At 42.1% G+C, this 133,854-nt stretch overlaps 1 protein-coding gene and 2 long non-coding RNA genes across 6 annotated transcripts in view; 1 reads left to right on the plus strand and 2 right to left on the minus strand.

Moving 5' to 3' along the window:
- The window catches only part of LOC309627726, a 27,270-nt gene extending 9,515 nt beyond the window's left edge, over nucleotides 1-17,755 (plus strand). The window contains exons 2-3 of the long non-coding RNA XR_014243930.1: nucleotides 5,160-5,352; nucleotides 17,631-17,755. This is a non-coding gene — a long non-coding RNA (uncharacterized lncRNA). The remainder of the gene's footprint in view (nucleotides 1-5,159; nucleotides 5,353-17,630) is intronic.
- Nucleotides 17,756-18,460: 705 nt separating this feature from the next.
- LOC309627725 lies at nucleotides 18,461-20,581 on the minus strand. Its single transcript, XR_014243929.1, has 3 exons — nucleotides 19,628-20,581; nucleotides 18,959-19,048; nucleotides 18,461-18,573 (listed from the first exon to the last, which is right to left on the minus strand). It is a non-coding gene; the product is annotated as an uncharacterized lncRNA (long non-coding RNA).
- A 25,450-nt stretch (nucleotides 20,582-46,031) lies between these two features.
- Nucleotides 46,032-121,688, minus strand: LOC309627723 (uncharacterized protein). Of its 4 annotated transcripts, none has more exons than XR_014243927.1 (4): nucleotides 117,927-118,223; nucleotides 97,429-97,521; nucleotides 90,311-90,489; nucleotides 46,032-48,316 (listed from the first exon to the last, which is right to left on the minus strand). XR_014243927.1 is itself a non-coding variant. In XM_082389874.1 (3 exons), exons 1-3 carry the CDS (start codon nucleotides 118,543-118,545, stop codon nucleotides 48,217-48,219), a joined length of 579 nt encoding a protein of 192 aa, XP_082246000.1. In that variant the 5' UTR covers nucleotides 118,546-121,688; the 3' UTR covers nucleotides 46,032-48,216. The 4 variants fall into 4 exon arrangements, 2 of the variants coding, with proteins under 2 accessions (XP_082246000.1, XP_082246001.1); XR_014243928.1 differs by lacking the exon at nucleotides 117,927-118,223 and adding an exon at nucleotides 100,941-101,568 and having other exon boundaries at nucleotides 97,429-100,617; XM_082389874.1 differs by lacking the exons at nucleotides 97,429-97,521; nucleotides 117,927-118,223 and adding an exon at nucleotides 118,246-121,688.
- Nucleotides 121,689-133,854: the final 12,166 nt, after the last annotated feature.

The following is a 133,854-nucleotide window of genomic DNA, read 5'->3' on the forward strand; positions in this document are numbered from 1 at the left end:
AAAAAAAAAAGCCTATTGAGATTGAATTTGCACTGTGTTGAGTCTATAGATCAATTTGAGGAGCATTGACGTGTTAACAATATTGAGTCTTCCAACCCATAGAACACTTTCTGCTTATTTAGGTTTTCTTTAATTTATCTCGTGTTTTATAATTTTCAGTGCATAGGTTTTTCACATCTGTTAGATTTATTTCTCCATACTTCATATTGTAAATGATATCTTTAAAATTTAGACTCTGATTGGTCTTATATCCCACAAACTTGTTAAATTTATTATTAATTCTGGTAGTTTTTTGTAGATCTCATTGGATTTTTACATAGACAATCATGTCATCTGTGAATAAAGACAGTTTTACTTCTTTCTTTCTAATCTGAATGCCTTTTATTTCTCTTTCTTACCTTATTGCACTGGCTCTAACCTCTAGTACAATGTTGAATAGTCATGGTACAAGTGGCTATCCTTGCCTTGTCCCCTGTCTTGTGGGAAAGTATTCCATATTTAAGACCATTAAGTCTGTAGGTTTTTCAGAGATGTTCTTTATCAAATTAAGGAAGTTCACGTCTTTTTTTTTTTTTAATTTTATTTATTTATTTATTTATTTTATTTATTATTTTTGGCTGTGTTGGGTCTTCGTTCCTGTGTGAGGGCTTTCTCTAGCTGCGGCAAGTGGGGGCCACTCTTCATCGCGGTGCACGGGCCCCCCACCATCGTGGCCTCTCTTGCTGCGGAGCACAGGCTCCAGACACACAGGCTCAGTAGTCGTGGCTCACGGGCCCAGCTGCTCCACGGCACATGGGATCTTCCCAGACCAGGGCTCGAACCCGTGTCCCCTGCATTAGCAGGCAGACTCTCAACCACTGCACCAGCAGGGAAGCCCCAGGAAGTTCACTTCTATTTGTAGTTTGTTGAGAGATTTTTTTTTTTTTTTTAATCAGGAATAGAGGTTGGGTACTGCCAAATGCTTTTTGTGTGTCTGTTTAGATGATTGTATAGTTTGGATTTTTTATTGTTAATATGATGAATTACATTGATCAATTTTCAAATGTTAAACCCAGCTGGCACGCCTGGGATAAACCCACTCAGTCATGATGTATTATCATTTTCCCCTGTTGTTGGATTAGATTTGTTAAGAATTTTCGTGTTGATGTTCATGAGGGATATTGATATTGGTTTGTAGTTTTCTTTTCTCAAAATGTCCTTGTCTGGTTTTGATACCAGGGTAATGCTGCCTCACAGAGTGATTTGGGAAGTGTTCCCCCTTCTTCAATCTTCTGGAAGAGATTGTGTAGTATTGACATTATTTACTCATTAAATATTTCATAGAAGTCATCAGTGACTGGGCCTGGAGTTTTCTTTGTGGAAAGGTTCTAAATTATCAATTCAATTTCTTTTAATACTTACAGGACTACTCAGGATATCTTCTTCTACAGTAAGCTTTGGTAGTTTGTCTCTCAATGAATTTATCCATTCCATCTAAGTCACTGAATTTATTAGCAAAAAGGTGTTCATAATATTTCCTTATTATTCTTTTAATATCTGTAGGATCTGTAGTGATGTCACCCTCTCATTCTTGCTACTGGTAATACTGTCTTCTCTCTTGTTGTCCTCGTAAGTCTGGCAAGAGGTTTATCAATTTTATTGATACAAAAGCTCAAAGAATCAGCTTTTGACCTCATGAATTTTCCCTATTATTTTTGTTCTATATTTTGTTAATTTCTCTTCTGATCCTTATGATTTCCTTTCTTCTTACTTTGGGCTTAAGTTGCTCTTCTTTTACTAGTTGCTTAAAGTGGAGCCTAGGATAATTGATTTGAGAACTTTCTTTTTTTCCAATATAGATGTTTAGTGCTATAAATTTCCCTCTAAGTATTATTTTAGTGACATATCACAGTTTGTGACACATTGTGCTGTCTGTGTCATAAACCACACACTCTGTTGTCATATTTTTGTTTCAAGAGCCAATTATATTTTAAAGAGACTAAAATAATATGGGAAAATATTATATATTTACTTGTGCTGTTACCACGTCTGATGGTAATGCTCTTCATTCCTTTGTGTAGATCCATATTTCATCTAGTATCATTTTCCTTCTGTTTGAAGGACATCCTTTAACATATTATACTTAGGATCTGCTAGAGGTGAATTCTTTTAGTTTTCATAGGCCTGAGAAGCCTTTATTTTGATTTTATTCTTGAAAGACTTTTTTTTCTGGATATGGACTCTAGGTTGACAGTACATATTTTTTCTTATTCAGTACTTTAGAGATGTTGCTCCACTGCCTTCTCACTTGCATTGTTTTCTACAAGAAATCTACTGTAATCCTTATCTATGTTCCTCTGTATGTAACATGATCTTCTCCCCCCACCCCCATCCTTTCTGGCTACATTTACGATTTTATCTTTATTATTGATTTTGAGCAATTTACTTATAATATGACTTAGTGTGGGTTTTCTTCATTTTTGTTGTGCTTGGGTTCATTGACACTCTTGTATTTGTAAGTGTATAGTTTTCATCAAATTTGGAAAGTTTTGGGTCATTATTTCTTCAGATATTTTTCTCTTCCTCCCTGTTCACTATTTCAGGGACTCCAATTGCACATATATTAAGCATCTTGACGTTGTCTCACAGCTCACCAAGGCTCTGTCTCTCTTTTAAATTATTATTTTTGTTTTTTTATTCTCTGTGTTTCTTTTTGGATAGTTTCTATTGCTGTCTTCAAGTTAACTAATCTGTTCTTCTGCAATGTTTACCCTGCTGTTAATCCCATCCATTGTGTTTTGCATCTTAGACATTGTAGTTTTCATCTGCAATAGTTTGGTTTAGGATTTTTTATATCCTAAACCAAATATTTTTTATATCCAAACCTACATTTATTGTATGTTCCATCTTTCCTCTAACTTTTTGAACAGATGGAATAGAGATATAATAACTGGTTTGGCATCTTTGTCTGCTGATTCTAACATCTGTGTCAATTCTGGATCAGCTTCAATTGACTGACTTTTCTCCTCATTATGGGTTGTATTTTCCTGCTTCTTGGCATGACTGGTAATTTTTACATTGTTTTCTGTCTTTTATTTTTTCAATTTTGAAAACAATTTTTTTGAAATATAGTTGATTTACAATGTTGTGTTAGTTTTAGGTGTATAGCAAAGTGATTCATATATATATGTGTGTGTATATGTATATATATTCTTTTTTAGATTCTTTTCCATTATAGGTAATTTTTTACTGAATGTCAGACATTGTGACTTTTACCTTGTGGGATGCTGGGTATGTTTGTAGTTCTATAGCTATTCTTGAGCTTTGTTCTGGGTTGTTGTTAACTCAGAAACAGTTTGATCCTTGCAAGTCTTACTTTGCTGATTTGCTAAGCACATTTGGACCAGTTCTCCATCTGGGACAAATTATTCTCCAAGGCTTGCCTGCGTAGGCTGTCCAATGCCCCGTGAAATGTGAATTTTTCCAGCAGGCACTCTTCCCAAATCTGTGTGTGCTCGAAACACTGTTCCCTCTGGTCAGTGGTTTTGGGTGGTTCTTTCCCTGACTTTGGGCAATTTTCTCCCATGTATGGGCTGATCAGTTCTGAGCTGAGTGCTTATGCTGGACCTCTCCATACCTCCAGAACTCTCTCTCTCTCTCTCTTTGTAGCTCTCTCCTCTACATTATTCTTCCCTGGGTACTCCAGCTTCCTGGATTTCCCCAGAATCTCAGCTCAGTTTCCTCAGCCTGAGGATTTTGCCAGACTCAGCTTGGACAATGTCCCCCTGACACATGGCCGGGAAACTCTCAAGGCATAAGCTGGGGCAATCGTGGGCTCTCCTTGTGTGTTTTCATTTCTCAGTGGTCACTGTCCTTTACTGCCCATTGCCCAGTCTCTTGAAAACCACTGTTTCCAATGTTTTGTCTTGTTTTTCAGTTGTTTTGGGTGGGAAGGTAAATCTGGCCCCTGTTATTCTTTCTTGGCTGGCAACCCATCAGGTACATTTTAAGCTCTGAGTCATCCATCCACACTTGGCTACAGAGAATGGGCAGGTACCTCCTCTTCCTCCCACTTAGCAGTGATAGCAGCCTCAGCACAGCCCTCTCCAGAGCAACGCTCCTCGTGACTTCCCGTCATTACCCACCACCCTACCCTGTCAGGAAGGGGTGGAAGAATCCTTGAAACCTGCTCTTAACATTTTTCTTTGAAAAAACCGGTTCTTCATCTGGTTCCCCACTTTGGTGTATTATATTTATTTTATTTGGATATCTCAGTGAGGATTAAAGAAGATGATATACATAGAGCCTGGTACATCACAGGTGCTCAGGGAGTGTAGATTGTCCCTCATTTCTCAGATTCTGCCAGGCCACCACTCAAACATGTAAGGCAAGCCTTGAGGGGATGGGGTGCTCAGAGCAGCACCCCTTTGCAGTACCAGGTAAAGCAAGAGTCCCTCCCCCCATGTAAGCACCTGAGTTAATCCCATCCACAGCTTTCAAACTTAATACCAAAGAGAAATGGACGGCATCCCGTTTTGCCCCACCGACTGGATTCAAGTAAAATAAATGGGCACAGAACTAATCCCCACACACCAGGCCAGCCCTAGGGAAATTTGGAAAACAGGCAATTAAGCACGATGGAGCAGTTTGGCCTAGGAGGGAAATGATCTTGCCTACACATTACTCTCCGGTGATCAATAATTCACAGCACTGCCAGCTGAGTGTGCGGCCTCCACTCAGCCGCCCCTCTGACCAGACCTTGCGAGAGGGCCCTGAAGGTCCCGTGCTCATCCCCATGTCCCACCCGGGCCTGGCGGTATCAGGGGAAAAGACTCCAAGCCTCCGGAGGGCAGGCTCCCGGGAGATTGATGCAGCAGCCCAGAGCCAGACCCTCATCTGGGGACACAAGTTCATCTTTCAAGGGGAGACTCCAGGACCCAGCCTTCCACAGTGAGACGGGGTTCCTCTTTCCCACTGGCAGTTCCAAGCCACCTTCTCATGACACTTCCTCCATGAAGCCTTCATTGATTACTTCAATGCTTGAAGTCATTGCTGAGTCCTTACAGCATTTATTCACCATCCATTAATTTAATTAGAAATTATTGATCACCATTAAGTATCAGGCCTGCAATGGACATTGGAGCAGATTCCAATGAATAACACACATTCCTGACTTCAAGGTCGCAAGTAAACTCGAGGGACAGATTCATGGGGAACCAGATGGACAGATGGACGAGAGCCATCCAGATGATCACAGACCACATTAGCATTTAAACCTCAAAACTGAGGATCACGCTCCTCGCTTCTCCTGAGTGTAACATTCCTGGACACAGAGCATGAGGGAATCTACACATCTCAGGCCACGAAAAGAAGGTAAGATTGGGGAACCACTCACATGGCATGCACTGTGCAAATGCTCTAAATGCATTATTTCACTCCACCTCCAAAACCTCAGTGGGTAGGCGCTATTAGCGTCTCCATTTCACAGATGGGAAAATTGAGGCTTAAAGCAGTTGAGTAATCTCTGTCAGATCACTCATGAGCAGCAGATGGGAGGTGAAGCCTGGCAACCTGGCTCTAGCACTGGGTTCCAACCTCTCCCCATGCTAAAAAACGGGCACCACCCCATCTAGAATTGCAGGCTTAGCCCCATCATTTCACACCCCCTGCTCTGCTTTACTTTTTTTCTCCTTAGTGATTATCACTAACATAGCCTATATTTTACCAACTTATCTTAGTGTTGTTTGTTTCCCCCGCTTCCCCCATTTCAACCTTGAAGAATGTCAGCTCCACGGTTGCAGGGACTTTCGCTTGTGTGTTCAGTGCTGTGTTCCCACTCACCCACCACGCCCCATCCCCCTGGTGCCTGGCAGGAAGTAGGAGCTTATGCAGTACTTGTTGGATGGATTAATGAACGAATGGATGACTGGGGAAGCCTGTCAGCAACGCAGATGGCCAGCCCCTCTCCTTCCCTCCCACCACAGTGGCTCCCATAGGGAGTGGTGCAGGCTGCCCCACAAAGTTTTTGCCATGGGCAGACGGTGCGGGGCCGGCCCAGGTGTCTTGGTGGGTCAAGCCAGGGGCCATGCTGGGTGGCAGGACCATCCCAAGCATCCCTTAGGGAACCAGAGAGGCAAGTCCAATGGGGCTGTCAGAACCCAGAGGGCCTTGGAGAGCCAAGGCAGAGGCGACTGATTCATACAGGAGGGCAGCTGGGCCTGTCACAGAGCAGGGCTGGAGTTGGGGGATCTGTCACTATGGCTGGGACCTACCTACTAGCCTTGCTGCAGAGCCTGAGAACTAGGGTCCTTGAGGGCCCAACGGTGCCAGGGATGATGGGAAGCATTGGCCAGCACCCTTGGGTTGCAAGTGACAGAAAGGCAGTCCAAACTGGCTTAGCAAAAAGGGGACACGAACCCAAGCCTCAGAAAGCAGACCCAACCTGGGGGACACATGGCCCCTGGAGCTTGAACTTCACTGGACCTCATCTGCCTCTCCTCTCTGTTTCTCCCCGGGGCTGGCCTCGTTCTCCGCCTGCTACAGGCGGACTTCTCTGGGTGTGGGGAGACCGCGGCTGGCAGCGGCTCACATCTCACAGTATCTCTGCTGGAGCAGGAAAGCCGTCCCCACTCTCTGCAGTCACAGACCCCAGCCTGGACACCTGCCCACCCCTGGACCGGTCCCTGAGGCCAGGGGGGGTCCCATCTTTGGCCTGCCCAGGGTCATGGTGCTGAAGAATGAGACTGGGGCTGGGAAAGACGCCACGACAGCCTCAGCCGTCCTCTGGTTCTAGCCGCAGCTGCGGTGGACCACTGGCCAGGCTCCGACTCGCCCGGCCGCCAGGTCCCCTCCAGCACTCTGGCGTCCTGCTGCGTTCTGCTCCCAGGCCTTCGCCGACGCCCCTGGGTCTCGAGCCCGTGCAGCCTGGAGTGCGGGGAGTCAGTGCCACCTGGGCACCCCTGACTTATTTGGAAGAAGACTCCCTGGAGAGTTGCTGCTGCCCCTTTCCTTCAGGGATCAGTTCCAGAACCTTCCTTCCACGTCTCAGTGGACAGGAGCCCCCTTTCCCCACAGCAGGGAGCAAGCGATGAGCCCTGGGATCCCCTCCCAAGTAGACTGCCTGCACCCACATGCTTTCCAGCCTCTGACTGCCAGGACCTCACACTCAGCCACATCACCGGGAGGGCCCAGTGCATTTGGGAGACTCTGAAACGTGGACACACGGAGCAAGACGCCCCCCCGCGGCAGGGAGGCCTGTGTGCAGGGCATGGGCCCCGGGTCTGGGACTGGATTTCGGGGTCGGGATTCTGACCTGGGACCAGCATGAGGGGAGCACCGAGTGGTCGCTGAGGCTGGGGCGTTGCACGAGCCGCTCCCGCCCCGGGAGCCAGAGGGATGGCCGCTCCCAGAACTGGAGGCTCTCGCAGCTCTCCTTTCTGCCGTATGATGAGCACCTACTGTGTGCCAGGCGTGGCGCTAGGTGCTTTGCTGGCAATTGGCCAGGTGGGTGTCACGGGAGCCCCTCTGCAGTTGAGGAAGTGGAGCGTTCGCGCAGCCATGACTCCCCCGGGCAGATTCAGGCTCTCCCTAGGCTCCTTCTCTTCCTCTGGTCCTTGTTCAAATAGCCCCTTCTCAGACAGGCCTTCCCGGATGTGACGCCATTGCAAATGGCAACTCTGTCCCTCTCTCATTCCTTCCCTGCTCCATTTTTCTCACAGCACTTAGCATTATGTGAAAATTTAGAAGAACATAGTTGACATAATATCACTTCCTTGTTTGTTTATTCACTCTCCATCTGTGTCTCTAGAATATACACTTCATGGGCACAGGGCTTCACAGCTAAAACAGTACCAGGCCGTAGTAAGTGCGCAATAGTTTCTGAGGGGGTGGCTGAATGAATGAATGAACAAAGGTAGAGTTCATTCTTCTCCTACTTCCCCACAGTCACCATCGTCCGGGTGCCAAGTCCTACACATTTGCTGCAATCCCCCCTCCAAGCAGAGACTGAATGGGGCTCTGAGTCAGAGAGGATGCAACCAGAGGAGCTGGAGCTGGGCTGAGACCCCAGAACGCACATCCTAGCTTCTTGGAGGGCGTGCTGTCCCGCCCTTCAGCCCAGCTGCCTCCAGGCCCCTGGGAAGTCCCTGTATTGGTGATAGGGGTCGGGTAGAAAGACAAGGGGGGCCTGCAGGGGTCTGTACAGGGTTAGGGCTCCCAGGGGCAGCTACCAGTGTACACAGTGAAGATGGATGTATGTATGTAGGTATGATGGGACAGAGCCCAGCTCTCCAGGACTGGGACCAGCACCTGCCATCTGCAAGATGGAATCCTGGAGCCACAGGACACACATGGGCCTGCAAAGAGCGTGTGAGTGTGGGAGAGACACAAACTGCAGTGTACGTTCCTCCCAGCTAACTGCCCTCTGCCCTATACATCACTCATCTCTCTCTCTCTCTCTCTCTCACAGGCTGCTCTGCAAACGTCCATCCACCCTCTCTACCTCCTCCCTCTCTCCCTGCCCCCTTCCCTCCCATTCATTTGTTCAATAACCACTTGCTGAGTGAGCTCTGGGCACCAGGTGTAAATCAGCCTGGGGACAGGCCCTGAAGGGCCCATGGTCCAGAAGAGGGATCCGAAGCCCTAATATAAGGGAGGGGGAGGTCCTGGGGCTGCAGGGACACCAGACACAAGGAGTACAGATGCGGTCAGCAAAAGCTTCAGAGGGAGCGAACATTTGAGCTGGGGCTTGAAGAATAAGTAGGAGTTTGTGGGAGGAAAAGGCAGGTAAGGAACCAGCAGGTAAAGGCCCTAATTCAGGCTCTGCCACTCAGCAGCTTGGACCTCCTGCTGGCCCTTCCCCAGGGTCCTCAGCCTGCTTGTTCATGAACTAGATAAGTGAGTCTCACCTCTCTCAGGTGCACAAACCCCCAGCACAGGACCTGGCACAGAATGGTCCAGTGAACTGCGGTTTCCCCTCCCCACCAAGTGCCCCCCTCTTCCTGCCACGATGTCCTCCCAGTGGCCTGAGAACCCCACATGATCTGCTTCCCTCTCCCCACTCCTCCCACCTCACTCCTCTCTAGACACACTGGCCTCCCTGCTGTTTCTCCAACCTGCCTCAGGACCTTTGCACCTGCTGGATTATCCCTCCACCTGGATTGTTCTTCCTTTATCTCCAAGGCTTAGTCTCTCGCTTCCTTTAAGACTTTGCTCAAATATTTTCTCAATGAGGCCAACCAGGATTCTCCTATTTATGACTGCAACCAGCCCCCCCAAGACACTCACCCCTACTCCTGGACCCCTTTACTTGGCTTTGCTTTTTTTTCTTTGTAGCATAAAAATACACTTTGCTTGTTAAGTGTGACTATTATTTAGTATCTGTCCCCCCCAACCCCTACTCCGAATGTCAGCTTCACCAGGTGGGGACTTCTGTCTCATTCACCCTGGAACCCCAGCAGGGTACACAGAAGTATCAGTGAGTACTCAGCAAGTGAACAGAGCTGCTGAGAGGCTGGAGCCCTTTGTAACCTAAGTGAAGACAATGAATCCTGACCATCAGGATGACACACTTCCTATGTTTTGCACACTAGCAGTGCTGTGTTAGAAATCGGACACGTACTAAATCGATTTACTGCAAAATAAAAGATAAATTCACGCTGGTGTCTTTCTGAAGGAGAAGCCATGTCAGCAGCTGGCTCTCCACCCTCGCAGCTGAACGCACCCGGGAAGGATTGCAGACATGGAGGGTTGGATACCCTTGGCTTTGCTCTAATTGCTGTTAGCCGTTCCTGTCCTCTGGGCTGCATTTACACTCTCCCCCAGCCCCCAGCCCGATTAATGGTTTTTTCTTTGGTCAGGAGCCGCAGCTTTAAAATCACACCCGCCTCAGTGTACTCTGTTACCTAGCAAGAGCCATAAATCAACAGAACATGCTGGAATGTTCAAGCCAGCCTCCCCGGCTGTTAGATGCTTCGGCTTTGTTTAAACCCAAACATGTTCATTTGCCCCCATGCCTCTTCTGCACCCACCTTTCCACCACTGGCTTCATAGCGCGCCCGGGTTTGTATATTTTTAAACTATCTTATGCCCTGTCTGATTTTGCAGCAGGAATCTTTTGTGCTTTCTCCGAACTCTGGCCATTGCCCAGGAATGGGACCAGGCCTGTCTGTCCAGCCTGCATGCTTCCATTTCAGCCCTGCAGCCAGGGGACCTGGATCGGCCCTGCAGAGTGTCTGGACACACGGGACCTCGGTCCTTCCTGCAGGTCCCCAAATAGCCTCTCCACGTGGTACCCTGGGTGGGTCAGTATGGATGTGAAGTCCCTCCCCTGGGTACCCTCACAATGACGTCTGTCCTGCATTCACTCGTTCGTTCGTTCAATCATTCAGTCATTCAACAAACAGTTACAGAGCACCTCCTTCATGCGAGGCCCCTATAGGCAGAGAGGAATAAGGCCTGGTCCCTGCCTTCAAAGATCTCTCACTCCACTGGGGAGGAGCTGACCAGAACACAGCGATGCCGAAGCGACACGATCCCCCAGGCTGAGGCCATACTCGGTGCAGACACTCAGGCTACAAGAGGCAGCAAGGCAAACCCGATCCCGAGCTCTAGATGCTCGCACCACAGAGTGGCAAGCCGCACCGTGCACAGAAGCTCACGGTGCCCAGGGCGGGTTGGAGAAGGGCCACGTGACTGGGCAGGCCAGGCCAGCCTTCACGGAGCGGGGGCTGCCTGCACTGAGGCTGAAGGAGCGGGAAGGCATCCGCTGGGCCCTAGGCATGGGAAACAGGGGAGCACGGTGCACCTGGCCCCTCCCTAGCTGCCCGCCATCCGGAGTGGCTGGAGACGCAGGGGCTGGCCCTGCAGTGCAGATTCCAGCGAAAGAGCTGTGCTGACCTGCTGCCGCCAGGGTTTGAAGCCAGTGGGAGACGGGCGCAGAAAGCTCTGATCCGGAGGCCTCTCTCCGGCTGCTGGGAGCAGAGGCTGCCGTGGGGGTGAGGACGGAGGCGGGTTGCTGACCGGGACGTTGCAACTGCAGGGCCCGGGGTGCTGGTGGCCTGGCTTGGTGACACGTTGCAGGGAAGAGGAGGGGAGACGCTGAAAGTCCCAGAAGGGGGACTGGACGGGTGCAGGGGCCGAGGGGCTGGGGGGGAGGAAGGGAGGACCCTGTGCCCGTGCGACGAGGGAAGCCAGGCACAGAGGGGAGCACGTGCAGGAAGAGGGGTAGGAGAGCCTGGCCCCGCCCACTAGCTCCCCACCGGCCGAGGGCCCTACCTCCAGCTGCCGGCCCGCCTGCCAGTGGCCTCCACAGCCAGGATGAGAGCCCTCTAGCCGAGGCCATGGTACTGCTGGGCCAGCCAGCAGCTCTTTGAGTCCGGGTGTGAGAGCCTGGACCAGGCTATGCAGGGGCCACCACACAGCCCGCCCCGCTGCCATTGGCACGGCCGCCTCACCAGAGCCCACCCTATAGTGACAGCAGGTCGGTGTCAGCGAAGTGAAGGCCACACCAACCAGCGAGGAGGCTGGGCCCCGGGACATGGTGGCAGCGGCAGCCAAGGCAGTTGATGGGCTGGACATGAGGTCCACTAACTGAGACCCAAGAGAAGGGACGGTGCCGGGCGTGGTGCTGGCACATGGTGGAGGCCTAGGGCCTGGTGCGGAGAGATGACTGATCCCATGTGGGCTGAGTGACCTTTCTGTCTGCCCCCCACGTCCTCCCAGTGAGGGGACAGGCTTGAGGTCCCATTGGGCTCATCCCAGGCTCTGGCAGTGATTCAGAAGGAAAGCAATGCTGGGGGGAGGGGAGAGGGGTGAGGACACTTCCTCTGCCTGGAAAATAGAGCTAGAGATCCCTGAGCCTTTCTCCAAGAGAAGGGATCAAAGGCTTTGGAACAGCACCGCTGTCTAGGAGGGAGGGAAGGCTCTAGGCTAGTTTTCCCAGCTGTCTCCTGATGGGTGTGTGAAAATGAAGCAAGTCAGGGCTAGTGGGAGGCAAGGCGGGAGGGAGCAGCAAGTAGCAAGCAAGGACAACTCAGTGCAGGAGGGTTATACCAAAAGAATAACTACCTGGCTCGTCTTGCAAGATGATTCCAGAAGCCTTGCAGGCAATGAGGCTTGATTTGAGCCTATGATCCAGCGGGAGTTACTCAGAGGAAAGAGGGAGAGGGGCGCCCCAGAGAAATGAAATAGCACCAGTGCAAAGGCAATATGACAAACAGCTGCGTGTGTTCACTAATGCAGGAATAGAGTAGCCAGTTACTTATCTTTAGAAGAGGAATGGATTTAGGAGGAGGGGCACTTGCCCGATCAGATAGCAAGACATTATCAAGCTTATTATAAACCTTAAGGCAGTGTGATATTGGTGCAAGGGTAGATAATTAGGAACAGAATAGAATCCAGACAACAGATGTAAGGAGACTAGATGTAATGTGGAGAGGATGTTATAAATCAGTGGGAAAGAGTAGACCACTCACTAATGGTGCTGGAAGATTTGTTCTCCCTTTGGAAAAAAATAATTTAGATCCCTACCTCAAACCCTACAGAAAAATCAATTCTAAGCAAATTAAAGATTTAAATGTGAAAAACATTTTGCACTTGAAACTTTCATTTGATATTATAAAAGAGTATCCTTATGACCCTGGGGTAGGATGGAATTTCTTAAGTCAAAAGAGGAAGACATTCTACTACACTAAATCGAGAACTTAAGACACCATAAACAAAGACAAAACACATACAGGGAGAATGCATCTGCCACATATGAAATGAACACATGATTAATACAGAAAATATACAAAGAACTTCTAAATGTCAACAAGAAGTGAAAGATGGTGATAAAAATGTTTGCCCAAACCAGGAACAGGTATCTCCTAGAGGAGACCATGAGAAGTGCCTGGAAACATATGAAAAGATCTCCAGGGAAAATTAAATTAAATTCATAGGCAAGACCATTAACACCCACCAGATTGGCAAAATCTAGAAGGTCTGTGAATATGGAGAGTTGGTGAGGTCTTTCGTTGCTGGGGATAGTCAACTGGCACAACGGATTCAGAACACTATCAGTGTTCCATGAATAAAGCTGATGACATGACACCCCAAACCCAGCAATCTCTCTCTAGTCAACACTCTAGAGAAACTCTTACAGCCCATATCCTGGGAGATACGTACAGTAATGGCCACAGGGCATCATCTTAAGAACAAAGCATGGGCAACAACCCAAATGCCCACTCACAAGAGGATGGATAAAGTCTGGCACATTCATATAAGGGAATGGTGCACAGCAGTAAAAGTGAACGAAGAACGCTACACATATCAACACATAACCTTGAGTGGAAAAGGCAACTCCTTGAAGGACACACACAGAATGTTCTATTTACATAAAGTTCAAAAGCCAGGCTCAGCTAATCACTAGATGGTTTAGGGCTACAGCCTTGTGATGAAACTGTAAAGAAACAAGGTGATGATAGAGATACCATTCAGGAAAGTGGTTACTTTTGTGGAGGGGGAGGGGGAGGGTTTGGGCAGGAAGGAGCACATAGAATAGTATGATCTAGGCTCAGGGTAGAGTTCACAGCTGTTTTTATTTTATTTTATTATTATTATTTTTTTAAAATTTATTTTATTTATTTATTTTTGGCTGTGTTGGGTCTTCGTTGCTGCACACAGGCTTTCTGTAGTTGTGGCGAGCGGGGGCTACTCTTCGTTGCGGTGCACGGGCTTCTCATTGCAGTGGCTTCTCTTGTTGCGGAGCACGGGCTCTAGGCGCACGGTCTTCACCAGTTGTGGCACGCGGGCTCGGTAGTTGTGGTGCACGTGCTTAGTTGCTCCGCAGCACGTGGGATCTTCCTGGACCAGGGCTCGAACCTGTGTCCCCTGCACTGGCAGGCGGATTCCCAACCACTGTGCCACCAGGGAAGCCCCACAGCTGTTTTTACTTATTGCTCTGCTCCATGATCTACACAGCATTATGGTATATCTATTTGTATATATCAAATAATTCTTAATTTTAAAAATATAAACATAGAAGCGAAAAGTGCCAAGGATTTAAAAAAGAAGTGAGGTGGAAATGATTCACTGGGTGTGCTGTGGAATATTAATGAGGGACAGCAGTTTGCCAAGGGGGCTGTGAGAGGTGACACCCTCAGTGTTCGTTCCAAGGCGTAGGAGCAGATGACTGTGCAGAGCCTGGGAAACCAGGGCAGCAGAAGCCACCCAAGCAGACGGCGCATTCTCTTGTGCAAGAGACCCTCTCAGAAAGTATTTGCCGAATGAATGAATGAGACTAAGCATCTGATTTGATTTTCAGCTCTTTCACTCACTAGCTGGGTATTTGAGAAAATCCCTGAGTTTATCCTAATATTAGTTTCCTCATCTATTAAAAATTGAGATAATAACTGTGTCTGTCTTATGGGGTGTGTGTGAGGTCTACCTGAAAAAACATGTTAAATACTGAGGCGAGTGCCTGACATGGAGTAAGTGCTCAATATTAGTTGTTCTGGTGGTGATGGTAATAGTGACAATGGTGGTGGTGACAGTGATGGTGGTGTTGATTATGGTGGTGACAGTGGTAGTGGTGGTGGTGATAATGATAGTGATGTTGGTGATAATGGTAATGATGGTGGTGGTGGTGATGGTGGCGGAGGTGATGATGGTGATGTTGGTAATGATGGGGATGCCGGTGATAGTATGGTGTTGATGGTGACGGTGATGACTAATGAAGAAAACGTCCAGGATGAAGCATCACCTGGGCCCAGCGTTCCGTACAATGATGGAATGTACATAAACGTGCCCAGCATGGTGCTTGACGAATGGTAAGTGCCTAAGAACTGTAGCTCTCACTTCCATTCCATTCAGTTCAAAACAAATGTATCGTCTTATGATAAAATTCAGTGAAATCAGATCCAATATAACCACGCTTATAAAATTCTGATTTAACAGCATTAGCTGGTCATATCAGGATTATGGAAAGGACTTCACTGCACTTTATTGCATCTTGGGGAATTTTTAAAATAATATCATTAAATTTGCTCTCAGTGTGAGGGTTTTAAAAAGACTTGCTGCAGCGAATATAATTTGATTACATCTTAGGGCTAGAAAAATCTTCCAAAGGAGAACACCTGATTCAGCCACTCACTTACCCACTAACTCATTCATTCATTCACAAACATTTAATAAACTTCCACTCAAAAATATGCTCAATTTCGAGGACCTCAGATATTAATGAATTGATTGTGTTACTGGAGGCCTTGTTTTTCAATTCAGTGGGACGAACAGGCACTGGATTGGGATGGGGTCTGTCCGAAGGGTTTTTGCCTTCCAGGAGCGGCGGGGCAGCAGGAAGAGGGGAGGCTGTGTCAGCCCAGAGGAGCCCTCCCGGCTTGGGAAGCAGGGTGAGGAGTGGGCAAATGAATGCCTTCCTAGGGAATGGGAGGCTCCACAGGAACTTGGAGGGAGGGGCTTTGGTAACCAGGCTGCGCAGACTGATGCCTGTTGGTGCGGCTCTGCGCCACTAGGTGGCGGGCTGGAGTGAGGCAGGTGAGCATGAGGGGACAGGTGCGTTCTGCGACAAGCCTGGGCTAGCTCACGAAGGGCATCCCAACCGAGCCAAGGAGCTTCAGCTTTCTTCTCTGGGTGATGCAGACTCAGGGAAAGGTTGCACACAGGAGAAGCCCCTGGCGGGGCGGGAAGGGTGCACCTAGAGGCGGGAGGCTGGGGAAGGGTCCCTGCAAGCCCCCATCTCCTCCCCGCTTGCTCAGTTTTGTGCATCGGGGAGCACCCGCTCTGCAGACGCCACCTATTCTCTCCCCGAATGAATCACCTACAGTTCAAAATAGGCAAATATTTTGCAAATCTCTGGTGAAAATAAATTAAATCAACACTAATTTTGAGGCATTCTAAAAACGTTCAAATGGGGTGTATAAATCGGGCCTCTTATATTTAGGAAGCTGAAGAATACAAAAGCAGAGCCATGTTAATGAGCAGTGAATTAATTTTATGTAGGAAAAAAATAACTTACCTCCCTTTGACATTTTTTTCTTTTTAGAAAGTACAAAACCTGGTATAATTGAGTTATTCTTTTCCCATGTACCTCAATTGCAGGCGAAAATATTGTGCAATTAACCTTTTCAATTTTGTGAGCCTATGATATTAACAGAAATTTAATTTCATCTATTGAATGAACCGCCCCACTGGGGGTTTGTTATTGTATTCATTTCAATTCAAGAAACGTTTGTTGAGGACCAGGTAGAATCAGGTACTCTCCAGGTGTTTCCACAACTGTCCCACTTAGTCCTCACATCTCTCAAGGCAGTGCCATTGTGGCCACTTGTATGGAAGAGGCGGCTTGAGGTGCTGCCTGGAGGGCCCAAGTTCTCAGCGCTGGTAAGTGACGGAGCTGAGCATTTAACCCGCTACTGGCTGACTCCAGAGCCCTTGATTTTTCTAGAACTGCACCTCCTTGCCCTGCATACACAGAGATGTAATGCACAGAGGGGAGAATGTTCATGTCATCTGAACTATTAAACTGGGGAAGTGCAGATCCCTGAGTTCTAGAATATGCTGGAAGAACGTGGGGTGGAGGTTAGAAAAGGATGAGCACAGTCAGCTTGTGGCAAAGCTTGGGGTATGTATTCATTTCCTGGGGCTGCTATAACAAAGTACCACGAACTGGGCGGCTTAAAACAAGAGAAATATGTCCTCTCTTAGTTCTAGAGGCCAGAAGTGTGAAATCAAGGTGCTCGCAGGGCTACACTCTCTCTGGAGGCCCAGGGAAGGTCTCTTCCAGGCCTCCCTCTAGCTCTGGTGCTGATTAGCAATCCTTGGCATTCCTTGGCTCTTAAATGCATCACTATAATCTCTGCTTCCTTCATCACATGGCATTTTCCTTGTATCTCTGTGCCTCTTCTTTTTTTTTTTTTTTAATTTATTTTATTTATTTATTTATTTTGGCTGTATTGGGTCTTTGCTGCTGCGCACGGGCTTTCTCTAGTTGCGGCCAGCGGGGGCTATTCTTTGTTGCAGTGCACGGGCTTCTCATTGCGGTGGCTTCTCTTGTTGCAGAGCACGGGCTCTAGGCGCCCGGGCTTCAGGGGTTGTGGCTCACAGGTTCTAGAGTGGAGGAAATAGGGTCTTTGCCGATGCAAGCAAATTAAGAAAAGGTCATGTTAGATTAGGGTGGGCCCTAATGTGACATGATGGGTGTCCTTATAAGAAGAGGCACAGAGGGTTTCCCTGGCGGCGCAGTGGTTAAGAATCCACCTGCCAATGCAGCGAACACGGGTTCGAGCCCTGGTCCGGGAAGATCCCACATGCCGCGGAACAACTAAGCCCGTGTGCCACAACTACTGAGCCTGCGCTCTAGAGCCCGCAATCCACAACTACTGAGCCCGTGTGCTGCAACTACTGAAGCCCGCACACCTAGAGCCCGTGCTCCGCAACGAGAGAAGCCACCACAATGAGAAGCCCGTGCACCACAACGAAGAGTAGCCCCCGCTCGCCACAACTACAGAAAGCCTGCGTGCAGCAACGAAGACCCAACACAGCCAATAAAGAAAGAAAGAAATAAAAATGAGGCACCGGGGGTTAGGACTTCAACATATATTTTGAGGGGACTCCATTCAAATCATATCAGCGTTGGTAATTTCTTTTTCTGGCAGGCCTCCTTAGGACACACTTCTGCGTGCTCCCAGCTGCCCACTAACGCCAGTGCATCCCCAGAACCCTGACCCAGGCAACGCCAGGGGCCCCAGGACCACCCTAACTGTGCAACCTGCAAAGAGGATCGTGACAAGGACTTCCTGTCCGGACAGCAGAGCTACCGCAAATTCTCATCATTGCCTTGTCTTACTCTCAGTACCATCCTGCGAGGCGGGGGTCAGCATCCCTATCTGCAGATAAGCAAGCTGCATCTCAGAGAGGGGCTAGTTGTCCTCCTCACCCCACACCCACGGGACCCAGCATAATGCCCAGCCTCCCGATCTCGGGCCATGTGTCCATCTGTCCACCCATCCCCCCTAGGTGTGGTCAGCACCTCAAAGCTTTGGGGTCTGGAACTCCCCACCACCAGGCCCCAGGGGCACGTGTTGTCCATCACTGTTCTCATCAGATTCTGGAAGAATTAGAACAGCTAGGACCCTGCACTGAATTTTCCATTAAAAAATGTACTCAATTTACTGACCGGCCCTTCATTCTAAGATTATGCAATTTCTTCTTTTTTTGGCATTAACAGAGTGTTTCTTTTATGACACGATGGTGATAATAAGTGATCCTGTCTGTAGAAGTCCTTACTTGACAAAAGGAACAGCTGGTGACATTGCTGGCCCTTGAGTTTCCGTGGAAGATGTCTCTGGTTCACGAGATCCTGCCCCAGCTGGCCCCGGACTCCTTTCCACTGTACAATCACCCAACAGTTGTGGTGTGCAGTGCACAGGCCGGGCGCTACCTATCTCGCCATCCCAGAAGTGTCAGGAGCTCAGAGCGAGTCAGGGGCTATTTATAGATGAGCACAGTTTTCTTTAAAAAGCTCTGCCGCAGCTGGCTCCTCCACAGTTCCCCACATGCCCGGAAAACGACCTGGTGGGCCTTCCCCTTCGCCAGAACCTGGTGGCCAGAAAGAGAGCACAATGTGGATACCCACCCTCCTCCCAAGCAAGGCCACCAGGTGGCTCACCTGGCAGAAGGTGGGCAGAGCCTCTGGGTCGGGGGTGGGATTGGCCCTCCCTGATGACGCCCACCCCCAGGGACTACCGCAAACACAGCTCACCTGATCTGCACGCAGCAGGGTACCCTAGAAGCAGCCCATGTCACGTCGTCCAAAGCCAGGCTAGGCAACTTGGCAGCTGGGTGAGCCCGGGCAACTCACTTAACCTCTCTGAACCTTGCTGTCTCTTCTGTGAAATGGTAACGAGAGTGACTACTTCCCAGGGATCATATGAAGAGTACATGTGACAAGGGAAAACACTAGCACATAGAAAGCCCTGCTTACGTGTTAGGCACTGCTATTACGATCAGTCTCTGAGTACATATCATCCCCATTTTGCAGACGAGGAAACAGGTTCCGAGAGGTTCTGCATCACTAGGAAGTAGGAGAGAGAAGGTGCTACCTCGCAGGCTGTCTGGGAAGTCCTCCAGCAGAGACGCACCCCCTCCCTATGGCCCCTCCTTCCCTTCGTTCACCATTTCAGCAGACATCCCTGGTTTGGGAAGGAGGGAAAATACGTGGGTTTGAAAACCAGGCAGACAGCGTTCGGATCACGGTTCCTGCGCTCCTGGCACGACTGAGTCTCTGCTCCTCCCTGCCCTGGGGGTCCCGGCACCGTGGGGAGGCCTGCGGTCCAGGGCTGCCTGGGCTTGGGGTGAGTCTGGCCCATTCTGGGGCTCAATCTGGGGAGCCGCTTGTCCTCAGACATAAACCACATTTTCCATTGTCAGTTTCCTTGGTCACAAGGCTGCTATTTTGATGTCCCTTCTGCCCCTTTTTGTGTCTGCCATTTAATTGGCTCCAAACCTGGCAAACAGGTGATTTATTGGCCCCTGGTATTCCACTCCCTCCTAAACCTACAACCAACAGGCATGGACTTAACCTGCCCAGAACAAACCTGGGCCTCCGGAGCCTGTCCTCCCTCCCTCCCTGGAGGGCACCTCAGCTGCGTACCTCACCATGACCCTGGAATTCAGCCTTGCGTCATTCTCCCTCCGCTTCCCATCTCAGCTGCAGCCTCTCTCCCCCAGGCGGCTCCCCTCATCTGGAGCACCTGGATGGAAAGTGCTGATCAGCCCTCGCCCCTGCCCTCAGGCCGCAGACTGCCCAAGGCTTCCTGTCACTCCGGCCCTGCAGGCTGGGCTCTGGCACACCAACTGTCCCAGGCGCGGCCCTCCTCTGGGTGTTCCGGAGGCGCCTCCAGCTTTAGCTCAGCACAGATCCCCCTGCAGACACCCTCCCACAGCCCTTTGCCCAGCTTCTTTCCCAGCACATCACACGCCCTTTCCTTAGGCTAAGGAGGTGGCTGATGGGAGTGGAAAAGAGCTAGGACTCCCAAATCTTCGAGACCTGGCTCAGCTCCCAGCTCTGAGCCAGATGCACAGTTTTAAGCCGAATGGGGAGACTGGCAGCTGGTGTCAGATCCTGCTGCAGGGTAAGTGGTAGCCCTCCAAAAGGATACATTCGTGCCAGACCCTGAAACCTGTGAAGGAGGTCTGTGAGATGTCATTAAGTTACGGATCTTGGGGTGAGGTCGTTACAAGAGGAAGGAGAGGGAGATCTGAGACCCGGGGAGAATGCCATGTGACGACGAGGCAGAGACCCAGGTGATGGGTCTAGAAGCCCCAGGGAAAGAGCAGTTGTGTCCGTGCGTGTCACCGTCCACCCCTCCTTTTGGACGAGATCGCTCTGTCCCACATTCGCGGCAGCCCTGCCATACCATCCTGGTGAAAAACGACCCGGCCACACACAGATGAGGGGCTGCCTGAAACAGATGATGACAAGGTCGTGCTGGAGTGCCAGGCACAGCCCCCAACAAATAAAAGCTGGCAGCAAGACTCTGGCCTGATGCTCGGCTGAGCTTCGTGATTCACGTCTGACAGGTACACAGCAAGAGCCACCATCCACCCCCCCACCAGGGCGCTCCTCACCCCACGTCAGGGCAGCGGGCGGGACGCAGGACGCGCTGGGCTTGGAGCCTGAAGACTTGCCACTTTAGGGAGGGCCACGATGTGCCCGGGTGTGTGCGGAGTATTCTCTACAATGAGGAGGCACACATCCTGCACCCCCCACCCCCCAGCTGCACTGGACACAGAGAAACTGAGGCATGGGAGGGAAAGGACGTCTCTTAATGACCCACGGCTCGAAAGGGAAATCCAAGCGTGCCCCGTTTCCACGCTCTTTGTACAATGCTCTGTTGCCTCCCTCTGACAACCACGTTGATTTCACCCAGGCTCAGTTTCTTCATCTGTGAAATGGGGAGGCTGAGCCTGTGTTATAAGGTCATTCTGAGAAGAGCAAGTTTAAATGGAAAGAAACCCACAAGACCAGTTTGGAGGCTCAAAATCATTACACAAATGTTAGATGTTATTGCCATGTCTCTCACAGGAGGCAGAAGAGGGTGGGAGATTGCACGCTCTGGTCAAAATCCTGACCTCACCACATACTGGTGAAGACCGCGGGCAAGTTACATGTCCTCCCTGGGCCTCCATTTCCTCGTCTGTAAAATGGGCCTAACGAGGGCACCGTCTCAGACTGGCTGAGATGATGCGAAGGTTTTAGAATTTACTTGGCCCCTGGCAAGTCCTCCAGAAATGTCATTACAGTATTCTTACTGTCACCTTGGGGACCTCTGGGGTTTACAAACCTCCTTGTCCCGATGGAGCAAAACTCGGGTGAGGAACAAATTCAGCTCCCTCAATTTGCAGCGTCTGAAATGCACAAAGCTCAGAAAGTAAGGTTCAGAAAGGTTAAGTAACTAGTCTGAGGCCACACAGCATCAGCAGCAGAGCTGTGTTGACTCCAAGCCTGTCTGACTCAGAGCCCCGTGCCCAAATGCTTCTGATGTGTGCCAACAGAACATCCAGTTCCAAACCTTTGCACCACAGGCCACTTTGCTGCACAGCTCCTGTGGGTGACTGACTGTCCGACGTGTGCATCTCCTGACACGTAGCAGGTTGCATTCCGCTAACAGGAAACTACGATTCACATTAGCTACTGTCAATTAGGCACCTACTCTGCCTAATTGATGGTAGTAGCTCCTTTACTTGCTTTAATACGTATAACATCATGAAAAAACCCATGGCACAATTTTCTTTGTTCATCCAATATCCATCATCCCGTTCTTCTTTACTCACAGAACCCCAATTTTGTTTGGGGTGCCTGAAAAAACAACCTTCCCAGAATCCTTTACAGCTAGTGTGAGACAGAGGTAAAAATTGCTGAGGGGTTGGGAGGGGTCTTCCAGAAAGCTTTTTAAAAGGGACCAACTTCAGATCCTTTGTCCCTTCCTCCTTTCTCCTTGTGATATGAACAGGCACACAGAGATGCAGCAGCCATCTTGTCACCATGAGGCAACAAGCAGGAGGACAAAGGTTGCCCACCCATCATGGCAAAGTGGAAAAGTGGAAAGAGTAAGGGTGCCTGGTGGCATAGCTGAGCCTCCTCCCCAGCCCTAGACAGCACACCGGGCCTCTTGTTGCTGGAATGAATAAACCTCTTTACGATTGGTTGGTAGGCAGTGGAAGGAAGGCCTTTGGCTATGTGCTGTCCTCTGGAGTGGGTCCTTGTTAACCTCCATGTAGCCGTCCCTGTCCCTTACCCCGCTAAGGTTCCTCTACCCTAGCTGCCAGGTACTGGTGTCTGCTGTGTGTGGCCAGACATTCCCTCATCTTTCAGGGCATCTGGTTGGCCAGTGGCCTTGCGTTGGTCCCCTCTGCCACTGCCCTTGGGAGGCTCCTAACCCCAGGCTTCTTGCTCTCCCTGGCCCACTCGGCATGTCCCTTGTCGAGGTGCAGAGAAACTTCTGGGTCCTACTGACCATGTAGTGAGGGGCCGTGCTTATGCCTCCCCTCTGAGGTTCCGTGGAGGGAGCTCCCTAGTGAGGCGCACCTGGCCTCTTCCTGCCCTGCTACCCTCCCCCTGCCCCCAGGAAGGAGGAGGGGCCATCTCTTGGGTTACAGTGAGTACTAGCCCCTCCCCTGACCATCTCTGTCCGCCGTAAGAGGCCCAAAGGAAGCCTGCGTTTGGCTCCGCTCCTCTGGGCGCGGGATTTTCAGTGGACGTGCCATGCTCGGCACTGTGCACGTCTGGGTAGGTCACGTTGATGCAGGATAGGTGACGCCATTGAGCCAGACACCTTCCAAGCCATGCCTTCCAATACCACATAGGTTAGGAAGGTGCTATTCAGTTCTTCACTCTTATAGGCTGAATTGTGTCCCCCAAATTCATAAGTCCAAGTCCTAACTCCTATCACCTCAGAATGTGACTGTATTTGGAGAGAGGATTTTTGAAGAGGTCATTAAGGTAATGAGGTCATTGGGGTAGGTCCTTATCCAATCTGACTGGGGTTTTTATAAGAGGAGATTAGGACACAGACACAGGCAGAGGGACAACCACATGAGGACACAAGGAGAAGACAGCTGGGCTCCAAGCCCTCACGCTTCCCCACTGCATCTGCCCCTGCAGCTCTTCCAGGAATGCCCGCCCCTGTGCTGTGCTCCTGGGCCCCATGGTTGCCGAGGCCTGACGGGGCACTGTGTGTAGGCAGGCTCGCTCGCGGATGCAGACCGGGCATTGAGTTCTGTGCAAGCGCAGACCCAGCGGCCAGCTGGTGGGACGTGTCAGCAGTGGCTCTACCATGAATGGAGGCGCTAGGTGACCCCTGGGTGCACAGGTTTCTGATGCCAGAGGAGGGTCACTGATGAGTCAGTCATCACAGGGTGATGCTCTCGTGTGTACGTCATTGCCACCGTGGGTTCCTGTCCCACCTCTGGACTTAGATGTCGTGGACCGAACTCGGTTTGGAAAAGAATTTCCAGACACAAGGCAGAATGTAAAGAAGATAGAATTTATTAGAGGGAAGGGTCGCTGCCAGAACAGCAAGCTGACTTCCTAGTCGTCTGGGAGAGTTGAGCCGGAACATGGGCTATTGATCAGTTTTTATAGCCAGAAAACAAAGGAATGGTCCGAGGTGAAAACTTCGTTTACTGATTGGTCGAGGCACATATACCTTCTTTCTGTAGGGTGGGAGTGGGACAGGCCAGATGCCTTTCCTTATTTGGGACAGGTCCCGTTGCCCAGGTGGGTGTCACCCAGGTGGGCTCAGGAATTTCGTAACCATCGCAACATGGCGGGGAGGGCGATTAAGAGTCTGGTAGGGGGTGTAACGCTGAAAGTTTTTCAGGCAGGGTCGTCCTTTGTCCTTGAAGCACCATTGTCCTTGGAGCCCCACACTAGATGCCACCAAGGTGACACAGCACAGGCAAGAACAGCCAGGACTGCAGAGACTGGAGCAACTTATTTCTTCATCGAACTTTCACTGAGGAAGGACCGCGTGCCAAGCAGAGGTCCAGGAGCTGCGTGTCTGGAGCAGAGATGGGCCCTCATGTCCCCTTTCACCTGCTGCGGGCATCTGCGGTGCACTGCACACAACCAGAGGGACGGACCTCAGCTGTAGAAGTACAGCCGGATCTCGGTCATGAGCTGCCACTCCAAGATCTCCATGCCCAAGAAATCTCCAAGATCAGCCTTCCACGCTGGCCCTGCGGTAGCCTCGGGCATAAACATGTAGTTATCAGAATTGGGGGCCTGGTCCATATCACCATTCACGTGGTACTCCATGAACTCCTGGATCTCGTGTACTGTTCGGTTACTCTGCAGAGGCAGGAATGAGAAAACAGTATTATTGTCGAGTACAATGTCTGCTGGGCGTCATCTTCATGATGGGAAGCAGGCTCACAGTATAACAGAGAAGAGCTAGATCGGGACTCCATGTTCGATCTGTTTCTTTGACTTTAACCTTTGCGATTTGTTGCTTTTGTTATTGTAATCATACACAATGGCCTGCCTCAGGGAACCCTGCCCCTCTGCCTGAAGGTTAAACTAAAGTGCCTCTGTTCAGCTCGCAAGAAGACAATCTGACCCCGCCCACCTGTGGACGGCTGCAAGAAAGAAGAAATTAACACATCCCCTCATGGAGGCTGGCCATTCCAGAGGATATTTGCAAATCTTATGGCCTTTTTACTTCACTTCCTCATCTCCTCCCCTTCTCTGTGCTATAAAAGAAACTGGCATCCAAACCCTGATAAGATGGTTTTTCAGAGACACTAGTCTGCCATCTTCTCCGTCTGCCAGCTTTCCGGATAAAGTCATCTTCCTTGCCTCAACACCTCGTCCCCGATTCACTGGCCTGTTGTGCTGCGAGCAGAGTGAGATTGGACTCGGTGACAAGGTGGCAACAACGCCTCTATTCGGACACCAATAGGCTTGGTTCCAACAGCCTGGAACCAAGAGGGAACAAAAATAACCTCCTCAGAGCCTAAGTGACAGTTATGAGGTCACTCGATGAAGCTCATGCACTTGGTTTGGAGAAAAGCCCTCTGGACCCACCCAGGGCCTATGTGGCGTCAGATTCCTTCCCTGCCCAGGAGCAGATCCCAAAGGAGGAGGGGGACAGAGACTGCACAACAGGCTCCTGAGAGCATAAGCATGTATCACGGCTGCAGAGGATCCTCACCGGCCATCCCCAGTCATCCTAGAGGCTGGCAGGGGCCAACCTCCTCCTTTCAGGTGGTCCCCAAAACAGTACATCATGGACATTTGTCAGGCTGACTGGTGCTGTCCAGATGTCACGTGCCAGGGCCTCGACTCACTCACTCATCCAATTCTTCTGACCCCTGTGGCAGGGATCATTGCCCCATCTCACAACTGAGACACACGAGACTTGGAGATACGACCTCACTTGCCCAAGATCCCACACCTAGGAAGGGCACAAGCCAGGACTCAGATTCAGTTCCAAATCCACATTCTTTACTCACTTCATTATGTTAGGACTTTGGGTTAGGATACCATGGGATATCCTAGGCTCGGAGCCTTGGACACACGGATTTGGATTATACACCTGGGTGTGGTCTAAGCTAAGACACAGGATGCATTCGTATCCGACCTGGCCTTGTCTGGCGGCAGAAGATGAAGAAGCGACACTTCTGTACCACTTTGGGGATTTCTGTAGGGCTGTTGTGAGGTCATGGAAGGAAGAGGAGGCATCGGAGGAGGGCCCTGCTCAGCTCCTTGGAGGTGGAGAGAAAAGAATCCTTTTCCTTAGTCCGTGTGCATTGGTCAGCTGATAACAACTTGTCCCATTACAGCTGATGCAATTTTGTTCACTTGATTCAGGGGCTATCTGCCAGATTCCTGGACTGAAAAGTTACTGCTTTTCCAATTATCCTTAGCAGGGTCTTGGAGGGATTTACTGAGAGATGTGCGTAAACCACCACATTTCGTGTGAATACTCCTCCTGTCTACTTCATTTCCCTTTACTTGTAGGTGACTTTGCAAAGTGAAGGTTCACCTTTGTTCAGGCTTTTGTGAGTGAATGTTCCGTAAATTTCCATTTCATTCCACAGTCATGTCACAGTTACTCTCTTGTTCATTGCTTTTTGCATCTCCAGGAAAAGAAAATAGGAGTCCTATAGTGTATATGCAAGTATCCTCAAATGCTGTAATATAATCAGTACAAATGAGAAATGAAATCATTTCAAGGAAATAGAGGTTTGCTGCTGCAAAAAAAACCTTCACAGCATTTCATCTTGTCCTTCTCACTTCTTGAGTTGATCCGCATCTTTCACTTTAGAACAGTAATCATTCTAGATATTTAAAATGAAATAAGATATTGTTGCCCATATCTTAAAATCGGATATCCATTCCTTATTTTTGATTGAGTAGTACTTGGAAATAGAATTAACGATCTGCAAATTAGAAATGCTTCCTAAGTGTTTTAAAGGGTTTGTCAGGAAACACTATTTGGTGAAATAATTTTCTATAACTTACAATGTCCTATCTTCTCTACTGAACACAGGAATGAATGGGAAATTGTAGAATCCCTGGGATGAGTCATGTTCCTTTTTTTAATAAACAGGTCTTGCTGTCTCTAAGCTGAACCTGGTCACCTTTTTGGGACAAAGGAAAGAGCCCTGAGATGTGAAGAAAAGGAGACAAGAGTCACACCCAGGTAGGTGGGGATGAATAAAGCAGATATTACAGGGGTGATGTCCAAAGGTGAAGGAGGAAGCTAGGCTTTAAAATGTTGTTTGGGAAGCTCTGCTTTAATGGAAATTATTTTGAGAAGCCTATGTTATGTCTCTTGCTGTTACAGAGGTACCACTCCTGCTCCACTCGTATCATGCTCCTAAATCCACTAAGGATTTTCCTTTTGCTCCAGTGATCTTCCATGGCAATCAGAGTGAGAGCAAAGGCCTCCCCATGGCCAGTGAGGGTCTGTATGTTCTGACTCTTCTTCCATTGCTTATGGGGGCCTGGGAAAATCTGTGCACATACAGAATTCTCTTATGGAGTTTATGTGAGTTTCTCCTCCCTTATCTCTGGAGGCACTTGTCTCCTAGAGACACCTACACATTCCACTACAACACTGGGAACATGAGATTCAAGTCTATGTAGAGCAGGTTTCCCCATGGACCAGACCCCGTACTAGGTCCTCAGAAATGAACCTGGGAGCCTCACAGCGTTTACCCTGGCCTCACGATAGAATAACCTGGGCCACTTCATTAAGATAGCATTGATCTTGGGCCCCGCCAAAGACTAATTGACAGACTCTGTGGGGGTGGGACACAGGGGATGGCAGTTCTAAATAATACATGAATGATCCCAAAGGGGAGTCAAGGCTGAAAATGACTTTGGTGAACATTGCTCATCAGAATTTCCTGTCTCTACAAATCACTTATGGATCCCTTTAAAAACAGACACTGGGGCCCCCACTCGGATATCATGACTCTCCAAGTCTGGGATGAAGGTCATGAATTTGCAGTTTGAGCGGCCACTGAAGTTGCTTCCCCCAGACCTCATTTCCAGCAGCATTAATCTAGAGAAATCAAGAACAGCGCCTGAGTGCCGTATACACAACCACCCTATCTGAACACAGATACTGCTTGTTCCCAGTGAAGACCACCGACAACTTCTGAAAAGATGATATTCTCTGCTCACCACTTGCAAATTGAGCGGGGATAGAGGAAACAGTGGGGTCTGAACAAGACTATTATGCGGAAACAACATTTATTCATTCTTGAAAGGAATGTGTCCTGAGGACCTACTGCACGCTCACAGGTATGAGAGGACGCACTGTGTTCAAGACACTGTGCTAAGATCCTCACGTTATGAGAGGTGATTGTAATCTTCTGGGAACTGGGTATTCTATGTTCATCTTTCCCAGGACGATTTAGATGTCGGGCTTGCTTTCCTGGGAGTAGAGATTATCGTCTCTTCTCTTTCATTATCCAGATGATAAAGATAAAATCCACCCACCAAATTTCAAGTCCTTTGCTCTCCTTTTTCTGAGTCTGAGCGTCAAAAGTTGTGAATGCCAGATCCATTCATGAATGTGGCAGAGTCTCCAGGAACTCTGGTCTCTGAGCTGCTCTGAAAAGGATGACAAGGGAATGCGGGCAGAGCCATGGCAGGACTTTGTTTTTTTGGGTGTTTAAGTGGTCATTTTAAACAGAATCTGAATTGACGTTTCCTATTCAGCTCTGCAAGTGCGATTTTGGAAGAGGGACTACATTCTGGATGGAAATTCTGGAGCGGCAGAGCTGTGTCCGCAACGTTAAGCCTGAAGTATGTGACGGGAATCTGCGGCATCAGATGGGCTGCTCGAGAGGTGGGACTGATGGGTGCCTTTTGCGTTTATATTACTCAGGGCGATTCTGGGTGGCCAGTGCCTGATTCCAGACTGCTCTTGGGTCATATGCATTGTTAGAAGTACTAGATTCAAGTCCTTATGAGTTTCCCTGCGTTCCCTGTGTGTGCCTGTGTGAAAGTTTGGGTTAAGGAAAAGGCAAAAAAGGGAAGGGTGGTCAAAAACCCAGGGGTGGATGTCCCTGGTGGTCTAGTGGTTAAGACTCCTCGCTTCCACTGTAGGGGCCTGGGTTCGATCCCTGGTTGGGGAAGTTCCGCGTGCTGTGCGGTGCGGCCAAAACAACAAACAGAACAACAACAACAGCACAACCCCCTGGGGGTCACAGCACAGGGCAGAGGGAGAACTGGTCTGTGCTACACACTGTGGTACCAGCTTGCCTGAATTGCGAACTGAGGTGTGTGGGCTTCATCAAAATGGGACTCAAGACTGGTGACCTTGAGCCCCTGGCCGGTGAAGGCAGGAGCCTGTGACCGGGTGTTTTGGCCCTGGGAGGGGCTGGGGTGTGCCACAAGTCCTCTGTGCCCTGCTCAGCACGTGGGGGCAGACTCTGACAGCACAGGCACTGTGGTGTTGCTATCAGGGGGGAAGTCTGGTCAAGTGAGGGCCTAGCTGTGCTGGTGTGCTGCCGACATGAGTGAATGCGGGCAGGGAGAGGTGGGGAGCGGCTTCACACCGAGCCCTCAGGCCGCGCTGCACCCGAGTGAGTTGTTTAGGGACTAGATGAGGAAAGTGCTCAAAATGAAATGGGGTGCTGGTGTTAAAATATTAATTTATGCACATTCCAGTTTTCCAGGGTTAATTTGAGCGTACCTCTATTCAGTTTCAGCAGCCTCAAATCAAAGGTGGTTAGCAGCAATTTATCTGCAGAAACTAGGGGAGAGGCTTTTCTAGAGAAGACACCCAATCAAAGCAAGGATAATAGTTGATGGTATCTTAACCAGTCATCTTGGTGTTGGAAAGCCTCGTTGGCTGTGCGGTTGATTGTTCTTAATTTATTTTCTCAGATTAATGTGCCTTGACTCTGGATTAAGTTTTGCTTCAATAGGCCACCAAAGCATGAGAGTCACCTCAGCCTAATGGCCTCCTTGTTTAATTACTTTAACACTGGAGATGCAGTAGGTGGGGTATTATACTTTTCATCCATTTGCAAGGTAATTTAGCAACTGTCCACCTAATGTAGAAATGCACAGCCATGTTGGTGCAACAATTTCATGTCCCAGAACCACCCAGATAAGCCACATGTGTAGAAATCAAAGATCCACATTCTGTGATAGCAGGAGAAAAATACATGCAACCATGTACATGCATAACTAGGGAGTGTTTCAGTAAAGCCATTTTACTCATAATTACCATGGAACATGATGTTGTGTGTTTGGGAATGCGGGAAATCCATTTCTACTTGTGTGAGAATATCACCTTCATATGTCATTGGTTAAGGAAAGCAATTTGATTGACAGAAAGTTTGATTTCACAATATGTATGTCAATATTGAACCATGTACATAATATTTTACTGTTGGTGTACATGCAGATGTGTATTATACAATCTCGAATGTAGTTTTTTACACATGGAAATTGCATAGCAAGGAGGATATACTTGTAACTGATGATGTTACATCTGGAGATAAAATTTTATTGCTTCTGGGGGGTGGGTAATGAATTGGCATTTTTACTTGATTTTATTGTTTAAATATTTTATAATTTCGTATTTTATAATGTTTATTCATAATTAAATTTGTTCCTATGCCTAGTAGTTTTCTATCACTGCTATAACATATGACCACACAATTAGTAGTTTCAAAAACACTCTACACTTCATAAGTTAGAAATCCAGTGGTCTTGGCTGGTCTTTCTGTTTAGGGTCTTACAAGGTCAAATATCAGGGTGTCATGAGGCATAGGATCTTATCTGCAGCTTCCAGGGGAGAATCCACTTCCAGGACCATTCAGGTGCTAGGCAGAATACATTCATTCTGGTGGTGTCCATGTCACCCCTCCCTGGTCACACTTGCATCCGGTGTCCCTAAAGGAGAGAAGAAATATTGTGTCATTGCTTTACTCATTTGTTTCTCTAATTCTTTACTGTGTGTTCAGTTGAAGGGATCATCGCAAGTATTTTATGTAAGTAAGGTTATTACCTCAAGGTCTCAAACTAGAAACTATTCACAATTAGGTTATGATTTGAATGCAAATCATGGAATTAGTGAATAGGAGAAAAAATTCATGACCCTCAATCCACCCACTGCAACTACCATCACCCCACCTCCATCCCTTGACTCCATCATTCTCTATTCTTCATTGTGACCTCAATCTCTCCACCTGTGTGACCTTTAGATATCTCTAGAACTAATTCTTCCCCTTCTAGGCTTCTTTATTGCCCTCCCACGTCCATCCTGTGCATTTTAGACCTCCATCCCCATGAAAACTCTATCCCCCAGGATGCCAGGCTCTCAGCCTAACCTTCCTTCCCTTTATTGCTCCCAAGCCTTTTATCCTTTGTATCTCCTTCTCCCTTGCCTTTTATCCTCCCCTCATTCCAATGACTTCAGCCCATATCTCGTGTCCTGTATGTCTAATGCCCTCAGATGATCCAGTCATCAGTTATCAAATGTCCTTATTTTCCTCATGACCCTGCAGCCATTTCCCCCAACCCTGTAATTCCCGACTCTGCAATTTCCTCTGCAATTTTCTGGAATAGTTTGAGAAGAATAGGTGTTAACTCTTCTCTAAATGTTTGGCAGATTCATTTGTGACACCATCTGCTCCTGGACTTTCGTTTGTTGGAAGTTTTTCTTTTTTTTTTTAAATAACTCATTCAATTTCATTATTGGTAATTCATCTAATTATATTTTCTATATTTCTTCCTCTTTCAGTCTTCGGAGATTGTACATTTCTAAGAATTTGTCCATTTCTTCGAGGTTGTCCATTTTATTAGCATATACTTGTTCATAGTAGTCTCATTCTCATTGGTACTTCTCGGTGTCAGTTTTACCTTCCCTTTTTCATATCTGATTTTATTGATTTGGGTCCTCTCTGTTTTTTGTTTTCTTTTATGAGTCTGGCTAAATTTTGTTTACCTTTCCAAAGAACCAGCTCTTAGTTTCATTGATCTTTTCTACTGATTTTTAGTCTCTATTTTATTTATTTCTGTTCTAATATTTATGATTTTTTTAAAAAACATTTTTTACTAACTTTGAGCTTTGTTCTTTTTCTAGCTCCTTTGGGTGTAAGGTTAGGTTGTATAGTTGAGATTTTTCTTGTTTCCTATGATAAGTTTGTTTCACTGTAAACTTCCCCTTTAGAACTACTTTTGCTGCGTCCTGTAGATTTGGATTGTTGTGTTTTCATTTTCATTTGTCTCCAGGTACTTTTTTATTTCCTCTTTGTTTCTTCAGTGATCCATTGGTTGTTTAGTAGCATATTGTTTAGCCTCTACGAGTTTGTGGGGTTTTTTGCAATTATTTTCTTATAGTCAATTTGTAGTCTCATAGCACTGTGTTTGGAAACTATACTTGATATGATTTCAATTTTCTTAAATTTACTGAGGATTGTTTTGAGGCCTAGCATGTGATCTATCCTGGAGAAATTTCCATGTGCACTTGAAATGGAAGTGTATTCTGATGCTTTTGGATGGAATGTGCCCCCCCCATATATATATATCTCCATCCATCTGGTCTAATGTGTCATTTAAGGCCAGAGTTTCCTTATTGATTTTCTGTCTGGATGACCTGTTCATTGTTATAAGTGGGGTTTTAAAGTTCCCTACTTTTATTGTGTTACTGTCAATTTCTCCCTGTATGTCAATTAATATTTGCTTTATGTATTTATGTGCTCCTATGTTGGGTGTATAAATACTTACCATTTTTATATCTTCTTCTTGGATTGATCCCTTGATCATTATGTAGTGTCCTTTTTCTCTTGTAACAGTCCTTATTTTAAACTCTAACTTGTCTGGGAGTTCCCTGGTGGTCCAGTGGTTAGGACTCGGCTTTCATTGCCAGCCCAGGTTCAGTCCCTGATTGGGGAACTAAGATCCTGCAAACTGCACGGCCAAAAAAAAAAGGCAATTTTAAAAATCACTAAAAGGTTAAAAACATTGGTATGTGGAGCATGAAACAGTTATTGGGGTATACTAAAAGATTTGAAAAACTGAAAATGGAACTACCGTATGACCCAGTGATTCCACTCCTGGGTAGATATCCAAAAATACCCCAAACACTCTTGCAAAAAGATACATGCACCCCAGTGTTCATAGCAGCACTATTTACAATTGCCATGATGTAAGAGCAACCTCAGTGTCCAGCAACCGATGAATGGATAAAGAACAGGTGGTATGTGTATATATATATATAAAAAAATATTACTCAGCTATGAAAATATAAAATTTTGCCATTTGCAGCAACATGGATGGACTTGGTGGACATTATGCTAAGTGAAATAAGTCAGACAGAGAAAGGAAAATACTGTATGATATCACTTATATGTGGAATCTAAAAATGCAACAAACTAGTGAATATAATAACAAAAAAAAATCAGATTCACAGATACAGAGAACAAACTAGTGGTGACCAGTGGGGAGGTGGGAGGGGTACTATAGGGGTTGGGGAGGGGGAGGTAGAAACTCTTGGTTGTAGGACAGGCTCAAGGATGTATTGTACAACATGGGGGAAATAGCCAATATTTTATAATGAATGTAAATGGAAAGTAACCTTTAAAAATTGCATTAAAATTTTTTTTTTAATAAAATAAATAAAAATTTTAAAAGATTCAATATTCTCAAAGAATATTTGAAAAATGGATATGCATGTCTCTAATTTTTACCTTAATGAATGCACTTTAAAGATGTGAGAAAGTATAAATACGTGACGGTGGTGGGGGGAGAACAAACTGTGGCCCCACAGTTTATAACACACACACATAGACACACACGCAATCAACAAAAGATTCCGATCTGTTGATTCAGTTAGAAGGGGCTTTATTAACATAGATCACAGCGTCCCTTGTGAATCATCAAACATGCATTCATGGCATCATTTTCAAAGGCTTCTGTCCATTCCCAACACAAAATGTTAATCCACCCTCCACTGCTGCCTTTGGTTTGTTTTCAGAGATTTGTTCTCAATCTGTGATGAAAACAACTCCGTGCTCTGAATCTTTTGGGGTATGGAGTCTCAGCTGCCCTGAGGACAGGTGGTCACGCCCTGCTCCCGAGTACTCCTGCTGGGCAGGTGGGCCCTGAGGAGAGGGGGCTAAAGGACCTGAGGACTAAGGGTATCTTTGGGTAGATTTCTAAGGGCCACCCCTCACACCACCCACCATGTGATTCCCACCAACCCAGCAGCATGTCCCCTAGGCAACAGCAAGGCCACACCTATTCCAGAAGGAGCTCAGCCCCTAGGAATCAGTCCCAGGGAAACTGCACTTCTGGAAGTTCTTACCCCAAACCTTCACGCTACTCAGTGGTCTCAGGTGTGCTATGCCAGAGAGCTCTAGCTCAGTGCTACTGAATACGGGTCTGACAGAGTAATATTGGCCCCAACAAAAAGCTTGTTAAAGATGTCATTTCATGAGCCTCACAGGAGAATCATAATTAAGAGTGGGGCCTGGGTTCCCCCCAGATTTGTAAGCACTTTAAAGCTTTGGAAGAAATGTTTGCTCCGAGGCTCCCATGCAGTTTCTCATTAGTATTACATGATGAGTATTTAGCAATAACATCACCTGTGCCCTCCCACAGAGTCTGTTGATGTGGGTGGGAGCATCTGTGTTGTTTTAACTCCAGGTGATTCTAAGGTTAGTCCCGGTTTAAGCACGAGGGCTGCTTGGGTACCTTGATGAGAGTTGCTTCCAGTCTTTGGTCCTTTTGCCCTTGGGGAGGCATTGGTGTCTGTTCTACATGGGGTTGGAAGGAGCGGAGCGGTGTAGCCCACTTGCTCTAGGCTGTAGCAGAGTTTCTGGGCATCTGTGTGAGGGGAGAGCACGTGTAGACAGGAAAGAAAAAGCTCATAGTTTGGTCTCCACGCAGGAGCTCATTGTTCCTGAATCTCTCTTTTTCTAAAGGTTGGCATTTCAGCGTTTCAAGGTCTTTTGCCTGTGGGTATGGTGGGAACAGGTGAAGGAGCTGTGCTGATGTCGTTGAAGGCATATTCTCAAGATGCTGATGTGATTCCTCAACATGATATCAATGAGAAAATGACCAAGAGCAGGAGGAAGGAGAGGACGAAATGGCAGTTTCTCAGGTAAATGTCCTGTCCTGGGTCAGAGGCTGTGTCTGCTTTTCCTCCTGAAATGTCATGGATTGAGAACCTGCAAACGTTTCATTTTCTACTTCTGATGGTCCTCCCTAGCAAGGTTGTTTTCAACTACTTGTTTTTTCCTTCTTATGATAGTCATAGTCAGCTCTTCAGAATATTTCTCCCCTGTTTCCCAGAGCCTTTTCCCTATTGTCTGCATCCAGGCTCCCTATAGAGCACGGAGAATTCTCACCATGAATCAATGACCTTCAACTATCGAAATTCCTGTTCCTTTTGTGAAAGATCAACATGGGAAGGCATTAGTATCCAAAATTCCCTATGGGATAATTTCAGATGTTGAGATATTAGTGAAGAAGGGGAAATGGAATGATTAATGTACATCTGAATGCAACATCAACTTATCACAACAGGATTAAGAAAATGCACTTTTAAGTGGGATGGCATTAGTGGTCCAGATAACTCAAAGTTCTGAAAAAAAAAGTAATTAGTAGAGATTTGCTCTGTATATTGATAAGAAAGACTATTTAAATACAATATTAGAGTCAGAGAACATGGTAGGTACATGTGGACTGAAATTTGCTTAAAACTGACATTTTTTTCATGATAGATTCAGATTATGATTTTCTTATGTATTTTGCCCAGAATACCACAGAGTGTTAAAGTGTCTTGTGTGCTTCAGTCACCTGATAATCATTTGTCCCATTACACCTGATGTTCACTGGTTCAGGTGCTTTCTGCAAGATTCCTCCTCTATGAAGTTTATATGTTTTATCTTTAGTAAGGGTTTGGTGTGATTCGCTGAGAAATGTGCATAAACCATCATGGTAAACTTGCAAACTCCCATTTCTTTTTAGTTTTCCTCTGCTTGTAGTTTGCTTTAGAAAGTGAACATTGCCACCTTTGTTTATTAAAGATATTGGCTTTTCAAGTGGAGTCTGTAATCAGTCAAGGCTTGCTCTTTTAAGTTTCCATGATACTCCACACTCATGCAACAGACATACGGTTCTTTATCACTTCTTTGCATTTTCCAAAAAGTTTACAGGGACCATATTATTAATGTATGCTCAGTTGTGTTAAATTTCTGAAATATAGCCCAACTCAAATGATAAATATTTTCAAAGACATCAAAGATTCAGAACCCCTCACTCTAACTTCTTTTATATCATTGTGTCTCCCCTAGTGTATTTATAAAATGCAAATTGTATCATCCACAAATAGATTCATAAGATATAGCCAGTTAAAAGTAATTCGTATTAATTCTTCTTTAAAAGTTTGGTAGAATTCACCAGTGAAGCTGTCTAGTCTTGGTACTTTTTTGTTGGGAGGTTTTTGAGAACTCCTTAACAGTAGTCAGTCTCCTTAACAGTAATTTGGTCTGTTCAGATTGTCTTCTTTCTTCATTATTCAGTCTTTTTATTTAGTACTTTTAAATTTTTTCCTTGGCCCACTGATTCTTAATTTTGTTTAATTTCCATATATTTGTAAATTTTCCAGACTCTGTCCTGTTGTTCATTTCTGGTTTCTTACCATTGTGGTTGAAAAATACTATGTAAGTGAAGTAAGTCAGAAAGAGAAAGGCAAATACTGTACGATATTACTTCTATGTGGAATCTAAAATGACACAAATGAACCTATCTGTGAAACAGAAACAGAATCACAGACATAGATAACTGACTGGTGGTTGCCAAGGGGGAGGGGTTTGTGGGACAGATGGAGTGGGAGGTTGGATTTAGCAGATGTAAGATTTTATATATAGAATAGATAAAACAACAAGGTCCTACTGTATAGCACAGAGAACTATATTCAGTATTGTATGATAAACCATAATGGAAAAGAATATTAAAAAATATAAAAATATTTTAAAAAGAATGTGTGTGTGTATATATATATATATATATATATATATATATATATATATATGTATGTATGTATAACTGAATCACTAAAAAAAATGCTTAGTATGATATCAGCCTTCTTAAATTTGTTAAGACTTGTTTAGTGACCCATCACATGATCTGTCCTGGAGAATGTTCAATGTGCAGTAGAGAAGAATATGTATTCTGCTGCTGTTGGATGGACTGTTCTGTTTTTGTCTGTTAAGTACATTTGGTCTAATGTATTATTCAAGTTCAATACTTCCTTATTGATTTTCTTTCTGGATGATCTATTCATTGTTGAATGGTGGGTATTAAGGATCCCTACACTTTTTTTGTATTGTCTGTTTCTCTCTTCAATCTGTTAGTATTTGCTTAATACATTAAGGTCCTCCACTGTTGGGTGCATATTTATTTGAGTGTTGTCTTCTTGATGAATTGACATCATTATATAATGACCTTAAATTTTTTATTGTTGCAGCTTTTGCCTTAAAGTCTATTTTGTCTGGTATTTTGTCTAGTATAACTCTAGCTACCACTGCTTTCTTTTGGTTTCCACTTGTATGGAATATCTTGTTCTAAAGCTTCACTCTGAGCCTAATTTGTGTTTTTAACACTGAAGTGTTCTAAAGCTTCACTCTGAGCCTAATTTGTGTTTTTAACATTGAAGTGAATCTCTGATAGGCAGCATATAGTTTGATCTTGTAATTTTTTTTTCTAATTTTTATGGAGTATAGTTGATTTACAATGTTGTGTTAGTTTCAGGTATACAGCAAAGTGAATCATTTATTCATATACATAATCCACTTTTTTTTAAGATTCTTTTCCCATATAGGCTGATCTTGTATTTTTATCTATCTAGCCACTCTATGACTTTTGACTAGAGAATTTAATTTATTTTTGTTTACAGTAATTATTGATAGGTTAGAACTTACCAATGCCATCTTATTGTTTCCTGGATGCTTTGTTGTTTCTTGTTCCTTTTTTCCTCTTTCGTTGCCTTTCTTTGTGAATTAGTGATACTCTGCAGTGGTATGTTACGATTTCCTTCTCTTTATATTTTCTGAATCTACTATGGGTTTTTGCTTTGTGGTTCCATGAGGCTCACAGAAAATGTCTTATAGATACAACAGTCTATTTTATGTTGATAACAATTTAACTTCCATCAGACACAAAAAATCTACTCTTTTACTCCTGTCTGTGAATTTTTGTATATGGTATTACAATTTACCTCTTTGAATATTGTTTATGCATTAAAATTTTTATACATGCAATTATTTTAATAATCTCATCCTTTAACCTTTATACTAAATTTAACTGGTTAACACACCACCATATCACACTATTAAAGTATTCTTACCTTAACTGTATACTTACATTTACAACTCTATGGTGTATTTTCATGTTTTCATGGTATTATTTAGTGTCCTTTTATTTTAGCTTGAGGAACTCTTTTAGAATTTCTCCTAAGACAGATCTAGTGATGATGAACTCCCTCAGCTTTTGTTTTATGAAAAGAGTTTTTTATCTCTTCATTTAAGGACAATTATGGTGGATAGGATATGCTTGGTTGGCAGTTTTTCTTTTCTTTTCTTTTTTATTGAGCAATTTGAATATATCATCCCACTCTCTCCTGGCCTGTGAGGTTTCTGCTGCGAAATCAACTTTTAATCTTATGAGGGTTCTCTTGTAAGTTATAAGCTTCTCTCCTCTAGTTGCATTTAAGATTCCTTGTTTTTGAGAGTTGACAGTTTTACTCTAACATGTTTTGGAGAAGAATTTTTTTTTTTTTTTTTGAGTTAAGTTTGTCTGGTGCCCTATGAGCTTCATGAACTTGGATATCCAAATCTCTCCCGAGATTTGGAAAGGTCGCAGCCACCATTTATTTAAAAAAGCCTTCTGTCTCTATCTTTTCCCTTTAAGACTCCATAATTCACAGAATGTTTCTTTTGTTGGTATCTATAGATCACATAGTCATTCTTCAACTCTTTTTATCTTTGCTCTCCTCTGAGTGTATATTTTCAACTTACTGTCCTCTAACTCACAGAAAATTTCTTCTGCTTGATCTGTTTGTTTATTTTCAAATTTATCCATTTATCTTTGGCTGCATTAGGTCTTTGCTGCTGCGCGCGGGCTTTTCTCTAGTTGCGGCGAGCAGGGGCTACTCTTCATTGGGGTGTGCGGGCTTCTCATTGTGGTGGCTTCTCTTGCTGCGGAGCATGGGCTCTAGGTGCGTGGGCTTCAGTAGTTGTGGCTCGTGGGCTCTAGAGCACAGGCTCAGCAGTTGTGGCGCACGGGCTTAGTTGCTCCGCGGCATGTGGGATCTTCCCGGACCAGGGCTTGAACCCGTGTCCCCTGCATTGGCAGGTGGATTCTTAACCACTGCGCCACCAGGGAAGCCCTCTTGATCTGTTTAGATATTGATGATGCTTATTGTGTTTCTTTTATTTTTCTTGTAATATATTGAACATATAATATTATTTGAATTTAAGGTGTACAGCATGGTGATTTAATACATTTACATATTATACTATGATTGCCATTGTAGCAGTAATTATCACCGCTATCATGTCACATAATCATTATTTCTTTATTGTGTTTGGAAAAATTAAGATCTTGTCTATTAGCAAGTTTGATCATAATACGATACCATTGTTTATGTTCACTATACATCAGATCTTTAAGAATTATTTACTATTAGTTAATGTTTGTACCCTTAAACAACATCTCTCCTATTCCCCACACCTCAGGCCCTGGTAACCAACATTCTACTCTTTGTTTTTATGAGTTTGGCTTTTTTTAAAATTTTATTTTACATATAAATGATATCACATAGTATTTGTCTTTCTCTTTTTCACTTATCTCAGCATAATTTACCCAAGGTACATCAATGTAAAAAATGGTAGAACTTCCTTCTTTCTAATGGCTGAATAATATTCATTGTGTGTATGTATATATAGGTATAGCTATCACATCTTTCTTATCCATTCATCTGTTGATTATAACCTAGGTTGATTCCATATCTTGGCTATTGTGGATAATGCTGCAGTAAATATGGGGGTGCATATATCTTTTCAAATTAGTGCTTTTATTTTCTTTGGATAAATACCAGAAAGTGGAATTGCTGAATCATATAATAGATTTATTTTTACTTTTTTGAGAAACCTTCATATTGTTTTCCATAGTGGCTGCAAAAATTATATCCCCACTAACATTTCACTTGTTCCCATTTGTCCATATCCTTGCCAATGCTTATCTCTTGCCTTTTTGACGATAGCCATTCTGACAGGTGTGAGAAAATAACTTATTGTGGTTTTGATTTGCATTATACTGATGATTAGTCATGTGGAGTACATTTTCATATGACTATTGGCCATCTGTATGCCTTTTTTGGAAAAAAAAATTATTTCCTTTACCCATCCGTACTTTGGATTATATGTTTTCTTGTGGCATTTTATGAGTTTTTTAAAATGTATTTTGATTGTATGCCCCTTATCAAATATATGGTTTGCATTTTTTCCCATTTAGTAGGTTGACTTTTCATTTTGTTGATTGTTTATTTTGTTTCACAGAAGCTTTTAAGTTTGATTCATTCTTGGTTGTTGTTTTTTGCATTTGTTTTTTGTACTTTTAGTGTCATATCCAAAAAACAATCATCAAAACCAATGTGGAGACGTTTCTTATGTTCTCTTTTAGAACTTTTATGGTATTAAGTCTTAGGTTCAAATCTTTGATCCATCTTGCGTTAATTCTTGGGAGTGGTTTAAGACAAGAGTCCAATTTTTTTGCTTGTGTTTATCTAGGTTTTCCAGGTTTTCAAACACCATTTATTGAAGACACTATTATTTCCTTGTGGTTGTTCTTGGCTACCTTGTCAAAAATTAGTTAACCTTATATGTAGGGGTTTATTTCTGGGCTCTCTATTCTGTCCCATTGGTCTGGGTGTCTATTTTGATGCCAGCACCATACTGTTTTAATTAATATAGATTGTAGTAGGGTTTGAGTTAGGAACTGCGATGTCTCTGGTTTTGTTCTTCTTTCTCAGGATTGTTTTGGCTATTTACTTCTTTTCTGGTTCCATAGAAAGTTTAGAATTGATTTTTCTATTTCTGTGGAGAATGCCATTGGATTTTTTTTTAACATCTTTATTGGAGTATAATTGTTTTACAATGCTGTGTTAGTTTCTGCTTTATAACAAAGTGAATCAGCTATACATAAACATATATCCCCATATCTCCTCCCTCTGGCATCTCCCTCCCACCCTCCCTATCCCACCCGTCTAGGTGGACACAAAGCACTGAGCTGATCTCCCTGTGCTATGTGGCTGCTTCCCACTAGCTATCTATTTTACATTTGGTAGTGTATATATGTCCATGCCCCACTCTTACTTCTTCCCAACTTACCCTTCCCCTCCCCATATCCTCAAGTCCATTCTCTATGTCTGTGTCTTTATTCCTGTCCTGCCCCTAGGTTCTTCAGAACCATTTTTTTTTAAGATTCCATATATATATGTTAGCATATGGTATTTGTTTTTCTCTTTCTGACTGCAGCTCTATTTACAGTAGCCAGGACATGGAAGCAATCTAAGTGTCCATCGACAGATGACTGGATAAAGAAGATGTGGCACATACATACAATGGAATATTACTCAGCCATAAAAAGAAACGAAATTGAGTTATTTGTAGTGAGGTGGATGGGCCATTGGATTTTTGAGAGAGATTTCTTTGAATCTACCAATGGCGGGCATTGAGATAAATACTTTTTAATCTTAGAAATTCTCTGATCAATGAACATAGGATATCTTCCCATTTGTTAGTATCTTCAGTTTATTTTATCAATGTCTTATAGTGTTCATAAGTAGAGACTTTTCACCAACTTCGTTAACTTTTTTCCTAAGTATCTTATTTTTCATGTTATTGTAAATTGGTTTATTTTTTCAGATGTTTTAGTACTTGTGTATAGAAATACAACTGATGATGTATGTTGATTTTATATACTGCAATTTTACCTACTTTGTTGATTAGTTACAATATTTTGGGATTCCTTGGGATTTCTTATATACAAAATCATACCATCTTCAAATAATGAGAATTTTTGTTCTTCCTTTATGATTTGGGTGCCTTTCTTTGTCTTTCCTGATTGCCCCAGCTAATACTTCCAGTACTATATTGAATAAGAGTGATTAAGTGGGTATCACTGTCTTGTTCTTAATCTTGGCAGAATAGCTTTTACCTTTTTACCGTCAAGTATGATGTTAGTTGTGGGCTTGTTTTGTATGGCCTTAATTATGTGGAGGTGTGTTCCCCCTATACTCAATCTATTCAGAGTTTTTCATCATAAAAGAATTGCATTTTGTCCAATGCTTTTTTGGCATCTATTGAAATGATTATGATTTTTATTTTTACTCTATTAATGTGGTGTACCCCACATATTTATTTGTGTATGTTGAACCATTCTTACCTCTCAGTGATAAATCCCACTTGGTCCCAGTGTATAATCCTTTTAATGTATTGTTGAATTTGCTAATATTTTGTTCAGAATTTTTGCATCTATATTAATCAGTTTTATTGGCCTCTAGTTTTCTTGTAGAGTCATTGTCTGGCTTTGGTGTCATGGAAATGCTGGCCTCATAGAACAAGTTTAGACATATTCCTTTCTCTTCAACTTTTTGGAAGAGCTTGAGAATCATTATGTTAATTCTTCTTCATAGGTTTGATAGAATTCACCAATAAAGTCATCTGGTCCTTGAGTTTTCTGTGTTGGGAATTTTTTGATTGCTGATTCAATCCCTTGTTATTGGTCTGTTCAGATTTTCTATTTCTTCCTGATTCAGTCTTTGTAGGTAGTGAGTTTCTAGGAAGTATCAGTTTCTTCCTGAGTATCTAATTTGTTGGCATACAATTGTTCATAGTAGTCTCTTGTGATCCTATGTATTTCTGTAGTATCAGTTGTAGTGTCTGCTCTTTCATTTCTAATTTTGTGTCTTCTCTCTATTTTCCTAGTCTAGCTAAAAGTTTGTGAATTTTATATTTTTGAAAATCCAGCTTTTAGTTTGTTGATCCCTTCTATTGATTTTCTTGTATATGTTTTATTTATTTCCACTCTAGTCTTTATGATATCCTTCCCTCTGCCAACTTGGGAATAAATTTCTTCTTTTTCTACTTCCTTGAGGGGTAGAGTTAGATTATTTGAGAGCTTTCTAATTTCTTGTTGTATACACTTATCACTATAAACTTTCCTCGATGAACTGCTTTTGCAGCAACCAATAGGTTTTGGTATGTTGTTTCCATTTTTGTTGGTTTTGAGATTTTTAAAAAATTTCCTTTGGCTTTCTTTTTTGACCTACTTTAGTTTTTGGAAGTGTGCTGTTTAGTTTTCACATATTTGTAGATTTTCCAGATATCGTCTTGTTGATTTCTAGTTTTCTATTATTGTGTTCAGATATTTGGTATAATTTTGATCTTCTTAAATTTGCTAAGACATGTTTGTGTCCTATCATATGATCTATCCTGGAGTATGTTCCATGTGCACTTGAGCATAAGTTGTTGGATGTAATGTTCCATATATGCCTGTGAAGTCCATTTGATGTAGTATATAGACCAGTGTTTTCTTGTTGATTTACTATATGCATGATCTATACATCGCTGAGAGTGGAGTATTGAAGTCCCCTACTATTAATGTATTGTCTATTTTTCCCTTCAGATCTATATTTGCTTAATATATTTAGGTACTCTGATGTTGGCTGTGTATATATATTTTCAATTGTTATATCTTCTTGATTTATTGACCCTTGTATCATTATATAATGACCTTCTTTGTGTCTTGTCATTGTTTTTGGCTTAAAGTCTGTTTTGTCTGATATGAGTGTGGCTACCTCCACATTATTTGGCTTCTACTTGCATGGAATATAATCGTCCATCTCTTTACCTTGAGCCTATGTGTGTCTTTAAAGCTGAAATTAATGTCTTATATAAAGAATATAATTGGGTCTTATACATTTTTATCCAGCCAGCCACTCTATAGCTTTGATTTGTGAATTCAATCCATTTACATTTAGAGTGAGTTTTGATATGTAAGGACTTATTACTGACATCTTATTAATTGCTTTCTGATTGTTTTGTAACTCCATTGTTTCTTTTTCCCCTCTGTGTCTACCTTTGTAAATTGGTGCTTTACCATGTTGCTGTGTTTCCTTTCTTAATGTTTGTGATTCTACTAAAGATTTTTGCTTTGTGATTACCATGAGGCATTCATAAAACATCTCGTAGTTTAAAAAGTCCACTTTATGCTAATAGAAACTTATCTTTGTATGCCTATAAAAGTTCCATTCTTTTATTCTTCTCCTGTTATATTTTTTATGTTACAATATACTTCATTTTATTCTGCATATTTGTTAAAAAGCTATTGTAACTATAGATTTTTCTATTGCATTTTTCATTTCATTTATTTCAGCTCCAGGATGTTTTTTGTTTTTGTTTTTACAACTTTTGTCTGTTATATTTTTCTTTTCTTCATGTTTTTCCTGATTTCATTGAATTTTTTTTCTGTCTTTCCTTGTAGGTCAGTAAGGTTTCTTATAACAGTGTTTTAAAATTATTTATTAGGTAGATTGCAGATTTCTAGGTCTTTGGGATTGATAACTGGAAGATTTTTGTAATCCTTTAGTGGTGTTAGATTACTTTGACTTTTTTCCTTAATGTTCCTGCAGTTATGTGCTGCAATCTTCACTTCTGAAGTAGCAGCCAACTGCTCCAGCTTTTACTAATTGTCTGCAGGAGAGAAACACCTTCTGTCAGCCCTCTAGAATTAGAGATCCTGAGGCTTTCTCAAACCTTTATGGATAAACCTGTTTCATGCTTCTTATTACATCTTTTGGCAGAATTCTTTGTCTTTTTTTTTTTTTGGCTGCTATTCACAACTCGAGGGATCTTAGTTCCCTGACCAGGGAGTGAACACACAGCCTTAGCAGTGAAAGCAGAGAGTCCTAAGCATTGGACTGCCAGGGAATTCACATGGCAGAATTCTTAAGCTTATACGCCATCTTTTGATCTTGCAACACAATAGTCTGGGTGCTGACAGCCCTCTTTTATTCTCCTAAGGGTGTTGCTAATACAGAAATTTATGGTCTGTCTCTGGCCTGCAGATGTGAGCCAGCTTCCTGTGTGTTTTCTCAAGCTGTGTGCCAAAGCTTGCCCTCAGTACTTTAGTTGGGAGCACACATGCTGAACTGACCACAGTGTGAGGATTTGTATTGGTACAATTTACAGAGCACCAAGGGTGCCCATTGGCCAGTTGGGAGGATCTATGGGTGAGGCATCCCTATTGGCTCATGGATGGGCTTCTTGATGGAGTTTGTAATACAGCTAACAGACTCTGCAGCACATTAATGCCTTACCAGAATCCTATCTGCTACGTCTTCCCCACCCCCAGTCATGCAACTCATGATTCAGCACTCTGGAAGGGGCAAGAAAACAACAGGCCTTTTTGGCAGCACCCCACACAGTTGGAGAAGTTTCATGCTCACTCACATGCTTTCACTTGCCCCTGCAGGAGAAACCATGGGCCAGGAAGGTCTCTCTTGACCCTAAGTTGTGCAATCTTGGTGGAGGCATGATGTCAGTAAAGTGAAACTATTCCCTTTACTTTGTCCAATGCATCCAAACTCATACATTTTTTTTTTCCTCCAACATTGTGCTAGTACTTCTCTACTAGAAACCTGGATATCCACAAAGACTCCTTTACTCATGAGTGATGGATTAAAATAGTATTTTCCAGGTGCCCCTGGGCTTTATCCAAGAGGAGCCAGTTAACAGATGACCGCCAAGTCCAGAGCTGGGACTGAGGTCTCTATGCCTATGACCCTGTGCATAGATGGGTGAGATTCCCCCTGGTCCCCCCTGATGTATGGTGCTGTATTCCACACCTCCCACAAAGACACTTGTCTGTGAATGAAGCCAAGTTGCTGTTGAAGGGGGACATGATGAGGCACATCTTATTCAACCCTAATGCTGATGGAACTCCTCACTGAAATATATACGAGACAAATTGAGTGAATCAACCTGAGCATCTTTCCTTTGTTTTACCTTTTCACTGGTCTTGAGGCCTCAACCAGGAGGGCATCTGGAGTCTCCCTCACTAAGAGAAGAAATCCGAGAGAGAGAGAGAGAGAGAGAGAAAGCTTCCCTGAGACAGATTCTCACATGGAAAAATGATTCGGTTCTTTGCCCCTCCTAATAGCATCCCATTCTCTATAAAACGACCCACACTTTCTTGACCCAGGTCAGAGTTTCTTAGACTTTGCCTCGCATCATTATTGGAAAACTTTTAAAAATTCCCATGCCTAGGACTTAAAAGGATTCAGTAAAGTAGTATTTCTGGGCATCAGTATTTTTTAAAGATCACCATGTTATTCAAGTTTGCTGTCAAAGTGAGAATAAGGACACTTGCCCTACATAGTAAAAAAAAAAAAAAAAACTGCATGTAAGTCACCTAAAAATATTGTTAAAATGCTGTTTCTGTTTCAGGAGGCCTGAGTTATGCCTAAAAGTCTGAAATCTAAACACAATTCAGGGACATAGACTACACTGAGACTACTAAGGTCCCTTTTATACTCAAGTAAATAAAACTTGGTGACAAAAAAAAAAAAACCTTACAAGAGATGACTGGAAGTGAAAATATCTGTACAATATATCACATTGAGAGGATCTCATTATCATGAAGAAACTACCTAAATATCATTTCCCATGATTTTTAATAACCAAAATTTACAAGATGAAGACAATATCCTCTATTATGGTTTTAAGTAGGACTCTCCCTCGTAGACAAAACTTCTAGTTTCAGGAAAGCCTCAGCTTAAAAAATGCAGACTTTTCATCCCTACATAGGTGTCTATTCTATCCAGTTTCCCAAATTCCAGTCACTTGCACACTGAAGACAAATCAATGTTAATTAATAGTTTCCTACTGACATTATAACAATGTTTTCCAATGTGTTGACTCAGTTTCTTATTAATTTACTAATATTTTCCTTTATTTTTCTTTCAGTTCTATTGAGATATTATTGACATACAGTACTGTAGAAATGGTGGGTGTACAGCATAATGACATATATTGTAAAAGGATCAGCAAACAATTTAAATTTTTAAAAATTTACTAAGTACTTCATATGACAGTTTGGTAACCTCCATTTAACACATAAGTTAAATTTACACAATTCATAACATTACATGAAATGGGCTGTGCAAGTCTCAATATTATTTGGTGTTCTGAAATTTGTACATAAACCACAGCTGGGGAAGTGCTAGTTCATGAGACAAATTCTGCTCCTTTCTTCTTTCTTTTACTCCAGTAGTCGCCTCCAAGACTCGTTAGCCTGGAGGCTGAGTCTTCGGTGCCTTGGGGCAGGGCGGGTCACTCCCCTCAGAGGAGGAGACCAGAAGGTCCTCCTGGAGAACACGGACTGGGACACGGGTATCACCCAGGTTCCTCTAAGAGGTGAAACATCTGACTTGTAGGAGAAGGCTTCTTAGGATGAAATGAAAGGTGTTCTGAACCTGGGGCCCTCCCCGCATCCCTTGTCTCATCATGAAGACAATTCTGAGAGGTTGGTCTGGAACATGCGTAGATGGTGGAGGTTGGGGGACAGTGCAGGCCTGGATTGGGCTCAGGTGAGGTGAGTTGGGTAGAGGCTGGGAGTCAATGCTTAGCATTGGGGCAGGTGTCCTTATGGTCATTTGGTGTGCCTGTGTGAATCTAAGTCCAGTTGTACTGGGAAGAGGATAAAGGCTGTGGATAATTCCACAGATCAGGTCTCTGAGTATCCTCAGAGGATAAAAAGGACCTGAGTCTTACTTTTATGGTGGGAGAGGGGAGGTTGGAGGGGAGGTTCTAGCAAAATTGGATGGAGACCCAGGCAGATCTCTTACCTGCTGCCTGAGTTTGGAGTCCCGGTCACATTTACGTTTGACATTCTCTGGTCTGCACATTGAGTCTACTTCAGGACATTTGAGTTGTGCTCTGTGGTTGGTGACATGGTCCAGACCAAATGTCTTGGTGGCAAGCTGGGGAACATCACAGGAGAAGCTCCCAGGCCTGTTGTCTGTCAGCTTGGCAATGATGTTTGAGCATTGACCGATGTGCTTCGGTGTAGGTTGTGAGGTTTAGTGATATCCTCATCCTGTCCTTTAACTGGTCCACAAGTGGAGAGCAAAGAGCTCAGTACAGAGCTCTTGATGTAAGGCTGTGCATGGCAGATGGCCCTCATACCAAGTGTCTTGAGTGATGGATGACCTGTGAAAACAAGTTCCTTGACAAATTTTTTAGTGACTGTGTGCACAGTAATTGGTTTGGAAGGATGTGGGAGAAAACACCACAAATATAAAGTATATTTGAATTGCCTCTCAATCAAGAGAAAAAAATAGAAGCAAACAAAAATATTTGGAACCTATGAAATTAAATTTCACTGTAAAAGAAAAATGATCATTTTACATATGAAGAGACACCCATCCTCAATGATGGTCAGGGGGAAATAAATTACGAAGCCAATGTAATAATTTTTCTTCTCTTATATAGAAAACGTAAAGTGCCTTTGTAGCGTCTCTTGTCAACATCAGTGGAAACAAGCCCTTTGATGTACTCTTGCAGGGAGTATACATGACTAATATCCCTTTTGAGGCAGTTTGTCCCCTCTTTTGCTTCTACACGTACTGGACTTTAGGGGTTCTGTGGTGCTGATGTCTGTGTGATGATCTGGAGATCTGCTATGTCCTTCCACCTCTGGTCAATCTCCTTCAGGCATTGATAACTTGATTTCCTGAAGTAGAAGAAAAAAGGCAAAAAACATCATATACACATTGAAACAAGACAGTGGAATAGAAGGATGTGGAGTTCAAAAAGAAAAAAAACAAAACAAGACCACCAAATAGTTCTGTCTCATTACTTCAACCTCACGCTTCACCCCCAGACAAATCCCAACTCCTGGAAAACCACTATGCAGAGGGAGCTGTCCTCTGGAGGTGGGGAGACTGTAAGGAAGGAGGCTAGAGGTGGGAACCTTACCAGCAGGAGACGTGGAGACCAGGTAACTTTTCAGAGCTCTTCCGGCCCGAAGAGTCCACCATCCTTTGGGGGGATGGGGCTTCGTTAGGGGTAGGAGTGCCCACCTGGATCTGAAGATGGTGGTCCCACGCAGATGGGACCAGGCACTACAGGTCCAAGGAGGGCTCAATTGCTGCACCATCCTTCCCAGGTCCCTCTGTCCTAGGTCAGTACAGCCTTGGGACCCAAGCCTGCTCATATTCTAGGGATGGGACAGCAGCCCAGGTCACTGAGGCCTGAGGGGAACGTACGAGGCATTTTTTTAAATGTAATTTTTATTTTATACTGCAATTTAGTTGATTTACAATATTGTGTTGGTTTAGGTGTTCAGCAGGTTGATTCAGTTGCACATAGACATATATATGTTCTTTTTTCCTATTCTTCTCAATATAGGTTATTAAAGAGTGTTGGGTAGAGTTACCTGTGCTAAACAGTAGGTCCTTGTTGATTATCAATTTCATATATATTCCGGCATATATGCTAATCCCACCTTCTCATTTGTCCCTTTCTGCTACCTTTCCCCTTTGGTAAACACATGTTTGTTTTCTAAGTCTATAAGCCGGATATTGTTTTATAAATTGATTCCTTTGTATCAGTGTTTGAATTAGACCTATAAGTGATATCATGTGATATTTCTCTTTCTTTTCTGACTTACTCCACTTAGTATGATCACTTCTAAGTCCATCCGTGTTGCTGGAAGTGGCATTATTTCAATTTTTATGGCTGAGCAATAGTCCATTGTCTATACGTACTCCATCATCTTTGTCCATTCATTGGTCTGTGAACATTTTCTTTGCTTCCATGTCTTGGCCATTGAAAATACGGATGCTATGGCCGTTGGGGTAGGTGGGTGTTTCCGAATGCTGGTTTTCTCTGGGTATCTCCAAAGGAGTGGGATTGCTGGATCATCTGGTCTCTTTATTATTAATTTTTTAAGGAACCTCCATACTGCTGTTTATCGTGGCAGCTACCAGTTTCCTTTTCCACCAGCAGCGTAGGCAGGTTCCCTTTTCTCCACGCTCTCTCCGGCTCTTACTGTTTGTAGACTTTTTGGTGATGGCCACTGTGACTGGTCCGAGGTGATACCTCCTTGTAGTTTTGATATCCAGTTCTCTCATAAGTAGGGATGGTAAGCACCTTGACTTGTGCTTTTTTTTTTTTTTCTTTTATTGGTGTGTGTAGAAGTTACCTCTTTAAATTGGCTTCTTCGTAGAAGTTACCTCTTTAAATTGGCTTCTTCACAGTCGTCAGAGTTCTAAATTCTTTTTCCATTTCCTACCCAAGGACATTTCTTGAGGGCAGGTGTCATTTACAGCCCCCCAGGCTTTGTGAATATGAAGTGCTCATAAGCACTGGTTTTAAAGCTGTCGTTGCGGTATCGGCCACAAGGTGGCAGGATTTCTTCATCCCCAAAGCTGGTTATTCTCGCAACAAGAACCTGAGAGAAAGTTGTGTTTCTGGGTGTAAATTCGAGTGGTATGGGGCTGAACAATCAACCAAGGAGACTTTCCTGGCGGTCCAGTGGTTAACACTCTGATCTTCCAGTATAGGGGCTCGGGTTCAATTTCTGGTCTGGAAAATTGGATTGCCCATGCCACGTGGCCAAAAAAAAAAAAAAGAAAAAGAAAAAAAGAGAAAGAGAAACAACCTAAGGAGTCTCGTCTCATTAATTCTTTGCCCTTACACTTCACCCCCGGGCAAATTCCAACCCCTGGGACACCATACTGCAGAGGGAGCTGTCCTCTGGAGGTGGGGAGACTGTAAGGAAGGAGGCTAGAGGTGGGAAACTCACCAGCAGGAGACCTGGAGACCAGCTGACTTTTCAGAGCTCTTCCAGCCTAGAGAGTCCACCGTCCTTTGGGTGCACTGGGCTTGGTTTAGGGGTAGGAGTGCCCACCTGGATCTGGAGATTGTGGTCTCCTGCAGTCAGGACCAGGCACTACAGGTCCAAGGAGGGGTCATTTGCTGCACCATCCTTCCCAGCTCCCTCTGTCCCAGGTCAGTCCATCCTTGGGACCCATGCTGGCTGAGAGTCTAGAGATGCAACACAAGCGCAGGTCACCGAGGCCTGAGAGGGACGCAGGAGGCATTTCGTTTTTTAATTTGTTTTATTTTATATTGGAGTAGATTGATTAACAATGTTGTGTTGTTTTAGGTGTTCAGCAAGTTGATTCAGTTTTACATAGAAATATATCTGGTTTTTTTTCCGATTCTTTTCCCATATAGTTTATTAAAGAGTGTTGGGTAGAGTTTCCTGTGGCATACAGTAGGTCTTTGTTGATTATTGATTTCACATATATTATGGGGAACATGCTAAACATGCTATACCTCATTTGTCCCTTTCCACCACCTTTCCACTTTGGTATCCATACGTTTGTTTTCTAAGTCTGTGAGGCCGTGTATGTTTTGTAAATTGGTTCCTTTGTATTAATGTCTGGTTTCCACCTTTAAGTCACATCATGTGATATTTCTCTTTCCTTTCTGACTTACTTCACTTAGTATGATCATCCCTAAGTCCGCCCGTGTTGCTTCAACTGGCATTATTTCTTTTTTTTTTTTTTTTAACGGCTGAGTAACATTCCATTGTCCCGCACCTGGGCGTATAAACAGTGAAAACCAGAATTTGAAAAACTTTCACCCCAACATTCACTGTAGCACTATTTACAATAGCCAAGACATGGAATCAACCAAAATGTCCATCAACAGATGAATGGATAGAGAAGAACTGGTACATAGACACAATAGAATATTATTCAGCCATAAAAATGAAGGAACTCATGCCACTTGCAGCAATACGGATGGATCTCAGACGATCATACTAAGTGAAGTAAGTCAGACAGAGCAGGACAAATATCATATGATATCCCTTATAGGTGGACTCTAAAAAGTGATACCAATGAACTAATGTCAAGAGAGAAACAGACTCAAAGACTTTGAAAATTAACTTATGGTTACTAAAGAGGAAAGGTGGGAGAATGGGATAAATTACTAGTTTGGGATTAAATATACATACTAAGACATATAAAATAGATAATCAACCAGAACCTATGGTATAGCACAGAGAACTGTTCTCAACTCTCTGTAATAACCTATGTGGGAAAAGAATTAGAAGTTGAATAGACATATGTATATGTAGAAGTAAAGAAGTTGATGTTCACCTACAACAAACACAACACTGTAAATAAATGTTACTCCAATGACAATAAAAATTAAATTAAAATTTTAAAAAGGAAGAGATGAGACACAAGCTTTTGGGTGTCTGTTTTGGCATATGCGACTCTAATTTACAACTCAGGAACACGAATTCCAATGAAGCTGTGTTTCCCGAAGTAACCAGAGTAATAAGTGATACCAGTGAACTAATTTCAAAAAGAGAAACAGATGCAGAGACTTAGAAAACAAGCTTACGGTTATCAAAGGGGAATGGTGGGGTGAAGGGATAATTTAGGAGGCTGGGAATAACATATACACACTAAAACAAACCAAATAGATAACCAACAGTATAGCTCAAGAAACTCCACTCAACACTCTGTAATAACCTGTATGAGAACGGAACTGAAAAATAATAGATATATGTACACGTATAACTGAATCAACTACACCTACAAAACATGTCAATAAACTTTACTCCAGTAAGAAATTTTAAAAATTAATAAAAAATAAGAAGCAATGGTCACAAGCATATGGGTGTCTGTTCTGGCTAATTCTGGTCTAGTTTACAATGCACAGAGGAGTGCAACTAAGGTTCTGGTTGCCCCAATAACCAGGGTTGGGCATGAAGAAATCCGGCCACCTTGTGGTCATTTTCTGCAACAGCAAGTTAAAAATCAGGTCATTTGGGCAGTTAATACTCTCAAGGATTCCAGGGCTGTAAATGCCACCTGCCCTCAAGAAATGTCCTGTGGTAGCTAACGGAAAAAGAAGTTAAAGAGGGCAGCCTTTGAAGATGCCAATTCAAAAGGTAAGTTTTACTCTCACCATTTGAAAAAAAAAAAACACATGAAAAGATGTTCAACATTGTTAGTTATTAGAGATGTGCAAATCAAAACTACAAAGAGGTATCACCTTGCACCAGTTAGAATGGCCATCACCAAAAAGTCTACAAACTGTAAATGCAAGCGAGGGAGTGGAGAAAAGGGAACCCTCCTACACTGTTGGTGGGAATGTAAACGGGTCACAGCCACTAGGGAGAACAGTATGGCGGTTCCTTAACAAGCTAAAAATAGAGCTACCGTATGATCCGGCAGTCCCACTCCTGGGCGTGTATCAGGAGAAAACCAGAATTTGAAAAACATGCACCCCAACGTTCACTGCCACACTAGTTACAACAGCCAAGGCATGGAAGCAACCAAAATGTCCATCGACAGATGAATCAATAAAGAAGAAGTGGTACATAGAGACAAATGAATATTATTCGCCATGAAAAAGAATGAAATAATGCCATAGCAGCAACGTGGATAGACCTAGAGATGATCACACTAAGTGAAGTAGTCACACAGAGACAAAAAAATGTCACATGATATCACTTAGTGGTAGAATCAAATAAGTGATACCAAGGAACTAATTTGTAAAAGAGAAACAGACACAGATTTAGAAAAACAACTTATGGTTGCCAAAGGAGAATGTTGGGGGGAAGGGATAAATTAGGACGTTGAGATGTACGTAAACACACTAATACAAACGAAATAGCTAATCAACAGGGACCAACTTTATAGTTCAGGGAACTCTACTCGACACTCTTTAATAACCTATTGGGAACAGAATCAGGAAAAGGATAGATAAATGTATATGTATAACTGAATCAACTTGCTGTACACCTACAAATCACAACATTGTAATTAAACTTTACTCCAGGAAAGAAACAAAAATTAAATTAAAAACAAAAACAAGAAGCGATTATCACAGGCATTTGGGTGTATGTTCTGGTTAATTCCCCTGTAATTTACAACACACAGAGGAGTGCAACTAAGGCTCTGGTTGCCCCAGTAACCAGTGTTGGGCATGAAGAAATCCTTCCACCACGCTGTGGTCATTTTCTTTAACAGCAAGTTAAAAACCAGGTCATTTAGGCACTTCATATTCACAAGCACTCCGGGGCTATAAATGACACCTGCCCTCAAGAAATGTCCTGGGGTAGGTAATTGAAAAAGAAGTCAAAGAGGGCAGCCTTTCAAGATGCTAATTTCAATAGGTAAATTTTACTCTCACCATTAAAAAAAAAAAAAAAGCACGTGAAAATTTGTTCAACATAGCTAATTATTAGAGACACGCAAATCGAAATCTCAATGAGGTATCACCTCGCACCAGCCAGAATGGCCATCAACAAAAAGTCTACGAACTGTAAATGCTGGCAAGGGTGTGGAGAAAAGGCAAGCCTCCTACACTGTTGGTGGGACTGTAAACTGGTCAGAGCCACTGTGGAGAACAGTATGAAGGTTCCTTAACAAGCTAAAAATAGAGCTAGCATATGACCTGGCAGTCCCACTCCTGGGCATATACCTGGAGAAAACCAGAATTCAAAAAACATGCACCCCAACGTTCACTGCCACACTAGTTACAACAGCCAAGGCATGGAAGCAACCAAAATGTCTATCGACAGATGAATCAATAAAGAAGTGTACAGAGAGACTATAGAATATAGTCATATTCAGCCATAAAATAGACTGAAATAATGCCATTTGCAGCAACATAGTATAATCATCCCTAGGTCCATCTGTGTGAAGTAAGTCAGATAGAGAAAGACAAATATCATATGATATCACTTATAGGTGGAATCTAAAAATTAATACCAATGAGCTGATTTACAAAAGACAGACTCACAGACTTTGAAAACATATTTATGTTTACCAAAGAGGAAAGGTGGGGTAAAGGGATAAATTAGGTAGTTGGGATTAAATATACATACTAAGACATATAAAATAGGTAATCAAAAAGAACTACTGTATAGCACAGGGAACTCTGCTCAACATTCTGTAATAACCTATGTGGGATAAGAATTCAAAAATGAATAGACATATGTATATGTAGAACTGAAGAAGTTGATGTTCACCTACAAGGAACACAACATTGTAAATCAACATTACTCCAACAAAAAATAAAAATTAAATTAAATTAAAATTAAAAAATAAGTAATGAGACGCAAGCTTTTGGGTGTTTGTTCTGGTATAGTTGACTCTAATTTACAACCCAGGAACGTGAATCCCACAAAAGCTCTGGTTGCCTGAGTAACCAGAGTTGGTCATGAAGAAATGCTGCCGCCTTGTGGCCGTTTTCCATAACAGCAAGTTAAAAACCAGTGCTTCTGGGCATATAGCACTCACAAGTACTGCGGGGCTGTAAATGAACTTGCCCGGAAGAAATGTCTTGGGGCAGGCAATCGAAAATCAATTCAAAAGAGGACAGACTTTGAAGAAGCCAATTTCAACAGGTAAATATTACTCACACTGTAAAAAAAAAAAAAAGCACGTGCAAAGACGTTAAACATCACTAATTATGAGAGACATGTAAGTCAAAACTACAAGGAGGTATCACATTGCACCTGTCAGAATGGCCATCATCAAAAAGTCTGCAAACAAACAAACAAAAAAGTCTGCAAACAATGCTGGATAGGGAACCTCCTGTGCTGTTGGTGGGAATGTAAACTGGTCACAGCCACTATGGAGGTTCCTTAACAAGCTAAAAATCAAGCTACCTATGATCCGGCAGTCCCACTCCTGGGCACATAGCCAGAGAAAACCAGGATTTGAAAAGACACTTGCTCCCCAACATTCACTGCAGCACTATTTACAGTAGCCAAGACGTGGAATCAACCAAAATGTTCATCAACAGATGAATGGCTAAAGAAGAAGTGGCGCATGAGCACGACAGAATATTATTCAGCCATAAAAAAATAATGATGGGCTTCCCTGGTGGCGCAGTGGTTGAGAATCCGCCTGCCAATGCAGGGGACACGGGTTCGAGCCCTGGTCTGGGAGGATCCCACATGCCGCGGAGCAACTGGGCCCGTGAGCCACAATTACTGAGCCTGCGCGTCTGGAGCCTGTGCTCCGCAACAAGAGAGGCCGCGGTGGTGAGAGGCCCGCGCACCGCGATGAAGAGTGGCCCCCGCTTGCCGCAACTGGAGAGAGCCCTCGCGCAGAAACGAAGATCCAACACAGCCAAAAATAAATAAATAAATAAATAATAAAAATAAAGGAATTCCTTTAAAAAAATTATAAAAAAAATAATAATAATGAAATACTGCCATTTGTAGCAACATGGGTCAACCTAGAGATGATCATACTAAGTGAAGTAAGTCAGAGAAAGACAAATATCATATGATATCACTTATAGGTGGAATCTAGTAAGTGATAAAAAGTGAACTAATTTGCAAAAGAGAAGCAGACTCAAAGACTTAGAAAACAAACTTACAGTTAACAAAGCGGACTGGTCGGGGGAAGGAATAAATTAGGAGGTTGGGATTAACATATACACACTAATACAAATCAAATAGATAATCACCAGGGACTAACTGTATAGATCAGGGAACTCTGCTCAACACTCTGTAATATCCTATATGGGTACACAATCTGAAAAAGAATGGATATATGTATATGTATAACTGAATCAACTTGCTGTACACCTACAAAACACAGCATTGTAAATAAACTTTACTCCAATAAAAATAAAAATTAAATATAAAAAAAAAACAAGAAGTAATGAGACAAGTTTTGGGGTGTTTTTTTCTGGCACATTCCACTCTATTTTATAACCCAGGAACTCAAGTTTCACTGTGGTTCTTGTGCCCCAGGAACCAGAGTTGGGTATGAAGAAATCCTTCCACCTTGTGGCCATTTACTGTAAAGGCAAGTTTAAAACCAGTGCTTTTGGGCCCTTTAATATTCACAAAGACTTCAGGGTTGTAAATGACAGGTGCCCCCAATAAATGTCCTGGGTTAGGTAATGGAAAAACAATTCAAAACAGGGCAGACTTTCAAAAGGCCAATTTCATCAGGTAAATTTTACTCACACTGTTTTTTTTTTAAAAAAAAGCACATGAAAAGATGTTCAACATCACTAATTATTAGAGACATGCAAATCAAAACTACAACGAGTTATCACCTCCCACCAGTCAGAATGGCCATCATCAAAAAGTCTACAAACAATAAATGCTGCAGAGGACCTGGAGAAAAGGGTACCTTCCTATGCTGTTAGTGGAACGTAACCTGGTAACAGCCACTATCAAGAAGAGTACGGAGGTTCCTTAAAAAACTAAAAATAGAGCTAGTATATGATCTGGCAGTCCCACTCCTGGGCGTATATCAGGAGAAAACCAGAATTTGAAAGGACACATGGTCCCCAACGTTCACTGCAGCACTATTTACAATAGCCAAGACGTGGAATCAACCAAAATGTCCATTGACAGATGAATGGCTAAAGAAGTGGTACATACAGACAACTGAATATTACTCAGCCATAAAAAAAGAATGAAATAATGCCATTTGCAGTAACGTGGATGGAACTAGAGATGATAATACTAAGTAAGTCAGATAGAGAAAGACAAATATCATACGATATCACTTTTATGTGGCATCTAAAAAAAAGATAGAAATGAACTAATTTACAAAACAGAAGGAGACTCACAGACTTCAAATATCCTTTAGGGAGAAAATTTTAAAAATCTATTACAGGTCATTAAATGTCAACCTGAAAAAAATAAGCAATAATTAACATTGTAAAGGTATTTATTCTCCTCAAATTAATCTGTACCAGGCATTAGCAAACTAAACCTGCAGATCACATCCAGCCCACCATCTTCTTTTGTAAACAAAATTTTATTGAATGGCCAAAAAGAAACCCACGAGACATCACGTCACACCTGTCAAAATGGCTATTATCCAAAAGTCTACAAATAACAAATGTTATTGAGGATATGGAGAAAAGGGAACCCTAGTACACTGTTGGTAGGATTGTAAATTGGTACACCCACTATGAAAACAATATGGAGGTCCTGAAAAAACTAAAAGTAGAACTATCATATTTGCCAACAATTACACTGCTGGGTATTTGTCCAAAGAAAATGAAAACACCAATTTGACAGGATACATGCACCCCAATGTTCATAGTAGCATTATTTCCAATTGCCACAATATGGAAGCAAACTAAATGTCTATCAACAGATGAATGGGTAAAGAAGATGTATACACAATAGACCATTACTCAGCCATTAAATAGAATCAAATTCTGCCACTTGCAACAACATGGATGGGCCTAGAATGTATTATATCTAGTGAAATAAGTTAGAGACAAATGCTCTATGTTCTCCCTTGTATGTGGAATCTAAGAAATGCAAGAAAGGAATGTATACAACAAAATAGGAATAGACTCAGAGAATAAATTAGTGGTTACTGGTGGGGAGAGTGAAGGGGGGAGGGAATGATAGTAGTTTGTTTCTCTTAATCCAATACCCCTATGTAGAAAATAAACAAATTAGGATATATTGTACAACCCAGGGAAATATAGCCATTATTTTGTAATATCTTTAAATGGAGCACAATCTATAAAAATATTAAATCAATATGTTGGGCTTCCCTGGTGGCGCAGTGGTTGAGAGTCTGCCTGCCAATGCAGGGGACACGGGTTTGAGCCCTGGTCTGGGAAGATCCCACATGCCGCGGTGCAACTAGGCCCGTGAGCCACAACTACTGAGCCTGCACATCTGGAGCCTGTGCTCCGCAACAAGAGAGGCCGTAATAGTGAGAGGCCCGCGCACCGCGATGAAGAGTGGCCCCCGCTCGCCGCAACTAGAGAAAGCCCTTGCACAGAAACGAAGACCCAACACAGCCATAAATAAATAAATAAGTTAATTTTAAAAAAAATCAATATGTTGTAGCCTTGAGACTAATGTAGTATTGTAAATCAACTATACTTCAATTTTAAAAATCCATACGGTGGCTGAGTGGATTAAAAAAAGATCAATTATATACTGTGTACAAGAGATTCGTGTGAACTTTAAGGCCATACGTAGGATAAAACTGAATGACTGGAAAAAAGATATTTCATGCAAATGATAATTACCTGACTAGTCTATTATCAGGCAAAAAAGACTTTAAGTCAAACCTCTCACAGAAACAAAGGTTATCATATAATGATAAAGTGATTAATTCATCAAGAAATTATGACAATTATAAATATGTATGTATCCAGCATTGGAGCCTCTAAACATATAAAGAAAGTATTAACACATATAAAGGGGAAAATGTGCAGAAATGAAATAATGATAAGAAATGTCCATACCCAACTTTCAACACTGTATAGATCATCCGGACAGATTATCATTCAGAAAACATTGAACTTGAACACACACTTGATATCAAGTGAACCTGACAGACATATATAATACATGCCACTCAACAGCAGCAAAATTTCCATTCTTCTTAAGTACACATAGAACATTTCCTAGGATAGATCAAATGTTAAGCCACAAAAGAAGTCTTCAAAAATCCAAGAAGATTGAAATCGTATCAAGTAACTTTTCCAACCACAACGGTATGAAGCTGAAATTCAATATTAAGAAGAATAACTGAAAATTCAGGAACACTTAGAAATTGAACATCAAGCTTCTGAAGAGCCAATGCATACAAGAATAAATCAAAAGGGAAATAAAAAACATAAAGCAAACAAAATTGGAAACACAAAGTACATAAACTTATGGAATACAGAAAAAACAATTCAGTGCAAAGAGTTGTATTTACAGTTATAAATGAATATATTTTTAAAAAGTTCTTGAGAGGGGATCAAGATGATAGAGTAGGAAGATACTGAGCTCACCTCCTCCCACGGACACACCCAAATTACAGCTTACACAGAAATTACCTCTGTAATGACGTGAAGACTAGCAGAGAAAATTTTCCACAACTAAAGATATAAAGAAGGAGAAACCACAAGGCGGGTAGGAGGATTGGCAACACAGTCTAGTTAGAACCCACACCTCCAGCACAGTGACCCACAGTTGAAGATATCACAACTGCATAGGTCCTCCACAAGGAGGGCAAGGTCTGAGCCCTCCATTAGGCTGTTCAGCCCAGGGTTCCTGCATTGGGAAGAAAAGAACACGGCGGGTCTGGCTTTGAAAACCTGCAGGGCTTACTTTCAGGAGAGCTGGAGGCTAAAGGAAACTGAGACTTTGCTCTCATAGGGCGCCCATGAAATCTCACATGTTCTTAGTCCCTGTGCAGTGCTGGTGGTTTGAAAGACACCTGGGTCAGACCTACTTGCTCATCTCGGAGAGCTTCTTGGGAAGGCAAGAGGCAGCTGGGACTCTTGCTAGGAACTGAGACATTGGCAGGCAACATTTTAGAGTCTTCCCTCTAACTGATTAGTATCAAAGGCCTGCCCCATCAACCACCATGCCTACAGCACTTCTGCACCACCAGGCCTCGCAACCAGACACACTGGGGGCCTACCCTGTCTGCTTGTGCACCTGGAGCGCCACACAGCCACCCCTGATGGAGGTGTGCCTTTCCTACCAGCGCCCACGGCAATCACATCATGCTGGGCCTCACGTCAGTTTAGGTCAATGTCCAACCCCACCTGCCAGCTTGTCCACAGTAGTTGGCTCTGCCAGAACAGAAAGGTGTATGAAGCCCAGAGAGGGGACACCCCTGGAACATCTGGCTCTGCTGGCCACAGGAGAATGTGCTGCTGGGCCCTTTAGGCCATCTCCTGTATAAGGCCACTTCTCCAAGACCAGGAAAGGTAATGAACTGGAGCTAATGAATAGAAAGGCACAGAGAATTAGGAAACATAAGGAAATAGAGGAATATGTTACAAATGAAGTAACAAGACACAACATCAGAAGAAGAACTAGATAAAACAGAGATAAGCATTCTACCCCCCCCACCAAAAAAAGTGTTCAAGGTAGTGATTCCAAAGATGCTCACTCAAGTCAGAAGAATAGATGGACATAGTGAAAACTTCAACAAAGAGTAATAAAATATAAAAAAAACCCAAACAGCTGAAAAATAAAATAACTGAGATTAAAACACACACACACACACACACACAAACACTCACTCTAGAGGGAAGCAACATTAGATTATATAATACAGAAGAACAGATCAGTGATCTGGAAGACAGAGTAGTGAAAAATCACCCAAGCTGAGTAGCAAGAAGAAAAAAGAATTAAGACAATAGGTAATGGGACCTCTGAGGCAACATCAAGAATGTTAACACGAGCATTCTAGGGGTCCCAGAAAGAGAAGAAGGGAGAAAGGGACAGAGAACTTGTTAGAGGATATAATAACTGATAACTTTCCTAACTGGGGGAAGGAAACAGACATCCAGGTCCAGGAAACACAGAGTCCCAAACAAGATGAAGACAAACAGGCCCACATCAAGACACGTTATAGTTAAAGTATCAAAAATTAAAGATAAAGAGAGATCATAGGAGCAGTGAAATAAAAGCAACTAGTTATGTGCAAGGTATTCCTGTAAGACTATCTGCTGACTTTTCAGCAGACTTTGCAGACCAGGAAGGAATGACAGGATATATTCAATGGGCTAAAAGGAAAAAAGCCTACAAAGAGAATACTCTACCAGCAAGATTACAATTCAGAATTGAAGGAGAGATCACAAGTTTCCTATACTTGGCACTTCCCTGGTGGCGCAGTGGTTAAGAATCCACCTGCCAATGCAGGGGACACAGGTTCGATCCCTGGTCCGGGAAGATCCCACATGCCGCGGAGCAACTAAGCCAGTGCGCCACAACTACTGAGCCTGTGCTCTAGAGCCCACGAGCCACAACTACTAAGGCCGTGTGCCACAACTGCTGAAGCCCGTGGGCCACAACTACTGAAGCCCACGCACCTAGGACCTGTGCTTCACAACAAAAGAAGCCACTGTAATGAGAAGCCCGTGCACCGCAACGAAGAATAGCCACACTCACTGCAACTAGAGAAAGCCCGTGCACAGCAACGAAGAACAAAGGCAGCCATAAATAAATAAATAAATAAATGAATTTTTTTTTAAAAAAAGGTTTCCCATACTAGCAAAAGCTAAATGAGTTCATCACTAATAAAGCAGCGTTATAAGAAATGTTGAAGGAATTTACTTAAGCTTAAAAGAAGTGTCACTAATTAGTAACAAGAAAACACACAAAAGTAAAAATCTCACTGAAAAAGTATACATATAGTAAGGGTAGTAGATCAAACACTTCTTAAGCTTCTGTGAAGAATAAAAGACAAAAGTAGTACTTTTTTTGTTAAAGAGAGAGGGTCCAAATAAATCAGCAATGAAAGAGATGAAGTCACAAGAGACACCACAGGAATCCAAAGTATCATGAGATTACTACAAACAATTATACACCAATAAATTGGACAACCTAGAAGAAGTGGATAAATTCCCAGAAACATCAATCTTCCAAGACTGAATCAGGAATAAATAAAAAATCTAAACATAGCAATTACTAGAAATGAAATTGAATCAGTAATCGAAAAACTCCCACTAAACAGAAGTGCAGCACCAGGTGGCTTCACTCATAAATTCTACCAAACATTCAAAGGAAAGTTAACATCTATCCTTCTCAAACTATCCCCCAAAATTGAAGACGTATTGTTTCCAGACTTATTTTCTGAGGCCAGGATCACCCATAGATGAAAACCAGATAAAGACACTATCAAAAAAAGTAAATTACAGGTGAAAAGCCCTGGTGAACTTAGATGCAAAAATCCTCAACAAAATATTAGTGAACTGAATTCAACAATATATTACAAGAACCATACACCATGATCAAATGGGATTTATCTTGCCAATGCAGGAACGATTCAATATATGCAAATCATTTAAGTGACAGACCAGATTAGCAGAACAAAGGATAAAATCACATGACCATCTTCATACCTCCAGCAAAAAGCATATGGCAAAATTCAACAAAATTCAAATTTTGATTTATGATAAAAACTCTCAGCAAAGTGGGTATAAAGGCAACATACATTTCTATAATAAAGGGCATGTACGACAAAATCAGAGCTAACATCATACTCAATGGCTAAAAGCTGAGAGAATTTCCTCTAAGAACAGGAGCATGCCAAGGATCTCTCCTCTCACCACTTTTATTCAACACAGTATTAATAGTCCTAGCCACAGCAAGAAGACAAAAATAAAAATAAAAAATGGGATCTAATTTGTCAAGGACGTAAAACTGTCACTGTTCGCAGATGACGTGATAATATGTAAAGAAAACCCTAAAGGTTTCACCAACAAATTAGGATAAATAAATTCAGTAAATTTGAAGTATATACAATTAATACACAGAAATCCATTGTTTTTCCCTGCACTAATAACAAACTATCAGAGAAATTAAGGCAAAAACATTTATGATTATATTAAAAATAATAAAATGCCTAGGAATAAATTTAACCATGGAGGTGAAAGATTTATATACTGAAAATTATAAGACATTGATGAAGGAAATTGAAGATGACATAGATAAATGAAAAGATATCCCATGCTCTTGGATTGGAAGAATTAATCTTTTTAAAATAGCCATATGACTCAAAGCAACCTATAGAGTTAAAGCTATCCCCATCAAAATACCCATGACATTTTTCACAGAACTAGAACAGATAAGCCTAAAATAAATATAGAACCACAAAATACCCACATTGTCAAAGCAATCCTGAGAAAAAAGACCAAAGCTGGAGAGAGCATGCTCCCTGACTACAAAGCTACAATAATAACAAAAACAGACACATAGACCAATGGAATAGAATAGAGAGCCCAGAAAGGAACCCACACACTTATGGTGAATAAATCTACTACAGAGGAGGCAAGAATACTCACTAGAGAAAAGACAGTTTCTTCAATAAGTGGTAAAACTGGACAGCTACATGTAAAATCATGAAATTAGAACATTTCCTCACACCATACACAAATATAAATTCAAAATGGATTAAGGATCTAAATGTAATAAACCAAACCATAAAACTCCTAAGAGAAAACATAGGCAGAACACACTTAAATTGTAGCAATATATTTTTGGATCTGGCCTCTAAGGCGAAAGGAATAAAAGCAAAAGTAAATAAATGGGACCTAAATAAACTTAAGAGCTTTTGCACAGCAATGAAAACCATCAACAAAATAAAAATTCAAAGTGCACAATGGAAAAAAATATTTGCAAATGATATGACTGACAAAGGATTAATATCCAAAATATATAAATGGCTCATACAACTCAATATCAAAAAACAAATAAACAACAAACAACACAATCAATAATGAGCAGAAGACATGAACAGACATCCTTCCAAAGAAGACATATGGATGGCTAAAAAGCACATGAAAAGATGCTCAGCATCATTAACTATTAGAGAAGTTGAATTCAAAACAACAATGAGATATTAACCTCACACCTGTCAAAATAGCTGTTATCAAAATGTCTACAAATAAATTTTGGAGAGGATGTGGAGAAAAGTGAACCCCTGTACACTGTTGGTAGGATTGTCAACTGTAGGCACTATGGAAAATAGTATGGAGGTTCCTCAAAAAGCTAAAAATAGAACTACCATATGATCCATCAGTAACTCTCCTGGATACATATCTAGGAAAAAATAAAAACACTAATTCAAAAAGATACATAGACCCCAATGTCCATAGCAGCATTCTTGACAATGGCCAAGATATGAAAGCAACCCAAATGCCCATGAATAGACAAATGGATAAAGAAGATACGGTATATATGTACAGTGGAATATTAGACAGCCATAAAAAGAATGAAATTCTGCCATTTGCAGCAATATGGATGGACCTAGAGAATATTATGCTTAATGAAGTAAGTCAGAGAAAGACAAATACTGTGTGATATTATTTATATGTGGAATCTAAAAATAATACAAATGAATGTATATGCACAAGAGAAACAGACTCACAGATATATAAACAAACTAGTGGTTACCAGTGGGGACATGTAAGGGGTGACGGGCAAAGTAGGGGTATAGGAGTAAGAGGTACAAACTACTATGTATAAAGTAGATAAGCAACAAAGATATATTGTATAGGACAGGGAATTATAGCCATTATCTGTAATAACTTTTAATCATGTATAATCTGTAAAAAAAAAATACTGTATCACTATGCTGTACACCTGAAACTAACATTGTAAATAAACAGGAATTTTAAAAAATAAATTAAATAAAAATAAAAATAATTGGGTAGAGGAGCTGAATACACATTTTGCAAAAAAAAAACAAAAATACAGATGGCCAAAAGGCACATGGAAACATGCTCAACATCACTAATCATCAGGGTAACGCAAATCAAAACCACAACAAGGTATCACCTTACAGTTGTCAGAATGGCTATCATCAATATGACAACAATTAAGTGTTGCTGAGGATATGTAGAAAAAACTCACCTGCATTGTTGCTAAGAATGTAAATCAGTGCAGCCACTATTGAAAACATTATGGAGGGCTCTGAAAACTTAAAAAAAAATAAAGCTACCATGGGATTTAGGAATTCCACTTTAGGTTATTTATCCAAAGAAAACAAAACCAAGCAAAAAACTAATTTAAAGAGATATATGCACATTGTTCATATGTTTTATATATATATATATATACATATATGTGCACTATGGTCATTGCAACATAACTTACAATAGCCAATATATGGTAGCAACCTAAATGTTCAACGATAAATTGATAAAAAAGTGATATACATATATATACACACATATACATATTTATGTACACCTATACACATATAGATACACATATACACATACACACATATACATACACATATATAGATATATATATTGTTATATATATATTACTCAGTCATAAAAAGATGAAATCTTGCCATTTGCGACAACATGAATGGACCTAGAGAGTATTATGTTAAGTGAAGTAAGTCACATAGAAAAAGACAAATACCACATGATCTCACTTATATGTGTAATCTAAAAACAAAACAAACACAACAAAACCAGTCTTACAGACACAGTTAAAAAATTGGTGGTTGCAAGAGGGGAGGTGAGTGGGTGTTGGACAAGACAGGTGAAGGGGCATAAGAAGTACAAAATTCCAGTTATAAAATAAAAATTGACAAAAATTTAATATACAGAACAAAGAATATGGTTCATGATATTGCAATAACTGTGGATGGGGACAGACGGTTACTAAATTCATCATGGTGATTATTTTGTAATAAACTTAAATGCTGAGTCATTATGTTGTACATCTGAAACTAACATACTATTGTATGTCAACTATTCTTCAAATAAAAAAAAAAAAGAAAAGGAATGCATGCCTGACAGCATTTTAACGGAGCCATTTCTTGGGAGTGTGTTTGTAACAAACAGCCTTGAGGAGGGAGGTAATGTGTCTCCCTCAGACAAGCAGTAAGCTTGCTAACCTCTCATTTTAAAAGCAATGGAGTCCTCAAACTCAGTGGAGTTCATCAGTGTAACACAACTGAGTACACATAACACCCAACTGGATCCCTCTGTGTCATCCCTGTTGGAACTGGTTGGGGAGGGAGAACCAATACAATATTATGCTCACGCTTGCTGTGCCATAAGTAATAAAATCTTTTGTCTCTGAAAAAAAATCTCAACTAAAGAACCTAACTTTACAACAAAAGGAACTATAAAAAGAACAAACTAAGACCAATATTGGCAGAATGAAATAAATAATAAGGATTAGCAGTTATAAAACTAATAGAAGGACCTGCTGCATAGCACAGGAAACTCCACTCATTATTCTGTAATGACCTATATGGGAAAAGAATGTTAAAAAGAGTAGATATATATATGTGTATAACTGATTCACTTTACTGTACACATGAAACTAACACAACATTGTAAATCAACTATACTCCAATAAATTTTTTTTAAAAAGTAATAAAGACCACATATATAGTAGAAAGATAATAATATTAAGGAGTTTTTTTGGAAAAAGATAAAATTGACAAACTGTTAGAATAACTAAGAAAAAGAGAGTATATATACATACATAATATATATATAAAACCATTACACTGATGCCACAGAAATACAAAGGACAATAAGAGACTACTAAGTATTAACAATCATATGCAAACAACTCGAATTACATACAAAAAAAATGGACAAACTCCTAGAAACATACAACCTACCAAGACTAAGTAGTTTAGAAATAGAACATCTGAATAGACCAGTAATGAGTAAAGAGAATGAAACAGTACTGAAAAACCTCTCAATAAATAAAATCCCAGGACCAGGTGGTTTTACTGGTGAATTATGCCAAATATTTAAAGAGAAATTAAGGCTAAGACTTCTTAAATACTTCCAAAAATTTAAAGAGGAGGGAACACTTTCAAACCATCTTATGAGGCATTACTCCAATATCAAAACCAGATGAGGGCACTAGGAGAAAAGTACAGATCAATATCCCTGAAAAACATAGATGAAATATACTCAAAATACTGGCAAACTAAGTTCAACAGCACATTAAAAGGATCATTCACCATGATCAAGTGGGATTTATGCCTGGATGCAGGATGGCTCAATATATGCAAATCAATAAATGTGTTACATCACGTTAAGAAAATAAAGGGAAAATATGGTCATATTAATAGATACAGAAAAATTATTTGACAAAATCCAACTTCATTTCATGAAAATTACTGTCAAGAAATTAGTTATAGAAGGAATATACCTCAACACATTAAAAGTCATATGACAAGCCAAAGCTAACAGTATATTGAATTATGAATCATGAAAGCATTTCTTCTAAGTTTTGGACCAAGACATGGTTACCTATTCTTGCCTTTTCTATTCAACATAGTACTGGAATTCCTAACAAGAACAAGTAGGCAATAAAAATAAAGAAAATAAATCCTAATCATAAAATTAAAGCTAAATTTTCTCTGTTTGCAGATGACATGTTTTTATATCTACAAAACCCTAAACATGCCACCTCCAAAAAACTGTTCAAACTAATAAATAAATAAAGCTGCAGGATACAAAATCAACATACAAAAATCATTTGTGTCTTTATACACTAACAACAGAAACTATCAGAAAAGGTTAAACAAGTCCCATTTACAATAGCACCCAAAAGAATAAAATACTTATGAATAAAGTTAACCAAGAATGTGAAAGACCCGTACGCTGAAAACTATAAAATATTGATGAAAGAATTTGAAGAAGATGCAAATAAATGGAAAGATCGCCCATGTTAACGGACTGAATAAATTAATATTGTTAAAATGTTCATATTACCCAAAGCAATCTACAGAGTTAATGCAATTCATGTCAAAATTCTGAAGACACTTTCCCCAGAAAATAGAAAAAGAAATCTTAAAATTCATATGGAACCTTAAAAAACCCAAAATATCCAAAGCAATCTTGAGCACAAAGGGCAAAGCTGAAGGCATCATGCTTCATAATTTCAAACCATACTACAAAAGCATAGTAATCAAAGCAGTATGGTAGCAGTATAAAAACAGACATATAGAACAACAGAATGAAATACAGACCTCAGAAATAAATCCACATATTTACAATCCATTGATCTTTGACAAAAGTGCCAGGAATATACAATGAGGAAATGATCCTCTCTTCAGTAATTTAGTGGGAAACTGAATATTCACAAGCATAGGGAAGAAATTAGACCCATATCTCACACTATATACAAAAATTAATTCAAAGTGGTTTAGAGAATTAAATATAAGATCTGAAACTGTAAAATTAATAGAAGAAGATATAGGGGAAAAAAAAAACTTCTTGACAGTGGTATGTATGGGCAATGTAGTTTTGGATATGACCCCAAAAGCACAGGCAACAAAAGCAAAAAATAAATAAATAAAATTGAAAAATAGATTTCATTAAACTATAAAGGTTTGGACTTCCCTGGTGGCTCAGTGGTTAAGAATCCACCTGCCACATGGAAGCAACCTAAGTGTCCATCGACAGATGACTGGATGAAGAAGATGTGGCACATATATACAATGGAATATTACTCAGCCATAAAAAGAAACAAAATTGAGTTATTTGCAGTGAGGTGGATGGACCTAGAGTCTGTCATACAGAGTGAAGTAAGTCAGAAAGAGAAAAACAAATACCGTATGCTAACACAATATATGGAATCTAAAAAAAAAAAAAAAAGGTTCTGAAGAACCTAGGGGCAGGACAGGAGTAAAGATGCAGATGTAGAGAATGGACTTCAGGACACGGGGAGGGGGAAGGGTAAGCCGGGACGAAGTGAGAGAGTGGCATGGACATATATACACTACCAAATGTAAAATAGATAGCTAGTGGGAAGCAGCTGCATAGCACAGGGAGATCAGCTCGGTGCTTTGTGTCCACCTAGAGGGGTGGGATAGGGAGGGTGGGAGGGAGGGAGATGCAAGAGGGAGGAGATATGGGAACATATGTATATGTATAGCTGATTCACTTTGTTATAAAGCAGAAACTAACACACCACTGTAAAGCAATTATACTCCAATAAAGATGTTAAAAAAAAAAAATCTGCCTGCCAATGCAGGGGACACGGGTTTGAGCACTGGGCTGGGGAGATCCCACATGCTACAGAGCAACTAAGCCCGTGCACCACAACTACTGAACCCACACACCGCAACTACTGAAGCCTGTGTGCCTAGAGCCCATGCTCCGCAACAAGAGAAGCCACCTCAATGAGAAGGCCCTGCTCGCTGCAACTAGAGAAAGCCCAGGCCCAGCAATGAAGACCCAACGCAGCCAAAAATAAATAAAATAAAATAAATTAATTTTTTAAAAAAAGATTGCATAGTTTCCAGGGAAATTATTTTTAAAAAAACTATAAAGGTTTGAACAGCAAAGGAAACAATTTACAGAGAGAAGAGTGTACCAACAAAATGGGAAGAAATATTTGAAAAAACATATCTAATATATAAAATACATAATATACTCAAACAACTGAGTAGAAAAATAACAACAAATAACCTGATTTTATTTTCAATGACACTTTGCTTTGCTTTAATATTTGTCTTTTGCTGCCTTTGAAGTGAGCTCTTGATTACAAAATATCAAATGACAGTCAAAAATGCCAGCCACTGGCACAGGATGGAGAAGCCCACAAGTAAGGACATACAGCAGCAGGTGGCAAGAGGTGGGAAGTGATTGAAGCAGTGGTTACAAATGTTCACAAGAAGCTAAAACTATCCAACAGATTGTGCCCTAATGTTAGTACAGGTTAGACTAGTCACTACCTTGGTGCGTGGCCTCAGTATTTTTGGCTTCAGATTGTACATGGCAATACAGTTTCTTCCAGTTAAGAGTTCTTGGCTTGCACCAATGACAGGGTGGCTGGAGGGCACCGGGCCAGTCTATTAGTTTTTCAAAACGCTGTTGTAGACCTGAAAGATGTACTGGGAGACGTCAGGAGCTCTGCACTTCAGCGACAGCGTGTAACTGGGGTTTCCTGGCTGGGCTACAGAGCTTGGCCAAAATCCAAATGCCATTAGTGAGCTTCAGGGATTGATACAGAATGTCCTGCCCTTCCACATTCGTCTTGGCAATAGGATCAACATTGTTGTTTTGCAACTTGCTGAAAACAGTGTCAGCATTTAAATGACATCCCTTAATCTGAAACTGAAGTTCATTTTCATTGGGAATATCCTTCCGTGTTGCAAGGAAGACCTGGCACTCCATTTTGCTGTCTTCTACCAAAAAGCACGTTGAGTGGGATGAGGCAGCTGAAGTAGAAGACATCAGTGTTGTTTTTCACAGCCACCTGCAGGTTGTTCAGAGGTGCTATCTTCATGAATGGGCCCAAGGTGTTGAGAAGCAGGGAGCCATCAATGCTCTGGTTTGGCACCAGTGGCGTAGGGATGGCCAGAGGAGTGCTGGGGATGACACCAAACCTATTATTGTTAAACTGAATTGCAAAGTCTGTCATGTGCTGCAGAGATTTGTTGGTGAAGGTCATTTCCATATAGATGTGCCCTTGGCGGTGAGTAAATAGTCCCGAAATCTCCAAGGCTTTTAGCCTTTACTGCAGGCAGCCAGACAGCCTTTGGAGCCACATATCCACCAGGCGCCATGCCTATCCTCATGGAGAGGTCAAATAGGTCATTCAGACCACTGCTGACCACAGCAGGAGTAGGTGAAGGAGCAGAGGTTGCAGGCACTGATGACGGGATGGATTGTCCCACCAGACTATCTAGCCCTCCACCCAGGAGATCCATCTTTTCGAATTATAGTTTTCTCCAGATATATGCCCAGGAGAGGGATGGCTGGATCATATGGCAACTATATTTTTAGTTTTTTGAGGAACCTCTATACTGTTTTCCATAGTGGCTGCACCAATTTACATTCCCACCAACTGTAGAAGGGTTCCCTTTTCTCCACACCCTCTCCAGCATTTATTATTTGTAGACTTTTTTAATGATGGCCATTCTGACCAGTTTAAGGTGATACCTCATTGCAGTTTTGATTTGCATTTGTCTAATAATTAGTGATGGTGAGCATCTTTTCATGTGCCTTTTGGCCATCTGTATGTCTTCTTTGGAGAAATGTCTATTTAGGTCTTCTGCCCATTTTTTTGATTTTTTTTTTTTTTTGTGATTGAGTTGTATGAGCTGTTTGTATATTTTGGAAATTAAGCCCTTGTTGGTTGCATCATCTGCAAATAGTTTCTCCCATTCAGTAGGTTGTCTTTTCATTTTTCTTTACAGTTTCCTTTGCTGTGCAAAAACTTGTAAGTTTGAATAGGCCCCATTTGTTTACTTTTGCTTTTATTTCTATTGCCTTGGGAGACTGACATAAGAAAATGTTGGTACGATTTATGTCAGAGAATGTTTTGCCTATGTTCTTTTCTACAAGTTTTATGGTGTTATGTGTTATATTTAAGTCTTTAAGTCATTTTGAGTTTATTTTTGTGCATGGTGTGAGGATGTGTTCTAACTTCAATGGTTTACATGCAGCTGTTCAACATTCCCAACACCACTTACTGAAGAGACTGTCTTTTCTCCATTGTATATTCTTGCCTCCTTTGTCGAAGATTAATTGACCATTGGTGTGTGGGTTTATTTCTGGGCTCTGTTTCACTGATTCATATGTCTGTTTCTGTACCAATACCATGCTGTTTTGATTACTGTAGCTTTTGTAGTATTGTCTGAAGTCTGGAAGGGTTATGCCTCCTGCTTTGTTCTTTTTCCTCAGGATTGCTTTCACAGTTCTGGATCATTTGTAGTTCCATATAAATTTTAGAATTATTCTAGTTCTGTGGAAAATGTCATGGGTGATTTGATAGGGTTGGCATTAAATCTGTAGATTGCTTTGGGTACTATCGCCATTTTATCAATATTAATAATTCCAGTCCAATGGGATATCTTTCCATTTCTTTGACTCATCTTCACTTTCCTTTATTAATGTTTTATAGTTCTCAGCATACAAGGTCTTTCACTATATTGGTCAGGTTTATTCCTAAGTATTTTAGTTTTTTGGATGCCATTTTAAAAGGGATTGTTTTTTTCCATTCCCTTTCTGATATTTCATTTTTAATGTAAACACATGCAACTGATTTCTGTATGTTAATCTTGTATCCTGCTACCTTGCTGAATCTGTTTATCAGTTCTAGTAGCTCGTGTGTGGAGTCTTTAGGGTCTTCTATATATAGTATCATGTCATCTGCATATAATGACAATTTTACCTCTTCCCTCCCAATTTGGATACATTTTCTTTCTTTTTCTTATCTGATTGGTATGGATAGACTTCCAGTATTATGTTGACTTAAAGTGGTGAGAGTGGGCATCCTTGTCTGTGTTCCAGAAGGCTAAGTGCTTTTCACCATTATGTATCAAATAGGCTGTAGGTCTGTCATAAACAGCTTTTAGTATGTTGAGATATGTTCCCTCAATAGCCACTTTCGTAAGAGTTGCTTGTGAGCTCCCAGAGCTCATAGAGGTGGCACCAAGAAGGAGGCTGCTGTGGCAGCTCTGCCCCTCCCTTCACCCGCCCCTCAACAATGGTGTTTTGCTTCTATGGCCGGCCTGTGCTTCTTCTGCATACACCCCAGGTTGGGCCGGTACCACACTCCAGCCCCTTCAGGCTGTCTCCATGCAGCCAACCCCAGTCCTCTCCCCTGGTTTTTCCTCTGAAGCCCCAGTTTTAGCACCCAGCCCCACCCCACATACCAGTAGGCACACTTCTTGGGCTGGGGACTGCACAAGGTAGCACACATCCTCTGTGCAGGTCTCTGTTTTGTCTGCTGCAAACTGGCTGCTGTGCTCTCCTCCAAGCCTCTGAAGTTCCTTTTCTGCCCCAGCTGATCTCCTCACTGGTGAAGGGGCTTCCCAGGGTGAGGGAACCTTTCCTCTTTCACAGCTTCCTCCTAGGGGTGCAGCTTCCTCCCAGGGGTGCAGGTGTTCTTCTTTTTTTTCTTTCATCCTATCTCATTACATGAAGACCTTTCTTGCACTTCTGGGTGTCTGAGATCTTCTGCTAGCATTCGGTAGGTATTCTGTGAGGACTGTTCCACATGTAGATTTTTCTGACATATTCACGGGAGGAGATGAACACCGTGTCCTTCTATTCCGCCATCTTGATTCAATCTCTATATGATTTTTTTTGCCTTTTTTCTTCTACTTCAGGAAATCAAATGATCAATGCCTGAAGGAGACTGACCAGAGGCCCAAGGACACAGGAAATATCAAGGTCATCACACAAACTTCAGCCCCACAGCACCCCTAAAACCCAGAACCTGAGGAAGCAACAGAGGGGACAAACTGATTTACAAAGGACATTAGTCATGTATACCACCTGCAAGAGTATAACAAGGGGCTTGTTTTCACTGATGTTGACAAGAGACGCTACAAAGGCACTTTAAGTTTCCAATATAATGGGGGGAAAAAATTATTACAACATTGGCATTGTAATGTATCTTCCCCTGACCATCATTGAGGTTGTGTCCTCTTCATATGTAAAATGATCATTTTTATTTCTTTTACTGTGAAATTTAATTTCATAGATTCCAAATATTTTTATTTGGTCGCTTCTATTTTTTCTCTTGATTTAGAGGCAATTCAAATATACTTTATACTTGTGGTGTCTTCTCCCACATCCTTCCAAGCCAATTACTGTGCACACAGTCACTAAAAAATTTGTCAAGGAACTTGTTTTCACAGGTCATCCATCACTCAAGACACTTGGTATGAGGGCCATCTGCCATGCACAGCCTTACATCAAGAGCTCTGTACTGAGCTCTTTGCTCTCCACTTGTGGACCAGTTAAAGGACAGGATGAGGATATCACTAAACCTCACAACCTACTCCGAAGCACATTGGTCAATGCTCAAACATCATTGCCAAGCTGACAGACAACAGGCCTGGGAGCTTCTCCTGTGATGTTCCCCAGCTTGCCACCAAGACATTTGGTCTGGACCATGTCACCAACCACAGAGCACAACTCAAATGTCCTGAAGTAGACTCAATGTGCAGACCAGAGAATGTCAAACATAAATGGGACCAGGACTCCAAACTCAGGCAGCAGGCAAGAGATCTGCCTGGGTCTCCATCCTGTTTTGCTAGATCTTCCACTCCTACCTACCTGCTCCTCACAAAAAAGTAAGACTCAGGTCCTTTTTATCCTCTGAGGAAGACCAGAGACCTGATCTGTGGAATTATCCACAGCCTTTATCCTTTTCCCAGTACATCTGGACTTGTATTCACACAGGCACACCAAATGACCATAAGGACACCTGCCCCAATGCTAAGCATTGACTCCCAGCCTCTACCCAACTCACCTCACCTGAGCCCAATCCAGGCCTGCACTGTCCCCCAACCTCCACCATCGACGCATGTTCCAGACCAACCCCTCAGAATTGTCTTCATGATGGGACAAGGGATGCGGGGAGGCCCCCAGGTTCAGAACACCTTTCATTTCATCCTCCTAAGAAGCCTTCTCCTACAAGTCAGATGTTTCACCTCTTAGAGAAACCTGGGTGATACTGACCCGTGTCCCACTCCATGTTCTCCAGGAGGACCTTCTGGTCTCCTCCTCTGAGGGGAGTGACCCGCCCTGCCCCAAGGCACCGAAGACTCAGCCTCCAGGCCAACACGGCTCAGAGGCGACTACTGGAGTAAAAGAAAGAAGAAAGGAGCAGAATTTGTCTCATGAATTAGCACTTCCCCAGCTGTGGTTTATGTACAAATTTCAGAACACCAAATAATATTGAGACTTGCACAGCCCATTTCATGTAATGTTATGAATTGTGTAAATTTAACTTATGTTTTAAATGGAGGTTACCAAACTGTCATATGAAGTATTTAGTAAATTTTTTAAAATTTAAAATGTTTGCTGATCCTTTTACAATATGTGTCGTTATGCTGTACACCCACCATTTCTACAGTATTGTATGTCAATAATATCTCAATAGAACTGAAAGAAAAATAAAGGAAAATATTGGTAAATTAATAAGAAACCGAGTCAACACATAGGAAAATATTAAGTTATAATGTCAGTAGGAAGCTATTAATTAACATTTACTTGTCTTCAGTGTGCAAGTGATTGGAATTTGGGAAACAGGATAAAATAGACACCTACGGGGATGAAAATTTCTGTGTTTTTTAAGCTGAGCCTTTCCTGAACCTAGAATTTTTGTCTCTGAGAGAGAGTTCTACTGAAAACCATAATAGAGGATATTGTCTTCATCTTATAAATTTTGGTTATTAAAAATCACTAGAAATGGTATTTGGTTAGTTTCTTCATGATAATGAGATCCTCTCAATGTTATATATTGTACAGATACTTTCACTTCCAGTCATCTCTTGTACGGTTTTTTGGTTTTGTTTTGTCACCAAGCTTTATTTACTTGAGTGTAAAAGAGGATGTTAGTAGTCTCAGTGTAGTCTATGTCCCTAAATTGTGCCAGATTCAGACTCTTAGGCACAACTCAGGCCTCCTGAAACAAAAACTGCATTTTAACAATATCTTCAGGTGACTCACATGCACAGTTTTTACTAAGTAGGGAAAGTATACTTATTCTCACTTTGACAGCAAATTTGAATAACCTGGTGATCTTTTAAAAATACTGATGCCCAGAAATACTGTTTTACTGAATAATTTTTAGTCCTGGGCATGGGAATTCTTTAATGTTTTCCGAGGCAAAGTCTGAGAATTCCTATAGGTGAAGAGCAAGGGAAACAGTTCCCTGACTTGTTCTGGTCTTTATCCAACATGGGAAGAAACTCTGACCTGGGTCAAGAAAGTGTAGGTGGTTTTATTAGAGAATGGGATTGTATTAGGAGGGGCAAAGAACCTAATCATTTTTCCATGTGAGAATCTGTCTCAGGGAAGCTTCTCTCTCTCTCTCTCTCTCTCTAGGATTTCTTCTCTTAGTGAGGAAGACTCCAGATGGCCTCCTGGTTGAGGTCTCAAGACCAATGAAAACATAAAAGCAAAGTAAAGGAAGCTCAGGTTGAGTTACTCAATTTGACTTGAATATATTTCAGGGAGGAGTTCCATCAGCATTAAGTTTGAATAAGATGTGCCTCATGTCCCCCTTCAACAACAACTTGGCTTCATTCACAGACAAGTGTCTTTGTGGGAGGTGTGGAATACAGCACCATACATCAAGGGGACCAGGAGGAACCTCACCCATCTGTGCACAGGGTAATAGGCATAGAGACCTCAGTCCCAGCTCTGGACTTGGCGGTCATCTGTTAACTGGCTCCTCTTGGATAAAGCCCAGGGGCACCTGGAAAATACTATTTTAATCCATCACTCCTGAATATAAGAGGCTTTGTGGATATCCAGGTTCCTAGTAGAGAAGTACTAGCACAGTGTTGGAGGAAAAAAAAAAAAAAAAAAAAAAAAAAATATATATATATATATATATATATATATATATATGAGTTTGGATACATTGGACAAAGTAAAGGGAATAGTTTCACTTTACCAACATCACGCCTCCACCAAGATTGCACAATTTAGGGCCAAGAGAGATCTTCCTGTCCCATGATTTCCCCTGCACGGGCAAGTGGAAGCATGTGAGTGAGCATGAAACTTCTCCAACTGTGTGGGGTGCTGCCAAAAAGGCCTGTTGTTTTCTTGCCCCTTCCAGAGTGCTGAATCATGAGCTGCATGACTGGGGGTGGGGAAGATGTAGCAGGTAGGATTCTGGTAAGGCATTAATGTGCTGCAGAGTCTGCTAGCTGTATTACAGACTCCATCAAGAAGCCCATCCATGAGCCAATAGGGATGCCTCACCCATAGATCCTCCCAACTGGCCAATGGGCACCCTTGGTGCTCTGTAAATTGTACCAACACAAATCCTCACACTGTGGTCAGTTCAGCATGTGTGCTCCCAACCAAGGCACCGAGGGCAAGATTTGGCACACAGCTTGAGAAAACACACAGAAAGCTGGCTCACATCTGCAGGCCAGAGACAGACCATAAATTTCTGCATTAGCACCACCCTTAGGAGAAGAAAAGAGGGGCTGTCAGTACCCAGCCTATTGTGTTGCAAGATCAAAAGACAGCATATAAGCTCAAGAATTCTGCCAAAGATGTGATAAGAACCGTGAAACAGGTTTATCCATAAAGGTCTGAGAAAGCCTCAGAATCTCTAGAGGGCTGACAGAAGGTGTTTCTCTCCTGAAGACAATTAATAAATGCTGGAGGAGGTGGCTGCTACTTCAGAAGTGAAAATAGCAGCACAAAACCCCAAGAATATTAAAAAAAAATCAAAGTAATCTAATGACATTAAAGGATTGCCAGTCTTCCAGTTATCAATCCCAAAGACTTAGAAATCTACAATCTACCTAATAAATAATGAAAAAACACTGTTTTAAGAAAGCTCAGTGAGCTACAAGGAAAGACAGAAAGACAATTCAATGGAATCAGAAAAAACATGAAGAAAAGAAAAATACAACAGACAAAAATTGTAAGAAAGAACCAAAAAAAATTCTGGAGCTGAAATGAATGAAACGAAAAAATGTAATAGAAAAATTTATAGCTATGACAGTGTTTTAACAAATGCAGATAAAATGAAGTATATCATGACATAAAAATATGAAAGGAGAAGAATAAAAGAATAAAACACTTATAGGCATACAAAGATAAGTTGCTATCAGCATAAAATGTACTGTTTTAACTATGAGATGTTTTATGTATGCCTCATGGTAACCACAAAGCAAAGATCTTTAGTAGAATCACAAACATTAAAAAATTAAACACAGCATACTGACATGGTAAACCACCAATTTACAAAGGTAGACAGACACAGAGGGGAAAAAGAAACAATGGAGTTACAAAACAATCAGAAAGTAATTAATAAGATGGCAGTAATAAGTCCATACAGATCAAAAATCACTTTAAATGTAAATGGATTGAATTCACAAATCAAAGCCATAGAGTGGTTGGCTGGATAAGAAAAATATAAGGCCCAATTATATTCTGCATATAAGACACTCATTTCAGCTTAAAAAAAAATTATTTGTTTATTTTTTGGCTGCATTGGGTCTTCGTTGCTATAAGCAGGCTTTCTCTAGTTGTGGTGAGTGGGGGCTACTCTTCATTGCAGTGCTCGGGCTTCTCATTGCAGTGGCTTCTCTTGTTGTGGAGCACGGGCTCTAGGTGCATGGGCTTCAATAGTTGTGGCGTACAGGCTTAGGTGCTCTGAGGCATGTGGGATCTTACCGGACCAGGGCTCGAACCCATGTCCCCTGCATTGGCAGACGGATTCTTAACCACTGTGCCACCAGGGAAGTCCCCTCATTTCCAGGGGAAATCCCCTAAGCTTTAAAGAGACACTTAGGGTCAAGGTAAAGAGATGGATGATTATATTCCATGCAAGTGGAAGCCAAATAATGTGGAGGTAGCCATACTTATATCAGACAAAACAGACTTTAAGCCAAAAACCATAACAAGACACAAGGAAGGTCATTATATAATGACACAAGGGTTGATACATCAAGAAGATATAACAATTGTAAATATACACACACCCAACATCAAAGCACCTAAATATATTAAGCAAACACAGATCTGAAGAAAGAAATAGACAATACAATAATAGTAGGGGACTTCAATACTCCCCTCTCAGCAATGGATAGATCATCCATAGAGTAAATCAACAAGAAAACACTGGTCTATACCTTACATCAAATGTACTTAACAGGCATATACAGAACATTCTATCCAACAACTTGTTCTCAGGTGCACATGAAATATACTCCAGAAAAGATCATATGATAGGACACAAACATGTCTTAGCAAATTTAAGAAGATCAAAATTATACCAAATATCTGAACACAATGATATAAAACTAGAAATCAACAAGAGCATATATGGAAAATCTAAAAATACATGGAAACTAAACAGTACACTTCTGAAAAATCAGTGGGTCAAAAAAGAAAGCCAAAGAGAATTTTTTAAAAAATCTCAAAACCAATGAAAATGGAAACACAATATACCAAAACCTATCGGATGCTGCAAAAGCAGTTCAAAGAGGAAACTTTACAGTGATGAGTGCATACGACAAGAAATTAGAAAGCTCTCAAACAATCTAACTCTACACCTCAAGGAAGTAGAAAAAGAAATTTATTCCAAAGTTGTCAGAGGTTAGGATATCATAAAGACTAGAGTGGAAATCAATAAAACATATACAAGAAAGGATCAATAAACTAAAAGCTGGATTTTCAAAAACATAAAATTTTCAAACTTTTAGCTAGACTAGGAGAATAGAAGACTCAAAATTAGAAATGAGAGAGGAGACATTACAACTCATACTACAGAAATAATAAGATGATAAGAGACTACTATGAACAATTGTATGCCAACAAATTAGATACTCAGGAAGAAACTGATACTTCCTAGAAACTCACTACCTACAAAGACTGAATCAGGAAGAAATAGAAAATCTGAATAACAATGTAAAGCTATTATACTCCAGTAAAGATGTTAAAAAAAAAGAAAGAAAATTGAACAGACCAATGATAAGGGATTGAATCAGTAATCAAAAAAAATCCCAACACAGAAAACTCAAGGAACAGATGAATTTATTGGTGAATTCTACAAACCTATGAAGAATTAACACCAGTAATTCTCAAACTCTTCCAAAAAATGAAAGACTAAGGAATACTTCCAAACTTGTTCTATGAGGTGAGGATTTCCAGGACACCAAAGCCAGATAAAGACTCTACAAGAAAAGAAAACTGGAGGCCAATAAAACTGATTAATATAGATGCAAAAATTCTTAACAAAATATGACCAAATCAAATTCAACAATACCTGAAAGGGATTATCCACTGGCACCAAGTGGGATTTATCATTGGGATATAAGAATGGTTCAACATACACAAACAAATATGTGGGATACACCACATTAATAGAGTAAAAATAAAAATCACATGATCATTTCAGTAGATGTTGAAAAAGCACTGGACGAAATGCAATTCTTTTATGATTAAAAACTCTGAACAGATTGAGTATAGGGAGAACATACCTCCACATAATTAAGGCCATACATAACAAGCCCACAGTTAACATCATACTTGATGGTAATAAGGTAAAAGCTATTCTGCCAAGAACAAGAACAAGACAGTGATGTCCACTGAATCACTCTTATTCAATATAGTACTGGAAGTATTAGCTGGGGCAATCAGGCAAGACAAAGAAAGGCACCCAAATCAGAAAGGAAGAACAAAAATTCTCATTATTTGAAGATGGTATGATTTTGTACATAAGAAATCCCAAGGAATCCCAAAATGTTGTAACTAATCAACAAAGTAGGTAAAATTGCAGTATATAAAATCAACATACATCATCAGTTGTATTTCTATACACAAGTAGTAAAACATCTGAAAAAATAAACTATCTAATTTATAATAGCATCAAAAATAATAAGATACTTAGGAATAAATTTAGTAAAGTTGGTGAAAAGTCTCTACATTGAACGCTACTAACTAATTTTTGACAAGGTAACCAAGAACAACCATGGGGAAATAATAGTGTCTTCCACAGATGGTGTTGGAAAACCTGGATAAATGTAAGCAAAAATAAAATTGGACCCCTATATAAAACAGCTCACAATAATTAACTCAGGATGGATCAAAGACTTGAACCTAAGACTTGATACCATAAAAGTCCTAAAAGAAAATGTAAGAAACTCCTCCACATTGGTTTTGATGATGATGACTTTTTTTTTTTTTTGGATATGACACTAAAAGCACAAACAACAAAAGCAGAAATCAACAACTGAGAATAAATCAAACTTAAAAGCTTCTGTGCAACAAACTAAACAATCAACAAAATGAAAAGTCAACCTACCAAATGGGAAAAAATGCAAACTATATATTCAATAAAGGGGCATACAATCAAAATACATTAAAAAAAACTCATAAAATGCCACAAGATACCAAATAATCCAATGTACAGATGGGTAAAGGAAATAGTTCCTTTTTTTTCCTAAAAAGACATACAAATGGCCAATAGACATATGAAAATGTGCTCAACATGAGTAATCATCAGTACAGTACAAATCAAAACCACAATAAGACATTATCTTACACCCGTTAGAATGGCTATCATCAAAAAGACAAGAGATAAGCATTGGTGAGGATGTGGACAAAAGGGAACATGGGAACTGTTAGCGGGGATATAATTTTTGCAGCCACTATGGAAAACAATATGAAGGTTTCTCAAAAAAGTAAAAATAGATCTATTATATGATTCAGCAATTCCACTTTCTGGTATTTATTCAAAGAAAATAAAAGTACTAACTTGAAAAGATATATGCACTCCCATATTTACTGCAACATTACCCACAATAGCCAAGATATGGAATCAACCTAGGTTCTTATCAACAGATGAATGGATAAGAAAGATGTGATATCTATATCTATATATTTATCTACATATACATACACAATGAATATTATTCAGCCATTAGAAAGAAGGAAATTCTACCATTTTCAACACTGATGGCCTGGGGTACATTATGCTGAGATAAATCAAAAAGAGAAAGACAAATACTACCTGATATCACTTATATGTAAAATCAAAAAAAAAAAAAAAGCCATACTCATAAGAATGTTGGTTATCAGGGGGCTGAGATGTGGGGAATAAGAGAGATGTTTAAGGGTACAAACTTTTAACTAATAGTAAATAATTCCTAAAGATTGATGCACAGTATAGTGAATATAAACAATGGTATTATATTATAATCAAACTTACTAATAGACTAGATCTTAATTTTTCCAACCACAATAAAGAAATAATGATTAGAAAATTGAAACAGTATCAAGCATCTTTTGTGACCACAACACTATGAGATTAGAAATCTATTTCAGGAAAAAAAAAAAGTATAAAAAACAAAACACGTGGAGGCTAAACAATATGCTACTAAATAACCAAGAGATCACTGAAGAAATCAAAGAGGAAATCAGAAAATACCTAGAAACAAATGACAACGAAAACATAATGACCCAAAACCTATGGGATGCAGCAAAAGCAGTTCTAAGAGGGAAGTTTATAGCAATACAATCCTACCTCAAGAAACAAGATAAATCTCAAATAAACAGCCTAACCTTACACCAAAAGCAACTAGAGAAAGAAGAACAAACAAAACCCAAAGCTAGTAGAAGGAAAGAAATCATAAAAATCAGAGCAGAAATAAATGAAACAGAAACAAAGAAAACAATAGCAAAGATCAATGAAACTAAAAGCTGGTTCCTGAGAAGATAAACAAAATTGATAAACCTTTAGCCAGACTCATCAAGAAAAAATGGGAGAGGACTCAAATCAATAAAATTAGAAATGAAAAAGGAGAAGTTACAACTGACATTGCAGAAATACAAAGGATCACAAGAGACTACTATAAGCAACTATATGCCAATAAAATGGACAACCTGGAAGAAATGAACAAATTCTTAGAAAGGTACAACCTTCCAAGACTGAACCAGGAAGAATAGGAAATATGAACAGACCAATCATAAGTAATGAAATTCAAACTGCAATTTAAAATCTTCCAGCAAACAAAAGTCCAGGACCAGATGGCTTCACAGGCGAATTCTATCAAACATTTAGAGAAGAGCTAACATCCATCCTTCTCAAACTCATCCAAAATATAGCAGAGGGAGGAACACTACCAAGCTCATTCTACTAGGCCACCATCACCCTGATACCAAAACCAGACAAAGGTATCACAAGAAAAGAAAATTACAGAGCAATGTCACTGATGAAAACAAATGCACAAATCCTCAACAAAATACTAGCAAACAGAATCCAACAACACATTAAAAGGATCATATACCACGATCAAGTGGGATTTATCCCAGGGATGCAAGAATTCTTCAATATATGCAAATCAATCAATCTATGTGATACACCATATTAACAAACTGAAGAATAAAAACCATATGATCATCTTAATAGATGCAGAAAAAGCTTTTGACAAAATTCAACACCGATTTATGATAAAAAACTCTCCAGAAAGTGGGCACAGAGGGAACCTACCTCAACATAATACAGGCCATATATGACAAACCCACAGCAAACATCATTCTCAATGGTGAAACACTGAAAGCATTTCCTCTTAGATCAGGAATAAGACAAGGATGTCCACTCTCCGCTATTATTCAACATAGTTTTGGAAGTCCTAGCCATGGCAATCAGAGAAGAAAAAGAAATAAAAGGAATCCAAATTGGAAAAGAAGAAGTAAAAGAAAAGAACAGAACATGTCACTGTTTGCAGATGACATGATACTATACATAGAAAATCCTAAAGATGCCACCAGAAAACTAGTAGAGCTCATCAATGAATTTGGTAAAGTTGCAGGATATAAAATCAATACACAGAAATCTCTTGCATTCCTATACACTAAGAATGAAAGATCAGAAACAGAAATTAAGGAAACAATCCCATTTACCATTGCAACAAAAAGAATAAAATAGCTAGGAATAAAACCTACCTGAGGAGGCAAAAGACCTGTACTCAGAAAACTATAATATACTGATGAAAGAAATCAAAGATGACAAAAATAGATGGAGAGATATACCATGTTCTTGGATTGGAAGAATCAATATTGTGAAAATGACTATACCACCCAAAGCAATCTACAGATTCAATGTAATCCTTACCAAATTACCAATGGCATTTTCCACAGAATCAGAACAAAAAATTTTACAATTTGTATGGAAACATAAAAGACCCCAAATAGCCAAAGCAATCTTTTCTTTTAATTAATTAATTTATTTATTTTTGGCTGTGTTGGGTCTTCGTTGCTGCATGTGGGCTTTTTCTAGTTGTGGCGAGTGGGGGCTACCCTTCATTGTGGTGTGCGGGCTTCTCATTGCAGTGGCTTCTCCTGTTTTGGAGCACGGGTTCTATGCACTCAGGCTTCAGTAGTTGTGGCTCAGGGGCTCTAGAGAGCAGCCTCAGTAGTTGTGGCACATGGGCTTAGTTGCTCCACAGCATGTGGGATTTTCCCAGACCAGGGCTCGAACCCGTATCCCCTGCACTGGCAGGTGGATTCTTAACCACTGTGCCACCAGGGAAGTCCCCACCGAAGCAATCTTGAGAACGAAAAATGGAGCTGAAGGAATCAGGCTCCCTGACTTCAGATTATACTACAAAGCTACAGTAATCAAGACAGTATGGTACGGGCACAAAAACAGAAATACAAATCAATGGAACAGGATAGAAAGCCCAGAGGTAAACCCACACACCTATGGTCACCTAATCTATGACAAAGCAGGCAAGAATATACAATGGAGAAGATAGCCTCTTCAATAAGGAGTGCTAGGAAAACTGGACAGCTACATGTAAAATAATGAAATTAGAACACTCCCTAACACCATACACAAAAATAAACTCAAAATGGATTAAAGACCTAAATGTAAGGGACTTCCCTGGTGGTGCAGTGCTTAAGACCCTGCATTCCCAACACAGGGGCCCTGAGTTCGATTACTGGTCAGGGAACTAGATCCTGCATGCCGCAACTAAGAGACCGAATGTCTCAACTAAAGATCCCACATGCCTCAATGAAGATCCCTCATGCCATAATGAAGATCCCGCATACAGCAACTAAGACCCAGTGCAGCCAAATTTAAAAAAAAAAAAAGAAAAGATCTAAATGTAAGGTCAGACACTATAAAACTCTTAGAGGAAAACAATGGCAGAACACTCTTTGACATAAATTGCAGCAAGATCTTTTTTGACCCACCTCATAGAGTAATGAAAATAAAAACAAAAATTAAAAAATGGGACCTAATGAAACTTAAAAGCTTTTGCACAGCAAAGGAAACCATAAACAAAATGAAAAGACAACCCTCAGAATGGGAGAAAATATTTGCAAAAGAAGCAACTGACAAGGGATTAATCTCCAAAATATACAAACAGCTCATGCAGCTCAATAGCAAAAAAACTAACAACCCAATCAAAAAATGGACGGAAGATCTAAATAGACATTTCTCCAAAGAAGACATACAGATGGCCAAGAGGCACATGAAAAGATGCTCAACGTCACTAATTATTAGAGAAATGCAAATCAAAACTACAATGAGGTATCACCTCACACCGGTCAGAATGGCCATCATCAAAAAACCTACAAACAGGGACTTCCCTGGTGGTTCAGTGGTTAAGACTCCACGCTCCCAATGCAGGGGGCCGGGTTCAATCCCTGGTCAAGGAACTAAGATCCCACATACCACAACTAAGCCCACGCAGCACAACTACCGAGCGCTCGTGCTCTAGAGCAGCGGTCCCCAGCCTTTTTGCCACAAGGGAGTGGTTTTGTGGAAGATAATTTTTCCATGGACGGGGGGAGGGGGGAATGGTTTGGGTGGTAATGCGAGTGATGGGGAACGATGGGGAGCGGCAGATGAAGCTTCGCTTGCTTGCCCACTGCTCACCTCCTGCTGTGCCGCCTGGTTCTTAACAGGCCGTGGATCAGTGCAGCCTGGGGGTTGGGGACCCCTGCTCTAGAGCCTGCGTGCTACAACGAGAGAGCCCACTCGCCGCAAAGAAGAGCCCGCATGCCACAAGCAAGACCCAGCACAGCCAAAACAAACAAACAAAATCTACAAACAATAAACGCTGGAGAGGGTGGGGAGAAAAGAGAACCCTCTCACACTGTTGGTGGGAATGTAAATTGATACAGCCACTATGGAGAAGAGTACGGAGGTTCCTTAAAGAACTAAAAATAGAACTACCATATGACCCAGCAATCCCACTCCTGGGCACATACCCAGAGAAAACTATAATTAAAAAAGATACATGCACCCCAACGTTCATTGCAGTACTATTTAAAGTAGCCAGGACATGGAAGCAACCTAAATGTCCATCAACAGAGGAATAGATAAAGAAGGCCTGGTACGTATATACAATGGAATATTACTCAGCCATAAGAAGGAATGAAATTGTGCCATTTGCAGAGACGTGAATGGACCCAGAGACAGTCATACAGAGTGAAGTAAGTCAGAAAGAGAAAAACAAATATGGTATATTAATACATATATGTGGAACCTAGAAAAATGGTACAGATGAACCAATTTGCAAAGCAGAAATGGAGACACAGACTTGGAGAACAAATGTATGGACACTACGGGGGAAAAAGGGGGGGTGGGATGAATTGGGAGATTGGGATTGACATATATACACTACTACGTATAAAATAGATAACTAATGAGAACCTACTGTATAGCACAGGGAACTCCACTCAATGCTCTGTGGTGACCTAAATGGGAAGGAAACCCAAAAAAGAGGGGATATATGTATACGTATAGCTGATTCACTTTGCTGTACAGCAGAAACACAACATTGTAAAGCAACTATACTCCAATAAAAATTTTTAAAAAAGAAATAATGATTATGTGACATGATAGAGGTGATAAATATTGCTACAATGGCAATCATAGTATAATATGTAAATGTATCAAATCACCATGCTGTATGCCTTAAATTCAAATAATATTATGTGTTCAATATATTACAAGAAAAAAAATGCAATAAGCATAAACAATATCAAAACAGATCAAGCAGAAGAAATTTTCCATGAGTTAGCAGACAGTAAGTTGAAAATACACACTCAGAGGAGAGCAAAGATAAAAAGAGTGAAGAATGACTATGTGATCCATAGATACCATCAAAAGAAACATTCTGTAAATTAAGGAGTCTTAGAAGGAAAAGATATAGACAGAAGGCTTATTTAAATAAATAGTGGCTGAGACCTTTCCAAGTCAGGGAATAGATTTGGATATCCAAGTTCACGAAGTTCATAGGGTACCAGACAAACTTAACTCAAAATAAAAAAAATTCTTCTCCAAAACACATTATAGTAAAACTGTCAACTATCAAAAACAAAGAATCTTAAAAGCATCAGGAGGAGAGAGGCTTATAACTTACAAGAGAACCTTCGTAAGATTAAAATTTGATTTCTCAGCAGAAACCTCACAGGCCAGGAGAGAGTAGGATGATATTTTCAAATTGCTCAATTAAAAAAACAAACAAACAAAAAAACCCCTGCCAACCAAGAATATTCTATCCATCATAATTATCCTTCTTAAATGAAGAGATTAAAAACTCTTTTCAAAAAACAAAAGCTGAGGGAGTTCATCATCACTAGATCTGTCTTAGAAGAAATTGTAAAAGAGTTCGTCAAGCTAAAATAGAAGGACACTAAGTAGGACCATGAAAACATGAGGATACACAATAGACTTGTAAGTATATAGTTAGGTAAGAATACTTTAATAGTGTGATATGGCGGCGTGTTAACCAGTTAAATTTAGTATATAAAGGTTAAAGAATTAGATTATTAAAAATAACTGCAGCTATAATAATTTTAATGTGTAAACAGTATACAAAGAGGTAAATTGTAACACCATATACAAAAATTCACAGACGGGAGTAAAAGAGTAGATTTTTTGTATCTGATGGAAGTTAAATTGTTATCTACATAAAATAGACTGTTGTATCTATAAGACGTTTTCCGTGAGCCTCATGGAACCACAAAGCAAAAACCTACGGTAGATTCAGAAAATATAAAGAGAAGGAAATCATCACATACCACTACAGAGTATCACTAATTCACAAAGAAAGGCAGCAAAGGAGGAAAAAAGGAACAAGAAACAACAAAACATCCAGGAAACAATAAGATGGCCTTGGTAAGTCCTTACCTATCAATAATTATTATAAACATAGATATATTAAATTCTCTGGTCAAAAGTCATAGAGTGGCTAGATAGTTAAAAATACAAGATCAAACTGTATGCTGCCTATCAGAGACTCATTTCAGTGTTAAAAACACAAATTGGCTCAAAGTGAAGCTTTAGAAGAAGATATTCCATACATGTGGAAACCAAAAGAAAGCAGGGGTAGCTAGAGCTATAACAGAAAACATAGATTTTAAGCCAAAAGCTGCAACAAGAAAAAAAATAAGGTCATTATATAATGATAATGTTGTCAACTCATCAAGAAGACAACAATCATAAATAAATATGCACCCAACATTGGAGGGCCTTAATGTATTAAGCAAATACTAACAGATTTGAAGAGAGAAACAGACAGTACAAAAAAAAGTGTAGGGATTCTTAATACCCAACTTTCAACAATGAACTGGTCATCCAGAAAGAATATCAGTAAGGAAGTACTGACCTTGAATTATACATTAGACAAAATGGACTTAACAGACAAAAACAGAGCAATCCATCCAACAGCAGCAGAATACATATTATTCTCAACTGCACATTGAACATTCTCCAGGACAGATCATGTGATGGGTCACTAAACAAGTCTTAGCAAATTTAAGAAGACTGATATCATACTAAGTATATTTTTAGTGATTCAGTTACATATATATATATATATATATATATATATATACACACACACATACACATTCTTAATATTTTTATATTTTTAATATTCTTTTCCATTATGGTTTACCATACAATATTGAATATAGTTCTCTGTGCTATACAGTTGGACCTTGTTGTTTTATCTATTCTATATATAAAATCTTACATCTGCTAAATCCAACCTCCCACTCCATCTGTCCCACAAACCCCTCCCCCTTGGCAACCACCAGTCAGTTCTCTATGTCCGTGATTCTGTTTCTGTTTCATAGATAGGTTCATTTGTGTCATATTTTAGATTCCACATAAGTGATAACATATGATATGTCTTTCTCTTTCTGATTTACTTCACTTACTAAGTATTTTTTTAACCACAATGGTAAGAAACCAGAAATGAACAACAGGACAGAGTCTGGAAAATATACAAATATGTGGAAATTAAACAACACGATCCTAAGGAATCAATGGGCCAAACAAAAAGTTAAAAAATACAAAATAAAAAGACTGGATCATGAAGAAATAAAACAATCGCAAACAGACAAAATTATTATTAAGGAGATTGAATCAGTTCTCAAAAACCTCCCAACAAAAAAATACCAGGGCTAGATGGCTTCACTGGTGAATTCTACCAAACTTTTAAAGAAGAATTAATACTAATTATTTTTAACTGGATAAATCTTATGAATCTATTTGTGGATGATACACTTTGCATTTTATAAATTCACTTGGGGAGACATACACTCAACGATATACAATAAGTTAGAGCTATTGGTTCTGAATCTTTGATGTCTGAAAATATTTATCATATGAGTTGGGCTATATTTCAGAAATTTAACACAACTGAGCATACATTAATAAAATGATTCTTGTAAACTTTTTTGAAAATACAAAGTAGTGATAAAGAACCGTATGTCTGTTGCATGAGTGTGGAGTATCATAGAAACTTACAAGAGCAAGGCTTGACTGATTACAGACTCCACTTGAAAAGCCAATGTCTTTAATAAACAAAGGTGACAATGTTTATTTTTCAAAGCAAACTACAAGCAAAGGAAAACTAAGAAGAAATTACAGTTTCCAGATCTACCATGATGGCTTATGCACATTTCTCAGCAAATCACACCAAATCCTTACTAAAGATACAAGAAATATATGAGCTTCATCGCAAAGGAATCTTGCAGAAAGCACCTGAACCAGTGAACATCAGGTGTAATGGGACAAATGATTATCAGGTGACTGAAGCACACAAGACACTTTATCACTGCTGTGGTATTCTAGGTGAAATACATAAGAAAAACATAATCTGAAACTAACATGAAAAAAATGTCAGTTTTATGCAAATTTCAGTCCACATATACCTCCCACGCTTTCTGACTCTAATGCTGTATTTAAATAGTCTTTCTTATCAATATACAGGGCAAATCTCTCCTAATTACTTTGTTTTTCAGAACTTTGAGTTATCTGGACTACTAATGCCATCCCATTTAAAAGTGCATTTTCTTAATCCTGTTGTGATAAGTTGATGTTGCATTCAGATGTACATTAATCATTCCATTTCCCCTTCTTCACTAATATCTCAACATCAGGGAATTTTGGATACTAATGCCTTCCCATGTTGATCTTTCACAAAAGGAATAGGAATTTCGATAGTTGAAGGTCATTAATTCATGGTGAGAATTCTCCGTGCTCTATAGGGAGCCTGGATGCAGACAATGGGGAAAAGGCTCTGGAACACAGGGGAGAAATATTCTGAAGAGCTGACTATGACTATCATAAGAAGGAAAAAACAGGTAGTTGAAAACAACCTTGCTAGGGAGGACCATCGGAAGTAGAAAATGAAAGGTTTGCAGGTTCTCAATCCATGACATTTCAGGAGGAAAAGCAGACACAGCCTCTGACCCAGGACAGGACATTTACCTGAGAAACTGCCATTTCGTCCTCTTCTTCCTCCTGCTCTTGGTCATTTTCTCATTGATATCACGTTGAGGAATCACATCAGCATCTTGAGAATATGCCTTCAACGACATCAGCACAGCTCCTTCACCTGTTCCCACCATACCCGCAGGCAAAAGACCTTGAAACGCTGAAATGCCAACCTTCAGAAAAAGAGAGATTCAGGAACAATGAGCTCCTGCGTGGAGACCAAACTATGAGCTTTTTCTTTCCTGTCTACAGGTGCTCTCCCCTCACACAGATGCCCAGAAACTCTGCTACAGCCTAGAGCAAGTGGGCTACACTGACCCCACTCCTTCCAATCCCATGTAGAGCAGACGCCGATGCCTCCCCAAGGGCAAAAGGACCAAAGACTGGAAGCAGCTCTCATCAAGGTACCCAAGCAGCCCTCGTGCTTAAACCGGGACTAACCTTAGAATCACCTGGAGTTAAAACAACACAGATGCTCCCACCCACATCAACAGACTCTGTGGGAGGGCACAGGTGATGTTATTGCTAAATACTCATCATGTAATACTAATGAGAAACTGCATGGGAGCCTCGGAGCAAACATTTCTTCCAAAGCTTTAAAGTGCTTACAAATCTGGGGGGAACCCAGGCCCCACTCTTAATTATGATTCTCCTGTGAGGCTCATGAAATGACATCTTTAACAAGCTTTTTGTTGGGGCCAATATTACTCTGTCAGACCCGTATTCAGTAGCACTGAGCTAGAGCTCTCTGGCATAGCACACCTGAGACCACTGAGTAGCGTGAAGGTTTGGGGTAAGAACTTCCAGAAGTGCAGTTTCCCTGGGACTGATTCCTAGGGGCTGAGCTCCTTCTGGAATAGGTGTGGCCTTGCTGTTGCCTAGGGGACATGCTGCTGGGTTGGTGGGAATCACATGGTGGGTGGTGTGAGGGGTGGCCCTTAGAAATCTACCCAAAGATACCCTTAGTCCTCAGGTCCTTTAGCCCCCTCTCCTCTCAGGGCCCACCTGCCCAGCAGGAGTACTCGGGAGCAGGGCGTGACCACCTGTCCTCAGGGCAGCTGAGACTCCATACCCCAAAGATTCAGAGCACGGAGTTGTTTTCATCACAGATTGAGAACAAATCTCTGAAAACAAACCAAAGGCAGCAGTGGAGGGTGGATTAACATTTTGTGTTGGGAATGGACAGAAGCCTTTGAAAATGATGCCATGAATGCATGTTTGATGATTCACAAGGGACGCTGTGATCTATGTTAATAAAGCCCCTTATAACTGAATCAACAGATCGGAATCTTTTGTTGATTGCGTGTGTGTCTATTATAAACTGTGGTGCCACAGTTTGTTCTCCCCCCACCCCCATCACGTATTTATACTTTCTCACATCTTTAAAGTGCATTCATTAAGGTAAAAATTAGAGAAATGCATATCTACTTTTCGAATCTTCTTTGAGAATACTGAATCTTTTAAAAACTTTATTTTGTTTTAAAAAATTTTTAAATTTTTAATATAATTTTTAAAGGTTACTTTCCATTTATATTCATTATAAAATACTGGCTATTTTCCCCATGTTGTACAATACATCCTTGAGCCTGTCCTACACCCAAGAGTTTCTACCTCCCTCTCCCCTACCTCTACAGTGCCCCTCTCACCTCCCCACTGGTCACCACTAGTTTGTTCTCCGTATCTGTGAGCTTACTTCTTTTTTGTTATATTCACTAGTTTGTTGTATTTTTTAGATTCTACGTATAAATGATATCATACAGTATTTTCCTTTCTCTGACTTATTTCACTTAGTATAATGTCCTCCAAGTCCATCCATGTTGCTGCAAATGCCAAAATTTTATTTTTTCATAGCTGAGTAGCATGGTGTTGTATATATAGTAAGCCCCTACATACAAACAAATTCTGTTCTGAGGGCACATTCATAAGTCCAATTTGTATGTAAGTCCAGCAAAGTTAGCCTAGGTACACAACTAACACAATGGCTATATAGTACCGTAATGTAATAGGTTTATAATACTTTTCACACAAACACATAAAAAACAAACACAAAAAGTAAAACATTTTTAATCTTACAGTACAGTACCTTGGAAAGTACAGTAGTACAGTACAACAGCTGGCATACAGGGGCTGGCATCGAGTGAACAGGCAAGAAGAGTTACGGACTGGAGGAGGGAGAGGAGGTGGGAGATGGCAGAGCTGAAGGATCGTCAGCAATAGGAGACGGAGGGCAAGCTGCAATTTCACTTGCTCCTGACGTTGATGGCACAGGTTCTGGTTCCTTTCTGAAACCAGATGCACATTTGCATCTTTGAAACTTAAAAGTTTGTATGTAGGGGACTTACTGTGTGTATGTATATAAATATATATATATTTTTATATATATATATTTTTATATATATATACATACACACACCACATCTTCTTTATCCATTCATCTGTTCATGGACACTGAGGTTGCTCTTATATCATGGCAATTGTAAATAGTGCTGCTATGAACATTGGGGTACATCTTTTTGCAAGAGTGTTTGGGGGTATTTTTGGATATCTCCCCAGGAGTTGAATCACTGGGTCATACGGTAGTTCTATTTTTAGTTTTTCAAATCTTTTAGTATACCCCAATAAGTGTTTCATGCTCCACATACCAATGTCTTCAAGATTTTAGTGATTGTTAAAAGAGCCTTTTTTTTTTGGCTGCGAAGCTTGTGGGATCTTAGTTCCCCGACCAGGGATTGAACCCAGGCCATGGCAGTGAAAGCCGAGTCCTAACCACTGGACCGCTAGGGAACTCCCAGACAAATTAGATTTAAAATAAGGACTGTTACAAGAGACAAAGAAGGACACTACATAATGATTAAGTGATCAATCCAAGAAGAAGATATAACAACTATAAGTATTTATGCACCCAATATAGGAGCACATAAACACATAAAGCAAATATTAACTGACATAAAGAGAGAAATTGACAGTAACACAATAAAAGTAGGGAACTTTAAAACCCCACTTATAACAAAGAACAGGTCATCCAGACAGAAAATCAATAAGGAAACTCTGGCCTTAAATGACACTTTAGACCAGATGGATGGATATATACGTACATGGCACATTCCTTCCAAAAGCATCAGAATACACTTCCTTTTCAAGTGCTCATGGAACTTTCTCCAGGATAGATCACATGCTAGGCCTCAAAACAACCCTCAGTAAATTTAAGAAAATTGAAATCATATCAAGTATATTTACCAAACACAGTGCTATGAAACTACAAACTGACTATAAGAAAATAACTGCAAAAAAACCAAAAACACGTGGAGGCTAAACAATATGCTACTAAACAACCAATGGATCACTGAAGAAACAAAGAGGAAAAAAAATACCTAGAGACAAATGAAAGTGAAAACACACTCCGTATCTACAGGATGCAACAAAAGCAGTTCTAAAGGAGAAGTTTACAGTGATACGAACTTATCATAGGAAACAAGAAAAATCTCAACTGTACAACCTAACCTTACACCCAGAGGAGCTAGAAAAAGAAGAACAAAGCTCAGTTAGTAAAATTTTTTTTAAAAATCATAAAGATTAGAACAGAAATAAGTAAAATAGAGACTAAAAATCAATAGAGGGCTTCCCTGGTGGCACAGTGGTTAAGAATCCGCCTGCCAGTGCAGGAGACACAGATTTGAGCCCTGGTCCAGGAAGATCCCACATGCCGTGGAGCAACTAAGCCCATGCACCACAACTACTGAGCCTATGCTCTAGAGCCCAGGAGCCACAGCTACTGAGCCTGTGCACTTAAAGCCCGTGCTCCGCAACAAGAAAAGCCACCACAATGAGAAGCCCATGCACCGCAATGAAGAGTAGCCCCTGCTAGGCACAACTAAAGAAAGCCTGTGTGCAGCAACGAAGATGCAACACAGCCAAAAATAAAAATTAATTAATTAATTTTAAAAAAGTTTGTGTCTATTAAAAAAAAATCAATAGAAAAGACCAATGAAACTAAGAGCTGGTTCTTTGAAAAGATAAACAAAATTTGGCCAGACTCATCAAAAAGAACAAAAAAAGAGAGAGAGGGCCCATATCAATAAAATCAGATATGAAAAAGGGGAAGTTACAACTGACACCACAGAAGTACCAATGAGAACGTGACTACTATGAACAATTATATGCTAATAAAATGGACAGCCTAGAAGAAATGGACAAATTCCTAGAAATGTACAATCTCCCAAGACCGAATGAGGAAGAAATAGAAAATATAATCAGATGAATTACCAGTAATCAAATTGAATCAGTTATAAAAAAAAAAAAAAAAAAAAGAATTTCCAATGAACAAAAGTCCAGGAGCAGACGGTGTCACAAATGAATCTGCCAAACATTTAGAGAAGAGTTAACACCTATTCTTCTCAAACTATTCCAGAAAATTGCAGAGGAAATTGCAGAGTCGGGAATTACAGGGTTGGGGGAAATGGCTGCAGGGTCATGAGGAAAATAAGGACATTTGATAACTGATGACTGGATCATCTGAGGGCATTAGACATACAGGACACGAGATATGGGCTGAAGTCATTGGAATGAGGGGAGGATAAAGGGCAAGGGAGAAGGAGGATACGAAGGATAAAAGGCTTGGGAGCAATAAAGAGAAGGAAGGTTGGGCTGAGAGCCTGGAATCCTGGGGGAGAGAGTTTTCATGGGGATGGAGGTTTAAAATGCACAGGATGGACGTGGGAGGGCAATAAAGAAGCCCAGAAGGGGAAGAGTTAGTTCTAGAGATATCTAAAGGTCACACAGGTGGAGAGATTGAGGTCACAATGAAGAATAGAGAATGATGGAGTCAAGGGATGGAGGTGGGGTGATGGTAGTTGCAGTGGGTGGATTGAGGGTCACGAATTTTTTCTCCTATTCACTAATTCCATGATTTGCATTCAAATCATAACCTGATTGTGAACAGTTTCTAGTTTGAGACCTTGAGGTAATAACCTTACTCACATAAAATACTTGCGATGATCCCTTCAACTGAACACACAGTAAAGGATTAGAGAAGCAAATGAGTAAAGCAATGACACAATATTTCTTCTCTCCTTTAGGGACACCGGATGCAAGTGTGACCAGGGAGGGGTGACATGGACACCACCAGAATGAAATGTATTCTGCCTAGCACCTGAATGGTCCTGGAAGTGGATTCTCCCCTGGAAGCTGCAGATAAGATCCTATGCCTCATGACACCCTGATATTTGACCTTGTAAGACCCTAAACAGAAAGACCAGCCAAGACCACTAGATTTCTAACTTATGAAGTGTAGAGTGTTTTTGAAACTACTAATTGTGTGGTCATATGTTATAGCAGTGATAGAAAACTACTAGGCATAGGAACAAATTTAATTATGAAATAATAAACATTATAAAATACGTAATTATAAAATATTTAAACAATAAAATCAAGTAAAAATGTCCATTCATTAGCCACCCCCCAGAAGCAATAAAATTTTATCTCCAGATGTAACATCATCAGTTCCAAGTATATCCTCCTTGCTATGCAATTTCCATGTGTAAAAAACTACATTTGAGATTGTATAATACACATTTGCATGTACACCAACAGTAAAATATTATGTACATGGTTCAATATTGACATACATATTGTCAAATCAAACTTTCTGTCAATCAAATTGCTTTCCTTAACCAATGACATATGAAGGTGATATTCTCACACAAGTAGAAATGGATTTCCCGCATTCCCAAACACACATCATATTCCATGGTAATTATGAATAAAATGGCTTTACTGAAACACTCCCTAGTTATGCATGTACATGGTTGCATGTATTTTTCTTCTGCCATCACAGAATGTGGATCTTTGATTTCTACACATGTAGCTTATCTGGGTGGTTCTGGGACATGAAATTGTTGCACCAACATGGCTGTGCATTTCTACATTAGGTGGACAGTTGCTAAATTACCTTGCAAATGGATGAAAAGTATAATACCCCACCTACTGCATTTCCAGTGTTAAAGTAATTACACAAGGAGGCCATTAGGCTGTGGTGACTCTCATGGTTTGGTGGCCTATTGAAGCAAAACTTAATCCAGAGTCAAGGCACATTAATCTGAGAAAATAAATTAAGAACAATCAACCACACAGCCAACGAGGCTTTCCAATACCAAGATGACTGGTTAAGATACCATCAACTATTATCCTTGCTTTGATTGGGTGTCTTCTCTAGAAAAACCTCTCCCCTAGTTTCTGCAGATAAATTGCTGCTAACCACCTTTGATTTGAGGCTGCTGGAACTGAATAGAGGTATGCTCAAATTAACCCCGGAAAACTGGAATGTGCATAAATTAATATTTTAACACCAGCGCCCCATTTCATTTTGAGCACTTTCCTCATCTAGTTTTTAAAGGGATCCATAAGTGATTTGTAGAGACAGGAAATTCTGATGAGCAATGTTCACCAAAGTCATTTTCAGCCTTGACTCCCCTTTGGGATCATTCATGTATTGTTTTAGAACTGCCATCCCCTGTGTCCCACCCCCATAGATTCTGTCAATTAGTCTTTGGCAGGGCCCAAGATCAATGCTATCTTAATGAAGTGACCCAGGTTATTCTATCGTGAGACCAAGGTAAACACTGTGAGGCTCCCAGGTTCATTTCTGAGGACCTAGTACAGGGTCTGGTTCTACATAGACTTGAATCTCACGTTCCCAGTGTTGTAGTGGAATGTGTAGGTGTCTCTAGGAGACAAGTGCCTCCAGAGATAAGGGAGGAGAAACTCACATAAACTCCATAAAAGAACTCTGTATGTGCACAGATTTTCCCAGGCCCCCATAAGCAATGGAAGAAGAGTCAGAACATACAGACCCTCACTGGCCATGGGGAGGCCTTTGGCTCTCACTCTGATTGCCACGGAAGATCACTAGAGCAAAAGGAAAATCCTTAGAGGATTTCGGAGCATGATACGAGTGGAGAAGGAGAGATACCCCTGTGACAGCAAGAGACAAACCTAGGCTTCTCAACATAACTTCCATCGAAGCAGAGCTTCCCAAACAACATTTTAAAGCCTAGCTTCCTCCTTCACCTTTGGACATCACCCCTGTGCTATCCGCTTTATTCATTCCCACGTACCTGGGTGTGACTGTTGTCTCCTTTTCTTCACATCTCAGGGCTCTTTCCTTTGTCCCAAAAAGGTGACCAGGTTCAGCTTAGAGACAGCAAGACCTGTTTATTAAAAAAAGGAATATGACTCATCCCAGGGATTCTACAATTTCCAATCCAGTCCTGTGTTCAGCATAGAAAAGAGGACACTATAAGTTATAGAAAATTATTTCACCAAATAGTTTCCTGACAGCCCCTTTAAAACACTTAGGAAGCATTTCTAATTTCAGATCCTTAACTCTACTTCCAAGTACTACTCAATCAAAAATAAGGAACAGATATCCAACTTTAAGATGTGGGCAAAAATATCTTATTTCATTTTAAATATCTATTGATAAAATGATCACTGATCTAGAGTGAAAGATGCAGATCAACTCAAGAAATGAGGACAAGATGAAACATCATGAAGATTTTCTTTTTTTCATTAACAAACCCTTATTTCCTCAAAATGATTTCTTTATTCATTTATGCTGATTATATTATAGCATTTGAGGAGACTTGAATATATACTATAGGACTCATTTTCTTTTCCTGGAGATACAAAATATAATAAACAATAACTGTGAAATGACAAAGGAATTAAAAGGAAATTTACAGAACATATACTAACAAAAGCCTGAACAAAGGTGAGAGCCTTCATCTTCCAAAGCAATCTACACGTAAAGGGAAATGAAGTAGACAGGGAGAGTATTCACATGAAATGCGATGGTTTATGCACATCTCTGGGTAAATCCCTCCAAGACCCTATTAAGGATAATTGGAAAATTATTAACTTTTCAGTCGAGGGATCTGGCAGATAGCCCCTGAATCAAGTGAACAAAATTAACATCAGATATAATGGGACAAATTGATATCAGCTGACCAATGCACACAGGACTCATCATCGCTGGGAGAGTCTGGCAAAAAAGAAGACAAACCAAAAAGCAAACCAAAAAACATGAATCTAATCATACGAACAGGGTTAAACAATTTTAAACTACGTATAACTCTCATGTCCTATACTCTTGTGTATTTTTTTAAATTATTTTATTTTATTTATTTATTTTTAAATTTATTTTTGGCTGCGTTGGGTCTTCCTTACTGCGCATGGGCTTTCTCTAGTTGCAGCGAGCAGGGGTTACTCTTCGTTGCGGTGCGTGGCCTTCTAATTGCAGTGGCTTCTCTTGTTGCAGAGCACAGGTTCTAGGTGCGCAGGCTTCAGTAGCTGTGGCACACAGGCTCAGTAGTTGTGGCTCGCAGGCTCTAGAGCGCAGGCTCAGTAATTGTGGCTCACGGGCCCAGTTGCTCCGCGGCATGTGGGATCTTCCCAGACCAGGGCCCGAACCCATGTCCCCTGCATTGGCAGGCAGATTCTCAACCACTGTGCCACCAGGGAAGCCCTATTATTGATGTTTTAAAAAATGTTTGCCTACATTAGAAGCTACCTATAGATGGCTGGAGGAATAGAGAAAGGAAGGGTATCTTAGAAGTTCAGAGAGTTTTCATTGTTTTATATATATTTTCACTTTTTTTTCAAATATGGTAAAGTTTTAAGTTTATAAGTAAAAGCCAATCAGTTTTCCTAACTGGATGTATTTTTTATACTCCCATCAGCAATACATGGTAATTTTAATTCCTCCCCATTCTCACTAAAATTTGATGTTACCAATTTTTGTTTTATTTTTGTATTTAATTTAGGCATCTGGAAATTTGAGGTACAGTCCTATTATTGTTTCCCTGGTGTGTAGCATAAATAGATAAAGAAAATGTGATATATACAAATGAATATTTTTCAGCCTTTTAAAAAAAGCACATCCTTTCATTTGGGACAACATGAATGAACCTGAAGGACATTATGCTAAGTGGAACAAGCCAACACAGAAAGGAAGATACTGTATTATCTCAATTATATGTGGAATCTACTAAAGACCAACTCATAAGACAGAGCCGAATCTTGACTTTCTGGAACTTGCTGTGGGGGAGATGGGAGATGTTGGTGAAATGGTACAAAAATTCAGTTATGCAGGATGAATGAAGTCTGGAGCTCTAAGTACAGCCTGGTGAAACAGTCAGTTATAGGGTATATTATACTTGAGATTTGCTAAGAGAGTATATTTGAAGTGTTCTCACCAGAAAAAGATGCAAATAATGAGATGACAGATATGTTAATTAGCTTGAATGTGGTAATCATTTCACAACATACATGTTTATTTACATTTTTGAACTTGACCAAATACTGGATCTACAGGAATGGAAAGCAGGGTGCTGGATGGGATGGCTCACGAAGTGCGGGATTTAATGAGAAATTAAGCCTCCAAACAGAAATTAAGACGACATTGTAAATCAGCTACACTTCAATTAAAAAAAAAAAACTCTAAAACATACAGGTCTTTGCTCTCACATACCTGCTTTTGGGTTTCAGCAAAATGTGAGCATCTTCCGCTGAGACGTGAGAGAAGCAGCCAACCCAACACTGATCTCCTGTAACCTGCGCAGTGAGGGGGGGACCCAGGGTGGGGACTGGCCTGGACTCCGCCTCCTGCGGGGGTGGGTCTGGGCGGGGCTGGGGAAGGACCCAGCTCCCCGCACTGCTCTGCCTGTCTCTGGGGTATTTCCCTCACTGTCTGTCCTAAGCCCGCCCAACAGAAACTTCACTTCCAGAGTTCATATTCTTTTAACCCATTTAGTCACTTCCCTGCCTATTTTATAAAATAAAACAAAAAGCACTTTAACATAAACACAGTTTTCTGGGACAATTATACTAGAAACTATTTTATTCTTAACAAGTTCAAAGAAATGCAAGTCATCGTCATCATCATCAATATCATCATAACTTCTCCTGTCAGTTGATGGCCCTTCAAGGGGTGATGTCAGGACTCACACACAACAGAGAAAGGGAACTGGCCCAAATGAAGCCAAAGTCCCCTACAAAGCCCTCCTTTGGGCACCAGCCACACAATCCTGAATTCAAACATTTTAGCCATTTGTAATTATCCTTTGGGTCAGGCTCTGTGAAAGAGTTCAGGTAACATCAGCCATTCACAACTATCTTCTCACATGTTTGCTTGTGCATTTCCTTAGAGTGGCCATGGGATAGAATTCTGACCAATGATACGGAGAGAGAAGATCAGGGAAGGATTGTGTTCCCCAAATCAAAAAGGAGTGGCTTTGAATCAAAACCTCTATGTCGGGGCTTCCCTGGTGGCACAGTGGTTGAGAGTCTGCCTGCCAATGCAGGGGACACGGGTTCGAGCCCTGGTCTGGGAAGATCCCACATGCCGCGGAGCGACTAGGCCCGTGAACCACAGTTGCTGAGCCTGCGTGTCTGGAGCCTGTGCTCCGCAACAAGAGAGGCCGCGATAGTGAGAGGCCCGCGCACTGCGATGAAGAGTGGCCCCCACTTGCCGCAACTAGAGAAAGCCCTCGCACAGAAACGAAGACCCAACACAGCCATAAATAAATAAATAAATAAATAAAATTTAAAAAAAAACAACCAAAAAAACCTCTACGTCCTATTATATTCACATGGAACATGCTTTGAAGCTTGATAGTTGCGCAACCATATTGGAATTATGAGAGAACAAAAATGTGCACAATGCCTGCATGTAGACAATGCCAGAAAGAAGTGAAAAATGAAAATGTACCTTATAAGTTTTCACAGCCGTTTTATCAGCTATGAGCATCTACCTGTTCCCTGTGTATGCAGCACCAAGCATACATCTTCTTTTCTGTACATATGCATTAGTCCATTCTTGGTATAGCTGAAAATAAACTACCAGCTACAGAAAATGACACATTACTATATTTCATTTATACCAGTGTTAAATGTGAGCATAACTTGCTACTCAACTCCATCGTATCAATTACCCCAACTGAAAAAAAATCCTCCTTCCACTTCAGTCAAGATGGGTAAAAAGACAATATGGGCTGTGAAAAACTTGGGAACTTCTAGCCTAGAAACTAAATAAGCCATTTGAAAAAGAAATGCTCACTGCCTCTGACTGGTGAACTTCTCACACAACTAAGTGATGCCTGGTACAGAAGCCAGAACTCTTGACAAGGCCATCACTCTGTTAAGAGAAAGTGAGAAAGGTTCCTGCCACCTGTGGGTTAGCTTCCCTGGAAGGTCACTCTTTTAAAGTAGATATAATTTATGTTGCACTTGAATCTTATATGTGACCTCTAATTTGTCACTTAAATTTCTCATTGTTTTAGAAAGAAATTGAAAGTACACATCAGAAACTACCAGGGCCTGCATGGGTGACTGTAGGTGAGGAGAGCAGTGAGAACCCTGTGTCCATAACAAAGGCAAAGAAGGACGATGACTGATTCATATGTAGCAAGGATGACAATGAGGTTAAATTAAAAAACTGGAAATAATTAGGAAATTAGATTTTTTCTCCTAAAATCAGAGTGTCAGTTGTGCAACCAGAGAACAGGTATCCTCTCTCCACATGCAGAATTTATGCAATTCTACATTTAATCCATTTTCTATCTCTTACCTCATGCTACAGCATTACTCAATTGGAACATTTTTCTCCTAATTATATAGTATCTACTATACATCCATCACTGTCATGTGTGTTTGTTCACTCCATATAAATGCCTAAACAGCCCCATGACTTAGGAATTCTCCAGGTTTTCACCTGCTCAAATTGTCACAGTAAAGTGGATAATTTTGATAATGTCACTTATAAGAATTGGAAGAAACAATAACTGAAGGAAAGTTGTCTTACCATTTCTCTCTAATTAAGAAGAAAGTAATGAACTATTAATTAACCAAAATCAACATAATATTCTCCCTGTGGAATTACCCTCATCTTCAAATTAATTTCTGAACACTAGTACATTTAATGAAAAGCATTCTTAAAGTGCCTGAGAATATCATAAAAGCAATGGTTCATGAATTTTGGACAAATAAACATAAACTGGGTTTTTCATGATTAACAGGCAACTAAACAAGATAGGATCTGCATGGGGAGCATCTCAAACCATGACTCAGGAGATATGAAATAAATCAATTCAATGTAATGTAGACAAAATAAATTCACATTACAAATCTGTAAGTTTCCTTAGTCAGTAATTCATCCACAATTTTGAAATGACCAGTTGTGATCCAATATTTCTAAAGTATTTCTAAAGCTACGTATACACACACACATTCTTACTTCTTAGTTTTCTTACTCCTAAATATATCTCCATATATTTACATATTTCAATCCATGTATATCAAAACCATGAGAATCAGTTTGTGTTTTGTCTGCCGAGTAAAGAACCTTGTGCAAAGAAAAATACAGTTTAGCATTTTTATAAATATCATCTCAGGATTGCAAATGTATGGATTTTTATTATACTTGTGACTTTACTAAATTAACATTTTAAAAATAGAACTGTAACAGGGAAGAGCAAAATCTGACCCCATGTTGGATCTATTTCTTTGACTTTAACCTTTGCTTTTTGTTGCTTTTGTTATTATAATCATACACAATGGCCTGCCTCAGGGAACCCTGCCCCTCTGCCTGAATGTTAAACTAAAATGCCTTTGTTCAGCTCACAGGGAGATAATCTGACCCTGCCCACCTGTGAATGGTTGCAGAAAAGAAGAAATTAAGGGACTTCCCTGGTGGCACAGTGGTTAAGAATCCGCCTGCCAATGCAGAGGACATGGGTTCGAGCCCTGGTCCAGGAAGATCCCACATGCTGCGGAGCAACTAAGCCCGTGCGCCACAACTACTGACCCTGCGCTCTAGTGCCCGCAAGCCACAACTACTGAGCCTGCGTGCCACAACTACTGAAGTCCGCGTGCCTAGAGCCCCTGCTCTGCGACAAGAGAAGCCACCGCAATGAGAAGCCCGTGCACCGCAATGAAGAGCCAACACAGCCAAAAATAAAACATAAATAAGTAAATAAACAGAGATCTGAGACTTGGGAAACGCTACTAGGCACTGTAAAACAGGCTCCCCTTCACAGGACCTCTCTGGGGCTTTAACGTGCTGAGGTAGGAGGCAGGATGGTTATAGGGATTAAGGGCCAAACCCTGGAGTCACACAGACTTGGGCTGACACAGTGATTCAGGCATTCATTAGCTGTGTGATCTTGGCAAATGACTCAACCTCTCTGAGCCTGAGTTTCCTCACCTCTAATATGAGAATAACAAGAGTACCTCCCTCCCAGTGTGGCTTGGAGGATTCAATGTGTCAAATTCCCATTCTATGAATCATAGCTTAGCCTTGGCCCCCGTGGAAGCTCAGAAAGAGCAGCAAATCGTGCCCTGGGGGTTTTGAAGGAGGAGCAGGAGTTTTCCAGGGAGAGGGGAAGGGGAAAGGAAACCGAGGCAAAGGAAAAAGCAAGCACAAAAGCATGGAGATAGCGGACTGGCCATGGTGGACTTGAGAACCGCTGAGACGCAGACGTGTGGGTGACTCAAGCACGGTGAGTGTGGAAGTGAAAGAGGCAACGAGGGAGCAGCGGGAGAGGGGGGCTGGTCCCGAGCCCAGTGGCTAGGAGCCAGGGAACAGCTCTGGAAAACTCATCTGTCAACTGCAGCGAGCAACGGAGGAGAGCAATGAAGGTGCTATGTGCGTGGGGAGGAGGGGCCAGCCGGGACACGACCCTTCTCTCCCCGCTGCGGCATGGCTAAGAAGTCCCTCTCTCCTGCAGGAAACGTGGAAGGAGACCTGGCCCCGCAGTCAGGCTCAGCAGAGCTGAGAGGGCCCTCAGACAACCAGGGGAACCCCGAGGGATTAGAGCGGGTGAGCGTTGCACTTGAAGCTACGCACCGGGAAAGGGTGCAGGCAGCAAACAGACCGTTTTGATTTACATTCGCATGGTGTAAGCTAGCAAAAGTCACGTGACCAAAGGACAGAAGAGGCACAAAGGTAAGATGAAGGGGCGGGAGCAGCCCCTGGGCCAGTTTCCTTTCCTGATAAGGAAACTAAAACTAGGTCCCCAAAGTGAGATCCAGCTTTTCTCCTTGAGTACCGGGAGAATGCACAGACACTCCCGAATTTGAAAAGCACCAGCCCGAGTGAAGCCCGGAAGGAGCCGCGCAGGCCGGCAGAGGGGAACCAAGCCCCAGACCTGGAAACGGGGCTGGGCTTGCAACTCCCCTCCCAGAATTGGAGCTCGTCCTGGTTGCTCATGCGCCGAAAAATTAGGAAAGGAAAAAAGGTAGGAAAGAATTAAGATTCCACACCTGGCACTTTTAACTTACAAAAAAAGTATTTATTAATCTAGTTTTCCTTCTCTTGCTGTAATGCAGAAGCATGACGCTGATGGCCTGCCACACTGGTGTGAAGGTGTTGAAAGCCCAACCAGCCACTGATTCCAAAATTCCGTGACTGGCCTTTGTTAGGCAACAGGACTGCAGTCCATACAGGAAGCCGACCAGCCCCGGGGTCTCCGGCACCTGCCAAGGCTCACAGGGTGGGCCGGAGAGTGTCAGAATCAACAGCGTGGTGCGGACGGACAGAGACGGCTTTGGGCAGAACACTGGTGTGAGGTACTTCCCTTGACAGAAGCCGGGGCTGCCCCCCTGCAAGGCTGCTCGGTCACGGGCCTGCTTCCCTGGGAGGCATCTCCCTTCGGCTGAGGGTCAGAAGGCTGCGCACACGGATCGCCCTGAGAAGCAGTCCGCACACGCCAACCCGAGCCGGAGCCGCCATCACTGTCTTTCCAGTGGGTCCGCCCAGCCCCCTGGCGCTACTGCTGCTTGTGTGGAAGGGCCTTCCTGGGTGGTGGGAGCTCCCTGTGGATCAGGGTGAGTCCGCAGAGGATGAAGAGCGCTCCTCCTCACCACAGGACCTACTGGCACTCTCCCTACGACACAAAGCCCAGGAAGACCTGCGGGACAGAGACAGCTAAGAGGCCGGGTGGGCACGTGCCCGCAGGACGCAACCACGGTGGGTGGGCGCTACCTGACTCCCCCGTGGCTGAGTGCCTTCCTAGGGCAGGAGGAAAGGTCTGGAGCTGGAAGCCTTGGGCCTGAAACCCATCTGTTACCTTCAGCATATCTCACCTGGAGAAGTGGGGAGGGTACCTTCCTCACGGCATCGGACCCCAGCAAAGCACAAGAAAGCCCAGCAGATAATATACGACAGAATATTACTCAGCCATAAAGAGAAACGAAATTGAGTTATTTGTAGTGAGGTGGATGGACCTAGAGTCTGTCATACAGAGTGAAGTAAGTCAGAAAGAGAAAAACAAATACCGTATGCTAACACATATGTATGGAATCTAAAAAAAAAAAAAAAGGTACTGATGAACCTAGTTGCAGGGCAGGAATAAAGATGTAGACATAGAGAATGGACTTGAGGACACAGGATGGGAGGGGGAAGCTGGGGTGAAGTGAGAGTAGCATCGACATATACACACTACCAAATGTAAAAGAGATAGCTAGTGGGAAGCAGCTGCATAGCACAGGGAGATCAGCTCGGTGCTTTGCGATGACCTAGAGGGGTGGGACAGGGAGGGTGGGAGGGAGGCTCAAGAGGGAGGGGATATGGGGACATAGGTGTGCATATGGCTGATTCGCTTTGGTGTACAACAGAAGCTAACACAGTATCGTGGAGCAATTATACTCCAATAAAGACCTATCAAAAAAAAAGGAAAACCATTTGAGAAAAAATAATAAGAAAGCCCAGCAGAGGCCGGCAGCCAGGCCCAGCACACAAGTCCCCCCTGCCTGGACTGCAGGGCTGACTGGCTCAGCCTCACCCGGGAGGGAAGGACCGCGACCCTCCACGTCTCGTGCCCGAGTTCACTGACCCCTGAGGAGCAGCTAACAAGTAGGCTTTTGACAGTTGGACTTCATCCCCACCTAACTTGAGAATTCCTCCAAGTCTGAGAGATTAGAAGAGCAGCCAGCAGGAGTCAAGCCACAGCCCAACCTCTGCTTCAGTTCCTGTCCCTTCTCCTATGTGGGAAAGCAGGGGTCGCCCAAGGACGACCCACCAAGAACCCTCCCAGAACCCGGGTTTGGGACGGAGGGACCGTACGCTCAGGCTACTCACCGAGCTGAGGACATTTGAAAAAGTCACCGTGACAGATGCAATGGCCGAAGACATGGAGAAACTGAAGCCCTGGCTAAAGAACATTCACCTCAGAGAATTGGTGGTAGCTCTCACAGTAATACCTGAGACACAGATGCCCACGTTCGCCTGCAGAAGAAAGTGTCACTGCAGCCGCGGCCAGCCCTGAGCAGCGTGACCAGCAGACCCCCTCACAGCACACCCGGGTCATGGTTACTGCTGGCGGCCACCGGGCCACCACCGCCTGGGGGTCCTCAGAGCTTTCCTGCACAGGGCTTCACTTAACCCTCAGAAGACACCACACCCATTTCACAGCTGAAACAAATTCAGAGAAGACACACATTTGGCCATCTTGCCAGCCTTGTGGCCTTGGGCAGAAGTAAAATGCTAATCCATATCCAGCTTTGTTTTCTACTGAACACCAGTCCCTTATTGACCCCGCAGTGACCAATGCTTGACGTGCAGTCCCAGTGGGCCAAGTAGTTATTACTTGGTCTGAGGGATGAGTAAATCAGGGGCACAGTCCTCACTTCCCGGGATCAGGTAAAGCATGAATTAGTTGTCTTCCCCCCATTCTGTACAGGCTACAACCCACTCAGGCCAGTCCCACTGGGCATTCTTGAGCTTTAACTCTGTACCAGACCCTGTGCTAAGTGTTTTAAGTACATTTTCATTTATTCCATAACTTCATTTTACAGATAAAGAACCTGAGGCATGAAGTCACTTGCCTAAAGTGCCACAGCTGGGGCAGTCGCCAGGATTGTAGCCCAGGCAGTGTGGCTCCTTTCTTTTCTTTCTTTCCTTCTTTCTTTCTTCTTTCCTTCTTTCTTTCCTTCTTTCTTTCCTTCTTTCTTTCCTTCTTTCCTTTCCTTCTTTCTTTCTTTCTTTTTCTTTTTCTTTCTTTCTCTCTCTCTCTCTCTCTCTCTCTCCCTCTCTCCCTCCCTCCCTCCCTCCCTCCCTCTCTCTCTCCCTCCCTCCCTCCCTCTCTCTCTCCCTCCCTCCCTCTCTCTCTCTCTCTCTCTCTGTCTGTCTGTCTTTCTTTCTTTTCAAGGAGAGCATTGAGAGAAGTGAGGATCTTTAGAACCCTCCTATACAAAGAATATGCAGACCTCTTGCTTGGTTTTGAGTTATAAACCTGCCTGCAGACAGAGCTGCTTCCTCTGGGGATGGTGCCCATCTAAACCTCATACTCTTATTTCTTGTAACAGTCTTCCAGCAGCTGAATATATAGTGTCTTGAGGAAGGAGTGTCTCTGTATAATTTACATAGGAGCATTGTATGTGCCAGCGGCAGCCTGCTTGTATAAAGGCTTATGAAGGTCTGCTGCACAACTGAGAAGACTAGAAAACCTCATGGCTCATGGTCACTCGTCTTGCTTTGGACCACTTACTCCAAGAATTACACCCAACAGGATACCAACCTCAAGCATGGCAGCTCCCACTGGATTAGCTCTAAATAGGCTTAAACCTAAAGAATCAGCCTGTCAACTGTCCAGGTCAGGGACAGACCCTGGGTTGCAGATGCAATAAAACCTCTTTAACAAACAGAAGCTGGCCTGTGACTCGGGATGCGAGAGGCAAAGGTACACCTTAGCAGACGTGGGGAGGCAGTTCGGGAGTTCTCAGCATAGGGGGAATATCCAGAACGTCTCTCTCAGTCTTCCCTTATACCTGGGATATCCCAAACTCCCAAGTTTTCCGGCAGCAGGGTAGACCAGTCAAAACACCCACTAATTACAGTTAAAGAGATGGGCAACAGGCTTCTCACCTTAGGAGTCACGTGGAGAGAAATATTTAGGCACAAAGGGCTTAAAATGAGAGGTAGAGAGTGGATGTAGGAGGTGTGTGTCTTCCCCGAGAGTGAACTAGTCCAATCGGAGGACAGATGTTAGGTCCCTGGTAAGGGAACAAGCCTCAGTCCCCAACATCATTGGACGAGTGTTGGGCATGGTAAATGGAATATTGCCTGCCGTATCAGTAAACAAAGTATGTCACGGTCATCAGCGATTGCAGCCACCATCAGATGGTGAGCTGGTGAGCCCTGAGGGAACTCAGGAAGGAAAAGGATACTTGCCGTCTAGCAGCCATCAGATTGCAACCATTCCCTATAGTGAGCCCAGAGGGTTAGGGTTAGGCTTAGGGTTAGGGTTTAGCGTTAGGGTTAGGTAAGTCCCTGGCTTGAAGTCCTAAAAATTCCTGCCAAATAAAACATAACTCTCAACTTTTAGGTTGTGAAAATATTTTTTTAGTCGACAGTTATGGCCGACCAACAAAGGGATCAGGGCAGATTCCTCTCCTTCACCTGAACTCTACGAGGATCCGGAGCCTTGGGACCAGCAGAGGCCTCTTATACCCATCCACCTCCTCGGGGAGCCCAGATGAATCTGGGTGAGTCTCTCCTGGTTCTAGGATCTCCCGTTATTGGTTGTGTCACCTACAAATTGGCACTTGCCATCTACCTCTACAAGGATTAAATTATGAACTGCTGCAGCTGCTGATCTCCAACACCCCCTGAAAGGAGTTCAGGGTGGAGAGCAGAAATGAGGCACTCTTTGCTCTGGAAAAAACTGGCAGAACAGGTCTTCAGATAGTTAGATGTTTTCAGGAGATGATTTTTTGAGCCCAATTCTTGCATCTCCTCATATCTAGAAAAGTCCTAAAATCCTTCATGGTGGCATCTGCTCCTCAGGAATAGCAGTAACCTTCACAAGACTAGCAGAAACCTTCGGCAAAAATATGTGCTTGATTGCATGTACTCCCCCTTCACCAAAATCACATCTTTACTGACCTTCCCCCCTGCCTCTTTGGAGCTGTTTCTCAGAGCTATCTGAAATGCTGCCTCCTGGGCTATAGTCCTCAGCCCCAAATAAAACTTAACTCACAGTTCTCACGTTGTGCATTTTTTTTGATGCACAGTTGACAGTTTAGGATTCTAAGTTTTATTCCGTGGGGGAATAGGTTATCCTTGAAACTTAGTTTCAAGAAGAGGCACCTGGGTTATCCTCAGTCGAAGGACTGGGAAGCTTTTGCTCAGTTTAGACCCTGAGCGGCTTATCCTCAGTGAAAGGCACTGGGAAGACTCAGTTTAGATACTGAGTGGGTATCCTCAGTTTAAAGACTGGGAAGACTTTGCTCAGTTAAACACTGAGTAAGGTGGGACTGAGTAATTAGGGAGAAGACTGGCCTGTCATTTTTCCTTGAATTGCCTACCTTAATAGAGCTTGTCAAAATAAAACTGAAATCTTATGAGAGCTTCTGGAGCTCCAAAGAAAGGACTCTTTCCTCCTGGCCGGCAACAGCTTTCTCAGGCTGAGGCAGGAGGTAGATGGGTCCCCCCAGGGTAAGCAATTGGGATTCATTCCCTGTGGACCTATACTCCAAGATGAGAATAGCAGGACAATTGAGAGGAGGCTGGGCCCTGCCCAGATAGAAAATAAGACACCACATATGTCTCATTCCTGAAGTCAAGGAAACCTTCCCAACTAGAATGCTCCTTGGAGATCAAAAAGGGACGGGGTGCCACCGCACAGTAAGTGATGCCAGCTACCCATAGGCCTCTTCGGTGGAATTCATCTTGGCTAAGAGATGCCTGCACACACATGGGAGGATCCTGAGATATACCAAATATGGACTCTGAACCAGGCAAGTCAAAATGATTGGCCAAAGGAAACCCAGAAGAAATGTCCCATGTATGTGATTTAAACTACCACGTGGGCGTGACTCTCTGAGTCCGCCCGTGTGTCTATCCACATGTACTCTACTCTTTTTTTTCTCCTAATAAACACTTTACTTGTTTCACCCCTTTACGTCTTTGTGGGAATTCTTTTCTGCAAAGCAGCAGGGCCAGGGCCTTGTCGCTGACCACTGGTCCCTGGTGGTCTGGTGGCTAGGATTCAGAGCTCTCACTGCCACGACCTGACCTCAATCTCTGGCTGGGAACCGAAATCCTGCTTTAAGCCACTGCAGGCTGAGGCCGCCTGAGATCAAGGCGACTGAAAAAGTTGCAGGAGCAGTGGAGGCAAGACCTCGTGCTGTGCATTTGTCCCTATAGGGAAACCCACTCATTTAATTAACAACCTGCTCAACTGGGGACATGAATAAGAACTGGCCATTCCATGATCTGAGCACCGCGGTAGCCTTATATGCCACTGGGAGAACCCGAGACACGTAAGAGGGGGCTGAAACAGCTCTGGGGCAAAACCTAGAGGAGTTAAGCTCTCAAGCAGCACGTTGGCCCACCACACGATCCTCACTAGCAATTTTATTTTGACAAATCAACCTCAGAATGGGAAATAAAGCTTTCAAAACAACAAAAGAGGAACAACAGGTTGCCAGCCTCCAACAAATACACCAGCCAGGTTTATGTATGTACAAAAATACAAGTACTTACTTAATTGGAAATTAAAGGAAATCTCGCCCTAAAAACGAGGGGGCTCTTTTATTGTGTACACAGTTAATTTAAATTAAGTTTAAAAAGCCAGCTTGGTAAAAATATCTTTTCAGAATTCTGATTTTAAACAAAGGCCATCTAGGGGGGAACTTGCATTTCTCTTTCCTATGTCTTTGAGATGTAAATGTTCTACCTGATCTTCCTAGGATGTTGTGTGTGTGTAAATGTGTATGTACTTGTTTTGAAAACTTGACCTCTGCTATGCTACTTTTGAGAGTAAACTCTCTGGATTTTACTTAGGTGACATCCTCCTCCACTCTTATGGGGAAGCCTCTTGTGTAGTATTGGTTTGAATCACTATTAATATATATGTTTTATTAATGGCCATGAGGCAGGAGATTGATGGGCTCCAGGCTAGGCATTTACAACTAGCCTCCTATTTACACTTCCTGAGGAAGGAGGTAGGTGAGCCCTAGGCTAGATATTTACAACCAGCCTCCTGTTTGCACTTTGAGATAGAAATTACAACAGGAACAGGGTAAATAGCTGGACTTTGTTTCCTGTGGACACTTTAAGATAACAGTCACGGCAGGGACAGAGAGGGGCTAAACCCTGTTTGAGTAAAAGATAAAGAGGTCACGTGTTTCCCGTCCTTGGGGCGAGGGAGACACTGCACCTTGGGGGCTTCTTGGGGGTCAGAAAGGAGGGGGCACCACCCCAAAATAGGTGATGCCAAGGCCCCCCATAGGCCTGTGGGCTGGGATCCATCTGTGAAAAAAGTTGTGCACACGTGTTGGGGAGGTCCTAGGGCAGGTCAGGCGTGGAAAAAGAAACCAGATAATTGGCCAAAGGTGAACAAAGACCCAGAAGAACTGCCCTATACAAAATGATTCAACCACCTCTATACTGCATTCCTCCTCATTAGGGGGGATGCCCACAGGTTTTCTCTCCTGGTGTGTATCTCTGCCTCGCTTCTGTCTGAACTAAACAAACTGTTTCTCTGTGTGCTCTCCCACTTGTTGCACCATGTCTCTAATAATAAACTTTGTACCTGTTTCTACAGTTTTTGCCTCCTTGAGAAATGCATTTTTCAATGAGGGCAAGAGACAGGGGAACCTTGTTTCTATCCTCTAGCCCCTGGTGCACTAGCGGCTAGGATTCCTGGTTTCCATCCAGGTTACCCAGGTCCAATTCCTGGGCAGGGAACTAAGATCTCGCTTCACGCCACCGCTCTCTGCCGTCTCCCGGAGATCAGCCAAGTGATGGATTCTTTTACATTGGAGAAACTAATAAATCGGTGAACCTAGAGCTCTCTCATTGTAAACAGCTGTTTTATTGATACCTATAAAAACAAAAATCAAACTAAAGGTGGAAAAAAGAAACATATCTACTGGCTAATCTAAGAACTTCTTTATTTTAAAACAAAGAAAAACCAGTTTGGGAAGCTTAATTTGTGGTCTTTGCTTCCCCTCAATGGGTCTTACAGATGCTAACAAAAGCATTAGAATAATTAATGTTAACAGATTTTAAAAATTTGTAAGGGAAGTCTAGATAGTTTTTCCAACAAGAAAGAAATTTTTAAAAAGGGCTTATCTTAAATGAATAAAGAAATCTTTAGATGGTTATTAAAAATGGGATAAAATGGACATTTATGTGATTAAAACATAAGGTTTTGATATTACACTACGGTTAAATGGGCCAAAAGGGACTCCCTACTCGTCCTCAACATTAAAAGCCAAAGAGGTCCACTCTATTTACCTCAGTTTAAAATATATATATATATAATATATACATATTTAATATATATTATATATTTTTATATATATTAAATATATATATATATTTAAAGGGCTGAAAAGTTTTTTTTGCACTGAGATACCTAACCAGCAATTATCTGGGGCAACAGTTTGGCCAAAGAGCCTGAGTTCCCTGGCTCAACTCCCCTCCTGGGGATCCCAGAGCTTTTATATTAAAATAGATTAAGTGGACAGGGAACAAAAAGAAGAAAAACTTCTAGAACTCCTCCTATAAGATCAAAACTTGATTGGATCCTAATGAAGGCTAAAGTTCAAGGTAAAACAGTTGACAGAATTGAGATGAAAGTGTATAAAACTGGTATATTTAAATGTGCTTTATATAAGATGGTTATATCTCTTTTAATTATATTGTGGGGTAGGCATGTTTCACTGGGGAATGCTTCCCCTGTGTGGTATAAGACAAGGCATATAAATATGCACCTTGGAAAATATTAATTGAACATACTAAAGGAAACCAATAGGGTTACCTGAGCCACACAAATAAGTAAAAACTGGGAACTAACATTCAAGGGCTAAAAAAACAAAAATAGTGATTTTTCTTTGGGTTTAAACTTGTAAACTCAGAAAGAAGGTCTTTGCTGAATGCCATATACAAGACTTTGAAGGCGTGATAAATTAAACACCAAAGTTCTAGAACATAGAACTCGTAAACTTCAGTTTAGTTAGAAATCTTCTCACTGATATAATATATAGTTGGACAAATCAATCTTTTAGTATCCTTTAGGTGACAGACCTGTTCTTTAGGGAACTAAAAGCGACTGTCTCTCTTGCAAATCTCTACAAACCTGAAATGTACAAACAGGCCACAAGGACCTGAGACTGAGCCTAGTTAGCCCAATCAGGCAAGGCCTGAAACCAAGAAAAAAAAAAAAAAATGACAAAAGTGTTGTCGAAAACCCGGCCTCTGTTCACCAGTGCTGAATAGAAACACGGAGACACAGTTTTGGAGGAGTAGAAGAGAGTAGCTTTCTTACTTTTCCAGGCAAAGGGGGCCACAGCAGGCTAACACCCTCAAGACTGTGCCCCCCTTCCTGGGAAATAGGAAGGGTCTTATAGTTTCAGGGTGGAAAATAGGGCTGTACATAAAATCGGAGCTGATCTAGTATTGCATTCTTCTTTCCTCCTGGAGACGTTGAGATCATTAGGGCTGGGGTCAGGTGGTTCTGGAACAGGTTCTGGTGGTACTCGGGGTTATCATTCTGTGACCTTCTTTCTGGAATGAAAAATGCTCACAAGGAAAGGAGTGTTAGGGAGTGCTGTCTTGGAGAAGTAAACGTCAGCTGCATAGTACAACTTTAGCTAGCGGGCAATCATTTTCAGAGTGCAATCAAGCAAGTAAGAGAAGGGGGGGGAAAAAACATCTATAGGAGACCAGTTGAATGGGTGGAAAGAATGAGGGCTGAATAAGGGCTAACATAATGGGGGTGCCGCAACTAGTTTCTGCTACAAAAGTGGCAGTTTTAAAATTCAAACTGCTAAGAATGCTCCCTCAGCCAAACTTTACAAATAGTAAAGCCTTAGTCATCTGAGCAAGCAACTTTAATGTATTCCAACTGTTCTTTGTAAACTCGTATGTTTACATTGTAATACCTGATTCACAACTAAGTTTTGAAGTGAAGCCATGAGATCTCTAGTTTTGCCTATTTATATTATATGTCTTGTGTATACATTATACATATGAGATATCTCTACCTCTGGAAAGTATTATCAAAATTGAATTTATAAAGAGCTCTATTTAATTTAAAAGAAAGCACTTACAAATTAAATATAAAGAAATCGGCCAAAATGACTTTCAGGTTCACATGAATTGGGAAATATTCAATATTAACTTGATACCTGGTATTAAAGTTTGTTTGTTGAACTAATTAATATAGACATGTCTTTAGAGTCATCAACATTAACTATGACACTATTGTACCTAGGTTTAACAGAAGTCAAATAAGACTTATTATATCTGTTGCAAGGAAAATAACTTGATATGATGAGACTTTAGATGTAAAAGATATAAAAGCTTTGGGTAAACTCTTGACAAATAATTATATTTTATAAACGTCTACTTAAAATGACCTTTCCAGATATTTGGTAAAGTTCTAGAGTTGTGCTAATTTAAGATGCAAGTTTATTGAATAGCTAGACAATTTCCAAAAACATAAGATACTGAGACATCAATTACTAAATAGAAAAACTAAAGATATTTAGGACTATTAATAAAAGTGTTTGGTGCCACCCTGAGATGTTCTCCATAAAAAAACCAAATGTTTTTAGAAATTACCACTGGTATTTATGTACACCGTAATGAATGCTAATGTAAAAGACCATCGTAATTGCTTACTTCTTAACTTTCACTAGATATTAAGGTTTTTAAGAGTTGAGGACTCTGGACTTCTCTCGTGGCACAGTGGTTAAGAATCCGCTTGCCAATGCAGGGGACACATGTTCGATCCCTGGCCCGGGAAGATCCCACATGCCACAGAGCAATTAAGCCCGTGCACCACAACTACTGAGCCTGTGCTCTACAGCCCATGAGCCACAACTACTGAAGCCCACGCACTCTAGGGCCCGTGTACCACAACTACTGAGCCTGCGCACCTAGAGCCCATGCTATGCAACAAGAGAAGCCAAGGCAATGAGAAGCCCGCGCACCGCAATGAAGAGTAGCCCCTGCTCGCCACAACTAGAGAAAGCCCGCACGCAGCAACGAAGACCCACGGCAGCCAAAAAAAAAAAGAAAAAGAAGAAAGGACAATAGATTTGAAAGATCCTCTTTCACAAAAGAGGGTATCAAAATGGCCAATAAGTGTATAATATGCTTATATAAGAGTCATAAGATGTTATTACTCACGAGGGGAATTTAAATTTAAAAAAAAAAGTTGCGGATTCTAATTTAAACACGTAATTAAAGCTAATAGGAATAAAACAGAAACATTTCAGTACACAGTAGGAAAGCAGAATGTGTGTTTTTAGTTATGAGGAATGGAATTACATTTTATTGAGGAAAAAAATTCTGTGCATGGTCAGGATTAACTAAATTTAGATTGGAGTTAATTAAGTAAATGGATTTTGTTAAGTAAGCTAGTACAAGACTGGAAGCTAAACAAAGTTTCTTAGAGTTTTTCTTTTTGATAACAGATTGAGTGAGGTTCTGTGACCTTAAGTGATCTGTATTTTTTTTTAATCTTTTTGTGACTTTGGTTAAATGAATAAGTATTGTTTCATAGAGACCTATGATCCTGTTGTGTTTTAAAACCTTTTTGATATTTTTAACAAACTTCCCAAATATCAAAATCTAAGTCTCTTTTAGCCTCCAACTGACTGTGGGATGCTTTAAGGAGCATCCTGAGACAGCTCAGAGATGAATGTTACACTAATTAAGTTTATTTGGTATGTTAACTTACTTCAAAACATTGTCCAGTGATTGGAGATGAACCTTAGGTTATAGTGTATGGATAGATGTTATTAATATAGCTATTCCAAAATTTATATGAAATTCCTAACATCTAATATAATGTTATCAGCCATAATTCTAGTTATTCTAAAATGTTATATGTCACAGAAATATCCAAGTTTCCTGATAATTGCATTGTACTCAAATCTTTAACCATGCTCAAATTTTAAGTTTTGTCCTTTATAGACAATCATTATTTTACACTGATGCTTTTACAAAATGAAGATTTTCAAGAAGACTCATAAAAAGAACTTTTAAACAAATATAAGTTTCTGATAGCCTTTAGATAATAGCACTGAACTGGGTAACAAATGACAAAACTCTAATGGAAAACCTGATTACTTCATCCAGATCAACAGGAAGTAATTACATGGGACTGAACGAACTTTGTTTTCCAGAAAAACCTTTTCTCTTATGCTATGACCTACAAGTTGATAAAGCATACCTTTGTAAACAAAGATGAAACATTTATCTTTTTCTCTCTACTTGATCCTTCCAGAATTTGGCTTCTCCAGCTGGCTCTCCTGTGGACTTGATGGTTTATTATTGGGTTGGCCAAAAAGTTCGTTCGGCCAGTGAATACGTTGTCCAGTAAAGTTCTTTGTGAAAATGAAAAACGTGTCTTGGGACTTTCCTGGTGGTCCAGTGGGTAAGACTCCGAGCTCCCAAAGCAGGGGGCCCGGGTTCGATCCCTGGTCGGGAAACTAGATCCCGCATGCATGCCGCAACTAAGAGTCTGCATGCCGCAACTAAGAAGTCTGCGTGCTGCAACTAAAAGATCCCATATGCTGCAACTAAAGATCCCACATGCCTCAACGAAGATCCCGTGTGTCGCAACTAAGACATGGCGCAGCCAAAATAAATAAATTAATTAATAAATTAAAAAAAAAAGAGTCTGGCACGAAGTAAATGCTCAATGTTAAAAAAAAGAAAAAAGTCTTTAAACTTAAAACCGAACGAACTTTTTGGCCAGCCCAATACAACTGGATTTCAACTAGTTATACTAATCATTGTTTTAATTTGTTCTTTGTTTCCAAATTGTTTATAATTTGTCTCCCTGTTGCACTATGACCTTGTCAGTGTTACTACCTACGTTACTTATGCCCTGTCTATTTTGCTGTCTCTTACAGTACTCAGTGTGTAACCAGGCCTCCAACAAAATTGATGGCTAAACATCGTGAGGAAATAAATCACATTTGTAACTCTACATAGAATAACTGTAATAGTGTGATTCTAGGTATGGGAACAAGCAACAAGGGAAAATATCTCCTGGATCATAATAGACTAGTAAGACAGAGGATCCAGAGAATCTTTATCAACAGGGCCTAACCCAGAAATTAGCCCCTGCAGTGGCGTATCAACACGAATTTTCGCCTGATCTGGGATGAGCCTCCTAGCGCCATGGGACAAAAACTGGTCATGAAATGTCTCCCAAATGTTGGTCGAATTTCAGACCAAGAGGAGGAACTGATAAATGAAATATTGCCTGCCATATCAATAAACAAAAGATATCAGTCATCAGTCACCTCATGGTGAGCTGGTGAACCCTGAGGGAACTCAGGAAGGAAAAGAATACCTGCCATCTAGCAGCCATCAGACTGCAGCCACTCACAAAGGTGAGCCCTGAGGAATCTCAGGATGTGAAAACACAGGATACTGGCCCAGATAGCTGAGGTGCATATCAAAGGAATGATTTCAGTGAGCCGCCCAGGCTCTTGCACCTTCCCATACATACAAAAGCGCTCAATTCCTCAACTTGACATATCTGTCTTTCTTTAACTAACAACAATCTTTTGACATTCAGACTACCTGCCCTTTGTCGCAAAACTCCTGTATATGCTGGCTCACGGAGCAGTTCTCTCAGGGTTACTTGACGTGCTGCCTCCCAGCTTGAAGTCCTAAAAATTCCTGCCAAATAAAACGTTCAACTTTCAGGCTGTAAAAATACTTTTGAGTCGACAGGTGTGACTTCCAGGGCAGAGATGCTCTCCTGCCCCCGCTGTCTGTAGTGCCCGGCAGCCGAGGGGACCCAAAGGACCACCGGGTGTGAGGCGGCCCTGGCGCCCCCAGCCCTGCTCCACCCTGGAGCCCAGCAGCCCCGCAGCGCCCCTCCTCCACCCAGCCCCACCTGCCGGCCGCCACAGCCGTGCTCCAGCTCCACGTCACTGCCCGAGGCCAGCTTGGCGGAGGCGGCAGCCAAGGCCCCAAACGCATCGGCGCCGGCGCACGGGCAGCTGAACATGCCCCAGAAGCGGCGCCGCATCGCGCCGGCCTGCAGGCGCAGGGGGGATTCGGGGTGAGGCGTCAGGGAGGGCGGCGCACACACACCGCCGCCTGCGACCTGCGACCTAGCCGCCACGGTGCGCTCCGCCACACCTCCGTGTGTCCCCAGCGCCATCCACGGGCCCGGCGCAGTACGCTCCGCCATTGGACGGCGGCCTCACGTGACGTGAGGCTTACGTCAGTGGGTTGGCCAATGGAGGCTCCGCGAGGGCCTCGAGGGGCGGGGCCGTCGGCTGCGGTCCTGTCGCCCTTGTCCCCAAGGTGAGCCGCCTCCGCGTTAGGTTTACGCTTTCCGGGGAGCTCTCCGGGAACGTTGTCCGAGGCTGACAGTGGTACTGTGCTAGCTGTTGTAGAATAACTCTTCGTGGTCTAGCAGTTTCAATCCTTGCCACTGGGGGAGGTCAACCATCAGCTTCCCCAGGGATTTTTTAAAACGCCGAATCCCGGTCCTGCCCCACACCCATTGAATCAGAAGCTGCCTTTTAACAAGACTCCCAGGAGACTGACCTACACCTCGTTCCGCAAAGCACAAAACGTAGAGATGCTTCGGCAGAGGGCGCTAGAGACCTGCAGACTCAGCAAGAAAGGGGGCTGGGGGGGTGGGGCGGGGGAGGTGGAGGTTAAGGCTTCTCGCAAATCAAATGGCCCAGATGGATACACGCTCATTGTAGGAAATTTAGAAAGCATAATTAGAAGAAAATGTCATCCGTAATCACCCGACTCAGGTAATCAGGATTAACATTACTTCCAATTTCCAATGCACTTAAATACTTTTAAAATGTTTTCGTTTAAGAAGTAGTACATTTCTTTGAAAATAAACTGCTATTGAGGTGTATAAAGGCCTACTTCCACCCTCCAGGAAAGTCGTTGTTATTACAGAACTTTTCCTCTATGTATAGCTTTATATATAGCACACGTTAAAAAATAGTATATGTATGGGACTTTTTTTCTAAACATGATTTCACAGTGCGCGTACTGTCCAGCAGCATTCTTTTTTTCCATTCAGTAAATGTTCATGTTAGTCCTTACTTGCCCTTCTCTCTCACAAGGTGGCTTTGTGGCTCTAATAAAAGCCAGGAAGGTTAGGGACTTCCCTGGCCAGTCCAGTGGTTAAGACTCCATGCTTCCAGTACAGGGGGCACTGGTTCAATCCCTAGTTGGGGAACTAAGATCCCACATGCCTGCAGCGCAGTGTGGCCAAAAACAAAACAAAAAACTCAAAAAAACATGGTACAAACTGTCTCATTTTGCAGCTAAGAAAATGGAGGCTCAGAGAGGCACGGTGCCACTGAACCAAGAGCTGTGTGAGATGATCCCCTCGGAAAGCTCTTATGTTACTTGGAACCTACAGGAAATTGAGTGGTGTTGCACTGGATCAACTCTTCATGCTTTATAAGGAGTTTTCTTAGAACAAACGATGCCCCCGCCTAGCACGAGAGCATCTCAGAGCCACCTCCTCTGTCGGAGGAGGTTGTGTGTTTGTGTGTCTGTTTCCCTGTTAGCCTGCAAGCTCCTTGAGGGCAAGGACACATTTATTTCTTCTCTAGGTCCCCAGTGCCCAGCACAGGGCCTTGTTCTGGTGATGATGGTTGAGTTGATACCGTTTTGGGACACCCTGCTGGGAAGTGATTTCTGTCTCCTGGACAAAAGCTCCTGTGTGCGTACGTATCACCTGCTAGCATCCTTGTTAAAATGAAGATTCTGATTTAGGTCTGGAGCCGGATTGAGGTTCTGCATTTCTACCAGGCTCCCAGATGGTGCTATGCAGGCGTGGTGGGGTGGCGAGACCACACTGAGTAGCAAGACTGTAATTGACCGTTGCCCTCAGCACACTCACACAACTTGTAGCATACTTGCCTCCCTAACTGGGCTCCATCAGGCAGGTGCCATGCATGCTTTCTCCTTGTTTCTGCCACAGTGCCCAATACTGTGACCAGCTCCTGTCCTTGCTACAAGTGTTTGAGTGAACAGACTATGATTTGATTATAAAAGATAAATAAAATTTAAAGCTTACTAACAGCATTGTAACCGAAAGTGGGGTCCGGCTGCTTGCCACTCAAAAGCCAATAAAGAGGCAAGATTGGCGGAAAGGAAAGTTTGCTTTATTGCGGATGCTGGCAACAGTGGGTTGGGGGTGCTGTCCTCTGGAGGTGGGGAGACCGTAAGGAAGGAGGCCAGAGGCGGGAACCTTACCAGCAGGAGACATGGAGACCAGCTGAGTTTTCAAAGCTCTTCCAGCCCAGAGAGTCTGCCTGGATCTGGAGATTGTGGTCCCATGCAGAGGGCACCAGGCACTACAGGTCCAAGGAGGGCTTATTTGCTGGCACATCTTTCCCAGTACCCTCAGTCCCAGGACAATCCAGCCTTGGAACCCAAGCCTGCTCAGGCTCCAGGGATGTGACTCCAGCCCAGGTCACCGAGGTCTGTTGGGAACATAGTAGGCATTTCTTTTTTTTTTTTTTAATTTAATTAATTGTTATTTTATATTGGAGTATAGTTGATTTACAATGTTGTGTTGTTTTAGGTGTTCAGCAACTTGATTCAGTTCTACATAGATGTATATCTGTTCTTTTTTGGATTCTTTTCCCATATATGTTATTACGAGTTTTGAGTAGAGTTCCCTGTGCTAGACAGTAGATCCTTGTTGATTATCTATTTTATATATATATTAGGGTGTATGTGCTAATCCCAGCCTTTGCATTTACCCCTTTCCTCTACCTTTCCCCTTTAGTAATCTTAGGTTTGTTTTCTAAGTCTGTGAGCCTGTTTCTGCTTTGTAAATTGGTTCCTTTGTATCAATTTTTGGATTCCACCTATAAGTGATATCATATATTTGTCTTTCCTTTCTGACTTACTTCACTTAATATGATCATCCCTAGGTCCATCCATGTTGCTGCAAGTGGCATTATTTCATTCTTTTTTATGGCTGAGTAGTATTTCATTGTCTATATGTACCACATCTTCTTTATCTTTTCACCTTGTCTGTGAGCACTTTGGTTGCTTCCATGTCTTGGCTATTGTAAATCTGGCTGCAGTGGACGTTGGGATGTGTGGGTCAGAGGAGAGCACTGGGCAGAGGAATCAGCAGGTGTAAAGGCCTAGAGCCGGGAAAACACTTGGCAAGTTTGAGGAACAGAAGGTCTGGCTGGAGGACAGGGATGGGGGGAGAATGGACTGAATGATACCGGGGAGGTAGAGGGAGCCAGACCAGTGTACACAGTTTGGATTTTATTCTATCTGCAATGGAAAGGGATTCCATAGAGCAATGGCATGATCTGAGTCACTATTTTTTTTAATTAATTAATTTATTTATTTATGGCTTTGTTGGGTCTTCGTTTCTGTGCGAGGGCTTCCTCCAGTTGTGGCAAGCGGGGGCCACTCTTCATCGCGGTGCGCGGGGCTCTCACTATCGCGGCCTCTCTTGTTGCGGAGCACAGGCTCCAGACGCGCAGGCTCAGTAGTTGTGGCTCACGGGCCCAGTTGCTCCGTGGCATGTGGGATCTTCCCAGACCAGGGCTCGAACCCGTGTCCCCTGCGTTGGCAGGTGTATTCTTAATGACTGTGCCACCAGGGAAGCCCAGAGGGATTCTTAAAATGTGGATATTTTAGGCACAGGAAGGCAAGGAGGAAAATGACTTGTAATTGGCTTTTGGGTAGCCAATCCAGTGTCTGTCATTGTGGTCATCTGCATTATTCCTAAAACGAGCCTGTGAAATAGGTGGGGCAATTTTTATTGTACTCATTTATAAAAGGGAAACAGCATTAAAGAGCACAAAGTTCAGAAGGCTTGAGTCTCAATCTTTTGACCTCAAAAGGATGTGTTCTTCTTACTTACCTTTTATTATTCTGGGCCCCGCAAAAGGCTGAACCCAGTCACACGTGTCCTGGTGTGTCTCAATGTCCAGTGTCCAATTATCACAGCTGAATGGGCACTGGAGGGAGATCAGTTCATCAGAACAGACTTCGGAATGGAAAGAAACCTTCTAAAAAATAATAAAATAATAAAATAATAAATAACGTCTTCTGTTATAGTCGGAAATATTGTTCCACTGAACAGAATGATAAGGTGGAGAGAGCATGCACCCCAGGGGATATGGAAGACAATCCATTGGAGTGTGGGAAGGACATTGAGAATTTTATGTTTGCATGAATATAGATAATATAGACATAGAAGTTCAGCATTGCTAATATTTAATATGTGAATTGACACTAGGTATCGGATAGGCACATGCCTTACACATATGGAATCCAAGTATCCTGATTCTACAGTCTACACCATGGAGAGCTTAACAGCAGCACCCTTACTGTTCATTCACTGTCAGTGGATTGTGGCAATATGGGTTTACAAGTACCTGGTTAAGTGGGTTCACTAGTAATATTACCTTAAATAGTAAACTCTTTACAATTCTTTGTAATGAGATAGAGAGTTTCAGTGAAATTCTCCTTAGAAGAACAATGCTTAATAATCATTACGTATATATATTCACATGGCACTGTAGCCAGAATATTACATTATGGATTATATGCAGTAAGTATTCAACATAGGTATATCACGTACATGAGTATGTATGTAATTACATACCACAGTGTTTTCTACTGTGAAAACTGAGACAAGTAACAGAAAGTACCTAGTACAATGCTTGCTGTATATATTAGAATAAACATTCAGTTAATCAAGAAAAGCAACCACAAGCTGGATGGGGTGTTTATTCACCTGGCTGGCTTCTTCCTAGAGGTTACATCAGGAGACATTCATTGCCTTGGGAAATTTTCCTTGGCTTAATGCTTTTCCTGGTCTTTATAGACTCAGAACCTGGATATTTTGTCAGGACATTATGAATAGCTCCACGTTTTAGGACAGATTCTTTTATTTATTTATTTATTTATTTTTAATTTTATTTTTTGGCTGCGTTGGATCTTTGTTGTTGCATGCGGGCTTTCTCTAGTTGCGGTGAGCGTGGGCTACTCTTCGTTGCGGTGCGTGGGCTTATTGTGGTGGCTTCTCTTGTTGCAGAGCACGGGCTCCAGGCATGCGGGCTTCAGTAGTTATGGCGCACGGGCTCAGTGGTTGTGGCTCGCGGGCTCTAGAGCGCGGGCTCAGTAGTTGTGGCGCACGGGCTTAGTTGCTCCACGGCATGTGGGATCTTCCCGGACCAGGGCTCGAACCCGTGTCCCCTGCATTGGCAGGCGGATTCTTAGCCACTGCACCACCAGGGAAGTCCTAGGACAGATTCTTTACCCAAACTTACAAGACCAGAATCAAAACCAGAATCCTAATTAACCACAGAGAATGAAGACTCTGACTGATACACGGATTGAGGAGTTGTGCTAGCACGATCAGCATATTTTCTCCCTGAAGGCGGACTGACAATCAGAGGATTTCTTGGTGAGCAAGGAATCAGAACAAGGGGAGTTTTCACGTACATACATGTAATGTTTAATGCTCTCTGATAGATCCATCTCACAGTAGGGATTAGTTTGCTAATGCGCCGAGGTAATTCAAGAAAGGCAATTACTTGGGCAGAATTAGGACAGGTAATGTGTTTGCCTCTGTGACACTTGTTTTTTGATATTGTAGGGGAGCAGAATTTGCCACCCCCTAACATGTCTCTTTGGCATATTCATTATTTTAAGTTGGCTATTTTCTAAGAAACAGCATACATGGGAAAAACTCTCAAAAACCAAGTAGGAGTTACCCTTTTGTAAGAAATGCTCACATTTATGAGAGAAACCTCCATTTGTAAGGGTGTCTCCCTGGCTGTACCAGGAAGAGGAGGATGATCAAATCTTTAGAAACTCTCGTGAATGGAGAAGGCAATGACTTAAATCTGCAAAAGGAACTTACCCTTGTTGATTGCGCTTCTCCCGTCAGCTCCGGAACCGACTCTCCCCATCCTCAATGCCCTCTTCTGTTTTTAGCTGGGGATTGTCTTTGAGGTGAGGGTTTCAGCCATTTATTTTGGCCAGTTACTCAGTTCCCCTGGGGGTCTCCTGTGTATACACGTTATTAAATTAGTTTGATTGATTTTTCTCCTGTTACTGGCTCATACCAATTTAATTCTTTAGACCAGCCAGAAGAACCTAGAAGGATAGAGGAAAATTTCTTTCTCCTTGACAATATGTTAATAGTTAATAACGTTCTCTTTTTTAGTTTCTTTTTTTCTTTAACTTTTTATTATGGAGGTTCTGAAACACAGAAAAATATACAGTGTAAGATAATGAGCCCCCATGTGCCCATCACCTGTTTCAATCATTATCCACACATGGTCAGTCAGTCTGGTTTTATTTACATCCTCATCCACACCCCTTGCCCTCCTGTATTGGAATTTGAAGAAAATTCTTTTTTCTTTGGCCGTACCACGCGGCATGCTGAATCCTGGTTCCCTGACCAGGGATCAAACCCCTGCCCCCTGCAGTGGAAGCATGGAGTCTTAGCCACTGGACTGCCGGGGAAGTCCCTTGAAGAAAATTCTAAACATCCTGATTTTTTTTTCTTTTTTAAAAAATTAATTATTTATTTTTGGCTGTGTTGGGTCTTCGTTGCTGCACACAGGCTTTCTCTAGTGGCAGTGAGCGGAGGCTACTCTTCGTTGCGGTGCACGGGCTTCTCATTGCGGTGGCTTCCCTTGTTGCGGAGCACGGGCTCTAGGTGCGTGGGCTTCAGTAGTTGTGGCTCGCGGGCCCTAGAGCGCAGGTTCAGTAGTCGTGGCACATGGGTTTAGATGTTCCGCGGCATGTGGGATCTTCCTGGACCAGGGCTCGAACCCGTGTCCCCTGCATTGGCAGGTGGATTCTTAACCACTGCACCACCAGGGAAGTCCATCCTGATCGCTTTGAAAGATATTTTATTAAATCAGCTTAAATCCCGCTGGTTTGAGCGCCATTTTTCTTCTTTTTCTGGTGACTTTAGATAGCTCTGCTCTGATCTTAAAACAGCTCCCAGAGGGCTTCCCTGGTGGCACAGTGGTTACGAATCCGCCTGCCAATGCAGGGGACACAGGTTTGAGCCCTGGTCTGGGAAGATCCTACATGCCGTGGAGCAACTAAGCCCATGTGCCACAACTACTGAGCCTGCGCTCTAGAGCCCGTGCTCTAGAACCCGTGCTCTAGAGCCCCCATGCTACAACTACTGAAGCCCGCGCGCCTAGGGCCCATGCTCCGCAACAAGAGAAGCCACCGCAATGAGAAGCCCGCACATCGCAATGAAGAGTAGCCCCCGCTCAGGCACCTAGGGAAAGCCCGCGCGCAGCAACAAAGACCCAACGCAGTCAAAAATAAATTAAAAAAACAAACAAACAAAAATAAAACGGCTCCCAGAGAGTGATTTTTAAGTTCTTGAGGGAAGCCTATGGTTCTGAGAACAATTACCATTATCATTAGGCAGGGTGCATTCCACTTACTTTTATCTTTTCTTAATTACTCAGGAATATCACTCTGAGCATCACTTACTGGGCTACACTGCAAAGCCGAAATGCCGGGCTTCTGTGCTCTGCCCAGGCGACGTGATCCCTATGCAGGGTCTCTGGGAGTGGGGTCCGAGAATCTGCATAGGTAACAGTTTCCCAGGTGATTCTGCCCCTGAGGTTGGAGAAGCACTGGCCGAGAACATTGTCAGAGATTGCTAAGGTACGTAGGTTTCAAGCCATGGTGCTGAAAACCTGGAAGAGATTTTTAGAAAACCAGCTGCATTTCTCTGATACTTCCCCCTTCCCTGTGTCGCTGGCTGTCACACCTCATGGTTCAGAGGCTCTGAGGCTGGAATCTCGTGCTCCTCACTGGCTGTGTCAAGGCAGTTCTGCAGGGCAGAGTGCATGATCTTTGAAATAGCTACTGGCTGCTCAGAAGTCCCTTACTTTCAAGTTTCTGCCTGTGTCCCACATAGCTGTGGGTGCTGTGCTATAAGTCTTACCTAGGTAAGTGGTGTGCCTGTAGGCACACACACACACAGGCAGCGTGTTAGATTTGCTTTTTTTTTTAAATTGAAGTATAGTTGATTTAAAATATTGTGTTAGTTTCAGGTGTCCAGCAAAGCGATTCAAGCGTATATGTGTGTGTGTATGTGTGTGTATACACACATATTTATACACACACATATATATTTTCTTTTTCAGATTATTTTCCATTATAGCTTACTATAAGATATTGAATATAGTTCCCTGTGCTATACAGTAGGTCCTTGTTGTTTATCTATTTTATATACAGTATTGTGTATCTGCTAATCCCATACTCCTAACTTATCTCTCCCCCCAGCCCCCTGCCTTTCCCCTTTGGTAACCATAAGTTTGTTTTCTATGTCTGTGAGTCTGTTTCTGTTTTGGAAATAAGTTCATTTGTATCATTTTTTTAAGATTCCACATATAAGTGATATCATAAAATATTTGTCTTCCTCTGTCTGACTTACTTCACTTAGTATGATCATCTCTAGGTCCATCCATGTTGCTACAAATGGCATTATTTCATTCTCTTTTATGGCTGAGTAATATTCCATTGTATATGTATATGTACCACATCTTCTTTATCCATGCATCTGTCGATGGACATTTAGATTGTTTCCACGTCTTGGCTATTGTAAATAGTACTGCTATGAACATTGGGGTGCATGTATCTTTTCAAATTAGAGTTTTCTCTGGATATATGCCCAGGAGTGGGATTGCTGGATCATATGCTACTAGAGTGCTATATTTTGAATGGTTCTACGATATAACAAAATTTTGAGAAATTTCTCTAATATCTCAGTTCTACTGGGATAAATTATAGGGTTGGCCAAAAAGTGCATTCGGGTTTTTCCATTCAACGTTATGGGAAAAACCCAAACCAACTTTTTGGCCAGCCCAATATTTTCCTTTTAGGGACCAATTTCATTAGTTATGAGATAAACATTCATACTCCCCCCCAGTGTACGTTCCACTCACATGGTAAGCTTGAATACGACTCTTTTTATTTCAAGCTACTTAAGATTTCCTTATTTTGGAGAAACTATATTCCTCTGCCCCAGTCAGGAGCTAGATTCTAGAGTTTAGAATAAGTTCAGGAAGTTGGTTGTCAGTGAAGGTATCTACGCACTTCCATTTACCTCTGTATAGTTCATGCATGTGGTTAACTAGGAGATAACTTCCCCTGGTGATCCATGACCCTTTCACCACCCCATGGGTGACTCATTTAAAAAAATAATAATAAATAAATAAAATGATGATAGGTCAGGGAAGTACAAGATAAGATTGATTTAGGACTAGTGAACTCATAACCCGTGTTTTGCAGAAAACTGTGCTTTTAAAGAGCTACATGACCTAAAAATGTTTTTTTTTTTTTTTGGTTTGTTTTAAAAGAAAAACAAGCTTTGTTCAACTTAGTTTATTGCAAGCTCCAAAAGTGCTATTAGACCTTTTGCTATTAGACCTTTTGAAATTTGGGCTTATTTAAAAAATAAAAAAGCCCTGGAAATTGTGTCTTCATTTGGCTATACAAAGTTCAACCTGATAATGGGAATAAATAGACATCAGCCCAGTTTTCATGTCTGTTTTCAAAATGTATCAAATCATCCTTTTGCTAAAGTTCTTTCTGATTCCTGTCAGAAACAGTATGAGAATAAATGCTCACCACAAGAGGGAGCTGGACCACGAAGAAACTAATGGGTTGTTTTGGAAACAGAAATAAAAACTGGGAGAGCGCAGGTGATTCAGGGTAAAACCATCAGGATTGGCAGAAGTGATGTTCACAAGTGATTATTCCATTCTTTCAGTTGTTCAGACCAAAGATCAGAGTCGTCCTTGATTCCTTACTTCCCAATGAATTAAGCCTGACTTTCTCTTCTGATGCTTTGACATCTGGGACCTTGCTGACCCTGGGCCACCAATTCCTTGAGACAGCAAACAACTCGTCCTTTCATATGCAAACCAACCAATCCAGAGCCCATCTTGCAACCGGCTTCTTTCAGGGCTCTTAAAAGAAGAGCCCAGGCCTCTATCACCCCAAGGCCAGGTACCAGGTGACTAAAAGAAGCCCCTGTACCGCAGAGCCCGTTGAAATTATTCAAGCTAATTCTAAACCTTCCTGCCTGTTCCTTCCCCCAGAAACCACAATCAAGCCTCTTGTCCCTGTTTTCGCCTGTTCCCTCTGCCTCCTGACGACCCTGGCGCTTCCCTGCGTGGCCCCTGTGGCTTGGTGTCCCCTCCCCTTGGCAACTGTGAGTAATGAGCTCTCTTTTCCTTCCAGGGCACTGATCTGTTGGCCTCACTGTACCTGCGTTAATAATAAGACCAACACCTTGAAATCGCTACCCCACATCTCAGCAAATCCTACTGTCTCTGCCTTTATGGTGTAGCCCCAGTTCAAGCACTCCTCATCGCCATAGCCCCTGTGTCCCACCCACCATCATCCTGTTCTTCCTGTTTCCACCTGCCCACCACCCCACTCCCCGCCTCATTCCAGGCTATTCTGCACCCTGTGAACAGTCAAGGTGAGCCTGTCACACAAGTAACGCAGGTCTTACCACTCTTCCCTTCAGAGCCCTCCAATTGAAGCCCTAACGGCAATTACGGTTTCAACGGCGTTTTTGGAACCTTCAGGAAACTAAGTTGGATAAAGCTGGTTTGTTTTTAAAAACACACAAAAGTGGTTTATGTTATCGGTTGACTTTCCATCCACTCTGAGTTAAAAACCCAGTCCTGAAAATGGCTTTGGGGCCCCTATAGAATTGGGTTCCTGCTTGCCCTCTGAGCACAGCACCCGGCCGGCCCCTTCTCTTCACAGCCCTGGCCTCCACCCCCCCAGACCCCCCGAGTTGCACTCCCTCCCTCAGTGCAGTCCCCCATCTAACCGCCACACCCCTTGCCTTGTTCCATAGCACTTACCTGGCACTTACAGCCATTCCTGGTTCATGATCAATGTCGCCATGAAAACGTAAGCTCCACAAGGCAGGGACTTTGTTTCCGTTCACTGCCGATTTGTTAATGGCTTAGAATAGTGACTGCTAGATGGTAAGAAATATGTGTTGATTGAATGAGCAAACCGAGAAAATGATTTTTTTAAAAACGACACTCCAGCTCAGTCGTTCTTACATCAAGTATTTGGAGAATGCTTTGTACGCATCCAGAAAGACACACTTGCTGGCCCTGAAGCCTGTCATCTAAGGCGGAGGCCAGCAAGATGTTTCACTCATTAAACAATCGAGAATACGGTGTGGCCCGTGATGTCCGTGGGTGCAGAAAAGGGGGGGCCAGTGAGGGCAGGTCATGAAGAGTCAGGCCAGCTTCCCCTCCCCCCTCCACACCCCACCCCCCAGAGATGGCATTCCAAAGCAGAAAGGACACAGTTAGTGAGTCTGCTCCATTGGTCAAGCACTCAATCTTTTTTTTTTTTAGGTATCATTATTAATGTAAATTTACAAGTAAGGAAACTGAAACATAAAGAGGTTTTATCATACAGTTGGGAAATGGCAGAGCTGGGATTTCAATCTAAGATGATTACCAAAGCTCTCTTAAACATTACAACCTGCGGACTCCCATTCATTCAATTTATTGAGTGCTTACTATGTGCCTAACGTTAAGGATCCATCAGTGAATGAAACAGACTAAATCCATGCCCACCTGGAGCTGACAGTCTAGAGGGAGGAGAAGGACAGTGAACAAACATAATGGATGATGAAATTACATAGTAAGTTAGAAGGTGAAAGTGGTCTGGAAGAAAAGAAAGGAGGGTAAAGTGGTTTGGAGATGCTGCGGGGAGGAGGGTGCTGCCATTTAAGTGGACGGTCAAGGAAGGCATTCCAGCAAAGACTTGTAGGAGGCGAGGGAGGGAGCCATGTGGATCTGGGAGAAAGACACGCACAGGTGAGAGGGGAGCTGGAGCGAGCCTGGCATTTCTAAAGACAAGAAGGCAGTGAGAGTGACTGGAGGGGAAAGAAGAAGGTCAGGGAGGGAGGAGGGCTTGCAAAAGCTCGATCTTTACAATCCCCAAGCAACCCTGTGCAGCAGGCGTCATCCGCGTTTGCTAGAGAGCAGTCTGAAGCCCGCTGTCCTTTGGACAGTGGCAGAGCTGATGCAAGCCAGTCTGACTCCAGAGCCCAGGTCCTGTCCATCACATGACCCTCACCGGTGCCCCCACAGAGAGGCAGTGAAACCTCATCACTGAGGGAACTGCACGAGGCGGGGCTGAGGAATGAGAGATAAGACGGGATGGAGAAGCTACGACTGGAATCAAGGCAGAGGGGGTGGAAGTTCTGGATCAGGGCAGAAGGTGATGAGAGCAAAACCGTAGGAAGTTGGTCTGGATATTGACGCCGAAAGCTCAGCTTCTCTGTATACCGGTGCCGAATCAAACCTCAGAAACAGAGTTTTGGGTGAAGCAGAAAAGGATAGCTTTATTGCTTTGCCAGGCAAAGCGGGACACAGCAGGCTGCTGCCTCAGAAAACGGTCTGTCCCAACCTGGGAGGACGTGATGGGGAGTTTTATGGTGGTAGTTCAGGGGCGGGGTTGCTGACAAGATGAGGGTGTGTGCAGGGTCTCAGGTGGTCCATCTCCTAATCTTGATGGGCTTCTCTGGTCCCTGTAATCTGGCCTCAGGTGGTTTCACGGCTGCTCCTCCCTTGATTAGCAACTGTTCAAATCTGCCCTTTGGAACTCAGGGAAGGTGATGGAGGCTGGAGTCTTGCCTACAAGAAACGGGGGACAAAAAGGCCTCCAGGCCCAGGAGCCCCACAGGGCCCCGCTCGGTTTCAGTATCGCATGGATTGGACCGAGGAGGGATGGGGCCTGGGAGATCAGTTGATTAGCTGGCTAAGCAAATGATCAAGGGAAAGGAAGACTCAGACTAAGGATATTAAGAGTTGGTTTTACCCTGGGGAGAGCATGAAGAAGTGAAGGGCTGGAGGAGAGAGGAGCTCCCGTAAGTGTGGTTAGGAGAGTGGCCTGGAACCCAGCTTCCTGGCTTCATGCTTTGCCTCTGCCACTTCCTTGTGAGTTCTGTGACCGGGTTACCTAACTGCAAGTCAAGTTACTTAACATGGGTATGCCTCAGTTCTTCCCTCTCTAAAATGGGGTGATAGCAGTACCTATATCACATGGCTGTTTGTGAGATAAATGAATAACCTAAACATTTAAAACTGCCTTTAAACCTGACCTAAATGTACCTTTGTAGAACCTCTCCCACACCAGCCACTGGAGAATTCTCTGAGTTGATTTGATTAATTAGAAAATCCATTTATGTATCTGAAGAGACTATTTCCTTTCTTCTCTGAAGAAAATAAGACAAAACCTGTGATGTAGAAGAGGCAGACACTGTGAGTGGTCAGCCTAACTCTCTTTTCTCCTTTCTTCCTTGCTGGGAGAATCCCAGCTTCGTTCAGGCCCTCCACCCTTCCCCACACAGCAGTAACCTTCCCTCAGGTAATCGTGGTGCCCCCAAGGCCCTGCAAGGGATTGGTCTAGGTTTCCTCCATGGTAGAGACCATACAAGAGATTTTCCTTTTCACCCACTAGATGTTGCCAAATCTGGCTGTGATGTCTGCAACTGTGACACCCATGTTGTGACTGTGAGGTGACCTGGCCCCTAAGGGCAAACCGGACCTGCTAAGAATTGCAAAGCAGAAAGATAGAAAGTTGGTTAGAATTAACCAACTCCAGGGTCACTCAACACTTCTTGTTATGTGAGATAGTCTATCTTTATTGCTTCAGCTATATTGAGGCAGGTTTTTAGGCTTCTTGAAGCTGGAAGCATTCTGATACTTGCAATATCAGAATGACACTGATACTTGCAAAATCTGATACTTGCCAATAAAAATTTGGTAGCAATCTAGATGGAGCCATTCACCTTTTTCTATGTACATTATAAGAAGTGAAGCTCTAAATGCAAAACCATGGCTTTTGGTTTTCACAAAGAAACAAAACTTTAAGAGAAACACACACCAGTGTGTTGCATCATCTTTTTATATAAAAGGCAACAGCCGTTTTCTAAAATACTTTTGGGGCAAAACTTTCTAGTGGAACAACCCCAAACCAGTCAGATGCATAAAATCCTTCTGAATGATTGTTATCTAATTCTAATTCTAGAAATGAATAATTTCTGAAATAATTTTAAGGCTAGTGTGAATTAGCAGGCTAAATGGTCTGGAACATTAAAACCCAAAGGCAGATATTTAGTAAGAAGTATATGTGGGACAAGTATTGAGACTAAAACAATTTGGTTTCAGTCTTCCTCACAATCCCTTATGCTACAACACTTGAGCCTACATCCATCTTAATCCACAAAAAGTTTCCTGTTCGAGAACAAACGTATGGACACCAAGAGGGGAAAGGGAGGGTAGGATGAACTGGGAGATTGGGATTGACATATATACAATCTTGATACTATGTATAAAATAGATAATTAATGCGAACCTACTGTATAGCACAGGGAACTCTACTCAGTGCTCTGTGGTGACCTAAATGGGAAGGAAACCCAAAAAAGAGGGGATATATGTATACATATAGCTGATTCACTTCTCTGTACAGCAGAAACTAACACAACATTGTAAAGCAACTGTACTCCAGTAAAAACAAACAAAAAATGTTGCCTGATCTTTCACTTTTGAGAGTTGAGCTTCTTAGACTTGCCCCAGTTTTATTCAATTTTTTGTCTCACACCCCTCTCCCACACAAGGAGGAAGAATATTAATATTGTGGGTTAGTGGGTGAAACGCTGCCTTAAAGATCCAGCGTATGGATGTGTCTTCATCCAAGTGGGGAAACTGATCTAGCCAGGTTTGGATTGAGTCATCTCATTTGCTTCAGTGGAAGGAAGTGTGATTAAGATCAAAGAATGGGCAACCGAGGGAGGTAAGACAAAGCAGGCGGGCTCATGGGCTGCTTCGGTTTGACACCCAGCTTACTGGAATTCACTTCTTTGGGACCATGGGTAGATGGCCCAGCTGATAGCAAAGTACTATTTTTTTACCCCCTTTGTCACTGGCCTCTGTGCTTTGGGAATGTTGTAGGGGAGAGTTTGGGAACATTGACAATGATTGGGCAGAAATAAGGGGTTTCTGGCTTCCTTGGCTCAAAGCTGTCCTAAGATCACCAAGATCTACCACAACATCTAACAACGTTCCTGTATCTTCAACCACAAGTTGAAGTTTCCCATTCTTCAGATATTTTCCCTGATCTTCTGATGTACGGTCAATATCCTTAACATTTATGGAGTCCATCAGATACGTTTGGCTGATGTTGCTAATTTTTCTGGATTCATGGGTGTACAGGGTGCCATGCCAAATACACAACAGGGTCCTCACCTTTCCATACCCCTCCCTCAGGTCTTACTATGATGCTTTGAAAATGGCAAAAGGTTAATACAGTAAGTCCCCCACACACGAACCTTCAAGTTGCGAACTTTCAAAGATGCGAACGTGCGTTTCATCAGCATCAGGCATGAGTGAAATTGCAGCTTGCCTTGCATCTCCTATTGCTGACGATCCTTCGGCTT

The sequence above is a fragment of the Balaenoptera borealis genome, assembly GCF_965194805.1.
Source record: "Balaenoptera borealis genome assembly, chromosome: 4".
NCBI classification, from domain to species: domain Eukaryota; kingdom Metazoa; phylum Chordata; class Mammalia; order Artiodactyla; family Balaenopteridae; genus Balaenoptera; species Balaenoptera borealis.

Bases quoted from the DNA above. Each gene is read 5' to 3' on its own strand.
- LOC309627723 (XM_082389874.1), bottom strand. From the start codon at position 118,545: ATGGCGGAGCGTACTGCGCCGGGCCCGTGGATGGCGCTGGGGACACAC. The intron at 90,490-118,245 runs GTGGGGCTGGGT...CTTTTTCTGAAG, and splicing joins ACGGCTGTGGCGGCCGGCAG to GTTGGCATTTCAGCGTTTCA. The intron at 48,317-90,310 runs GTAAATGTCCTG...CTTCTACTTCAG, and splicing joins ACGAAATGGCAGTTTCTCAG to GAAATCAAGTTATCAATGCC.